The sequence below is a fragment of the Diabrotica undecimpunctata genome, chromosome 5 (assembly GCF_040954645.1).
Source record: "Diabrotica undecimpunctata isolate CICGRU chromosome 5, icDiaUnde3, whole genome shotgun sequence".
Lineage (NCBI taxonomy): Eukaryota > Metazoa > Arthropoda > Insecta > Coleoptera > Chrysomelidae > Diabrotica > Diabrotica undecimpunctata.
This window is the reverse complement of record NC_092807.1, coordinates 119,118,948-119,263,126: the sequence shown is the minus strand read 5'-3', so window position 1 is coordinate 119,263,126 and position 144,179 is coordinate 119,118,948.

The window sequence follows — 144,179 nt, the reverse complement described above, 5'->3', positions numbered from 1 at the left end:
GCATAAAAATTTTTAGTTAAATAAATAAATTGCTATTTTGGTAAATGACTAAAGAATTTACTGGCACCACTATGAACTTTTTAAATTATGGAGTGTCTTGTATTAGATCGCAAACACCTCTCTTATCTTATAAGCACTTCCTCGTCCCCTTGAAACTCTTTCTTTTCGTATTCAATATACGTGTGCTATCAACGAAAAACACAAAAGTTTTCAATTCTAGATCAGAAATAGCTTAGCTATAGAATATATGCGTGATCGAGCAATCTCGGTATCTTTTCTTACCTCCCTCTCTCTATCATTGAAAGGAGCAACTCACCGTTAAGGGGTTTGCTAGCATGGGAGAATTTTATATCTGAAATTCCAAAGGAGAATATAGCGAGATGTTGCTTGCGCGTTTGCTGTCCGTAAGCAAGCCGGCATCGAACAAAATAATTTGATAAAAACTGACTCTTGGAATATAACGAAAAGTATTATACAGAGTAAGTTTAAAGTATTGTATATATTAGTTAACCCGAAAAATTTTTGGTCTGTGAGGGTTTGGTAATACTACCCATCTGATGGTAGTATTAATATTGTTTCCAGAATTTCCTTTTTATGTAAATATAATTATGATTGTTATTACAAAAGAATCACTCTGGATATCTTCCTAAATCTGTAAAAAATACTTAGTATTTTTCATAATATAGTCTATCGTCTTAAGTTTAATAGCACTGCACCTCATAAATTCAAAAATGTGTCCGAAATACTAGAGTATCGTTCAAAAAGTTAAAGCTACTCGTAAGAACTCGACTCTGAAGAAATTATGAAAAGAGCTCTTGAGGGAGAAACAGCAGGAATTAAGGTCAATGGAACACCAATTAACAACATTAGATATGCGGACGATACTATCATAATAACAGACAACCTCCAAGACCTTCAAAAGCTAATGAACAAGATAGTTCAGCCTGATGATGAAAGCCTGACAATTAACGGTAGTGTTTTAGAACAAGTTGAAAACTACCACTATCTTGGCACAATAATTAATCTCACAAACGATTACTCCAAAGAAATCAAAGTTCGAATAGAGAAAGCACGTACAAACTTCAATAAAATGAGAAAGGTACTTTGTGCAAGAGAACTAAAATTGGACTTGAGAGTTAGGCTGGCAAGGTGTTATATTTTCTCGACTCTGCTTTATGGGATAGAAATCCTGAAAAGAATTCTGAAGATATCATGGACCGAGCATGTAAAAAACAACGAAGTCATAAGAAGAATCAACAAAAGAATGGAAGTATTGGAAACCATCAAGACACGAAAGCTGCAATACCTGGAGCATGTTATGCGTAATGAGAGATACAACCTACTTCAATTGATTATACAAGGGAAAATCCAGGGCAAGAGAAGTGTAGGAAGAAGAAGAATCTCATGGTTACGTAACTTGAGGGAATGGTACGGATGCACATCAATTGAACTATTCAGAGCAGCAGCATCTAAGATCAGAATAGCCATGATGATTGCCAACCTTCGTCGCGGAGATGGCACGTGAAGAAGAAGACTCGCTCGAATTTTTTTATTAGAAATGTGTCTTTACTGGCTCTCGTTCGTTATATCCTCCCTGTGTTATGAGATTCAGGTAGCTGATAAACATGTTCGAGGGTTAATATAAGACGAAGATGAAGGATTTGCCGATCCAATGCCAAAGAATTGGGTATATATTTTTGGAAAATAAAATTTTATTATATATAAATTTAATATATTATTATTATTTTAATCAAGTTAGCCAAAAATAAGGTCCTTTTCATCACAACTGTATAAACGGGTTTGACAGTTGGAATAAATAGTCTGAGATATTACAAAAAACTTTAAATCAACAAAATCGATGTTTTTGAATATCGTTAATACTTTTTATTATTTAATAAAATTTATAAAAATGTACCTCAACTTGACGGACTTATCGCATTTAAGTTGTGAGCAAAAGATGGGCCAGATTGGTTAAATAGTTTTTGCGAAATTAAATTTGTTTATAAGATTTTTTTGAAAAATAAGCAAATTTCTAAGGCTGGTTCAGATAATTGCAACTTTTATAAATTTAAACTTATGAATTTAGTTTTTGAAATAGTAAAGTCGAGGAATAAAAAAGAACTAACCCGAGTTTTAAGGTTCGTAGGACTGTGTACATTTTTATATTCGTGAAAAAATTCCAACATGTCAAATAAAAGAAGTAAGTTGTTTTAGATGTTTATAAGCTTATAATCGCTGTACTTTTGTAAATCTAGTTTACAATAATTTAACATGTATTTTTGTAATTGTTATCTGATAAATTTATTAGTCGATTTTTTTTTTATTTTACGACAAACTTTTTATTTCTTATATTGCTGCCTTATTAGGCAGCAGTATGCAGTACTCAAATAACTTAAAATTAAGCATTATGTTTTGGCGTTGATGAAGCCATCATCATCATCATCATCATCCAGCTTTCATTTATAACGCCTACTGCTGGATATAGGCCTCAATATTCCTTCTAACTCCTCTATTCTTTACAATTTTGTGCTCTTTTTTGCCAATTTTTGGTGATACGCCCAATGTCGTCAGCCTAACATGTAGATAGTTTTCCTCTACTACGTTTATTTGTTCTTGGCCTCCAATAATTTTGCTGGTCCATCGTGTCCAGTTCCATTTCGGTTCCGCTATGTGTTTTACATCAGCAATACTCGTCCTTCTTTGCAGATCTTCGTTTCTCATTCGGTCTCGCAAAGTCACTCCCAGCATAGACCGTTCCATTCGTCCCTGTGCCACTCTCAATTTCGAAGCCGTAGTCCCCATAGGTCCTGACCGGTAATACGCATTGGTCAAATACTTTTCTTTTGAGAATAATTGGTATGTTGGCCCTAAGTGTTTCTCGCAGTTTTCCAAAGGTTGCCGCCACTAAAAGGCAGCCTTTTTTCTTCTTTCAGTTTTTCATCCTTTGCTTTATTTGCGTGTGTGTTGGGCGCTTTATAAAAACCTACTTACATAGGAGCCTACTACATAGTTTTGGGTTTATCGCTATACCGAAATTTTGTTTAACAATTAAGACTTTAAAAGGTGATTATATGTTGGAATGCTTGGTCGTTAACGACGTGTTACTTCCGGAAAGTGTTTTTCTAACATCTTCTTGAGATTTTCTGCCGTTTTATGTTGGTCTACTCTAGTAATATGGAGATGGCTAAATTTTGATACACCACTGATTTTAGAGTTCTTATTATTAGGTAGAACAATACGTCCATTCCTTTTTTTATGCCCAACAGTTTTCCATTCTTGTCCACTATTATTTGTAACCGAATTTGTAATCTAAAATTTTCATCGTTTTTTGAAATAATAATATCTGAACATTTTGCCTCCGTTTTTATTTTTAAAATATGAGCTAATAATAATTGTTTATGGTTTTCGATTAAGGATTTGTTTATTTTTATTGGTAACATTTTTAAACACAGTTTTTGTAATGGAACTCCTTTCTTTATCAACAGCTGGTCTTTCATTAACAGCAATATTTTTTGCGGGTGTAGTTTTTTTTGGGTATTCTTTACTGCTAGACTGTATCGATTGTTCAAAATTCAGGTTTCTGTTAAAATGGTATATTAAATTTATATTTTGTTGGGTAGATGGCGTCTGGTGGGTTACTTACATACTTACATGCTTACATAAATCTAGTAGTTCTTTCAGTAAATGTATCGTAATTTGTAACTTTCTCTAAGCATCTGATTTCAGTTATCGTCGGATCCTCATCGTCAGCCTCTACATCCAAGATTTTGTTTTCTCGATCACTTAACCTCACCCTTTCTTCACAGCATATAAGTGTTTTATCTTTGACATATTTAATACATTTTAATTGCTTCAGGCAACCACTCTGCGCAATTTAACATTCTTATCAGTCTATGCCTTTCATCAATTTTCATCACTTCGAAATGTACTTTGGAAAATGCATTTTCCTTACAAAATTATGCAATACAATATCACTTTAGTTCACAGAATTTCCAAACGCTCTTACAAATTCAATCCAATAAGTTTTATTGAGATGCTTCATTACCTTGCCTATACAGAAATAAACTAAAAATAAATGGTTTAAGTGATCTCTTGTATAGAAGTCAATTCTATCTGGTCATTTAAAAAGTAAGAATTATTTAATGATATTTTTTTTATTATAGTAAACACACTAAAATGGTTAACATCAGAAAAGTATAATTTTAAGCAATTGGTATCTTTTTATTGTTTTTAATATATTGTCCAAATATCTTAGATCGGCTAGTTTTACTCATAATATTCTGCTCTTCGTATCATTAAAATATATTATAATAATTTTCAAAATGTTTTTACAGTACGTTAATTTTTATTAGTAGTTTGTCTGGGGTCTTGTAACGATTTTCTTAAACTAATGCTCCACTTTGAAGTTGTATAAAACGGAAAACTGTAATTTGCCAAACAGTAAATCTGAGCTGCACTAAAGAGAACCAGCGGCAAGGTAATTATCCTCACTAGGATTGTACATTACAAAACACCAAAAGACACATAAATCTAATGTTAGTCTTTCTCTTCTAACCTCTAACACCTGAAAGAAAATGGTTTATCACCGTTGGGAAATAATGACATGATGAATGAAACGGGGAGGTTGAAAAGGAAAGAAACGATTTAGTTTCCTCCAATCTTGTGAGCAAAAGTTACCAAGTTACAGGTTAATCGTCCGAGAAAACTTTTTTCAATAACCGATGCCGATGCGGGAAAGGTATTTCCGGAATTTATTAGGCCTGAATACAGTTTAGTCAAAATAACTTTTTGATTTACACGGCAGAAATAAATTGCAGGATAAAATCCTGATAATTCATTTTAAAGGATCGTATGACTTTCTGAAAGATAGATTCAGTAAGGTAGTTAAATTAAGGTTTGGTAATTTATAATAAAAATGGGTATCGATTTATGTTTATACCAATTGTACAAGCATTAAGTTTGTGTTTGATTTCGCGATTTCCTAATCAGACTACTTGAAAATTAATTATTGATAAAGTTTATCAATAAGTATGTCAACTGTCAAACCTTATAGGTTTCTTGAATGTTTAAGTTGCTTTTCATATAGCGTGGTCATCTGCGGAGAGACATTGTATGTCCAACACTTTTTGAGTCTTTTAAAATCAATTTTGCAGACAAATAAATGGTGCTCCAGTAGGCTACCCACTAACTCCAGTAATTGAGAATATCTCTATGGAATACTTTAAGACCCGAGCACAATATACATCAATGCCCAAACCCAGATATTGGCTACGATATGTTGATAATACATTCGTTATTTAGCCCCATGACAGAGATACTTTGGTGTCTTTTCAAACCCATCTGAATGATATAAATCCTAGTATCCAGTTCACAATGAAGGTGAAAACTGATTCATTTGACCGTTTTCATCACTCTGTTTATCGAAATCCCTCCCAGACACTACTACACTGATCACTATTCACTTCACTACACGACTGGAACAGGGGACGGTTTATTAATACCGTCGATGGTGACGTGGCATGGGTGGAGGTTGGCGCGGAAGTTTTCGCGAACATTTCCGACAGTGGGATTTTGATTTGAGGATGGAGGGGACGATATTTTCTTTATGAGAGGTCTCCATGTAGGAGGTAACCGTATGGCATCATCTCTTTTATTAAGAGAATTTGGCCTTTTCTATTTTTCTTTTGACAGTTCTATTTCTATGGCTTCTCGGACAATTCTTGGTTTATAGGAGCGGATGGGGGCAATAGCTCTGGAGTTTTCAAAATCAATTTTGTGACCTGTATGAAGATGGTGTTGACCTAGAGCTGAAACTGAATCGGAATTGCAACAGAAATGGAATGTTCATAAGTCCCATTTTGGATTCTACGATTTGTTTGGCCTATATAGGTTCGGCGACAGTCTGCACACGGAAATTTTAAAAAATCCGAGTTATTTATTTGGAATGTTGTCTTTGATTGATCGGACAAGAGATAAATGTTTTTGTTGGGGGATAAATATTGTTTTTATGCCTCTTGATTTTAGATTTTGTCAGTGACACCTTTGATATAAGGAAGAAAAGCTTTCGTATGATAAGGGTCTGAGTCTGGATGAGGGGTTGTTTTAAACAAGAAAGCTCAGCAGGTCTACTTGCATCATCGGAAAGGCGTATTGATCTGGAGATAAAGGCATTATTGACTGAATTAATTAATGAAGGTGGACGGTGAAAGTTGGCATACAAGTAACGATTGGTATGTGTGGGTTTTCGATAAACAGAGTAATGAAGACCTTGGGATTGGTGTTTCTTAATGATAACGTCGAGAAACGGCAGGGATGAATCAGTTTACATCTCTATCGTAAACTGGATACTAGGATGTATACCATTCAGATGGGTTTGAAAAGACACCAAAGCATCCCTGTCATGGGGCCAAATGACGAATGTATCGCCAACATATCGTAGTCAACATGTGGGTTTAATCATTGATGTGGATAGTGCTCGGGTCTCGAAGTCTTTCATAAAGATACCGGCAAAATCTGGAGATAAAGGGGAGCCCATTGGGGCACCATCTATTTGTCTGTAGAATTGATTTTGGAAGATGAAATAGGTGTTGGACATACAATGTTTAATGAGAGATAAGTGGTCTTGTTAGATACTCTATTTAGTTTTCAGAATGTTTAGAATTTCATCTTTAGGAATGTTTGTAAAGAGTGGGATAATATCGAAACTTACTAGAATGTCTGACGTTGATATAGGGTACGTTTAAGAAGTTCGATGAAATGAAAAGAGTTTTTGACGAAGGATGAAGGATTTTCGGCGAAAGGTTGCAGGGTTTTGGCCAAATACTTGGCCAATGGTTGAGCAGGGCAGTTGTATGCACTGACAATGAAACGTAGAGGAATATCGGGTTTGTGAATTTTGGAAAGACCATATATTCTAGGCGTTCTGGAAGACTTTTCACGAGGAATTAGAGATTGTTTTATGTCAACAGGAAGAGAGGTTTTGTTGGTTTCTCCAGATAGGTTGTTGGATTATTAGAAATTGGTTTATAGTCCGGAGTATTAACGAGATTTAAGAGTTTATTATTGTAAAAAGAAGTGTTTAGGATGACGGTGGCGTTACCTTTATCGGCGGAAAACATGAATAGATTAGGATTTGACCGAGGTTCTTTCAAATGAGAAATTGAGATTCGTCGAGGTGTCCGTCAGGGTTGTGTGCTTTCTCCACTATTATTCAATATAAATATGGCGAAACAATCTGTCAGGAAGCGCTCCTAGAGCAAAACATTGGTATGAACATTAACGGAGAGTTAATTAACAATATACGATACGCTGATGACACGCTAATAGTAACAGATAACCTAGCATATTTACAGTTTTTGATGGAAAACATAAACACCCATACCAATAAGTATGGGCTAAAACTGAACATCAAAAAGACTAAATTCATGATTGTAACAAAGAAGCTATACACCAATGTGAATTTAACCATAAATAATCGGCCAGTTGAAAGAGTTACATCCTACAAATATTTGGGTGTTTGCTTCACTGATACTAATGACCATACAAGAGAAATCAAGAGGCGAATAGAGATAGCAAGACAATCGTTTGTCAAAATGAAAAAGTTCCTATGCAGCCGGGACATAAATATAAACTTAAGAACGAAAATGTTAAGGGGCTATGTTTTCTCCGTTCTGCTGTACGGCATGGAAGCCTGGACACTGAAAAAGATAAACATTAAAAACATTGAGGCATTCGAGATGTGGTGTTACAGAAAAATGTGGAAAATACCATGGATAGAAACAGTAACAAGTCAAGATGTTCTGCTGAAGATGGGGAAGGAATGCGAAGTCATGAAAACCATACAAACGAAAAAACTGGAATATCTGGGACACATAATGAGAGGAGAAAAGTACTTTCTGCTTAGACTCATAATCAAAGGAAAAATCTCGGGAAAGAGAAATGTGGGACGTAGGAGGATTTCCTGGTTGCAATATTTAAGGGAGTAGTATGGGTGCAGTTCAATACAGTTGTTCAGAGCTGCAGCCAACAAAGTAAAGATTGCTGTGATTTTAGCCAACCTCCGATAGGAGACGGTACTGCAAGAAGAAGAAGAGGTTCTTTCAGGGTTTTTTCTCGGATTGGCCAATGTTCTGAGTAGGAGGCTTTGAGTTTCTAAGAACTCTATAGATGTCTTGTTTGGTTATTTCAGCATCTTCGGAAGGTAAACTGGAGATGGCTTCTTCAGTTTGACAGATGATTGTCTCAGATAGTGGAATGTGACTTGGGGTAACCCAGAGTAATTGAAACCTTTTGCTAAAGCTTGAGTGGCAATGGTCGAAATAGGGGTATCAGAAAAGTTATGAACCACTATAGTGGGTTCCAACGTTGAGGTTTTTGGAATTTGTTCGGAAATAAGATGCAATAATTTGCGCTTTTAAGTTTCACTCTTAGATTCAAAAGTGTTTATTGCTGTTTGTGTATTGATATGGTCAAAACTGTCCCACAATATAGGATGTACATCATGAGAATTGCAAAACTGGCCTTTCTAAGAATTTAGAGATAGAAGAAGAAGTAGTATGGTGTTTGAGTTTTAGAAATTTGGGAATGACTTTATGGTCTCGGCAGGTTTTAATATATATATATATATATATATATATATATATATATATATATATATATATATATATATATAATATATATATATATATATATATATATATATATATATATGTTGGAAATATCGGGTATGTGGTCTATTAAATAAAAAATCTTTGTTTTTTCTAAAGCTCAATATTTCGCCATTTATTTGATGGCTTCATCGGGAGTAACTGTAAAAAACAAACATTTCAAAACACTGACGTACACTTAGATTTACAATACTTACAGAAATTAAAAAATTATACACATAAATAAAATTAATACTAAAATAACATTATTGTTGATGACACTACATTTATATTTAATAAAATGCATGTTAAAAATGCTTTGAAATGTTTGTTTTTTACAGTTACTCCCGATGAAGCCATCAAATAAATGGCGAAATATTGAGCTTTAGAAAAAACAAAGATTTTTTATTTAATAGACCACATACCCGATATTTCCAACATATTTATAAATTGTTTTTTGGTCGAAATAATCACGTTAATATATATATATATATATATATATATATATATATATATATATATATATATATATATATATATATATATATATATATTGTCATACTTTTTCTTTCCCAACCAAAGAAAAATAAATAAAAATATCCATCGGAATAAAATTTTAAGAGATCATTATAAACAAAAATGTATATAGTAATTTAAGATAAGATTTAGTGTAGATAAGAATAGAAATTTGTTTGGCTTTGGCTATGGTTTTGAAAATCTTTTTCCGTTTCAAACAAAATTATCAAAAAACCTTTGTTTAGAATTAGAAGACATTTTACCTGTAAGTTAATCTTTTCATTGTTTGTATAGTCGAGTATTAAATGACCATATTCTAATCTTTTGAAATATGTAAATGATGTATTGACAAAACCAATTTTAAAGTAAGCTATTTAGTTTTTCTCTGAAACCGAAATTAAGCTTTTCCAAAATCATGGTAAACACAATTTGAGCTTTTGATTGGACGATCGTTTTTAAATGGGAATTTTGTGAGCCGATGATGAGACGGGAGAAGTTAGTCATATTTTGGTCATCGAAAGGAAACAGTCGTTTGTCTCAAGATAGGGTGTGGTTCGTGAGTTTGGATACCGGCGTAACGAAAAGAAGTGAATAGTTTGAAGAAGGAGATAACAAGTAGATTAAAAGAGGTCCTTGTATCTACCGTGGGCATTTTATAAAGTATATGTGAAAGTATTCTTACGGCATCAAGTTGACAAATGGAGGTCCTGGTGTCATAAATAAATAGCTGAGTTTGGAGAAGTGAATCAGGTGTTTTTTGTGTAGTCTGCAGGAGGTTTGCAGAGACGTTAAGAAAGAGCCGAGGTGCCAAAGAGGAGAGATCACATCGTTGAGGAGACTGGACTTTTCTGGGTATTTTCCAACATACAACTCAAGAAGAAAATAAGCTGTAAGTGTTTGTACAATTGAATTTTATATCTGTGAAGGATCGTTTCGACATCATGGTCATTAGCATTCAAATTTAAGAACTGAGGTTTTGTTAGGCTAATCAAAATTTTAAAGTTTTTTTGTTTTTTGTTTCAAGTAAAGAAAATTTTAAGTAAAATTGGTTTTTTCACGTAATATAAATGTATGTAGCTTTATAATCTTATTATCATAAAATAAAGAAACGTAAATCTTTGTAATATAATATATTTGTATTCTTATCCTTTCTTCTCTCCCGATAAAAGACAACTAGAAAATCTTTTGAATCCATCGAACACAGGTAATATAAGGAGTTTATTTTACTTTTGATAACAAATAAGTTATAATTTTTTATTGGCTCAATAAACTAAGATTAAAGTCAAAATAAACAATATATATATATATACAAGAAATACTGGATATTATTGATCGTCGATATAAACAAACAACACAGTTTATTAGGGCTGCAGCCAGCCCTAATAAACTGTGTTGTTTGTATATATATATATATATATATATATATATATATATATATATATATATATATATATATATATATATATATATATATAGAGATATATGCAGAATACATAATTTTTTTCATTTAAAAATTTAAACAACATTTGGCCAGTCCAACTTGTTTGCACTTTTATGAAAGCTTTTTGTTTTAACTTATTTATCCTTTGAAAATATCTCTAGTCATCCGTATAATACTCGCATTTCCTTTCGACTAGTGGTTTTAGATATTTATCCCCAAGTTTGAAAAACCCAAGAGGAATCGAAGTGGCCGTATAAATATTTAATTGAAAAATGGTTTTTCCGTGTTCATGTTGAAGGAAATGGGCATAACCTGGCCAGTTTTCTCGCTGTTTTTTAATATTTTATAAGGGAATTCCATCAATCTTCCCGCAGTATCCTGTACGTTAACAGGATAAAAAAATATTTGTATTCCCTCACCTGTGAGTTCCGGTCTGTGTAATTGTGTTTCGTTAGAAAATATTTGAAGCAACGCTCGATAAATAAAAGTTTAAATTTGATGTTACTTTTGTTTGGTTTTACTTTAATTCAAACGTGTTTTATTACAGACGCAAAGTTTAATTAGAAGACGATATTGAAACTGTGAAAAGTTTCATATATTTAGGAGTTTCTTTAAAGAGGAAAATTACGATATTTATTTTATTATATTTGCATTTTGCGTTTTAAATCTATAAACTGCTATCTTGGTTTACCAAAACGCAAGTCCTGAGTGTTATGTTGACAGCTGCTATAAATGACGAGGAACTAAAGAAATTATATCACTATTACGATACAGTTGTATAAGTCCAGCATTTCTCTACTAAAATGTTTATTATGGGCTGAAACTGCTACAGCAACACTAGTTATACAGACATAATTTATTTGATAATGAAAAGTGAAGCACATAGCGCAAATTTTACTATAAAACTAAAATAAAAAAAAACTAACCTAATTTGCCTAATCGTAATATATTGAAAGAAAATTTTTTGGATACTGAAACTATTATGTACCTGTGTAGTGGTGAAGTGATGAGCAGCATTTGGTAAATTCGGAAATACGATGAGAAATTCTTAATCGTATAGATATTAAACTTAAAACTAGCTCTTAACCAATATATTTTTGTCAGGTATCTGATTTTTAAATGCCATTAAAAGTGACACCTGCTGGTATTTTCTAGTATCTTTGTTTACAACATCCTTTTATCTACCCCTCCATATACATCCCACCGGCTACACCGACACAAGTATTTGTCGAAGAGGATGGTTTTGCTGTAATATAACATCTTCCTAGATGTCCTGCCTATCTCTGTCTTCCTAATTTTGTGAGAGAATCATTTCTTTACTAGCAAAAGCCATATAAAGAGACCGGTTTTTAATGCGACCGGCGATAATCACTGGCATTCAAACAATTTTTAGAATTTAAAATTTATTTCCAATCACTTGAAAAGTAAATTATTTAATTTCATATATTTTATGTTCAGTAAGAATTTTGGAATTTGTTCTATTAAAAGCCAATGAAATGAAAATTATATTAATATATGTATAATTTATTACACACAATACAATTTATTTTATTAATGACATTTTAAATATAGTCATCATTGAGTTTACTATACTATACCTATATAATATAATCACTCTCCTATGGAGCTACATCCCATCTCCTATGGAGGTTCTGGCCTCTGCCAAGATCCGCATCCAAGCATCCCTTTCCTTAGCTATTCTTCTCCAATTATCGACACCCATTATCTTTTTAGTATCGGTCCCACTTCGTATATTCACCGCTTCCTTGGTTTTTCTTCTGAACGATATCTCATAGTTCCACTAGATGTTATGTTATTCTCCGTTCTTATAAGATGGCCGGCCCAGTGCGGACTTTGTATTTTTACATAATTTGCTATGATTTTTGCTACGAAAGAATAGAAAATAATAGAAATACGCTTTATTGTCACTGAAAATAGTACAATTTTATAAACAAAGCTTACAAAAAGTCAAAACATAACAATAACAATTAAAATTTACTAAAATTACATAAATCGTCAATACCACAAAATAAACTATCATAAAATATACAATCCATTGCAAAATTGCAAATTGTATAATAAAACCTTACGAACTAGTTTAGTCTTCCACTCAATAATATGGTCTTTCAGATTGATAGGCTTGTGTCAATTTACGGAACTTAAGGAAAGAAGTCGTAGATTTAAGTTACAAAGGGAGATGGTTGTATAATTTTTTTGCAATATAATAGATTTCTTTACTAACTCAGTGGACGGGATCGGTAAATACACATCAAAAGTTGAATTTCTGGTGGAGTAATCATGACTAGGTCTTGCTGAAAAAACATGTAGTCCTGGCTGGTGGCTCTCTGACCGGAACACACGATTTTCTTTAGGGACACCAGTCCCGACGTTAACTCAGAATAACTTCAATAGAGTCAGTAAAGTAAATAGGGAGAAAAGCCGATATTTGTGCTACCCCTACAGTTAGGTGACCTAACCACAGTTATTAAAAACGGAAGGACCCATTACCCAGGGAACCTTAAGTAATTTTCAGATCATAAGCCTCCTCACGTAAGTCACACGATGAGGAGGGGTGGAGGAAAAGCCTGAAGGTCAGATAGGTACCACTTCAACTAGTAGGGTGTGACAGGTTTGATCTTCGGATATGTGGATCCCACTCTTACAATGGTATACACATGTTCCTAGGGGTAGGGTTGATCACCCCGTGTGTTAAAGTGTGTGTGTGTGTGTGTGAATTCCAAGCCAAAGACAGTATAATCTTCACCTCGGTTTCTCCTAGAGCCCCAAACTCTAGAGAACCGATCAACGGGCTCTGCCTCCAATTCCTATCCTAAGACTCTGAGGTTGTCTTTGTATTTTTCTTCAAATCTGAGTTTTATTTCTACAACCATACACATTAGTTGTTCATGTAAGAAATTTATAACAAGTCTTTATCAAGACTTGGTAAAAATTAAATCTACGTCCGACTCTACATTGGATAAGTGCCTAGAATATATCGTACACTATACACAAATATCCTAGTGCAGAGCGTACAACTGAGTAGACAATTGCAGTTAAGACGACAGTTTAATGCTTGAAACCTTATGTAGTACAAAAAAACATAGCATCACTAGTACATTTATTAGATAAAAAACCGAACTGACTTTGTGATAGAATGTTGTTTTTAACGAGAAAGGACGTAAGTCGGGTTTTTATAAGTCTCCCAATAATTTTGGATAGGACCAGTAGTAAAACAATACTCCTATTGGTCAAAAACAAGTTGCTTATATACAAAGTAATAATAAATCCCGTTTGGTCATATGATTTGCGACTCTGGAGATTAGGTAGCAAATGTAATGTTATAAAAATACAAAGATTTTATTTTAAAACTCTAAAAGTAGTCACTCATGTCCCTTAATATATCTATAATGCCGTCTTACATAGAGATCTGCAGTCTTTGAAGAGTGCAGATAAATTTCTAAACAATATTCAAACAGGTTGAGCGTGCATACTAACACCCTGGTATACAATCTTTTCATCAACCAACAAGCGAAGAGATTAAAGCGATATAATTCCTTGGACCTATTAAACCTTTCCTGAAAGTGCCTACAGCAGTGGAAGCTGAGTCTTTAACAGAGCTCAGCCATTATGATCTGTGTTTATGCTATTTTGGATTTTTTCTTATTAAGTTTCATATGTTTTTAAGCATTTAAGAAAGTGGTGTAGATTTCTTCTAACTTGTCTCTGGTACCAGCAATTAGGTCTAGATCTCGGTCTTTCTTCTATTATCTATTGTGGCGTATGTAAACGTCTTTTTCAGGACTTTGTTCAAAAGAAGAAACACCAACGTATCTCACTGTCGCATTCCGATATGTCTTTTAAATGCTTGTGATTATTTATCATGCATTTTTAGTTTTCAAAAAATTGTATACATTGCAGCACTTTTTCAGTCGTTCTAGTTTATCGGGAATGTAAAACTTCATGGCTGCATACAATTTGATCCGCATCACACTATCATAGGCTGATTTTAAATCTATGAAGAGGTGGTAGGTATCTATATTTAATTAATTTAATTAATTGGTTTTTTTTTGAGATGATTACATCACTAAATCCAATTAAAAAATCTATCAACAGGTTTGATTTATATAGAAAATTATTAATTGAAATTTTATGGTTCAAAAAGTTTTATGATACAAATATATGTTATTGACATCCATTACCGAAATTATAATGAACATAGAAAAATCGGAAATTTTATATACTTTAGTACGCTTAGTTACAGCAATTTATTATATCACCTTTTTATAAGCGGTAAAATACGAGCACCTTTACAAGAACTACAGCAATAAATTTCTTTTGAATTTTTGTCAAAAAGAAAATTTAAAATAGAGCCTTAACCTATTTCCGTGTATTGCCTCCATTGATTTTCCCTCTCCGCAATAAAATTAAATGCAAGAATTATTCAAATTCCTCGACAGTTAAAATGCAAAAGGAGCTAAATCACTTAGTTAATGGAAACGGAAGAATGTTATTTTATCGTACTCACCTAAAGTTTGATTGGCTTGATTGATTTTTCAATAAATCTGTTCCTTTTAGAAAATGAGAAACGATGAAATACTACTGATCAAATAACTGTGTTATTTGAAGTTAGAAAAAATTAGGTAAATATAAAGATGGGACTAACTAAAGCAAGTCCATCGCAATTTTTCTATTTTGAATGGTACCAGCGCCTAACATTGCCGCATGGGAACCTTAAAAATGGTAAAAATACCATAATTTATTTCTGTTATTTTATTTTTTATCTACGATGAGTGTTTTAATGAAATATTCGTGATTACACAAAAACACTTGCATTGTTCGATTAAAGATCCTCTTTTTCTCTTATTTATTGTTGATATTATCTCACTACCAGTTGTTATGTTTTTTGCTATTGTCAGCTCTTGAAATATTCTTTTGTTGTTTGAAAAAAAATATCCCATTTCATTTTTGGTTGTTCCGTTAGGTGAGATCCATGTGCACTTTCTGTTGCCTTTCTTTTTGTAAAAGGTATTTATAGCACACATGTTTTTTCTTCCAGGAATTCCATAAGATTTTCTACTATAGTGTTTCTTGTGCAGAATCTGAAATTTGCGATTTTGTTTTCGGAGTCTTCAAATTCTTTTTTCCAATTTTGATGTTAACATCTCCCAATATTATTATTTTAGATTCTTTTTTTAGGTTGTTGTCTATAGCTTTTTTTAAGGTCTTCGTAAAAAGTGTTTATTTCATCATCGGTGGCTTTTCTAGTTGGAGCATAAGCCTACACAATCTTTTGCCTGCTTTGTAAATTTAGTTTTAAGATCATGTATGTGAGTCCCTGTCTGAGATGCTATGAATAATTGGAATTTGTGATTTTCTCTTCTTGTGGATTAATAAACCTACTTCACCGTATGTATAATCTTCATTGCCTTTGTAGAAGAGCCTGATGCCTTAATGTAAGTCCATATATACTCTGTACCCCTTTTTTACCTGTTTTATGTTACTATACAAAGTTGTCCTTCTTTTTCTTCAATGTTTACTCGCCCCTAAACCAGAATCCTTGTTGCAAACCGTTGCTTGTGCGTGAGATTGTCAAATAAAATTTCTACCTACTTTCGTGTCTCTATTAAAACCGAAATGTTCTATTTGTTTTAGAAGTTTTAGCTATATCTTAAAAGTATGAGCTGACGGGTTCGTAGGTCGAAGAATGTGTACTGTCGACCGTAGCAACCCAGGTTAAGCGGCCTACCCAGTTCACCCAGTACCCCTTGGAAAGACAAGTCGGCAACACTCACTCTTAATGGAATTACATTTAATTAAAATAATGAAACGGTTGCTAATGTGAGCACATATTCATGAATGTTAGGGAAATAAGTCTTCTACTTACAATCCGTTATTAAGTTTTTTAAAAGTTGGTAAAAGAGAATATGCTACCGGTTTTACTGTTTACAAACTTTTACGGCATCTTCAGGCCCTCATGAAACTAAGGTTTAAATAAAACTTCTTTTCAACTTTAATAAAACTATAACGGATTGTAAGTAAAAGACTTATTTCTCTTGTATTCATACATTTCGGTAATTTCAGATGTTACATTGTTTCTTAATATCGTTCTGAAGCTATTTTCTTGTGGCATTTTAAAGTAATTACTATTTAAATGGGAATAAGCCACAATTAAAGGTTAAAGTACGTTTATTGACGTTTCAATTTCCACTTCGGAAATCGTTCTCAAAATACAAACATTAGTAAATTAAACAAATGTTTTTTTTTGTTACTTAGTGAAAAATTCTTCTAATAATTTAATTTTATCTGACTTATTTATATTGACAATTCAGACATATATTATACATTTCAAAGTAGACGACTTTAAAATGATATTGCCAATTTTGTTGAGTTGCGCTCCTGGGACGACTTTACTTATAAGATAGTTCATTCGATTACATGAAATCAACTTTAACTTGAGAATATCCGTCAGAAAAGATCATAGCATGTAATTCGTCTTTAAAAAGACAAATACATGCTATGATGACAGTAAAATTCTCCTGTTAGTGATTCCATAGTAAATTATGAGGGAAAAACCACTCATAATACTATCCCGTCATGGTAAGTATTTGGTCGAGCATTTAGTTTATCTTCAATAAACACCAAATTCTGATTTTATATGTTTCTAATTAAAAAACATAAATGATGTATGCTCTATAGGTTACTGACTTGCTAATAATGGTATTTTTTTTAATAACTTCTTTTTCAATATGGGTAACCAGATCCTACTACATTCTGCCCTAGGAATTTGCGACACAATTGGTCTCATTAAGCGTTAAGTAGAGCCGCTTCTTTGATTTTTCTCTTTTTACCATCCGTTTGTTTTAGGACTATATTTGAATCATTTCATTGAATCCTATGTTCATTATCCCATGCGTGTTTACATATTTGAGATCTATCAAATTCTCTATTTTTAATATAAGATTGATGTTCACTTATTCTAATATTTATTGGCCTTGATGTTTCACCTAAATAAAACTGATCGCATTCACAAGATATTTTATAAATGCAATTCTTTGTAATTTCTTGTTCATTCTTAGGTTTGATTTATACATATTTATAAAATATATATATTATATATTTTCTTTTCTGTTATTTTTGGATATTTGTAGCAATTCATCTTTAGAAAAATGTGGGTCAGATATTTAATATTATTTGTTCCAACATTGTTTTCATCAACCAACTAACTTGTTTCTTTAAAAGGACACTGTGGTAAGGAGCATTATCCACTGTACCCATTGATAGCTCTTCTAAATCAGGTATTAATTGTGTTCTTATCAGCTTATTAAAAAGTTCGTTGTTCATTTCTCCATGACAATCAGCTACGTTATATTTTGAACAAAACAATAAATTTGCTCCAGCGTGAACCAGCGTGAACAATAACAAAACGTTTACCATTATAACCTCCTAGTTTTTAGATAATTTTGGCACTATCATCTTGTCAATAATTTGGTTTTATTTGATTTGGAGTAAATCCAAGTTTTATCTAAAGAAAAACAACTTCTCTTGTAGATACACTTTCAATATTTTCCATATATTTACGAAGGAATCTGGATCCTAGAGCAGCAATACTAGTTTGCTTAATTAATGCTCGTCGGTTGTCATCCTTTTTGAATTTCAATCCAATGTCTTTTAACGATGTACTAAGTGATCATTTTCCAATATCCAATACTTCTTTATCCCTTAATTGACAGGTCAAACTCAGCAGAGTAACGTGCTTCTCTCTAAAAAAAAAAGAATTTATTATCGTCTTTTATAGCCAACAATAAGTAGATAGAAAATTTCAAGAAAATTGAAATACCTACTTAGGTTCTTGTTTATCATAACATTCACACTGAAGAAATCAATACTTACTCTGTTGGTACATATCATACAACGTATTCTGTACTGCCATTTTTGATACCTCGGGCATATATGAGTCGTCGTACTTTTAAGACGACATCTATTTTTGCCTGATTTTGAAAGGACGGGATTGTTCTCTTTCCTTTTTTATTTTATTTTAAAAAATAATTATATAATAGTAACTGATATTGATTACCAAACATGCATTTGATATTTTACCTCTTGAGCAGATATAAGAAGCTCCAAAAGTCCTCCATTACTTCTTTCTAACTCACAATATTCATATAAATTGAACACAAGTTGCTGCGCTTGGAAAGTAAGCGATTTTCAGGCATATCTTCAAAATAATAATAATAAGTAATCTCGAAAATATACAAATAAGTTTCCGTTCGACGAACTTATAGCCAGACTCATGTAGTATAATGACAATTTGTAGATTAGAAAATATTACTTTTTTCATAAGCTTAAAAATAAATAGTTACCGGTAATCAAATTAAGAGAGCAACAATTAGTCTTTCTAACAATAATTATGCTTGAAAATATATAATTTAAATGACACACCCAAAGACATACAGGTTAAATAATTTGAAAAACCAAAAAAAAAAAATAAATTCAAATAAATCAATAAACACGACAATAATTGAGCTAATGTCACTGACAATGAAAATTATAAATGTTAAAATTTACAGTAAACAAGGTATCAAAGACATGCCATATTGTTGATCCTTGTTGAAGTTATTGTGATTTCTATGGACAAGTGGCTTAATTTTGCAATACTCGTTTCTGTGACTAAAAAAGAGACGTAGTATAAAAAGTAATTCGTGAATAATTTCATGCATGGGAAAAGATAGAGTGGACGTGCTATATCTTCTGACTTAGTGTATGCTTTGTATTACATTGCTTGACCGGTGTTGTTACCGAACTCTTTACAAGTAGTTATGTTCTGGGATGCGCAGGAGTACACAATAATTTGAAAGAAGGTTTATTACCGTACCATATTCATCTTGGCATACATTTTACATAACCCCTTTGAACCTTCTGAAGAAAGATTTTCAATAATTGAAGAGGGTAACCGGAGTTCCTTTTAATAGTTTTTCCCTATGGCTATAGTTTCTTTTATCTATTTTTTTTTTTTTTTTTTTTTTTTTTTTTTTTTTTGTGGCATTGACTTTCGTCATTCAGCCAGTCTCGAAAGGTTATAATATATTCCTTAAAAAAGTATAGACAGATAAGTACAGATTATTTCTCTCAGACAAATGCACAGCGATATCCCTAAAACGAAATAGACGAATAATTAATAGAAGAACACGTCGAAGGAAAATACAAGGACACTCGCTTCTCGTCTAGGGGTCCGTCAAGACATTTATTTTAACAGACAAACAATACTGGACCACGGATAAGGTATTGTTACATATAGGATAAACAAAGGGTACAAGTCTAATCCTATACACGCTCATGAAAATTTTCATGAACGAGTACCAGATTTATAAAGCTATGCATGTGTCTGACAAAAATTCTATAATTAAATTATATATTGTTACAGAACCTATGGCTAACAAAGACTGTATATTATAAGGAGCGTATGTATTGCATTTAGTTAATTTTGTATACAGGGAGTTTGAATGCTGAATAAATTTAGGACATTCAAAGAAGATGTGATCGAGGTCACCTAGCTTGCCGCAATGTTTGCAACTATCATCATCGATGACTTTAATTTTAAATAAATGGCATGGGTAGCATGCATGTCCAAAGCGTATTCGATTTATAGTAGTAATATATTTACGAGGAGCTTTGAAATTCTGAAACCAGGTTGTTTGAGGTAGAGTTGGTTGTAAAGAGGTATACCTTTTAGAGTTTGTAGAACAGTAATGTTTCCATTGCTCTTTCCATCTAAGTTGCTGATTTTTTTTGAAAATCGTAGTAACATCTGATGTGTTAAGCATATATTTCAACGTAGAGCCAGTTGTTACACTCATTTTAGCCAAGTGATCTACATATTCATTGTGTTTGAGACCAATATGTGCTTTGACCCAAATAAATTTTATGTTGACTCCAGTCGATGATAAATGATACAATCGGTCTTTTATTTCAAATATGTAGGGGTTGCTAAATGTTGAGGGTAATTCAATGTTTTTTATGCTCTGCAAAACTGAAAGGCAATCTGACAGAATTAAGATATGTCTATTACAGGTGTTTTTAACATATTTTAGAGCTTCAAGTATAGCTATTGATTTCGCTGAAAAGATTGAAAATTCATGTGGTAGTTTATACTTGAAATCTACGTTTGTAGCAGGTAAAAAGTATGCGCATCCCGTCCCTTCTGTTGTTTTTGATGCGTCCGTGTATATTACTGTGGCTTCCCTATAATCCTGCAATAGAGATATTAGAAGATTGCTACTCATAATGGTGTTCTCACTATAAGTGGGTATTATAACCTGAGTTCTGTGGAATAAAGAATAGTAGTCTAAGCTTCTGTCAACCGTGTCAAATTTCTTGAAAAAAATAGGATTATTCTGTAATGCCATGCATAAAGGCGGGGAAGGTTTTTTCTCCCAATATTTGTTTGTAAGATCTGACTCGTTAAGTTGACGGACGCTTGAAAATAACTGGGAGTTAGTTAATAGAATTTTAAGAAGGCTTTTTTCACTTAAAAAATTTCTTCTATTTTCCAGGGGTAGCTAAGCGGCTTCAACATATAAGGGTTGTATAGGGGTTGATCTCATAGCACCCAAACATATCCTCATAATAGAATTTTGAAACGTGTCGATTTTTCTTAAAAGTTTCTTAGAGGCGGAACCATAAAGAGTAGCACCGTAATCTAGAATAGATCGTATATATGCGCGATAAAACAACAGGGGTGTTTCTACATCGCAACCCCACCACATTTTAGTTGTCATTCTGAGGAAATTGCTGCCTTTGTTACATCTACCTCTTTTATCTATTATACTCCGTAAGTAGCAAAACTTTTTACATTAAATAATTTTCTCTACACTAAGTTCCTTCTTAAAGCTGTATATTTTTATGCATTTCAGATTTAGCTTATACTACATTAATGACAGATGTCGAAACGCATCCTACGTGTTAGAAAATAAAGATTGCTTTATTTCAATTTATGGGTTTACTTAGAGTTAATATGTATATTATAATAAACATTTTGAAAGTAGATGACTCTAAGGTAATATTTAAAGTAATATATATATATATATATATATATATATATATATATATATATATATATATATATATATATATATATATAATATATATATAATATGTATATATATATATATATATATATATATATATATATATATATATAATGAACCAGAAGTATTTGCTGACAACGTAAGGAAGTAAACGTTAAATAGTGGGTTTGCAGCAATTTTTGCAATTGCTGCAAACCCACTATTTAACGTTTACTTCTTTATATATATATATATATATATATATATATATATATATGTTATATGAGAAAATATTAACCTTAAACTAGCTTAAGTTCGCCGACTTCAGACTTCATCATCCCATTCCCATAGAAACCGCTGAGTACGCAGTAGAAGAATTGTGTACCAACTGTTGGCCAATATTCATGGTAACAGCGATTCAGCACTTTATACCAAACCTATAAATTACCATTTTCAGATGCCGGAATCACTCTTAGCTGCAACTTCGACCAGTCCAGTTGTTGTAGTCATTTTAAATTAATTTATTTATGTACTATTTAATGTATAATAAATAAAGTTCTTTTTTAAAAAGTCAAATACGTGATTAGTGATCTAACATTATATATTATATATATATATATATATATATACATATATATATATATATATATATATATATATATATATATATATATATATATATATATAAAATATATGTATATATAATATATATATATATATATATATATATATATATATATATATATATATATATATATATATATATATTATACAATACCTAATATACCGAAACAGTTTAAATTCCTAACTCTAAGAGCACCTCAGTTCGAAACTAAAAAACAGTAACACTTAAAATGTTTAAAAATAAACCTCGAAACAGAACTGCTGTAATTTAAGCGAACGGCTTTCAAAGCAAAATCTTTAGAACTTACCAGAAACCTATCGAAAAAACGACCGCGTTAATGTGCTAAACTCTAAGGCCTTCCTTTAGAACTTATCCAATAATAGTTATGTCGGACTAAGGGCTTTATTTCATCTGAACGGAAAAGTAAACCGCCATAATTGCAGAATTTAGGTTAAAGGAAACCCTGGAGGTTTGAGTTGCGGGAAAAAGCTTTCATTATTTAGTAAACCGATTTGTGACAAAATTTATTAATATATTGGAGTCCCTTGGAACGATCGACGTGACGTGTGCTTGTTTCGGACATTTTATTATTTTTTTAAAAGTTTAGGGCGTACCTTTTTCTACTACCCATTATTACCAAGGCATTTTATGTATAAAGTATCTTGTCTTTTATACATATTTTCATACATGTAATTATCAGAATTAGCTTAAGTTGTAAAGATACAAACGTGAATTACTTAGTTATTTTTTGAGACCACCACAGCGCTATGAAAGGCAATGCCGGGAGTAACTTCCAAGTGTTTGCAACTGCAAAATGTTGGCTATAATTTTGTATATCACTTTTAAGTTGCGAAAAATAGTGATTTTTAATTAATTGTTTTTATTATATCTAATCAATTTTTAAGGGGAATGTACCTTATTATAAAAGTACATATGAAAAGCTTTAATTTGAGCTACATTTGATTAAATTTGACGAAATAGTTTATGCAAAACTAACAATTGTAAAATAAAAATAGTTTCTACAGTAAAAATAGTTTGTTTGTTCAGGTAAAACGTATTACGAAGGTATTATTGTTTTTGTCCCATCCAATACCTTACTGATCATTTTTCAAATGTTGGATATATGTTTAAAATTATTGAAAACTAAAAAATCGCCTTTATTCAGTATAATATGTTTAAGCTGTATCTACTAAATAGTGCGCGCCACTGTCGTTTAGTTAAAATTTCAGTAACCAATCACCAACTTCAAAAGTGGTCCTTATACAATTTCGACATGCCTCATAATATACAAATTAGATGCCTTCCGGAATGACGGGACCTATGAATCAGTCCACAAAGATAAATGTTCTGCTTTGTATTGTCAGCTAACTTATAAAATGAGTCAAAAATGAGTTGTCATTCTTCGAGTGTTATATTGGAAAAACAAAGTCGTTTACATTTACAATCAACATTTTGAAACGATTTGCCAAGCATATTCTTCTGGTTTCTGTTCACATAAGCTTTTCCATTATACCGTCGAACTGCGTTGACTGTCAGTGTCCATTCTGTTGCATTCCTTTTTCGCTTTCTCCCTTTTTTTAGAAAATCTACCATGTTCCCCCTTCATGTTCAATCACATTATTTTCTATCCTAAGATCATCTGCAGGTAAATTGGAAGCATCTGAAACAAATTTCAGTATTCAAAGTGTGTAAGTCAAAAAATTTTTTTGTTCTTTGAATATGATGTAATTTCAGTCACAATAATATGTTTTGTGTTTATCTTTAGTAATAATTACTATAACATTTAATCTATTGTTTAAAATAAATATATAATTTTTTTTGAGAACGATGTCCGAAGTGGAAATTGAAAGTTCAATAAACGTTCTTTAACCTTTAATTGTGGCTTATTCTCATTTAAATAGTAATTACTTTAAAATGCCACAAGAAATAGCTTCAGAACAATTATATTAATATCATCGGCATAGGCAAGGATTTGCACTGGATTATTATATATTGAACCAGTAATTGTGATTTGTGGCATACGTTTTACTTTTTCTAGAGCCAGATTGAACAGTACATAGGAAAAAGGGTCTCCCTGGGACAGCCTGTTATTTGTTTTAAAATGTTTAAACAGTTTTCTCTAAATTCATACTCTACATTAAACTTTTTCAAGAGTTAGTTTTGTTAAATTTACCAACTGATTTGGTATTCCTAGCTCTTTCATTCCTTTGAACATTTCTCTTGTATTCACAGAGTCGTAGGTTGCTTTGTAGTCTATAAATGTGTGATGACTATCAATGCCATATTTCAGTGTTTTTTATAAAATTTGTTTCAGTTTTACAATCCAATGAATTGTTGATTTCTTCTTTTCTTTTAGTACCCTGTCCAATTATTGAACATTGGCGATGATATTGGCAATAATAACTTTATTTTCGGCTGCTCTAAATAAATTAGCGGTGGTCTCTTGATATCATTATTGGAGATTTTGGAACCAGGATGTTCTTCTTCAGCCTGGAGCTCTTTTTTCGGTGATCTTACCCTGTATTATAACGTGTAGAAGGTTATACCTCTCTGGATGTTTAATTACATGACCAGAATATTGTAACTTTCGAATTTTTATCGTTTTTGTTATTCTGTGCACTTTTTCATTCTATGTAAAACTATTTCATTTCTTATTCGATCAACCCAACTTATCGGCAAAACTTATCGATAAATCCACATTTACCACCTCTGAAACCAGACTGATATTTTCCTACTATCCGTTCTGCATATCATGCCATACGGTGACATAAGTGACATAATACTGTGGAAAATATTATATATGCTGTATTTAGAGGCGTAATTTCTTTGTGGTTAGAGCATTCAAAGCTATCTCTTTTTTTGTGTATGGTGCAAAGTATTCCAATATTCCAATCGTTTGGGAGTGATTTGTGTGTCCATATTTGTTTTATAAGCTGCTGTAATGCCATTATAGTATCATGGTTACCTTCTTTATATAGTTCAGCTAAGAGATTATCTATTCCGGGTAATTTGTTTGTAGCTAGTTTTTTAAATGCATTTTTAACTTTAAGAATCGTTTGTGGTTCCTCTTCCCTCTCGTCTGTGCCTCTTACCTCATCTCCTTCGTCTTTCTTGTTTTTTTTTCTTTCTTTATATTAAGTGCCTAGTAAAAGTATTCCCCCCAACTATTAAATATTTTTTTTTGTTGTTAATAGGTCGCCATTCTGAACTTTGCATTGTCTTGTGGCTGTATGGATTTCTTTCTGCTGATGTTAACTTTTTTATGGGGTACTCCGAATATGGTTTCGCTTTTTTCATATGTATATCATCTTTACTTCTCTTCTCTTTGTCTGAAAATGCTCTACAGCTGTTCTAGTTTGCCGGGTTAGCATCTTTCTGTAGGCCTCATTTTTTTGTTTTCTGTATTTCCTATTTCATATTTCGCTTCTGCTTCAATGTCTTTCTTTATTCTGGTCCAGTGGGAATCTATATCTGTCTTGGCTTCTTCATTTATATTTTGATTCCTTAGCCTGTTGGTGATGATTTCCGAGTACCTTTCTGCAATTGTCGCATTTCTCAGACTTTGCATATTTCGTAGTGTATTAGTTTATTTATTCCTTTTGTGAATTTAGTGTGCCCTCCTTGATTTTATATTTTAGTTAACTGATCTTATGCAAATAAATAAATATTTTTAAACTCACATATAAATAAAGCATAATACAAGACGTAAAATAAAATATTTATTTTTCTTAAGCCAAAGACCGTGCTAAAAATAAATTTGAAGTTTATTTTGTCTGGTCCATTTTGTCTACTTCGTACATTAAAAAGCCAACAAAGCTTTTTTCCGGCTTGCAAATTCTCTTCTAATGAAGTGACATGAGTTTAACGTAACGAGACTTTTTAATGTAAAGTTAATGTAATATAGCACCAGAAGGGCAAAAAGCCAAGTATTAAAAATGGATTGCTTCATTTTCTTTATTCATAAAAAACAAATTCGAAACGAAGCTGTTTGTAGGCGTGTTGGATATTTTTTAAAAAGGTCAAAAAAAATTAAAATGGTTTGAAACTCTCTGCTCGTTTTAAAATTTGCTATTAAGAGTTTTTTTCTTTATTACTAAATAATGAGGGAGATTAAAATATTCGCCTGTATTATACCTTAGTAATTATGCCAAAAATATGACACACTTACATACATAACATTATGAAATAATAAAGTCAAACATACAAAAGAATAGAAACAGACCTTGGAAAAGAAATATACCGCATGATCAAAAAGAATTATACACGTAACTAAACAATAGTATGAAAGTAATAAGATTACATGCCCAAATATGAACACCCTGAATGACATTATATTAAAAGCCATAGAGGAAAGCCGGAAGATACAATGCCAAAGGAAATCATATAAGGAAAGAATAAGTTCCCAAGCACAAACATTAATGGAAGAAAAGAGAAATTGCAAAGTAATAACAGCAAAGAACATCATGAACTTAGAAAGATAAGTAAAATAATACAAAAATCCATTACGATGAACAACCGAAAGCATAAAATTGAACAAATCCAACATATATATTCAAGAATTCTATAGTATTCACTGCCTTCCCTCGCTCAACCGTTTCCACTTATCTCTGTTGTCCCATTCTTCATCGTTTCGGCCTCTCTTACTCATGGCGTCGTCTCCTCCGTTCCTCCAGGATTTTCGGGGTTGCCCTCTTTTCCTCCTTCCTATGGGGCTCCATTCGGTTATTTTCTTTATCCATCTACTGTCGCTAGTTCTTCTTACATGTCCATACCACTTTAGTCTTTTTTGTTCTATATATGTTAGTATGTCTGTTTCTATTGATGTTCTTTATTTCGTCATTACTTCTCCTATCCATTCTTGTTACTCTGCAGCATCTTCGCAGGCATTCCATCTCTGTTGCTACTATCTTACTGCTGGTTTTCTTGTTTATGATCCAATTTTCAGCCCCATATGTCATAATACTTCGCACTAATATTTTATAAATCTGCGTTTTTGTCTTCATATTTAGATCTATCCTAGTCTATCCTACCATACTGAGTTAAGTTGTCGGATTGCTGTTCTTGTTTGTCCTAATCTTTGTGTAACTTTTTCCTCTGTTGTTGCCTTTTTCGTGATTATAAACCAAAGGTATTTGAATTTATCCTTTCCTTTGATTGTTACGTTGTCATCAATCTGTAGATCTTCTATGTCTTCTTCACTTGTAGATAGGTACTTTGTTTTCGCGAGGTTAATATCTAGGCCAGCCTTGGTATATTCTTCTTGTAGTTTCTTCATTATGTAGCTGAGGTCGTCTTGGTCTTGTGCAATCACTACTTGATCGTCTGCAAAGCTTAACTTATATAGGTATTCGTTCCGTACCGGTACCCCCATGCCTTCGCATTTTCTCTTACATGTAGTCAAGGCTTTCTCTAAGTATATTTTAAATAGGGTGTGGAGATGTGGAACAACCCTGCAGGAGCCCTATTGTTGTGGTGAAGTCTCCTATGATTATTGTTCCTATTTTAATGGACACTTGATATTCTTTATACAGAGCTTATGTAGCTTCTATGAGTTCCGTCTGTATTTCTAATTTGTACATTGCCTCCCATAGTTCTGACCTTGGTTCAGAGTCATACGCCTTTCTCAGGTCCACAAATGCCAAATGTATATCTCTATTTTTTGCTTTTTTCTTTTCCAACAGTTGTTCCAGTGTGTATATGAGGTCTATGCCTGATCTTCCTGCCGTGAAGCCTGCCTGATCCTTTCCGACTTTGCCTTTTATCGCTTACTGTATTTTTTCTTGCAGTATCTTTCAATATAATCTTCCTATTGATAGTGTTACGCTTATTCCTCTGTAGTGTTGGCATCGTTTTCTATCTCCTTTCTTAAATATAGATGTCATATATGCCTCCGTCCATTTCTTTGGGAGCTGTTCACCAAATCCAACAAAAGGCTGAAAATAACAAGAGTCTCAAAGTTCTAAGTAGAAAATTAACAAATGGCTAAACAGAAATAATGAAATTAAAGGATTAGGATGAAAATATCATCACCAACAGAGATTAATTACTTAGGGTAGAAGAAGATTTTTATTTAAAATTATAGAGAAGTCAATAACAGAATGGTCAACAACTAACCGAAGAGTTAGAAAATTTAGAAAAAAGATTAGTCAATCAAAGATCTAAATTGATGCCTGATATATCAACAGACGAAATAAGAAACTCTCTGAAAAAAATCAAAAGAAATTTAGCGCCAGAAGAACATAATATCGTTATAGATGCCATAAAGATTGGAAACGACAAACTTTTTGACAATATAAAGAGATTGTTTAACTTCTGCACCAAAGTGAAAGATGGCACCATTTTATTAAAGAAAAAGAGACCAATAGACCGATCCAATAGACCTGAAGAGTTACCGACCCATAATCCTGTTAAAGCACCTTTACAAGTTAGAAGAATAATAACAAACAGACTGGAAAAAAAATTATATTTTTACCATCCTACAAAATGAGTTGTATACCAAATATCATTAAATAATGCCATTTTCCACCTTTAAGCCCTTTCAAGATAATGCTATTATGTATATTTTATGTATATAAAATTGTATGTATATTTTTGTATACATATATATATATATATATATATATATATATATATATATATATATATATATATATATATATATATATATATATATATATATATAATATATATTTATATATATATTTCAAATTATTTTCGACCGTACTATTTTAAATATAGATTTATAGTATCGGCAATCGGTCTGTAGGAAATGAAACTCTATTTGTTCTGTCTCAATATTTCGTCACGATTTTATGACTTCTTCAGGAGAAAACTGTAATAATAATTAAATGTAAATAATTAATTATATTATATAAACAAGGTGAATATTTCAAAACTATAAGAGTAAAAATTTAAACTTTTTAAACATATCCAAATACATGACATTTTAGTTTGATTTTTATTTAGGAGTTATGGTAATCGCAATATTTTATAGAGTGAATTCCCATTGTATAATTTTTAGCGTATAAGGTAAAATAAACAATAATTATTATGACAGTATTATACATATTATAAAGAATCAAGAACATGGTAAATTGATCTATAAAATGTAATTGATGGTATAAATATTGAGACAAAACAAATAAAGTTTCATTTCCTACAGACCGATTGCTGATACTATAAATCAATATATATATATATATATATATATATATATATATATATATATATATATATATATATCTACATAAAGCTTTGCATATGAATCACTGAGGAATATTATATTCGTTATTAAAACAATTTCAGGACAAAATGTATACTAACAAAAAGTTTAATAAATATAACAATTATCTTTTCGATAAATTTGAAATATTTAAGGGTTTCAATTGCAATTAAATATATAAAATGTGAAGAGAAATGAATTCACATTTTTCATTTTTATTTGAACTTACCGCTAAAAATTGAACTTTCAAAAAATTGAGATCTACTAGGGTGTAATACATACAGGACGTAAATCTTTCAGCTAGACATAGGTAATATATTGAGGTAAGAGTGGCAACTGCGCTTTCTTGAGTCTATGCCAATATACCAGGACACTAAGAGATAGCCTACAATTACTCCGACAAGAAATAAAAAAATTTGACTAATACATATTCATAGCACATACGATATTCAAATTGTACCAGGCGTAAATCAAATACGCCGGTTACTAATAAGAAAATCAAATAATATCGGTTTACAACATTTTGATAGCTCTCCGTTAATGTTAATGGGTAATATGCGGTATTTTCAGTGAGCCAGTTGTTAACAACAAACGAATTCACGATACGTTTTACCATATTAATATTTGGTCAGCACAATGTATGCGAATTTGTAATTACTCTTACTTACTTACTTACTTACTCTTTATCAGTAGCATTTCATAAAGGTAATTTAAAAGTCTTGTATTGAAATTTGAATTTATTTGAGACATTTAGTTTATAACTATTTTTAATTTATAACTATTTATATTCTGGTTTTTTAAACGAAAACGCTTGGAGGCGATGTAGAGTAAGCAACACTAAGGCCAAGTAGCTAGGCCATGGGTGCAAGTATTTCTAGTGTCATCGCCCAACTGGTTCTGGAAGATTTAAAAGAATCTGTCATGAGTCATTTAGATTTTAATGTACCATTCTTCTACCACTATTTTGATAACTGTATCTGTGCTATTCCAACAAGTAAAATGACGCAAATTTAAGATAATTTCAACAGTTAACATCCAAAATTAAGTTTACCTACTATAAAAATTGAACACAATAATAAAGTAAATTTTCTGTATATCACCTTACATCGCATTAATAATACAGCTAAAACCATGTCGTTTACAAAAGAAACATAGTCTTTACGATATCTTAACTACAATTCTCATCATCCATTCCCATAAGAAGTCCGTAATTATAAGTCTTGCTGATAAATCTATACAACTAACAGATCCAGAATACAGACCAACTGCATTAAAAAAAGCAAAAAATGCCCTTCTAAAGAATGCATATCGTGAACATCTTATCAAAACTATTTTAAAATCAAGACTTATTAAATTTTACAACAATATAAATAACAATAAACCCAACAGTATCAAAACTACTTATACAACTCTTCCATATATAAAAGGTTTATCCGAACAATTAACAAATATTTTTGTTTCAAAAATCAAAAAATTACATGTTGTTTACGAGATAACATGTATTAACTGTGAAGGTGTCTATATCGGGCAAACCAGTCAACTGCTTCAATCCAGAATTCGTTCTTACATATGACAAGAACAACGTCACTGTGCTCACAAAACATGAAAATGAGAAGAAGCATAAATTCGACCTCGAAAACATCAAAATTTTAAAAACCGAACAAAACAAAAAAAAAGAGAGAGATATACGAATCAATAAAAATAAAAAGAAATACCAACACAATAAATGATAAAAAATATACACAAATCCTAAATAAAATATATTTCAATCTGATTTAAATATTAATAAATATAGCACCATAAAAAGCTCTTAAAGTCATAACATATCTCCACTTTACCTTTTTCGAAAACATCAATGATACGCCCATATAAAAATAATTATACACTAATGACAGTAAATCATTAGATATCGGATATCAACTTTTATTTCTCACTTCATTAATGTCAGTGTCCCGTTTTACGTTTTGGTAAGTTATTTATAATATATAAATATTGTACAACAACTGTTTGTTCTTAATTTTGTATTTTTTAGAATCTCGACAAAGGCAAGGGTTTCCTGCCGAAACGTTGATTTCTATGGAAAATAAAATCTAGCTTCACTTGTAATATAATTTATTCAACCTAAACCCAAGAAAAACTAAGTCTATATTAAATATAGTACGGTTCAAGAACCTCAAAACTATATATATATATATATATATATATATATATATATATATATATATATATATATATATATATATATATATATATATATATATATATATATATATATATATATATATTGACATATTTATGCATATTAACATATAATATTTCTAAATCTATAATTTTCGTAACTAACATATCCACTTTGATTTCTCGAAATTAAAAATCTTTTTCGATAAAAACAAATAGATTTTTTAATCAAATATTACAAAGAGGATATTTCCTCTCTTTTTAGGATTATTAATTGTGCACAGAAGGAAAGAGCGAAGTTCCGTTTTAAAAATATCTTGGGAATTCGTTGAAATTAAGATTAAATAAGTTTTGAAACTTAAGTGAATGAAATAACACAGTAAATTCTACAGTTCTTTAACTTGAAATATGACAGATTATTATACATTGTTTTTTAATGGTTGCTACTTCAAACGTCGAATTAGTTTTTAGAAAGTATTTATGCGACAGAAGAGATAATAGTTACGTTATTGATAGCAACTGTTATCTTTGTGTCAGCATTGAATATCTATTATTGAAGATGGTGATTACTAAAAAGTTAGAGTATACTTCTAGAGTATCGCATGCTATACATATTAAAAAATACAAAGTTTTCTTCTCATAATATACATGTCATTAATTTTGATTATATTTTAAAAAGTAAGACACAAATAATTAAAGAAAAGAAAAGTTAAGAACACTGATTTAATGGACATTTTTAACATAAAAGTCAATATAAAACATAATAAAATAAATGTGTTTAAAAATCTGTGTTTTCTTAAGCAGTATTACTTACAGCTTAACATCTCCTTGGCATACTTAAATTAAGTTATCAATTTCTTTTGAGGCAACAGGACTCAGGAGGCAATCAAACAATCAAGTAGCAAACTTGTAGCAGTAAAAAATAGAAGGACAGCAAGTTTGAAGGTACGATTTATATATTAATATTAATTAAAATTGCCTTCTATAAAAACGGGAACAGTTCGATGATGAAAAATTATTCCAACCTACATTATAACTTGTAGACCACTATATAGACGAACACCATGTACATGCCTGAGTCTCTTCTGTCCACCAGGTTGTCTCCAAACACTCGCTATTCTTAAATGAGGGTAGAGACAAAACCTAGCTTTATCTGTGAACAATACAGAACACCATTTTTATAAGCCCTACTGCAAATATTCTTGTGCGCACCTTAATATGAGTCCCCGATTTTGATGGCCTAACATGAGAGCCATCAATGGAAGTCTGGCATTGCGGAAGTGCAGGTCAGATTCATGGTAATTATTGCTTAAATTTTGCTTATACATGGTAATGTTGTGGGTACCTTCATAGAGTCAAAATCATAAAGAAGGCCCCACAGAGTTCCCGTGCAGTTATTTGCATAATTCGACGAGGTAATTCTATAACATACCGATCACGTCGAGTAGTAGTTTCCCGTTGATGACCTTTCAAAGACATAACCAAATTGTTTATATTGACACCACAATCGTGAAATTAGGCTCCCAGACATGTGAAAATGACGTGCAACATCAGCTTGTGCAAGATCAGCCTGAATCATATTAAGAGCACTTAGCATTTGAACATGGTGTCAAATTCCGACGGTCCATGACTATCTCTGCATTTAATATTCCTGTTGAGTACATTTTTACAGTATCTAAAGATTATATTTAAGGTATTTAAGGTGCTGTCACTATGGCCTTAATAAAACCGTGCAATTAAAAGATTAATTTACATGACATACTTTGGTCTGTAGAGAACAAGATTTCAAATCGAATGCATAGGCTCATAATAAACTTATGCTTTAAAACTTTTTAAATACAAAAGGCGTGAGGGCAAATATAGGGTAATGGCAATGTTAAAGTCACATAAAGGTACAGTGTACTGTGTCATATGTATAATTTTTTTAAACTCGTGATTTATTGAGTTAAAATCCTTTCATATCTAGAATTATTTTTTTTGTGTTCCTAAGTGTGGTCAATATGTAAATAAAATTGATCCTAAATGGGTAAAAATTAAGATTTTACCGCAAATATCACCACCATTTTTAAAAAAAAGGTGTTGCCAACATGCAACACTGGACACTTATGTTATAAAATAAATGATTCAATTACATAACCAGATCATAAATTCCAATACCAAGACTTGTATCCAAAGCAAATTGATTTTTTTATATATATCAAGATGGCCTCGACTGAGAAGGACGTGTTAAGTTGCTTGTTCATTCACTGTGTTAAAAAAGTGAGCAATGGGCTAAAATGTGTGAATTTTTCCTTAATAGCTCACCGCAGCTGTGCTAAAAGAATGAAAAATGTAAAAATTGTCGATCAAGGGATGATTTGTTGTGATTCAAATTTATAGGTTGACAGTGAAACTAGTGCTGAACTCATAATAACTGAAGATGTGAATATTATTGAAGAAGATGTCCTTAAAAGGAAAGTTGAATATTTACAAATTATACTTAATCACAAAAATTTTATAATTCGTGAACTCCAAGAAAAAATTAAATTAATCAAAAATAATGGAGTAAAAAACGTGAACAACCAGTTTTCTTTTTCCTTTCTGCCGAGTAAAACTTCTGTTGGCAATTTAAGCGACCTTGAACCAAGCTAACGGTCAATGAATGTTAAAGTAGCTGAAAATAATAGGAAACTGACAGATGTGGATGCAAAACCCAGTCATTCAAAGTCCCCTTCACCTAGCATGACTATGATTAGTGATAATACCGGTGAGAATAAAAGTCAATTTAAAACAGCCAAATTTTAAACAATAATAAAAATCACAATGCTGTAAATCAACAAAAAAATTTAGGAATACAAAATTTAGAAGAAACTGATAGTGGAATCAAAAGAGATGAGTGGTTAACTCAGAGTCATCGTAAACGTAGACGTCAATATTTAATTGGTGGAAATGAGATGAAAAAATCTGTGGAGTCCATTCCAAAAGGTCATACGTCTTAAACGGCAAACAACCCCTGACGACTTACATAAAATGTTGTATTATTTCCTGAAGTCCAATGTATGGTACACAAATCAAAAATGCCAGAAGCATACAGTTCCATAAAGGTCACCATTAATCAAGAAAACCTAAAGTGAGCTTGAAACAAAGATGTTTGGCCAAAGTGTGCAGTGGTATTTAAGTTTTTCGTGAAGAGGAGGATGCTAATGTAACTTGATCCTCTGTACAAAAAAAACATTTCGTAGATACCATTTTATATTAAACAAAAATCTTTAGCAAACTCTAACCAGGTTAGTCTATTTAATATTTTTCATGTAAACACACAAAGTTTGTTAAACAAAATAGATCAGCTTAATATTTATTGAAAATAAAGCATACAATATATTATGTTTCTCTGAACACTAGCTCAGAGAAAACGAATTAACAACAATAAAGCTTTTTGTCAACTTTTTATAGTCGAAAGGTAAGGGAACATGGAGATGTTGCAATATTCAGCGATAATAAAATCTCTACACGACCAGTTTGCTTAAATCATGTGAATATGAGGGTGAATTTTGTGCATTAGAAATTATAGATATTAAAACTATTTTATTTAGAGTGTATAGAACCGGAAAAGAGAATTTTAAAGTCTTTCTAGATCTATTTGAAAAGTTATTGGCATTTTGCTCTGCTAATTTTTCAGAAATAATAATAATTGGAGATTTCAACATTGATTTTAAAAAAGCTTTTAATGAATTAAACAGTTTCCGTGATGTAATTTCTACTTTTGGCTTAACCATTAATATTAATGAATTTAGTAGAATCACAACTAGATTAGCAACTTGTTTAGATAACATCTTAACAAACATAAGCAGTGAGATAATTGGTTGTGAAATTGTGCACCCATGTATTTCTGATCATCTTGCTCAATTTCTCGACTTAAAAATAAAATTTGATAAAAGTCATAGTGCTAATAAATACAGAAGACATATAACGAGTAAAGGCATGTTAAAACAGTCGTTAAACAACGTTGACTGGCTTCAGTTATTTCTCTCAAAACAGCAACAGAATTAGCTCAATTTATTACCGAAATGTATGTAAAGTTAAATTGCAATGAAAAAATCACGAACTCATAATAAAGCTCCAATTTCTTAGTTTGATGATAAACTAAGTAATGCGAGAAAATCTTTCCAGAGTCAAGATAATTGCTGATATTACAAAGGAATATAGTGAGTATTAAAAGTTTAAGAAGCACTATAAATCAACAATATCATTACAGAACAAATTGGCTTATTAGAACTTCTTTTCCAATTCAGAAAATATATCTCGTGATAGTTGGAAAGTTATAAATTATCACAGAAATAAATTTCAATATAAAAAAGTCTATCCAAGCGCGATTACATCAAACGATTTCACTAATTACTTTACTTCAGTAACTAAACATATTAGAAGTTTCTTTAATACCACAAATGAAAGTGTAGCCATAGATTTTTTGAAAAATATACACTCTCCTTGGGACTCTTTATTTTTATTACCTGTTAGTGATACTGAAATCAGAAATGTTTAGCATAGATTGAAAAATTCAAAAAGCCCGAATTTTTATTTCTTAATCAAAAAAATAATTGTGGAAACAATCGATATAATTATTGACAAATTACTTATACTTTATAATTATTGTCTTACTGAAGAAATTTTCCCAGATATATTAAAAGTAACAAAATTGCTGCCAGTGTTCAAAAAGGGAGCTTTATATGAAATTGGAAATTATCGTCACATCTCAATCATTCCCGTTTTCTTGCTAAATTTTTGAGAATATTCTAAATGTTCGTTTGATAGAATATCTAGAAAAACACAAAATATTTCACTGTAATTAATATGGCTTTAGAAAAAAATGTACCACTACACTAGCTATACAGAAAATTGTGAGAGATGTAGTTAATGGCTTGGAGGAAGGTCATTTTGTGTCTTCGACATTGTGTGACTTATCCAAAGCTTTTGAGGTTTGCATGAATTACTGTTGGAAAAAATGCATAAATCCGGTATTAGGGGAAACATTCTTAATCTATTTAAATAATACCTAACAAATAGAAAACAGGCAGTTTTTCTTAATAACAGCTATTCTGAGTTGAACACTGTCGAATATGGGGTACCTCAAGGTTCAATTATAGGACCCACTTTATTTCTTCTTTATCTGAACGATTTATTTCACTATACTTTTTCTATAAAATGTGTTTGCTTCGCAGATGATACAACTCTGATATGATACAACTGATATTAATCAGCATAATTTAAAAATTAAAATAGATAGTGTACTTGAAAACAAAAAACTGGTTTGTACATAATGGACTGAAGCTAAATGGAGAGAACAATTAGAATTTGATTGGAAGTATGTTTCAAGAAATAGTGTTAGACTATTAGGACTCTTTCTAGATGATAATTTGGATTGGAGTGCTCATACAGAATACTTAAGTTCTAGACTTGCTACAAGTATATTTTAATACGCAACTTAGCTTATGTGATTCCTAAAAGTACCCTTAGAATGTGCTACTTTGCACTATTCCATAGACATCTACAGTAAGGAATAACTATTTGGGGTTATTCTTCTCGCGCAGATCGAATTTTTAAACTACAAAAAAGAGTAATGCAAGTAGTTGCAAGAGCATAGAGGACGCTGTAAACCTTTATTTCTGGATTTAGGTATTATGCCACTACCTTCACTCTATATATATGAGATGCTGATTAAAATTTATGCCAACAAAGGTGGCGGTGAAATTTATGTAAGTTTAACATCAACTCCAACTTCTATGATCACGATACAAGATCTAGAGATGATATTAGAGCACAAAGTTTTAGGTTAACAAAGAGCATAAAAAATTCGACCAATGTTAACTTTTTGCCAGATGAAGTCCAAAGTCTTCACTTTGTTATCGTATAAGATTAAAATCAAATCATACTTTTTAAAACATTATTTCTATTTAAAAACGGAGTACCTAAGTATAGCTTTTATACAATAGTACTAGTTTGGTCAGGGTATTTGCCTATTATAATGACATTTCATGTTTTTAGATTTTTATTTAGTGTGTTTTTTGTGTCTTCAATTGTAAATATTAAATATCTGTTGTATCATTCCTGATTCGTATAGGAACTAGATTGCAAAATAATGGACAATATAGTGAAAATATCAACCAATATAAACAACTATTACACATTATCATCATCAACGCTTAAATCACATTTTAAATCTACTCTAAAGTTTCTGTTTTGGGGCACACCAATATTAATCCTCTTCATAATCATGCATTGATTAGGACAAATTAAATACCCTATAGTTGTTACAGTCTTGTGACTTGATTTTGTGGTAAAGGATATGTTAATTTAACTCATAAAATTCTAGGGATCCTCTACTGACTTCATAAAAGAAGAGGTTTTAGAAAGAAGTCAGAGATATTGACTGCCCAGATTACGGAAACAGATAGTAAGGATTCTGAAAAGGATAAATATACCATACACTGTTAAATATTGATATAAAATGTCCAAATATTCTTTTCAGCCTAATTCGCAACAATTATTATTTCAAAAAAGTTCCTAATTTACCTGTTTTGTTTGCCAGTTAAGTTGAGAAAGTAATACCATTTATTGTTATTCGTTCTACCAGCTTCCAAGTAGGTGCCTAAAACGAATAAGTGTTTCGTTAGAACTTTTAGTTTTTACTTTGGCATGTCTTGCAATGTTTATATCTGTTTTTTTAAATGAAATTTCAAGTCGAGACACAATAGTACAAGCTTGGAACGTTACAATTTTTATTAAGAGCATGCGCATTAGCAATTGCTTTTCTTACGTTTAAGCATAGCCGATTCTTTTTCCGTTGGACTTAGTATAAATTACACCGTGTTACTGGCGTACTAACTAGGTTTATTTATTGACACGCACAAGTCGTTAGGACCTAGACTAGAATATAATCATAAGAATAATTAATTAGAAATTATTTTAATGAAAACTCAAACTTAAGTATCTACAAAGTTAATAGCTACTCTGAAAGACCCGATGAACAATATTTCTTTATTCCATCACAGTGTGGGTTATACACAAAACTATTTTTGTATATTGACTAAATAAATTCTATTCTATTCTATGCTGCTTTATTCCATGTCACCCATAATATGGAATCATTGCTTCATCTATGCTTGATTCTTTTTTTAAACGGTAAATTCTGTAAAAGATTTTTTTATCATTTGAAGATATGGGGATATCTTGTAGGGTCGATCTTTTGGATCCACAGCTACGAGTAAATTATCACTGAAGTGAAGAAATCTTATAATGGTTTAGAATCTATCACGGCGCTTGATTTTGGATATTAATATATTTTGAACATCATCTGGTTCTTCCTAATTAATTCGGCTGCTTAAATTTACTTGGATTTAAAGAGAATCAAAAAGGGAAAGTGTAATTTTTGTTTATTGCTGCTTTCACTTATCGAATATAATAAATTAATGAAAAGATCAGCCTTATTGCAATTTCGATCTACTGTTGCCAACAGCTTTACTGTTCTACGATTGGTAGGTTCATATTCTTCAGAATAATAAGGCAGGAAAATTACTTGGCACAATATTAGAAAGAAAATCGTTCATGACAAATTCTATAATAGAATCTACATTATCATCGATTCTTATTTCACTTTCCCCCTGATCTAAAACAGCTTCAGCTTCTAAACACAACTGAGTGTGGTTAAAATTATCAACAGTTCCTCCAATATCTTTATAGCCAGTAACTTCGTCGATAAAAATTTGTGGTTCGGGGGGAGTCAAAGGAGCATCCGCATTAATTGCTTTTTCCATGACATTAGTATTCTTTAAAAGAGCTATTATTCTATACGTTCTTGATCTATAAATAGTTTTGGCTGTAATGTGTTTTTCTAAGATAAGTATTGTACACATATACAGCATAAATCTGTTATAAAAAATTTATTTTTAGGCGAGTATTAGACAGATTCAGAGACAGATATTTCAAAAAAAAAATCATTCATACGTTAAATAGTACGCACAGAAATTTTTAATTAAAATCAGATTCATTTTTCAACTCAGTGACTTGTAACTTGATAAAATATATTGTTCACTTACCTGTGTGGAACTAAAGAAAAAAAATAATATTATAATGCGATCACTTAAATAACTGATAACTACACAATTTGAGTATTATAATAATTTATCTGATCAACTGCCTGTTTAATCCTGTTTCTGTGAGCTGAATTCTACTATTCAAAAAAGAAGATAAAAAACAGTCAGAAAACTACAGAGGTATAAACTTGTTAAATACTATGCTAAAACTTACATCTAAAATTTTGTGCTAGTAAACCAGAGGATAAGTTTAGCAGATAAACAACAGGATTTGCGTAGTGAAAGATCGTATATATATATATATATATATATATATATATATATATATATATATATATATATATATATATGCAATATTCGTTACAAAAATAGACCAACATTACTGTTTCTGATTGACCTAAAGAAAGCGTTTGACAGAGTAAAACACAAAGATGTAATCCATTTGCTGTATAATAGAAGAGAAGTTCCCCTAAATAGTATAATATTTATCAATAACATCTATCAAAACAACAATTTTCTAGGAGAAAAATCAAAGAAGCGGCTCTAATTATGCTAAATGAGACCAATTGTGTCGCGAATTCCTCGGCAGAATGTAGTAGGATCTGGTTACCCATATTGAGAGAGGAAGTTATTAAAAGAAAAATACCAGTATTGGTAAGTCAGTAACATATAGAGAATACATTATTTATGTTTTTTAAATAACAAACATATAAAATCGAAATTTGTTGTTTATTAAAGGTAAACTAAATGCACGATCAAATACTTACCATGTCGGGATAGTATTATGAGGTTTTTTCCTGGTTTTTCCCTCATAATTTACTATGGAATCACTAACAGGAGAATTTTACTGTCATCATGGCATGTATTTGTCTTTTTAAAGACTAATTACATGTTATGATCTTTTCTGACGGATATTCTCAAGTTAAAGTTAATTTAATGTAATCGAATGAACTATCTTATAAGTAAAGTCGTCCCAGGAACGCAACTCAACAATATTGGCAATATCATTTTAAAGTCGTCTAGTTTAAAATGTATAGGGTATGTCTGAATTGTCAATATAGATGAGTCAGATAAAATTAAATTATTAGAAGAATTTTTCACTAAGTAACAAAAAACAAAATTTGTTTAATTTACTAATGTTGGTATTTTGAGAACGATTTCCGAAGTGGAAATTGAAACGTCAATAAACGTATTTTAACCTTTAATTGTGGCTTATTCCCATTTAAATAGTAATTAATTTAAAATGCCACAATAAAATAGCTTCAGAACAATATGAACATATAATCATGGCAAAACAGAGAATGATGAAGAAATGGTCCTATTTATGGCAAGAGTACAGCTTTTCAAATCCAACACGCTACACCAGACTTGAAATCAAATTAAGGAGAAAACCTTGGTACAATGAGTACGATTACAGTCGAAAAAGTATAACTACTATCAGCAGAATGAAGTTTGGTGACGCATGTTATCCAGCACATTTATATAAAATAAAAATACTTGAGAGTGATCTTTTTGAAGCCTGTAATAAAATCGATAACCTGGACCACATCTTTTATGATTGTTTAAAATATAGAGCTCAATCTAGTGAGCTTTTCAGAAAACTTTTAAAATTAAACATTGAAAGCCCATATAATATAACTGCATCTTCTTGCTTTAGACAGAAAAGAAATTTACGATTGTTTGCTGTTTTTCGTCGGAACAACGAATATACAAATATAACCACCTTTGTTAATACCTGATGTCTTTCCTTAATGTACGTATACCGTATCTGTATGATATACCTGATGTCTTTCCTTAATGTACGTATCTGTCCGAGGCTTACCTTTTATCGTTCGGCTGTGTGGGTATTTACCCTTTTGTTTTCATAGAAACTTAATGACGATGGTTTCCATGTCTTCCTCTAGTGTCATTTGGAGCGTAACCTGTTAATTTTAATGACTTTTGTAGAACTTGTAACTTTTTTCCCAAATACATGGAATGCCAAAAAGGCCTTCTGACATAATGAAACTTCTTGTGTTTCGTTGTCATGAAGACGTGCAGATTCCTGTGATACTCGTAGTCTTCGTTGCTGTACAGTTTGTACAGTAATTAATCCGCATCAGTATATACTTTGGACTTCTGTCTACTCTACGAGGTTGAAATTTCTAATAATTTGAATTCTTGCTTGTTCCGGTATTTGTAGAAAGCACTTAAACCTAACGCACTTACAATCAGGTCCTATTACAGGGCTTTGATTATTTAATTTTTTATTTACTTCATGAATTCGTCCATATTTTCTACGTTTTTTTGCATTATTTTCCCGTGTATCCATAACATCACATTTTATAAATACGTCACTCTCCTTAGACATATTTATAACTTGATAATTTTCCTTTCAAGTTCAGTAAACAAACATACATAACCTCTAAACACCTCTGAATTACGTAAAAATTAAAATGTATTAACCGCTTCATCGGTATCGGCCACATTGACATCTCTTCTTTTTTCCCTGTAGCGCTCGGACATGCCTCTCTTTTACTCTGTATAACAAATATAAAAATATGTGTTACATTCTGACTAACCTCTTACATCAATGTAAATTTTTTACATAAAATAGTATCAAGTTTGTACCACTATAATATAATCTAATTATCTCATTTTTTCTCGTTATTTGACATACCTACTTTTTTTCTTGAACCCTTCAATTACAGAACTTAAAAAAATATATTTTCACTTATCTAGGTAAAACTAAAGAATATTTTTAATGTTTCAATGCAATCACTCAAATAAATGATACATACACCGAGGCAGTTCGAGTATTATAACAATTAATCTGATTTGCCTGTTTAAACAGGCATAAATTCAAAACTTTAACTATCAGCAGTAACTTTCTAAATGGAAGTTTTTCAAACTGTACGCAGTACCCTGCACTGAATACATCTCTTTGAAGGTAAAAATTGTAACTACTTACAGAATTACTTAATTAAGAAAAATATAAAGGTCATTGTATGAATATTTTAAGAGTGTTGCAAAAACGCAACACTGGGATGAATGGGTTGTGCATAAGTTTTAAATTAGTCGAATTATTCTCAGTACGTCGGCTTCGTACTGAGTAATAACTCAATATTTCGGCTAAATTACTTCAAGTGACACTGAAAATAAAAACATGAAGTGTACAGGTTAATTTATCAAGTTTCTTAGGCATTTCTTCGTAAATGTTAACAAAGTCATGTCCAAAGTTACCCTCCCGCTATTAAGAAATGTTAAACATTTCTTATTCATCCGGTATAAAATAAATTAAATTCGTAAGCGTGTAAACAGCTTCTAAATATTTTCTACGCCGTCTAAATGAAATTTTCCCTTTTATCGTTGTATCCCAACCAAGAAAATTACTGGATTTTCTGAGATTTGTCAGAAAGAAAAGTATCTTCCCGAAGATTGTCCTGAGAATTACAAATATTAAAAAAACGCTCCTTTTTCCGGCGGAGTTGCTTAGGCAACCCTCATCGCAGTCTTTGGCGTATATACATGCAGTTAACAGTTTTATTTTTGCGGTAGGATTTATTTTGAGATCTCGAAAATCACGCCTTTTGGAAGGAAACTGGCTGACAGGAAATCTGGTATTTGCAGTAACGTTTTAATGCTCGTATAATACGTTTTTATTAAATTTGCTTATATTATCTTTTTGTTGGAGTGATTCTAAAATAAACAAAAATATTTTACTAGATGAGATACATTAATAAACCTATAAATTCATTCTTTAATAGACCTTTATTATTCTAAGACAAATTTAAAACTTGACATGAACTGTTACACTATAACGTCTATAAAATTTAAAAACCATTGAGCATAAGTAATATTGACGTAAAGAGAATCGGACAATATTTATAGTATGAATATCACTCGATACCCCCTTTTATTTAAGATAATAGGAATGGCAACACCATAGGATCCTCCTAGGACGCTGCAGATATGGTAATTAACTGGTAATTAGTAAGTATTATTGTTCTTCAAAACAAAATGGAAAGATCTGAGCGTTTTTCAAGAAAACGAAATGCTTCTGTTTTATTTTGGATGTGTTACCCTGTACCTATTTGTGTATACACTAACCACTTCTTCTGGTGACGTACGCTAGACAGCGTGTAGTCGTTCATGCTGTTTGCATTCATTCTCGTCTTTCTCTCTCACAACTAGTGTTCATTTGTGAGCTAGTTATTTTCTTCCTTCAATTTGGCCCAATAAAATTATTACCTAAAGATATTTGTCTCCTCAAGACCTTTCGTAGTTTGTAGTAAAGAAACATTGAAAAGTTTGAGTAAAAAAAATTTACGAGGTCACGTTGCTCAGAATTAAAAGAAGTTTTTCTTATATTTCTTATATATATATATATATATATATATATATATATATATATATATATATATATATATATATATATATATATTCAAATTATTTTTCGACCGTACTGTTTTAAATATTGATTTATAGTATCAGCAATCGGTCAGGAAATAAAACTCTATTTGTTCAGTCTCAATATTTCGTCACGATTCTGTGACTTCTTCAGAAGAAAACTGTAAATTTATTAGAATAATTAATTATTATATGTAAAAAAAAGTGAATATTTTAATACTTACATCTATAAAAATAAATATTTATTTATTTGTTTGATTTTATTTAGGAGTTATGGTAACCGCAATATTTTATAGAGTGAATTCTCATTGTACAATTTTTAGTGAGTAGGTTAAAATAATATTATTTACTTATAATTCTTCTTTATAATATGGATAATAGTGTCATAGTAATTGTTAATTTTAACCTACTCACTAAAAATTGTACAATGGGAATTCACTCTATAAAATATTGCGCTTACCATAACTCCTAAATAAAATCAAACAAGTATGTTATTTATTTAAATATGCTAAAAAAATTTAAATTTTTATTCTTATAGTTGTAAGTATTAAAACATTCACTTTGTTTACATATAATAATTAATTATTCTAATAAATTTACAGTTTTCTACTGAAGAAGTCCCAAAATCGTAACGAAATATTGAGACTGAACAAATAGAGTTTTATTTCCTGACCCATTGCTGATACTATAAATCAATATATATATATATATATATATATATATATATATATATATATATATATTGATTTAGAGTATCAGCAATCGGTCAGGAAATAAAACTCTATTTGTTCAGTCTCAATATTTCGTCACGATTTTGTGACTTCTTCAGGAGAAAACTGTAAATTTATTAGAATAATTAATGATTATATGTAAACAAAATGAATATTTTAATACTTACAACTATAAGAATGAAAATTTAAATTTTTCTGGCATATCTAAATAAATGACATATTTTTGTTTGATTTTATTAAGGAGTTATGGTAACCGCAATATGTTATAGAGTGAATTCCCGTTGTACAATTTTCAGCGAGTAGGTTAAAATAAACAATTACTATGACAGTATTATTCATTTTATAAAGTGGAAAGATGGAATTAATAAAATTGAGAAAGAATCAGGAACACGATAAATTGATCTATAAAATGTAATTGATGGTATGTAGTCAGTTACTGCAATACTGATATTTAGGAATGTAATAAAATTATAGGTACAGTTACTAGAGAATTACTATAATAAGTATGTGTTTAAAGGTTAAGATCTATCATATTATATATTGTTTAGTATGTTGCAGTAGATATTACTTAAATGATTGGTGTCTGTCTTATAATTGATAGATTCAGGAGTTTTATTAATGTGTACCATTTAGTAACTGTACCTATTTGTTAATTTTATTACATTCCTAAATATCAGTATTGCAGTAACTGACTACATACCATCAATTACATTTTATAGATCAATTTATCGTGTTCCTGATTCTTTCTCAATTTTATTAATTCCATCTTTCCACTTTATAAAATGAATAATACTGTCATAGTAATTGTTTATTTTAACCTACTCGCTGAAAATTGTACAACGGGAATTCACTCTATAACATATTGCGGTTACCATAACTCCTTAATAAAATCAAACAAAAATATGTCATTTATTTAGATATGCCAGAAAAATTTAAATTTTCATTCTTATAGTTGTAAGTATTAAAATATTCATTTTGTTTACATATAATCATTAATTATTCTAATAAATTTACAGTTTTCTCCTGAAGAAGTCACAAAATCGTGACGAAATATTGAGACTGAACAAATAGAGTTTTATTTCCTGACCGATTGCTGATACTCTAAATCAATATTTAAAACAGTACGGTCGAAAAAAATCATTTAAATATATATATATATATATATATATATATATATATATATATATATATATATATATATATATATATATATATATATATATATATATATATATATATATGAGTAAGAAAAAAAAAGTACGTGTGACTCGTTTGGAAAAAGTATAATACAAATGTTTTGGATGGGTTGGAGTCAATAAAAGGGGCTGTTGGTTAACTATTTATTATCTCGAGCTTTCAATTGTGTTTACAATTATTATCAAGAGCTGCTAAAAAGACAAAATATCTTACAAAGTTCAACAAGAAAGAAAAAAATTTTTTGGTAACTCACCAAATAAAATTTGTTTGTTTAATAAAATTGCTGCAAATACATATCAAAAAGAATAAATACAAAAATGTCCTTATCTAATATATGCTTTTCTGAAATTTTAATATAATTTTGAAAACATTTTCTTAACACAAAAACAATTGAATTTATAAATAATTTAAAGTAGCGACCAATTACAAATAAGCCTCAATGTCATAAATGCCAACTTAAAATTTTTATTTTTGACAATTATATTGCCAAAAATCAAATTTTGTTTAAAAATTCTTTTTTGTTTAGTAACAAAAAAGAAGAAGATTTATTCACCATTGATAGATGTCTGAAAAAATGTAACAGATATTATGGAAAATTAAATCAAAATGTGATATTTTTCAAGTTTCATATATAAATTATAAAGAAATAATATAATTATAAATTTTGCTTAGATTTTGAATTTCTGATCTTTTGTTTAAATTATTATCACTTTTGCTAATACAAACCATTTCCAAAAAAGTCCTTTTTTGAATTTATTACTTTCACTACATAAAATTTTAATGTTATCAAAATCCATAATGTGGTCTTTATCGATTACATGCTTTGCCAAAGCACAAGATGGTTTTTTAATTCTGCGATCAGTTTTGTGAGAAATAATGCGATTTCAACTTTGTAAGATATTTTGTTTTTCTAGCAGCTCTTGATAATAATTGTAAACACAATTGAAAGCTCGAGATAATAAATAGTTAACCAATAGCCCCTTTTATTGACTCCAACATATCCAAGTGTCCATATATATATATATATATATATATATATATATATATATATATATATATATAAGTGCAAGTGGTGCAAGTGATCCAGCAAGTGGTCTTGCTGGATATTGTATTTAGTTTTCAGAATGTTTAGAGTTTCGCCTATAGTAATGTTTGTAAAGAAACGATATCGAAACTGACGAGAATGTCTGACAGTGAGATGAGGTATTGTTTAAGAAGTTGGATGAAATTCGGTAAAGTTATTCTTCCTTTAATATACGTAAATTAAACTTAGATAGATTTTTTAAACCGTTACAAGTTTAAGGATGCTTAGTAGGTATTTCTGGGTACTAGTTCTTTTTAAGACCTCCTCATTTGTAATACGGTCGACTCATAAAATTTTAAGCAACTTTCTGCGACACCACATTTTGAACGCTCTAATACGGACCAGTAATTTTACTTTCTCCTCCATGCATTTTTCCTCAGTATTCATGTAATTTTTAAAGTCAATGTTTATTATTGGTAGTTGGCGAATTTGAAGACCCACAAAAATTCCAGCTTATATTTTCGCACAAGTTATCTTAGGAAACGTCTTACCCAAATACTGAAAACATGGTTTATTCTGAGTCAACGGTTTCACGAATTGTTTCATTAAACCTATTTTAGTATGTAAATGTGAAAGAAAAATAGCGTTAATCAGGTCGTATCGAGAAAGCTTTTTAAGGTTTAAGTCTAATTGTATCTTCTGGTGAACTTCTGGTGAATTTTTCAAGGGTAGTTCAAGTTGACACGGTGATTCCAAAAACTTTTTGGTCTTGTTTGTTATGTTAAGGTTGTTGTCTGGAGGATTTGGCTGAAATACAATTACCAAATGATCAGTAGATGCTTTAGTTTTTTTTATTGCTCCTAGCTTATCATCTATTACCTTTTTGTATTTTGTGTTGCCTTCCAAAGTTAGTGCTCAGTGATTTTCGTCGCTGATAAATTTTTCAGGTAATACTGAATACTATTTTGTGTTTGTGGTTTTAGTTTTGATCGTATTGGTACTATTATATTTTGTGAATATTTTTGTTACTACTGACAGGGCAAAGCTGATGCCAGATTGTACAGGTTGTGCAGAGAATGAGTGAGTGGGTTGCAAGGTTTCAAAGTGTGAGAAATTTTTTCTTTTATAGTTACTTGTAGACGCTATATGAAATACAAACCTTTATAGTTTGTAGAGTAATTTCCCTTACAAAAGACACATTTGACTTTGGCAGATTTATCCTTATTAGTGCAATTTTTTTAAAATGTTTTTTTTTAACTAAATTGTTCAAATAATGCCATAAGCTATAATGCTATAAATATAGCTTCACCAAGATATAACAAAACAATAACAATATGATAATAGTTTCCTTTCCGCGAAAATTTTGAGTTTAAAAATTAGAAAAAAACTCTTGGGGTGAGTATTCATTCCACCCGGTATCAGGCGTTTTTAAAATCACTCGAAGGCAGGAAGGTTCAAATATCTATAGCTGTTTTAGTTATAAAGTAGTGCCTTAATTTACTTACTGAGAAATTTGATAACTTTTAGTTTAGATAAGAGTTGTGGCAGATAAATGCGAACTGTATCCAAATATAAAAAACAGGTTATTAAGGCCCTTATTTAATATATTGTTAAATGATATTGCCATAATGTTTCTGGTAGCTGCATCATTAATCTTGTTTGATACCAGTTTTATTCGGTACATTTAGCAGGTTATATATGACCAAAAAGTTTAAATTACAGAATAATTTTGTAAATAGGCAACATAAATGATTTATAGGTGCACTAAAATTTATAGCATTTAAGCTACGGATGATTATTAAACATGATTGGCGTCATTATATTAAATATGATTTAACTGTAAATCATCGGATTTGACTATTTTAAATAAGAATTTATATTCATGGAAAATATGTTTCTCTGTAAAATATACAATCCTGGAAATTTTTAATAATAAAGTAAGTATCAGAGAATAATAAACTACAGAGTCAGTTCTTTAGCTACTGTTAGTATACTATGGATTTTTTCCCACATTTAGTTTTTAAAACAATTTTACTCAGCAATAAACATATGCACATAATATGACGAATTCCATAGAAAATATCTACTTCTTTGATGCCAAAAACATTGATTTTGAAATTTGAGAGCACACTCTTGGAACCAATTTTTGTTATTCTTTAAGGCCGTGGCATATTATCGTGCACGTTGCGTTTCCAGCACATAGCGTTTAGTTTCCGAAAAATATAATTTAAATGGTTTTAAATATGAACAACGCACACTGTCCAGAACATAGCGTTTCAGACACTTACCGTTTCCGTTCAGTATATTCTAAAACAATATTTTACTGATGCCGACGACTACGTAACGAGTCGTAACCGGTTGGTAAGGATAATGTGAATTAGATGTCCTTCGTTTTCCCTTTGTTGTTTATTTAGGTATTTGTTTAATTTTGATACAGAGTATGTATTTAAAAAAATAAGTTTCGAGGCTATTTTGTCATTTATGCATGGGTTTTTATTGCTTTGTGACAATTAATCACGGAAGTGATAAACAATTAGGACTTTTGTACGGAAGTGATACCTCTTCTTTTTAAAAATACTTGTTGGTTTGATATGTATGGCTTCGTTAAATGTAGTATTTTGTTTTTTAACTAAAGGTGTAATTAAATTTAAAATATATTGAAACTGAATCCTATTCATTCTAAAAGATCCATAATATTTTTCATCGTCATCAATTAATTCTATATATAAATTCCAGTATTCACATTCCTTCTTCCTTTCTCTTAGCGTTGGATGTACTTCAAACCTTCTTTTTAACACAGTTGTTCATTCTTCATCGTTAAATAGAAGAGCAATTGCACATAATTTTTGTCGAGAAAAGCGAGATCATATTTTCACCGAACCAAACTAAAACGTTCTATGTATGAAAATGTGAACGCGCAGCCCAATTGCTGGAGTGGAAACGCTACGTGTCCGAAACGCTACGTGCACGATAATATGCCGCGACCTTTAGTGTTTAAAACTGAAGAAAAAAATAGTGTCGCCACCCATTATAAGGGTTATCGTGTTTTTTGCTAGATTTTAAAAATTTAATGAGAGACATAATAGAGATTTTGGAGCGTAAAAATATTGCGCATACAATAAATGAAAAATCTGTTTAAAACCACTTACAAACCTTTTTATAAAACAAAAATCAAGGACTTTTTAATATTTTTAAAATGTTGCTTTTGTTTTTCTTTTTAGTCGAAATCTACAGGATGACATTTAAGTACAGAACGCCTTAATTATCTTGGAAACGGCTTGACTAAAATTAATACTAAAAAAAAACAATAGTGCCACCACCTAAAATAGGGAGAATTAAGTATTTTTAGCCAAATTTCAAAAATTGAATGAGAAAAGTCACTGTTGAATCTGTTGAAAAGCACCTACAAACTTTTTAAAAAAATAAAAATCAAGAACTTTTGACCACCATTAAAAGGCGAAAGACAGCATATTTGGGGCACATACTTAGAAATGATAAGTACGAGTTGTTGCAGCTAATTATGAAGGGTAAAATCGAAGGAAAAAGGGGTCCTGGTAGACGACAAATATCCTGGCTGAATCAGGACATTCGCTACTGGACCAGGTTAAACACACAGACGCTCTTAAGAAAAGCAGAAGATAGACACGAAATTGAAACGGTTATAGCCAACCTTCATTAGTGGAGATGGCACTAGAGGAAGGACTTTTTAATACTTTTAAAATATTGCTTTTGTTTTTGTTTTTATTCGCAATCTACAGGATGAGTATAAAGTACAGAATGCCTCAATTATTTTGGAAACAGCTTGATTAAAACTATTACTAAAAGCAAACAATAGCGACACCACCTGAAGTAGGCGAAATTAAGTATTATTAGCCAAATTTCAAAAATCACTGTTGAATCTATTCAAAAAGCTTTTTTTTTAAAAAACAAAAATCAAGGACTTTTTAATACTTTTAAAATACTTGTATTTTTCTTTTCGTTCGTAGTATACAGGATGAGTTTTAAATATCCTCCTTAATTATCCCTCTAACTGGTAACAGATCCCTGAGGACCTCTTCGCTTATTATTTATTTAAGCCGCAGGTAAAACTCAGGTTTTTAGCCACAAACTGTTTTGAATCTCCCCCACTAGTTCGTCTGGAGACGTTTCAAATGCATTCTCAATTCGTTAAACCTTATCGTTACATTTTTGTCTTAGTTTTTGTGTAACAGGTCGAGATTAACGCAGAACAATTACCTCTCATTTATTTATTGGGTGAAGTATTAATCTGAATTGGGTGAAACCATTTTTTATGATTAGCTAGAGCTGCAAGTTTCACTATATATTAGAATTATCACAAAACAAGTACTCTGAATGTGCTTTAAAAGCGAAAACAAAAAGGGTCTCTTGCCGTTTTATGAAATTGTTGTGTTGTGTTTTTGTGCTATTGTTTCCCCATGTTTCATCACTTATTTGTATATTTGGCTTTTGATAATGGCAGGCAATAACAACTAGAGAAAGAAAAGTTTAATTTGTCGGTAATGAACGAAGATGTAATTCGACATTTGTAACTCATTGAATATACGGTGTTTTAGAATCCGCTTTAGAACATAATAATATACAACTTTTTTATATTTGTTATTGAAGTTATACTTCTATACGCGCGCTCCACGTTGGAAATTTTTATGGGAGTGAATCTGTGAAATCATTACTAAAGCTCGGATTTATAGGCAAGAAAAATTTAAGAAAAAGGCGCCTATACAGGCAAAGATTTTTATTAAAAAAGGCAGGAATATTAACATTTAGGCAAAATATAGGCAATAAAGGAATATAACTTATTATTTATTGTACAAAGTCAATTAACGAAACATTAACTTAAGGCAGGTATATTTACACATCATAATCATAACATTAGTATAAATAAACTAGTAACTAAATAACTGTAAATTATTAATTAAACATTGTAACCACTTAAAATTTTATCATTAATAGAAACAACTAAATGTTTTTTAATATTTTCGGTCTTAAAACTATGTCTTCGATAACTTAAAATTAATTTGTACATTGAAAACGAACGTTCGACATCGACAGATGTAATTGGAACATATTTCAGAACGGATAATAAATCTGGCGTAATATGAAATTCCTCGGAAAATGTCCCATTCAAAACTTTAGCAACATTAGATAGAAACGAAAAACCTTCATTCTTGTCGAAAACATATTTCATTTTTTTTTTAATTAATTGACCGTTACTTCCAGGTGCCGATTTAATTTTCGTCTTTAAATTAACTATTAATTTTACTGACTCACATAAATTTATCTCTTGTTTTTCTAATAAGGTAATTGTGGTAACTATTAATTTATAATTGTCATTGATATAATCGAGTTCCTGTTTCAATTTGGGATTTTTTAATATTTTTTTTTTGCTTCTCGAGTGGCTTCGGAAATATCATCATCAAATTCTGACATAATTAATTCTATTTCATTGCAGTGTTTAAAGTAAAAAAAAAAACTGCTTCGAGACAGGTTCCCCACCTTGTAATTACTGGTTTGGGTGGCAAAGGGACACCGGGAAGTCTTTCTTTATATATTTGCACCCTCAAAGGAGCCTTTACAAAATTTTTTTTTGGTAAAATTTATAAAATTATTTACAAACGGAAACAGATTTCTTATTTCTTAAGCAATTTTATTTACCCCGTGGGCAATGAATTAAGTTAGGACAAAAAAATCTTTAAATTACCAGCAGCTTTTAACATATATGCCGCAGCATCTGAAAGCATTAAAACTATTTTATTCACTGGTATAGCGTTGGGTAAAAAGATGTTTGTTAAACTATCTTGTATAAATCGACTTATTGTTAAATTGTTTGTTTTTTTCCAATTCTTTAACGGCAACTAAATAATGTTTTCTCGCAAAGTTTTCGTTCAAAATTCCAATCATTAAATTAGCTATATACCTGCCGCATACATCTTTCGTTTCATCCACGATAATATACAAAAAATTGCCCTCTTACTACCGCTTAATTTTTGAAATACATTCCACATAACATTTGTCTTCAGTATGTTTTCTTAATATACTCCGGTAAGGATTTATTAAGATATTTTTCGAAAAAGCATTTAAAACTAGGGGTATTAACTTTATATAGAGGAATGTTGGATGCAAGCATCATCTGGCATAAATCAAATTTAAATGCGCCTTCCTCCTTTTTTTTTGAATTGCTTAAACTATCCCGCAGATATATTTGGGCTAACTTAGGGGAATTTAATTTTTTCAAATTACGTTTATGAAGTGGGGTTCCACAATGCTGGTCAATAAAGTACTTTTTTATACTTAAAATCTGAGAATTAAAAAAAAATAATTAGAATTCTAAAACCGCTTTAGAATTTAGTTATGTTCTGGGACGAGAAAAAAAGAGAAAAAATAAAACTTAAAGATTTGCCGCATGGTTTACAAAATGCTCCATCTCCTTCTAGAGAAAGTTCCGAATAAGGTCCGATCCATAGCGTTAATTTAGATGTCATCTTTTCACACAAATGTCTAAAACGTTTTAAAACGTGTTCTTTGCGTTTCGGTATACACAACAAAACTAAACTAGGATATAGCAATTTGTGACTAAACTCTGATACAGTAACCGACTGTACAACTGATAATAAACTAATAAAGCTTAGGGATTTCCAAATAGTTAACCCTCAAGTCTCGATCAGGTACATTTTCCTAGAAATCTGTTATATAAACAAACCATTGATATTTTATTATCCAAATTAATTATCCAAAATTATTTACCCAAAATTTTATTATAGAATGGTTTAGTAATAGAATAATATCATGGGTAGTACCAAGAAATTTTAAAAAAGGCACAAATAGGCAGAATTTACGAAAAAAGGCAAAAAGTGCAAAAAACAATTATAATAGGCAAAATAGGCAACGAGCTTTAATCATTACATATGTAAGATAATGAGTAAGAGAGAGACAGAAGATATATTTTCTCTCTCTTCCTCTCTCGAATATAAAAATGTTCCTTTTGTATATATATTTATTATTATTATTATATATAGATATATATAGATATATATAGATATATATATATATATATATATATTTATATATATATATATATATTGTTATGATGTATTTTTTGTTTGAATGATGAGCAATGAGTATTTTTAATAATATAATATATAGGGTTTTTATCGCGGTTCTCAAAGAATTAGCTTGTAAGTACTTTTTTAAATTATCTTTATTATAACTATTATGAAACACACATATATATCTAACCTAGTCAATGTAAATTTAAAATAAACTATCTTTAAACTGATATTCTTATAAAACTAATTAAATTCTATAGACAATCTAAAATTTAAACAAACTATCTTCAAAATTGAAATTGTTATGACACTAACTAAATTATATTAACAAAATTTTGTACCTTTCTTTCACTGAATGCCTAAATGAACTGTTTTCCACTATATAGATTCTAATCACCACTGAATGTCTTCGTACTTCAGTTATCCTTGTTTTTTGTGAAATTACTTTTTCCAATTATCAGCTTCTACCAATTTAAGATATAGTTTTCTTCACCAGCATTTATACACCACCAACCAAACCAGCAAACAGCATTTATATTTATTCTTCTTTTCAATATACCAATATCCAATTATTATAAGTTGATTTATACTAATCTCCAACCATAATATAATTTAATTTCTTCCAATATACTTTTATAATCTTCAATAATTATTTGTGTATAATTATAAATGTGCATTAATTATATGCATAATTTTTAATCTTCATTTAACTCACTATATTAAACAATTCGACTATTTGTACCTGATTCACTGACTCCAACTAACTTTCATATTTCTTACTAAACTTTTCTGACTGACTTCTTGAAAATTCTGAACAATTTTCTTCACTATTCACTAACTAAATGTGTCTATTAACTTTCATAATGAACTGGCCTGACTTCTGACTAAAAACTTCCAAAAACTGCCATCTTGAATCCAAACCACGGGTATTTATATCTTTTGGATATTCTAGAACCATCTCGTAAGATATCATGTTCTAATTTGTTCTATTACCTCTATATAGATGTTCTCGAAAAAAATATCTGTTCGATCCACCGCCATAATCATTATTTCGAGAATGTTCGACCGTAAACAATAGTCAAATTCTGCACTCTGGAGAAATCGTTAATGTTCCATTGATAATTTTGTTGACATTTAGGCTTTTCAGATCAGAATAAACATTTAAATCATCAAATATATATAAATTAAACACCTCAAACCAACATTATTATTATAACCCCACTTATATTCGTATTATGATTAATTTATATCTGTCAATCCACTGTATAGTTGGTTGCCTAAGCACATGGCTCACTTAAAAATATCTACAAAATCATAACTACTAAAATACAACTTTTTACAATTATTATATGCTAATTTCTTAAAATGCCCTCACATAAATAATTTTTATAAAATTCTCTAGTATATAACTTATTTAAAACAACCAAATATCTAATATTATGTAGTATATAACTTATAAATTATTTTCTATAAACCCTAATCGTATCAATACCCCAAAATAATATTTAAAATAAATAATTTACTTATTATTTTTTTAAATATTAATTTTCTCATACCTTATTAAATTTAATAAATCAATTTTTTTTATTTAAAATGTGTTAAATACATCCCTGTTCGCTGTCTATGTCAAAACAGAGAACAACGGAGCACAGTTCGGCTATTCTATGGTCAAACTGTCATGTCAAATGGAGCAATGGATGCGATATCAGAGAATAAAATATAACCTTAATTAAAAATATAATAGATATGGTGTTCTGTTTATTTATAGACAAAATCTAGGAATTATTTCCATTCAAAATAACTTTCATCAATATAAATTGGTAAGTTTTACACTTTTTATAAAGACATTTACACAATCAATTCTGTATCTAACCCCAAATTATGATTTTTAGGGTACCAAACAATTTCCATATGTACAAAATTCAACAAGTATGATGTCAAATTTATTCACAACAAAGAAATCTACCATCTATCTATGAAATGGATCTATCAGTAAGTTTTTTTTTTTTTTAAATTCTTTTCTTTGTTTAGTTGACATATTGGGCATTGGTTAGTAATTTCTTTTGCTATACTTATGTCATTCTTTGCAAAATAATTGTCCCTAAATAGCATCCATAGCTTTCTTGAACCAATATGCATATAATTGTTATGTAAATTTTTCAATAATTGCTTTGCTAAAGTTCTAGTTATTACATATACTTCTATGCCATTTATTATTTTATAATATACTCCATCTTTCCTAAGGACTTTTTGTTTTTCACTCAAATTGATCTGATCTCTTATAATTTCTTCTTTAGAATATAATCCAGTACTTTCTACTAATTGATTTAATCCAATTTTTATTGTTCGCTGCCCTTTTTGTGATGTATTTTCTAACCTTGATAAAGCATCTGCCACTATATTGGATTTTCCAGAAATGTATTTGATTTCAAAGCAGTATTCACTAAGTATTAGACTCCACCGATGTATTCTACTGTTTCCATATTTGTTATTTAATATAGACGTTAAAGCTTGGTGATCTGTTTCTATTGTAAATTCATTACCCAACAAATAAAATCTTAATTTTGTGACACAGTGTATTATACTTGCTAGTTCTAATTCTGAAACTGAGTAACCCTTTTCATGTGGCTTTGTGATTCTTGAAATGAATTGTATTGGGTATTCGACCCCATCATGTATTTGTAACAATACCCCTGATAATCTCTCTATTGATGCATCTGTTCTTAATATGAATGGCTGTGTGTAGTCAGGATAGTATATTTTCAAATTTGACAGAAAAATGTTTTTAACCTCTTGGAATGCTAGTTCTCTTCTCTGATCCCATCTCCATTTTACACCTTTTCTCAGTAGTTCAAGTAATGGAATTTCTTTTATACTTAGATCTGGTATCATCCTTTTATAATAATTAATTATTCCAATAAATCCTCTTAAAGTTCTTAAATTGTGTGGTGTTTTATATTCCTGAATGACTTGTGTCCGTTCTGGATCCATTTCGATTCCCTTAGTTAAGTTTATAACCTAGATATATGACTTCTCTTTGAAAAAATGTACATTTTTCTTGATTTATTTTTAATCCAACTTTGTCTAATCTATTTATTATAATTTTTAGGTGTTTCTCATGATCTTCAGCCGTTTTAGAAAAAATTAATATATCATCAATGTAGTGAATTACAAAATGTTCATATTGATCCAAAATATCATGAAGACATCTACATAGAGCACTGCAAGATGATTGAAGTCCAAATGGTACTACTTTGAATTGATATACTACTCCATCTATCTGAAATCCTGTATACTGTCTACTTTTTCTTTCTAGAGGTATTAACCAGAAACTATGCTGTAAATCGATTTTAGTGAAAAATGACATTCCTGTAATTCTTCCTAATATTCCATCTATACTCATTGGTGCTTCAAATTGCTTTTCAGTAATCTTGTTAATATTCCTTGCATCCAAACATAACCTGATTTCACCTGATCTTTTTCGTACTACTACTATGGGGTTAATAAAATGTGTGTCTGCCTTCTCAATGATTCCATCTTCTAACATATTATTAATTGTTTTGTTTACTTCTTCTCTGTATTTATATGGTATTGGGTATGATTTTGTTTTAAAATCTTTTTCTTCTTTAACTTTTATACTATGGATATAATTTTGTGCAATTCTATTTTCTTTATTGACAAGTCCCTTGTGTTGCTGCAATATGGAAATGACTATTGATTTATATTCTTCAGGGCAATTTAAAACTTTTATCATATCTTCTTCTTTACAAATAAAATTATTCTTCATTATGTACTCATTATTCCTTGCTTCCAATTTTACGCACTCCGCCTCGTAGGCATCCATCTGCTTAAAATTTCCATTCCTTAAATATTCACTACCATTATTCTTTACATTCTTTTGGGACATTTCCCTATCATCAAAATACATTTCTTCTTCATAAACATCATTATTTTCTTTTAATAATATCCTATCAACTCTTATTCCTTCTTCCACCTCATCTTTCTTCATAAATTTAATTATTTGCCCTTCCAAAGTTACCATTTTTTTTTCAAAATCTATCTTTACTTTCTTCTTTTCCAATTCATCATTTCCCATTAATATATCAACACATAAATCCTTGACAATAAATCCTTGCATATTAATTTCTTTATTAATAATATTAATTTTAAAATTGGCTAGTTTATCAATTTCACCCAACTTCTTATTATTTGCACCAACAATTTTAATTTTTGGAATCTTTATTATATCTGATAATTTTAATGTATTAAAAATAAAATTCTCCGAGACTAAAGTACTTTCTGAACCAGTATCTATCATAATCTTAATCATTTTATTTTTGGCCAAAGCATTTATATAAATTAAATTAATAGATTCAATAATTTTATCTTCATCTAAAGAAATAAATTCAGAAGGTTTTTCATAATAGCAATGGCCTAACTTGTAATTCAGAAAGTTTACTGCACAAAATTTTGACTATTAGAATTGTCAGATTGTATCTGACCACTTGGATCTGATGTCCTATGTCTTTCCCTACTATGACTTCTACTCACATTTTCTTGCCTTGTACTATTTCGTTCCCTGTCTTCGCAGCTTCTATTCCTTCGAACACAATTTACCTGTCTGTTATAGTTAGGTCGCTCTGTATTTCTTCTATTGTTAAAATCTTGTCTATTATTATTAGTACTGTTATTAAAATGTTGTCTATTATAACTAGTATTGTTATTACAATTTTGTCTAATTTGATTACTGTTATTATTATTAAAATTTTGTAAATTATTACCATACCTAGTATTATTGTTATATGATTGTCTATATTGTTGATTATCATTTTTATTATATTGAAAGTTATTGTTGTTTTTTCTGTTGTTATTATTACTTGTCATATTGCCTCTTTGTATTCTTTGAATAAAATTAATAAAACTATCTATTGTTTGAATATTTTGTACAGTTACGGTTTGCACAACATCAGCATCAAAATGTCTAGATACATTTAAGACTGTTTCATCCTCTCTAAGTGGTGGTTCTAAATATTTTGCAACTGTTATCAATTTCAATGCATAATCTACCATATTTGATTTTAAATTTTGATTATACTTTCCAAAATATAGAATTTCTCTAAACTTTGCTTGCTCTAATTCACCCCAATAATAATTTAAAAATTTATTTTCAAATGTTTGAAAGTTATCTAAATCATTTTCAATACTAGCAAACCAAGTTGCTGCATTGTCATTTAATGTCATTCTAATATAATCTTTAATATCATTAATATTATTCACAAATCTTAATTTATGTTTTAAACTATTTATGTATACTCTAGGATGCAAATTTTTTATATTACCAGAGAATTTAATCCCAGTCTCATTTGTTAAATTTAAGTAAGGTCTCCCTATGTCTCTCATTTGTGAAATATCATCTATTCTCTGTTCCACATTTCTTATTTGATTACTATTTATTTGGATATTTTGTTGTATATCGTCTAATTTTTCTTCTGTGTTTCTCCTGTCTTGATTAATTTTTACTTCTAAGTTACATTTCTCCAACTCTATTTTCTGTTCTATATCTATTTTATTATCTTGAATAATCCTCATTACTTCTGTCCTCTCATTTTCTATCCTTTTCTTGTAGTCATTCCGTATACTTTTTATTTCATTTGCTACTTTTTTCTCTGCAGTTTGAAGTTTTTTATCCATTTGTTTTTCTATTTGCCTTACAATTTTATTATTATTATCTTCTATTTTCTTTTCTAATTTTCTATAATTCTCTTCCAATTTCTGTTCCATTTTTTTCATGTCCTCTTTGACTTCTTTTGAATTCTCTTCCATTTTTTTCGTATTCTCTTCCATTTTCTGTTCTATTTTTTTTATGTCTTCTTTGACTTCTTTTGAATTCTCTTCCATTTTTTTCGTATTCTCTTCCATTTTTTTCGTATTCTCTTCCATTGTCTTGTTCATCTGCATCATTAATGACATCAAAGCTGCCATATTGACATTTTCCTCTCTTTCTGGATTCATTTCTGCAGTATCTTGTGGAACTTGAACTAAACTCTCCTCTTGTATAGGTTGTGTTTCTACTTCCACATCTTCTTCATTCTTTTTGCTTTTTTGTACCTTTCTTTCCTTGAGACATTTTGAGACTTTACTTGTTCAAATATAATTAAAAATAAAATCTATACTTTTTTTTTTTTTACTGATAATTAATTTAATTATATGAGAGCACTTATCTTCCCAAACTAATTCTTTAAAATAGAGAGCCACCGCGTTGGGTGCCAAATTGTTATGATGTATTTTTTGTTTGAATGATGAGCAATGAGTATTTTTAATAATATAATATATAGGGTTTTTATCGCGGTTCTCAAAGAATTAGCTTGTAAGTACTTTTTTAAATTATCTTTATTATAACTATTATGAAACACACATATATATCTAACCTAGTCAATGTAAATTTAAAATAAACTATCTTTAAACTGATATTCTTATAAAACTAATTAAATTCTATAGACAATCTAAAATTTAAACAAACTATCTTCAAAATTGAAATTGTTATGACACTAACTAAATTATATTAACAAAATTTTGTACCTTTCTTTCACTGAATGCCTAAATGAACTGTTTTCCACTATATAGATTCTAATCACCACTGAATGTCTTCGTACTTCAGTTATCCTTGTTTTTTGTGAAATTACTTTTTCCAATTATCAGCTTCTACCAATTTAAGATATAGTTTTCTTCACCAGCATTTATACACCACCAACCAAACCAGCAAACAGCATTTATATTTATTCTTCTTTTCAATATACCAATATCCAATTATTATAAGTTGATTTATACTAATCTCCAACCATAATATAATTTAATTTCTTCCAATATACTTTTATAATCTTCAATAATTATTTGTGTATAATTATAAATGTGCATTAATTATATGCATAATTTTTAATCTTCATTTAACTCACTATATTAAACAATTCGACTATTTGTACCTGATTCACTGACTCCAACTAACTTTCATATTTCTTACTAAACTTTTCTGACTGACTTCTTGAAAATTCTGAACAATTTTCTTCACTATTCACTAACTAAATGTGTCTATTAACTTTCATAATGAACTGGCCTGACTTCTGACTAAAAACTTCCAAAAACTGCCATCTTGAATCCAAACCACGGGTATTTATATCTTTTGGATATTCTAGAACCATCTCGTAAGATATCATGTTCTAATTTGTTCTATTACCTCTATATATATGTTCTCGAAAAAAATATCTGTTCGATCCACCGCCATAATCATTATTTCGAGAATGTTCGACCGTAAACAATAGTCAAATTCTGCACTCTGGAGAAATCGTTAATGTTCCATTGATAATTTTGTTGACATTTAGGCTTTTCAGATCAGAATAAACATTTAAATCATCAAATATATATAAATTAAACACCTCAAACCAACATTATTATTATAACCCCACTTATATTCGTATTATGATTAATTTATATCTGTCAATCCACTGTATAGTTGGTTGCCTAAGCACATGGCTCACTTAAAAATATCTACAAAATCATAACTACTAAAATACAACTTTTTACAATTATTATATGCTAATTTCTTAAAATGCCCTCACATAAATAATTTTTATAAAATTCTCTAGTATATAACTTATTTAAAACAACCAAATATCTAATATTATGTAGTATATAACTTATAAATTATTTTCTATAAACCCTAATCGTATCAATATATATATATATATATGTATATATATATACATATAATATTATATATATAATAAAATATTTATTAATATTAGTATTTATGTAATATGTTTTGTATTATTTATTAAATGTTTATAATTATATTACTCTTTTGTATTTCAAAATAATAATCTCAATAAATCACTGTATGATCCAGAACTGTCAATTTTGAAATACGTTTGTGTCACGTCCTCGGTAGTATAGTAGTCAGTATCCCCGCCTGTTACGCGGGAGACCAGTGTTCGATTCCCAGTCGGAGAGGACTTTTTTGTTAATATTATTACATGGTAAATTAAACATATGCGTAAGTAGAAAAGTTATGTATATTATTGTCATTTTTAAATACTTATAAATATTGAATTTTAATTTGTATTGTATTATTATATTGAATTATGTTGCACTGTATTCTAGTGATTTTTTATGTATATTATTGTCATTTTTAAATACTTATAAATATTGTATTTTAATTTGTATTGTATTATTATATTAAATTATGTTGCAGTGTATTGTTTTGTATTTTTATATTTATAACAAAATAAACAATGAATTTTACTGCAGAGTATGTGTAAATTTTCTTTGCATTCAACTCCTTTTATACATATAAAAATAAAAATATATATTTTCATTAAAATATTGATACAATTCTTCATTTAATATACTCCTATTACAGGTCAAATGTTTATATGCAGCAAACGATGCACCATATACCTATATAACTAATAATTTTTCTCTTTCTGCTCTCTCTTACCTATAGCATTACATATGTAATGATTGTGCAGATTGACTCATATATAAATTTGTAACGGCGAATGCGTGTATAGAAGTATAACTTCTACCGGCAGTCCCACTGGACTGCCACACCCGTTTTCTTTTAGTGTTCAGCTTTTCATTCCATACAGTAGAAAATAAATAATACTTTAAGGTGTAAATAATCTGTTTCACAGAAAAAGGCCTCGAAATCTATGAATGGCTCCAAATTTGTCTGAATGGTTTTCAACTTAAAGGAGTCAAAGTGTATAGAACTAAAAATAGTTAAAAAACAAAATTATAAAAATGTGCAGACACACTTAAACTTCGAACTTCCTGTTTCATAAATATAAAGAAACATAATTATTAAAATCTTACAGCTTTGTCCCATTTTATCTATTTTATCTGTACTATATATGTATGAGAATATAAAAAGTAATTTACCATAATTATAGATGAAATCATTATACGAGTAAATAATGACATACACGAAAGTTATAAATTTTTACTTTGTATAGATTTACAGAAGAAACGAGGACGTCTATAATCAAGATTTTAATCATAAAACAAACTTAAAAGTCATGTTCTCGTTCTGTACTCATTATTTAGTAAAAGTATTAAACTCAATGGCAAATAAGAATAGCGGAAGCTATAAAATTACGTAAAATTGTTCCTAGTTACGAAATAGCTCATAATATCAAGATTTAACCACGTCGACGTATGAGGGCTAGAGCCGTAAATTGCTCTGAAACATGAAGCGGGTGCTTAAAACTGTCAGCAAAGCGCCGATACAATTTTTATACCAAGCTTACGATGATAAACGTCTCACGGTTGAATATTTTACGTGTTACGTAGTTGTATGACGTTTAAAATGAAATTGTAGTTAATTTAGGACAAAGTTATACCATAGCGGCCCTTAGCTTTTTTAAACATATTAATATTATTGTGTTATTATACAAAAGGGAACAGTAGATTCTACACTTTAAAATATTACAATTTTAGCAAACTTATAACTTTTATGTATGTACATTTATGTATAAAAATTTACAACTTAATGCTTTTGAGCATCTCCTTTTTTTTTTTCAACCATTTTTCATCCACTCCTGAATGTAGGTCTCTCTCAATTGCTTCCATCTTTCTCTATCTTGCGCCAATCTAATCCACTGTTTGCCTGCCACTGTTCTTATGTCATCTACCCATCTTTTTTGAGGTCTTCCTATGTTGTCGTCCTTGGTCTCCATTCTAGAATTCTCCGTGTCCACCTGTTGTCATTATATCGGGCTACGTGACCTGCCTAGCGCCATTTCATTTTTGTAATTTCTTCCATAATATCCCTAATCTTCGTTCTACGTCTTATCTCGGTGTTTCTAATCTTGTCTCTTAGTGATATTCCAAGCATGATCCGTTCCATTGCTCTTTGCGTTGTTTCTAATTTTTTGTTAAGGGCTACTGTCTCCAAGCCGTGGGTACAAACTGGTAGTATGCATGTGTTATACACCTTTTTCTTTAAGTTTACAGGAATGGAGTTGTTTTTCAAGATATATGCTAATTAGCCGAAAGCGCCCCATGCCAGTTGTGTTCTTCTTTTAATTTCAGCTTCTTGATTTGGTTTTCCTAGTTTGATAACATAACCTAGATATACATAATGTTCAACATTTTCTATGGTATGATTTTGTATTGTTATATTTGTCTGGTCTCGGCTCAGTACTAGGGTGGAACGAAAAAGGCCAAAAAAATAAAATAAAAGAAAAATGATTGTGGCTATCGTTTAAAAGTTGTGTCAGGTAATGAAAACAAATGGTGCGAAAGCATTTTGAAATAAAAAAAAATCTTGAAGTTCCATATTGGATTTGAAAAATGAAAAAAACAAAAAAAATATTTTTGTTGAAAAAATCGATTTGGCTGTGATCAACAGTCGTCTTTAGGATTGAAAAGCATCTTATGCCAAATTATTTTTAAATTAAACGATGTTTTCAGGTTCCAGAGGCGTCGTTTGATAGGGTCAAGGGGGCATTTGCCCCATCCCCCTGGCCCTTAAAATGACTGAAATTTACAAAAAATAGATCAATTTTGTATTATGTTTGCATATATAATGTATGGTATATATAATGCTTGCCCCACCCCCATATCAAAATTTTAAATGACGCTCCTGTCAGGTTCCATAATGCCATTGAAGCTTGATGGTATGAAGTACGTGTTCCAAACAACGCCAGTTATAGATCAAGTAGGTAGAGAAGGGAAAAACGCAGACGCAAATGTTACATCAATCTTGCAACTATTCACGCAGGCATAGTGACACAACAACAGATAACAGTAATGTTGAGTTTCTTATCTCACACAGACGTGTCCTATATAAACATATTCTTCGAAATGTCAACGCGAAGTAGTTGGAACTGTGAAATACTAGGAACAATTATTGGTGTTTTCAATGATCGTGTTTTACCCACTAAGTGTGACATTCTAAAGTGCTTTCTCTTTATTCGTAATGAACTTAAGTTCACAAATAATAATAAAGATCCATCTATCGCCGACGCCTCGAATGCCGTTGCAACGAAAGTAGAACAAATATGTATAAAAGCTTCTATTCCAACATTATCGCATAAGCGCATTCAAGATATAAAAAATATTTATACAGAGTATCAAAAGCTGAAGCGATACACAAAAACTCAGCAAGCATCTAATTCATACAAAGAAAAGATTTGCCAGTTTCGAAATGAGTGTGAAAAGTTATTTAATATCGCGGCTTGCAAGTGCAACATGAGTGGAACACTGTGTGAGTGTACTTGTGATAAAACCAAGAAAGTACCACAAAATGAGCGAATTTTTCTTTAAGATCAACGATCCTGTAGAAAAATGGCAATTGGACCAGTGGATATTGCAGCATCTGGTGCAATAAGGAAGAAAATGGAAAGAACCACGAAGGCAAAGGCAAGTTCTCAAAAATATAATACTGAAAAAATTGTTCTTAAAGCATGTACCGTTGATTCCTCAAATCGTTCCATAAGTAGCAACTTGTCTGACTCAAATTCTTCTGATGCAGATGATCATGAAGAAGAATTCATTGCCCCTTTGTCAACAGTTACAATCCAACCATCTACGTCACAAATGCGGATTTGCTTGCCAAGTTTAGCTTCGGCGTGCGACAGAACCGGGGTCTCCGATCGTTCTGCTGCAATTATAGCATCAGCGGTCTTAAAAGGTATGGGAGTTATAACTGTGACTGATACATCAAAAGTAATTGATAGAATGAAAATAAGGCGACAGCGTGCATCTCATAGACGTTCACTCCAGAAGCAGAAGGATGGACTGTCAATCAGAAGTATATTTTTTGATGGGCGTAAAGACAAGACTGTCTTGCAACATAAAAAAGGCAAAAAGTTTCATAGAAAAGTAGTTACAGAAGAACATGTAACAATTATTGAAGAACCAGGCTCTCGATATCTAGGGCACGTGTCTCCTTTATCAGGATCAGCTGCAAACATCGCGGATAGCATACAGACATTCATCCTGAAAAATAATATTGATATATCGAAGTTAAGCGCAGTTGGATGCGATGGTACGGTAGTGAACACTAGCCCTCAAGTAGGCGTTATAAGAAAACTGGAAGAATACTGCGGCACCTCACTTCAATGGCTAGTATGCTTATTTAATTGCAACGAACTACCTCTACGTCATTTAATACAACAGTTAGATGGACGCACCAGTGGACCACTTGGTTTTTTCAGGGCCAATAGGAAAACTACTGGAACGCTGTGAAGAGAAAGTTGTCGTCAATTTCGTTGCAATAGAAAACAACCTACCAGTATTATTAGAAACAACAGACCTTAGTACCGATCAGAAGTACTTGTACCAAACCAGTCAAGCAGTTTCTGCAGGAAAATGTCCTAACGATTTGAGCCTTCAAAAACCTGGGAAAATATCACACGCAATGTGGCTGACAGTTGCTAATTGGTTGCTTCGATTGTATGTTGGCACTGAATGTCCCAGCCCTCAATTAATTATGTTAGTAAGTTTCATCCAAAAAGTGTATGCACCAGTTTGGTTTTATATAAAACTGTATCCTAGCTGTTCTGATGGTTCGAAACATTTATGGCGAATGATCCATTATTCACGATTTCTACCAGTTGACCGAAGAAAAATTGTCGATGCAGTTATCCAAAGGAATGCTTATTTTGCCCATCCCGAAAATTTATTACTCGGAATGATAAAAGATGAACGAAAACATATACGGGAGCTAGGACTACGCAGAGTGCTAAAAGCTAGACAAAGTCAGAAAGAAAAAAAGATCCGGAGATTTAAAATACTAACATTAAATTTTAGTGCTGAAGATTATATTGACTTAATTTCTATTTCTGAATGCAGTGTTGCTAAAACATATTTCCAATGAAAATGTAAGGGATATGATTGATTCCGGGAATCACAACAAAATAGAGGTCTTAAACTGCCCCTGTCATACCCAATCTGTCGAAAGAACTGTTAAGTTAGTAACTGAAGCATCAGCTGCTGTTTATGGACCAGAATAAAGGGATGGCTTTATTCGTTCAAGGTTGCAGTCTAGAAATGTTATGCCGTTTTTTAACACAAAATCAGACTACCAATCATAAAATGTATATTGTATCATAAAACAATTATTTTGATTAAAAAATCTAATAAAAAAATAAATTTTTTAAATTTTGTTTTTTTTTGTTATTTCCAAAAATTTTAATTCAATATGGAACCTGAAGATAGGGTCAAATCCAAAAAATATTTTTTACAGTTTTATTATACATCAAAACGCAACTTTTCCGCACTAGCCCCAAAAAAAATAATGACTTCGACTTTTTCGTTCCACCCTACTCAGTACTTTTGTTTTGCTGTAGTTTATTTTTAAGCCTACCGTTCCTGAAACTGCATTTAATTGTTGTAACATATCATTTAGTTCTTGGATATTATCGGCTATTAAAACTATGTCATCTGCTAATCGTAAGTGGTTAAAGTATGATCGTTGATACCCATATTGTTCCATTTTAGTTTCTTAGAATGTTCCATTTTATGAGCATAGGAAATTATAATTTATTGCACACTTTTATGTAGCTGACACAGGGCGCCACATATGCTACATAATTTGCGCCTAACTTTTTTGCTCTTTAAGTTAAAGCCATTTGTGTCACAGAATATTAAAGATACATTATTTTAACAAAAAAAGTTATATTTGTTGATAACTTTAGAACTACAAATCAGCTTCAACTAGTGAAAAATTGACAAAAGCGTCAATACTTCTTAATTTTGATATAAAATACCTTTAACTGGGTTAATAATTTGCGAAATATTAATGAAAATAAATCGTAGGATAACTAGTAATAGAATTTGATAAGATAATAGGTTAATATTATTTGCAAATAATACTTTATTTGCAAACCAAAGTAAGAAATAGTTAAATTAAAAAACATAATTTTTTGTTAAATTAAGTGTTCGATATATCCACCATTATTGTCTTTAATGCATTTAGCAATCCGTTCCAAAAAAGATCGTCTCATATTAAAGAGCATGATTGGTTCAAAACAAACTGCTGCTTTTTATTTTTTCCCAAAGTTGGCTGCAAGTGTCTATGGGATTTTTGTAGACACGTGTCTTGTAGACACGCGGATTAAATTCTGCGTTACGTGGTGGCCAAGGAAAATGACTACCTCTACCAATTCAATGTTCAGGAAAGTTCGTATTTAAGTATGTTCTCACTGCTCTCGTATAATATGGTGATGCACCATCTTTTATAAACGACGTATTTTGCCTTAAGTTTAATGACAATTCTTTCCACAAATCAATAAAATCTTTTTTTTTAAATGCAAATAATTCTCACTATTCGAATAACGAGATAACTCGTGACCCTAAAAAAGATTACCAATGATTTCACCCTGTACGTTTATTTTGAATTCATGTTGGAAATGCCTTTCTCTTTTAAGACGAGTACCCCAGAAAAAGTGATCAAGATTTTGCTTATTTCGGCTATCATTTGCAAATCTGCATCTTGGAGGTTGTTGCTCTGAAACTTTCAGAGTCTTTTAACATTATTGCCACAAATTGGTCGCATTTGTCCTGTAGTGATCCTTTTGTATTTTAACATTCTCCTTTTCTAACTTTCCTGCACCTTACTGAAGATAATCAATAGTCAGAAATACGTATATATGGTTGCCTTCCATTTTGTACACATATTTTACTATATTTTTTTTTTTTGTTGCGAGCTATGCCAATAACTTTTATCTTTATTTTACTATCAATTCACATTAACCTTTTTTTTTTTCGTTGTTTAAAATGTTCTAAATATTTAGCAGTCCTTTACTCAGGTAGCTTAGCTTCCTCCATGAATGTGTTAGTTGTTTTTCTGGAAACCTTAGAGTCTTCTAACATCATTGCCACAAACTGGTCGCATTGCTCCTGTAGTGATCCTTTACCATGTTAATACGTTCCTTTTCTGGCTTAGCTGCGCCGTACTAAAAACGACCGATAGTCAGAAATACGTATATACGGTTGCCTGTCATCTTATACACATATAGTATATTTTTTTTGTTGCGAGCTATGCGGATAACTTCTACCTTCCTTTATTGTAGGTAGCAGGTAGAAACTCCTTTTTGGACAGTCCTATCAGGGAAAGTGAATCAATCCCTGCCTTCCGCAGATTCCAGGTGTTTCCTGGCCCGGGAAATTAGTACCTGTTAAGGGTCCCTTGTCCAAGGTCATAAATGAAGACCACAACGGCATCCAGGGTGGAGAAGAAGGTCTTCACAACGGTCTGGAGGGCGGAGGTGGCAGCCCCATGGTTTTAGGGTTTATATAAAATCGAACCCAGAAAGCGTCAGATGGTCTTCCAGTATTCGTATTAAGCGCAAGTCATGTAGGCCAGAACGGTCAATACATAACAGTACCCGGTGCGGTGGTAACCACTTAAACAGCGTATACACAACGGTGTAGAAAGCCAAGTGAATGACTACTACACTATTTTTCCCTGATTCCTAGGTAGAATAGGCACATAGGCATATCAATTCTGGGTATTAGTGAAATGCGATGGCCCGGATCTGGCCAATGCCATGTGGATGATCATGAAGTGTATTATGCAGGAGAAGACAGTAATTATCATCGTAATGGTGTAGATTTCATAGTCTCAACGGAGGTTAGCAAATGTGTCAGGGCGGTATGCCAGGTATCTGAACGGGTCATAATGATTCAGTTGAACGCAAAACCCAGAAATATAAATTTAATATAAGTGTATGCACCGACAGCGGAAAGTGAACTAGAAGAACTTGAAAAGTTCTACGCAGATGTAAAGACTGTTACTGACCAACGCAAGACTAGAGATCTTGCCATTCTGATGGGTGACCTTAATGCTAAGATAGGAAAAGGCAGACGAAGTAACATTATTGGATGTTATGAACTGGGCGATAGAAATTAAAGAGGAGATTATTTCGCAGATTTTTGCAAAGTTCATAACTTATGTATAATGAACACCTTTTTCAAACTACCTAAACGGAGATTATATACATGAAAATCTCCAGCAGACTCTCCCCATAATATCGTCAGAAACCAAAGTGACTACATAACTATCAGTGAGCGTTACAGAAATGCAGTAAAGTCTATAAAAACTTTTCCTGGTGCCGATGTTCCATCTGATCACAATCTGTTTTTAGCCGAAATAAAATTAAAACTTAAACGGATAAAGCAACAACGACCCTATAACAAACTGGATATGGATTTTAAGAGAATTTTTTATTAGAAACAATAGCCAGATGATTGCAAACAATTTAGAGAGGAATTTTGAGAATTATGAACAACAAGAATTCATCGAGGATCACTGGAACCAAATCAAAAAGATTATAAGCAACTCAACTCCAAACTTAAAAGAGAGCAGTCAAAAAAAGCAACAGTGGATGAACGATGAGATTTTAAATTTGATGGAAAAAAGACGCAATTTTAAGAACCAAAACGTCGAAATGTATAAAGTAATTAATAAAGAGATAAGGACTAAAATAAAAGCTGCAAAACAAACATACCTCGAAAACATATGTTTAGAAATTGAAGAATTACAGGGAAAACATGATTCATTTAATATGTATAAAAAAATAAAAGAACTGACAGGTCAAAACAAAAAACAGGCAAATAACATCGTTGATAGAGACGGAAAACTGATTATCACTAATTTGCATAAAATAGATAGATGGAAAGAGTATATTGAGGAACTGTTTTGTGATGAAAGGCCCGAGCTTGAAATTAACGAATTAGTTACAGGACCTGACATAACTATGGATAAAATTGAACAAGCAGTACGATTAGCAAAGACCCGAAAAGCGACGGGACCAGATGAAATACCGAGTTAAATAATAAAGCTTTTCTAAAGTTCAGGTAAAATATCTCTCCTTCATCTGTTTAATAAAATTTATGAAACTGGCTATATACCAACGGATTGGCGGCTGTCGACTTTTCTGACGATACCTAAAAAAGCAAATGCAAAAAGATGTAGTGACTACCAAACCATTAGCTTAATGAGTCATGTTTTAAAGATATTTCTACGAATGTTGCACTCTAGGATGTACCAAAAAATAGAACAACAACTTGGTGACACACAATTTGAATTCCGCACTAACCTTGAAACAAAAGAAGCACTATTTAGTATTCAGGTTAGGGTACAGAGATGCAGAGATGTCGGACATCCAGTTTATATGTGTTTTATTGACTTTGAGAAGGCCTTTGATTGAGTAAAACATACTAAAATGATAGCCATTCTTCAGCAGGTAGGTATTGATGATAAAGACCTACGCATTATTAAAAATCTTTACTGGCATCAATGTGCAAACATCAGGATTGGCCGGGACACTTCTGAAGAGCTTCAAATACGAAGAGGAGTAAGGCAGGGCTGCATTTTGCCCCCGCTACTATTTAACATCTATTCTGAATTCGTTTTCAATAAAGCAGTGGATAATGTTTAATATGGTATAAAAATGAATGGCATCAATATTAACAATTTGAGCTATGCGAATGACACAGTGTTAATTGCAAGCAATTACGAATAACTTCAACATCTAATTAATAGGATTACCACAACGTGTGATGAATATGGCCTTAAGCTAAACACCGCAAAGACAAAGGTAATGGTCGTCAGTAAAACGCCAATACAACTGGAAGTGGTAACAGCTTATGGTGAACAATTGGAGAGAACTAACAGTATCACTTACCTTGGTTGTCATCTAAATGAGAACTGGGACATAAAAAAAGAAGTTAGAGTACGGATAGAGAAGGCTAGAGCTGCATTCTTTAAGATGAAAAAACTGTCTTTCTTAGCCGCTTTTTCGCTAAAGACATACAAATGTAGCAGTTTCCAACAATTTTGAGGCGTCCAGTGAAATCTCGAAGTGGTAATGACTCTGCAGTATTACTTGAATCTGTAGGTAAAGGTTTTCCTAACATACACTCAATTCCTGACCTTGATGAAAAATTTCGGTATACACTTGGTACTTCAGATCTAGCAGAAATTGCAGGCATCACTAGTTGTTTTCCTAAGTCTTGTAGAAAAATTCTACGCTTACTGGTTTCAGTAGAACTCTGTGGATTATTCTCTGTATAAATTATATAGGTTGCTAGGCAAGCTACGTCTAGGATATTGTAAAACAAGTCTACTGGTCAACGCAAAGTTCTGCGTTTAGTGGAATAATGAGAAACCATTTTGTCCATGTTGTCTACGCCTCCTTTAGTTGTATTATAGAACTGAATTATTTCAGGTTTATTTTTTGGGCGACTTACATTATCGTTGTCATGCATTGTTGACAGCAAGATAACGCTTTTTTTCTTTTTTGGTACATATGAACAAATAGTAACACGATCTGCACTGAATCCGTGTAATGACGATTCAGGCTCACGCTCTGGCGAAGGCAGCATTTCTTGTGGAATATATGGTTTATTTCTTTTCAAAGTACCAACTAATGATATATTCCAAGACATCAGGAGACGGGCTAGTGAAAGAGTTGTGAAAAAATTATCCATTGTTATGTTTCGTCCAGAATTTTTGTATCGGTAACACAAATCTTTTACTACGCGTTCACCTTGATTAGTTTCACGTCCAGTCGAATTTTTTCCAGCATAAATTTGTCCAGTAAGCGGATACGAATTATTGGCTTCACAAACCCACCAAACCTTGATGCCATACTTGGCAGGTTTTGCTGGCATGTATTGCGTGAAACGTGTCCTACCTCTAAAAGGAAATAACTGTTCATCCACAGTAAGAGAATCCGACGGTACATAGTTACGACGTAAATTATCATTGAGAAGATGGAATATATCTGTAATAGCTGCAGCTTTATCATTTTGCAAACGTTCTGCACGTGTTTTGTCATTGTCAAACCGTAAGAATCTGCTGATGCTCCAAAAACGATTTATGCCCATACTTGCTCGGTACAAAGGATGAGAGTCTGTTTTCCATAAATCTTTCAAAATCTTCATCACTACTATCGTCGCCGTCGGTATCGATTTCAATCTTATTATTGATATCAGTAAAAACGTCCTCTACGTCAGAAGCTTCATCTCCATCCGGTTTGCTTTGCGAAACATAGTCCTCATCTGATTCCTGGTTTTCAATATTTTGTCTACTTCCTCATCTATATCGTCTATAAATTGTTGCAAGTACTTCTGTTGCTTTTCATACGTCATTCTTAAATTGAATGATCCATGTATAAAACATTGTAAAAATAAACAGTAATAACTTACCTTCTAAATTCGCTAGCACTCACTTCTCTTCTTCCCATTATTACAAGTAATTACAACATAAAACACGCATATAGTCACAAAAATATTAACAACTTGTAAGCACAGTTAAATAAACACTGATAGCAAACAAAGAAATCCCAATGGTCTGTTATTTTCGGAATGTACAAGCGAAGTTTACCGAAACAATGCCGGGTACCTGGGTAGCACGGGTATAGACTCCCGTATCAGGTACTTGGGTATTGACATAACGGTTAAAATGAATCAAAATTGTCAATATTAGTGTGACATAAAAAATAAACTAAGTAAAGATCGTTATTACCAAATACTAGTTATTAAAAATTTATTTTTTAAAAATGATTTTAAACGATGCGAAGTTAAAGTCGAAATGTTTTATATTTTTCATTATATTTTCGGGCAATTTTTAAAAACCTAAACAACTAAAAAGTAAATCCTCACAAAAAAGTTCAGATCCATAATATATGTTAAAATGTTCAACAAGGTCTTTCTTAAAGTGCTCAACAAAATCACTTCACAGTAGAAACTAAATGAGCAATCAACGTCACCCTATTTTATCGCCCTCAATAACACAATATTGCACGCTAAAGCACGTGCAGAACTTGTTTAGTGATCCGAAGCAATAATATTTGCTTCTCAATTACTCTACCTCTAGAAGAAACTTTTACATAGCTAATTTTCTTGGCTGTGTAACAATTACCTAATGGCGTGATAGTTTCTGTTTAGCATTGCTAGTTTCGTTATTACCACGCAATGTTTCCAATGCTTGTGGTCGTGTATATGTAGATAGTTATCTTCAGGTTTGAAACAGTAAAAGTAGATTAGACGTAAAAGTTTTAGTTCATATTATTCGCTAAAAAAGAAAAAGAAAATAAAACAATAACTAGGTGGTACAAAGTATAAAAATATCATTTAATTGATATAAAATTTAATAAAAGTTCCAAAAAACAAAAAAGAGCTTGAAATATTGAACAAAAGAAGTATTTGTGCAAAAATCGTAGAGCTTGGAAATAAAATACATTTGCAAAAAAAAGGCACATTTATAAAAAATACACAATATTTTTTAAATAAATTATCTATTATTGAATTTATTTTAATCATATTTTAGTAAGTTTTAACATAACTAGTTTATTTATAAGTGTGCCATTAGATAAGACTTTAAATATAATCAAAACAAAATTGGAGAATGATCATACATTGGCAACTAGAAGCAGACTTAATATGTCAGCTAAAATAAAGTTATTGCCATTATGTACTGATAATACCTATTTTCAACTAAATAATAAATTCTATAAACAAAATGTTGGTCTAGCAATGGGCTGTAGTTTAACCCTAGAATACTAACCATCGTAATTTTTACGACGCCAATGTCATTGTTGTAGGATATTGTGGAAGGGGTACACCATTATCTCACGCCCGCTCATCTATTCTTACATTAGTGTATATCGAAACGTTTTACAAGTACAGTGACGCCTACACTATTAGTGAAGTACCTGCAAATGAGCACAGCTTCGTAAATATTACGAAGGTAAGTGGTAACGTTATAATTGCCAAAAACAACGATATTGTCAGTTTTTATTTTTTTTATTGTCAGTTTTTATTTTTTTATTATCAGTTATTTTTTTATTATCAGTTTTTATTTTTTTTTAGTGTGAAATATGAAACAGAGAGACATGCACAGGCCCCTCACGCAGCGGGAGTTGGAAGCTGAGTTGCAATTGTGCCTGGAAGAAATTTGGCCAGATGAATCAGATAACAATTCTGATAAATTGGAAAGTGGATCTGAAACAGAAGATGCCGTTTTAGAAGCATTCAGTCCATCTGAATCAGAGTTCGAACCATCAAGCGAAAACGACTCAGATTCCGACCATGACTTGCCATCCACTACTAAGAAAAGAAAAAGAAGTTCTAAAAAGAGTAATGAGTTGGAAAAACAGTTTACTTCAGTGTTTCCAAGAAAAGAAAGTAATGGCTCTAAAATCGACAAGGAAAATAAATGTCCTGCTCAGCAAACTCTACCAAAAGAAGAAAAATCTCCAGAAATTGCAGCTAAAGAGAAGCAAATTCGGTTGCCGTCGAGTCTAAAAGGTAAAAATGGACACAGATGGTCCTCTCAACCAAAGGCCGCAACTAAAACTCCAAAACGTAATTTCGTACATTTTGTTCAAGGCCCCACTAATAAAACCAAGGAAGCACAAACTCCCTTAGATGCTTTTCATTGTTTTATGAGTCCAAATTCACTGGAAAAAATTCTAGAATATACAAATGCCGAAATTTCTGTTAGGGCACAAAAATATAAAGTCGAAAAACTTACAAACTCGAAAGTGAATATTGACGAATTGCATGCACTCCTAGAACTACTTATTTTTTCTGCTGCCCAAAAAGACAAATGTTTGATGACAAAATTTCTGGTGCGATATATAAAGCAACTATGGGCCGGGAAAGATTTGAATTTCTTGTAGAATGTTTACGTTTTGATGATAAAATATCTAGACCACACAGAAAGGAAACAGACCTATTAGCAGCCATTCGTGAAATATGGGATGATCTTATACAGAACTGCAAAACGTCCTATAAGCCCGGATCATACCTAACAATCGATGAGCAGCTACTGGCTTTTAGGGGAAGATGTCCTTTCCGGATGTATATCCCAAACAAGCCAGCCAAATATGGACTGAAAATAGTAATGCTGTGTGACGTAGGTACCAAATATATGTTCGATGCAGAATTGTATTTAGGAAAGGGAACTAAAACCAATGGACAGCCTCTAGGAGAATATTATGTAAAACAATTAACTCAGGGTGTATACGGAAGTAAGCGTAACATAACCATGGATAATTGGTTTACGTCAGTACCACTAGCAACGGAGCTCTTAAAACCTCCTTAAGATTTAACTATTGTTGGTACCCTACGGCAAAATAAAAGAGAAATACCTCCCGAGATGATAAATCTCAAAAATCGTGAAATTGGTCATTCCATATTTTGCTTTGATGGTGAAAAAACAATGGTATCCTATAAGACAAAAGTAAATAAGTCTGTGCTTCTTCTGTCGACAATCCACAATGGTCCAGTAGAATGTGATCGAACAGGAAAGCCAGATATCATTAAATTTTATAATGCAACCAAGTACGGAGTAGACACATTTGACCAAATGTGCGGAAACATAAATATTTTCAGAAAAACACGAAGATGGCCTCTTTGCCTGTTCTATGGCATGTTAAATATAGCTTGCATAAACTCTTGGATAATTTATAATCATAACCAACAACGACAGCAGAAAAAAACCATCACCAGAAAAAAATTTATGGCCATTTTGTCTGAACAACTGACTAAACCTTGGCTACAGCATCGTGTAAATTGGCCAACTTTGAACCGCTCGGTAAAGTTACTTATTGAAAATATTTTAAATCTGGAACCGCAGCAAGAACGAATATGCCCTACTGTGTCAAAACGTGCCATGTGTCAATTTTGTCCGTCTAAAAAACGTCGAATGACAACTCATCATTGCGAACACTGCCGACGTCCATTTTGTGGCGAACATCGCGCCCTTTGTTGTCAGCAGTGTAGTTCTAAAATTTAGAATTTATATTTTTTTGTGATTTTCAGGTTTTAGAAACATCTCTTTGTTCAAAATAATTTGTAAAATTACGTTAAATAAAATACTTTTTCAGTGACCACATTTTTTTTCTCAGCGTAGTAAATTTTACGATGGTTAGTATAAATGAAGGTAAAAATATGGTTAGTATTCTAGGGTTAACTCCATTATTAGCCGATATATTTATGGAATATTTTGAAACAAATCTTATCTATAAACAAAATTTAACACCCACAGTATGGTGGAGATATGTAGATTATGTATTCTCAATATAGCCTTGTGAAACAAAGTTGTTGGACACATTTTTGAACTATATAAACGATAAAGAAGGGACAATAACATTTACGATGAAAAAGGATTATAATATCACACATCCTTTTCTGGAAGATTTTCCAAATAAAAATTTGCAATGCGTTCTTTTTGGATAATAAAAAAATTTGATAATTCAAATATAGAACATAACATAAGCGAAGATTACATGCCAGTGCTGGTAGCTTCTTAATTAAATTTAACTAAAATCAATTATAAAAAAAATTCCAATATTCTAAAAAATCTACTTCTAAAATCTATTTGGTAAGTCCAAGCGTTTGTGTCTCTTAGACCTTCTCACTCCCCTGCTGTTGTCCAGTAGGTTTACCGCACTTGAATTTGGGTAAATTTCTAACCACTTTAAATGCCTAACACCACACTTTTTTACTTCATTGTGCACAACACATCCGGAGAGATCACGATGTATCACTTAATTAGGGACGTAGTATATGGCATTAACAATCTGCAAGGACCTTCGATTGAAACCACTGCAGGATTCTGATATTGAATTTGCTTGCACTTCCCCACAGTTAAATGTCATAGGTTCAGATGGGTTTTAGAATTACTTATATATATATATATATATATATATATATATATATATATTTAGGGATTTAGGGATTCTACAGTATTCACTGCCTTCCCTCGCTCAACCGTTTCCATCTCTCTCTGTTGTTCCATTCTCCATCGTTTAGGCCTCCCTTACTCATGGCGTCGTCTACTTCGTTCCTCCAGGATTTTCGTCTTCTCTTTTCTTCCTCTTTTCCTCCTTCCTATGGGGCTCCATTCGGTTATTCTCTTTATCCATCTGCTGTCGCTAGTTCTTCTTACATGTCCATACCACTTTAATCTTTTTTGTTCTATATATGTTAGTATGTCTGTTTCTATTGATGTTCTTTGCTTTATTTCGTCATTACTTCTCCTATCCATTCTTGTTACACTGCAGCATCTTCGCAGGCATTCCATCTCTGTTGCTACTATCTTACTGCTGTTTTTCTTGTTTATGATCCAATTTTCAGCCCCATATGTCATAATACTTCGCACTAATGTTTTATAAATCTGCGTTTTTGTCTTCATATTTAGGTGTCTATCCCACCATACTGAGTTAACTTGTCGGATTGCTGTTCTTGTTCTAATCTTTGTGTAATTTCTTTCTCTGTTGTTGCCTTTTTCGTGATTATAAACCCCAGGTATTTGAATTTATCCTTTCCTTTGATTGTTACGTTGTCATCAATCTGTAGATCTTCTATGTCTTCTTCACTTGTAGATAGGTACTCTGTTTTCGCGAGGTTAATATCTAGGCCAGCCTTGGTATATTCTTCTTGTAGTTTCTTCATCATGTAGCTGAGGTCTTCTTGGTCTTGTGCAATCACTACCTGATCGTCTGCAAAGCTTAACGTATATAGATATTCGTTCCGTACCGGTACTCCCATGCCTTCGCATTTTCTTTTCCATGTAGTCAAGGCTTTTTCTAAGTATATCTTGAATAGGCTTGGAGATGTGGAACAACCCTGCAGGAGCCCTTTTGTTGTGGTGAAGTCTCCTATAATTCTTGTTCCCATTTTAATGGACACTTTATTATCTTTATACAGAGCTTTTGTAGCTTCTATGAGCTCCGTCTGTATTTCTAATTTGTACATTGCCTCCCATAGTTCTGACCTTGGTACAGAGTCATACGCCTTTCTCAGGTCCACAAATGCCAAGTGTATATCTCTATTTTTTGCTTTTTTCTTTTCCAACAGTTGTTCCAGTGTGTATATGTGGTCTATGCATGATCTTCCTGCCGTGAAGCCTGCCTGATCCTCCCCGATTTTGCCTTTTATCGCTTGTTCTATCTTTTCTCGCAGTATCTTCCCATATAATCTTCCTATTGATGATATTACGCTTATTCCTCTGTAGTTTTCGCATCGTTTTCTATCTCCTTTTTTAAATATAGATGTCATATATGCCTCCGTCCATTCCTTTGGGAGCTGTTCTCCATTTATGGCTTTCTGAAATATCCATTGTATCATCCGGTGTAATTTTTTTGATCTGTATTTTATAAGCTCAGGTGAGATGCCTCGAGGTCCCGGTGCTTTCTTATTTTTGATTGCTTTTATGGCCGTTCTCATTTCCCTATCTGTTATTTCTATTTCGTGTTGTGGGAATCTGTTTCGTCTTCGCCTGTTTTCTTTTCCAATGAATTGTGGTCTTTGTTCTGTTAATAGTTCCTTGTAGTAGTCCTTCCATTCTTTGTCCTGTATATTTTCCAATTTAATGTTTTCTTTTGAGTTTTGTTTCAATTCTCTCAGTACTTTCCATGACTCCGAAGTTCTTGTACCTCCTATATATGTTTCAATATTTAAGCAGATTTTTTCCTATTCGTCATTCTTTTGCTGTGTTATTTGTTTTTTTACTTCTCTATCTTTTTCACTATATTCTTTATAAACTTCGTCGTTGTTTGTAGTCAGCCATTTTCTGTATAGTTGCTTTTTTTCTTCAATTATTCTTTTTGTTGGTTCATTTATTTCATAATAGTGCTGTTTATTTGTTATATGTTCTGTTTCCCCAAGGGCTTCGAATGCTGCTTGCTTTATACTCGCCTCTATATGCTCGTATATTTCTTCGATGTTGCCGTATCTAAATTCTATTAATTTTTGGTCTAGACGTTGTTGGTATAGTTCTCTTGTGGATTATTCTTGGAGTAGTTCTATATTGTATTGTTTTTCTCTTATAGTGTTCAACGGTTCTTCTGTGGAGGGGGTCTTGTTATGTTTCCAATTAATGCCCATTTTTGCTGTCAGTAGTCTATGGTCCGTTCCACATTCTGATCCTCTTTTGACTCGCACATTTTTGATCTTTATTGTGGTATCTTGTTTGATTATTATGTAGTCTATTATCGATTTCAGCTTTCGTGTTTCTTGCGTCCATGTATATTTATGAATATTTTTATGTCTGAAGAATCCGTCTGAAGAATCCGAATTACTTTATACACTAATAAATTATTTTCTAGCGATAGTTCAGATCTTTTTCCAAGTAGCCAGTAAAGTTGTCTTAATCTTAATTCAAGTTGTTTTCGTTTATTAAAGATGTGATTTCTGCAAATAAGTCGTCTATCAAGAGGTATTTTGCACTATCGGATTGCGATATATCTTGATTGTTTAGTTGTACAGGTAATATGTCACACGTTTAGTTGTAAAAGTTACATGGTTTTTACATGGTTACATTTACTTTCATAAACCTTGATTGGACATTTTCTTAACCATATCTGAATTATGTTTAAGTAGACTTGGAACCGTCTAGATGTTTGATCGAATTTGTTAGCGACGAGGGGACGAAGTTGTCTTCAGCAAATGTTGCCCAGGAACACTAATCAGAAGTGGGGTTGTCCGTGTATAATAGATATAAGAGTGGACCAAGCACACTATCTTGAGGTACGCTGGAGTTTATTGGTCTTAATGCTGTTACAATTTGTATTTTATCTGGAAATGTCTGTCTGTTATGTAGGATTTGAATATCCTATAGTATTCAGATGGTAATTGTTGTTTAATTTTATATAACAGTCCTGTAAACAAACAACGCTTTTCCTTCAAATCCTGGTTTATGATATTAACAACTCTGTGCACTTGGTCAACTGCAGCGTGTTTTTGTCAAAAAGCAAATTGATAGTCAGGATCTAAGCAGTTTTGTTCTAGAAAACAACTTAGTTTCTTTATTATTAGTTTCTCAAGAATTTTATCAAGAATTATTAATAATCGCTTTTTGTGGTAATTGGTGTGGTTTCGTTTTATTAATATTAAATATCGCATCTATAATTTTGGTTTTTCTAAAAGATTTAATAAGCTGGGACATCTAGTATGGACAGCCCAAATATCTATGAATATTTTTCTCCTCCTCTAGTTGTAACTCACAGGTAAATGGGGTAAAGGTAGTTTCGAAGTGTTCGAGAAATATATTTGACTTTTTGTCATCAGTGCGTACCCAATGTCCGTTACTCGTTTTGATGGGTAGTACCTATATGTTATTGTGGTCGTAAAAATTTTCTGGTAGGCTTCCATAGGGTGTAATCTGTGGTTTCTAATGGCACTAAGTCGATGGTGTAGCACAAAAATGTTGTAAGTGCTAAAGTTACTGTTTTGAGAAAAAGCGGTTTGAAGTTTAAACCTTTCTATTAAATCATGAATTCCTAAGAAAATTACAAATTATCTTCAATAACGTCAAAAGGCAATCAAATATAAGTTTAATTAATAATATTTAAAAAACAATGACTTGTAATATTTTTGTTCAATACTTTGTTACTTACCACCTTTGTGCATAACCATTACTTGGCAAACTGGTTCAAATTATGTTACGGCGAACAGATGATAAAACACAGGTTTTGATTCAACTATCAACAAACAATTAACTTAACATTTTTCTTTAAATGAAATAATAAAATGTGTTCAAAAAAGAATTAAAACAAAATTTCAAACATTGCGAAAGTTCAAAGACTAAGATGGCTCGAACACATAGCTAGAATTCAAGAGGGAAAAATCCCCAAGCATTAACAAAAACTGAAACTGGCACAAAAAGAAAAATAGGACTATCATAAAGAAAATGGATGGAATCGGTTAAAAAAGACTTGGTATTGTTAGGAGTACAAAACTGAAAAAATCTAACACAAGATAAAAAGAAATGAAAGAAAACTATTAAAGCCCTAGGCCTATAAAGCCTGTTTGAGACAATTTATATACATATAATGCATATACCTAAATGTACAAGAAAAAAAGTTAAAATGAGAAATTTAAAAAATAGCCCAAAAATCGTTAAAAGTAGAAAACTTTGAAGAACTGTATCGTGCTTAAAATAAGTCTAAGAAACATCTACTATAAACCAATTCTAAAATTAATTATTTTCTAAAATTCTAAATATAATTAATTTTTCTTTCAATTAAGTGTATTACTGCATATACCTTAAAACTGCGTAGAAAAATGGTATTTAACCCTCTAGTACACGCGCTCTATTTTCTTCCGTGACTACTACACGCGTGGAAATATTTGTATACTAACCTGTAGAACGTTATTCCTGAAGATTTTTTATTAACATTGCTTCTGCCACTGCAGCTACGTTGAGAACAAGGAACCATTATTATGCACTATCACAATATATTACTACAGTTTCTATAAAAGTATTATAAAACTAAAAATATTCAAAAAACAGCAAACGTAAATAAACATATACGATCTGTCAAAAGTGGCAAAACAATATGGCCGAAGTGAGGTCGTTTTTAGTAACGTGATGCCCTCTCCATAGATTCTAACTCAATGGGGACACCAGTAACCCATTTGAAATAGATAACCAGCTCTAACTAAATTGCAATAGAATTAAAGGTTCTCTCCCTACTTAATTTTGTAGGAAATGAAAGTTACCAAAAATGTACTGGTAACAACCTGTTATTTTCAATGGAACAAAGTACATTTAGTTAAGTTTTAACAGAAATAACTGCAGGGATAGTGGAACACTTTGTGCCAAAATGGTGAAAAAGATGAAGTACAGCCTGTAGTTCTCATAGAAATGATTCCAAAAAAGGCAAATCAAAACAATGGTTGGGTATTGGAAGCACAGAGAATAAGAAGTGTTATTGCTGCAAACTTTGTGTAGTGAAACAAAAACTTATTAATATTTTCATAGTTTATTTATTTCACAATGATAAATAGTGGTATAGTTTTATAATCAAATATAGTTTAGTAATATAATTTTACAATTTAGTGATATTTCATCATTTTATAATATATATGATAGAGTTTTATAATCTAGTATAGTTTAGTGATATAAATGTTAATATTTCAATTAATTACAAAAAGCTCAAAACAAACAATCTAAAACATATTACTAAGTGGCTCAAAATTTTTTTATACTGTTTAGATAATACGAAGATATATATTGCTGCACACTGTATTATAACATATTAAATTAAAAATGTTTATATATTGTTAAAAACAAAAACATAAATCATGTATGTTACAATTAATTACAAAAATGACACAACACTAACAAAATAAAAATATATTACAACCTGGCTCAAAAGTTTTGAAAACCCTTAGAGAATATAAAGAAGTGTTATCGCTGCAAATGTTATGTTATAAAATATTTAAATAAAAATGTTTATCCTCAGTTTATTTATTATATGATTTATATTTATACAAACTTTGTGTTATATAATTGTTAAATAAAAATATTTAAAAACATAAAACCTGTATGTTACAATTAATTGCAAAAAGTTCAAAATAAACAAATTTAAAATATATTAAAAAGTAGTCCAAAATTTGTTAAAACCCTTGGAAAATTAAAACATACAAGTAAAGAATACAATTTCAAAAATTAACGCAAACCTAAAATATACCACAAAGTAAACCTACAAATACACCTAAAATATACTACTACAAAGAACAAGGTTTGTAGCACAAGCATTACAACTTTGGGTTGTATAGAACCTGACATAAAATTCATTAAAGTAGCATACCTTACATGGATAGAGCAGACCATTTCATCAGGCAAGAGGTAGGTGCAACAGTCGGAAAGGTTTTTAACAGAAGAGGGCTGATGGGACAATAAACCAGAAGAAAACCAAGACTTAGGTATCAAGACAATTTAGACGATGATTTAAAATCTATTGGAGTTAGAATATACAGAAGAGTTGGTAGACACAGGGGTGAATAGAGGATTGTCCTAAAGAATTATTTGCACAAGCACAGAGTTTTACATTATAGCCTTGTTAAAGCTGGAAACATATATTCCTGTGTTGCATTGATGTTGACTAATGATAATGGTAAAACAAACTAAAATATATTACAAAATGGTAGAAATGTGCTCATAACCCTTAGAGAATATGAAGAAGTATTATTGCTGCAAACTTCGGTGTTTTAAAATAAAAAAAAACAAGTTGTTAAATAAAAGTGTTTATAATTAGTATATTTCATAATGATATGTAGGTATTTATGTTACAATTAGTTACAAAATCAAAAAGAATAACACAAAGATCAAGACAAAACAAAAAATCTGAAACATATTACAAAGTGGCTAAAAAATTTTGAGTTATAAAATTGTTAAATAAAAATGTTTATATTCAGTTTATTCCATAATTGAGATATAATTTTATAAAGGATATGTTTATAGAATTTTAAATAAAACTAACGGCACCTAATTTTAGACAGCTTAAAAATTACATTTACATATAGATAAATTACATATCAAGGTAGGCAACCCGTTATACGTAGTTCTTACATCATACCGATTTGAAAATTTTTACATAAATGTGTTAAAATCGGAGTTTACAGCATGTAATTATTTCACATAAACGATACATTATAGCCCTCAATGTTTGCGAAAAAATAGGGAAAATGGCAAAAATAATGTGAGTAGCGAACTTTAAAAAATGGTATCTTCGATAATGTAAATCCTCAAATACTTTTACTAAACGTCATTTTAAAGAGAAAGAATAAAAGTTTTGTTAATGTAAAGTAATGCTTGTGTTCATACACACGTGAAAAATATGTGGTAAAAAATAAAAATAGCATATGTTCCTGTTATTTATTTCTTTGTTTTTTAAATATGTTTTTGTCAAAAAATTTATTTTTGACTTTAGGAGCTGACATTTAGATATAAAAGTAATTTGAAACAACTTTTCTGTAGATGTATACGTACTGAAACTGTATAGTATTTACCTAAATGCACCTTAGTGCATAGGGACAAATTCTCTCCTTTCTCAAAAACGCACCCCTTTAAATAGTAGGACTCCGCCGTTTTTTTTCTATTTGGGGGTCCATTGATCATAGGAAACAACAAAATCCATTTACCTAGTTAGTAGTTTTTTTAGCAATATTTTTTGAACCTAATCAATAGCCTATAAGGGCCTTCATTTTGACATATGACATACTGCATTTACTAAAAATATATTAGATAAAGCAATCCCGATAAAAAATATTGCATTTAGAAAGGGTTATTACATATTATAAAAGTTAATAAGCAATCACCCTCATATTAAATTTTAAACTTAAAAAGCCCAATAATAATGAAAAATGCATTATGCGCTTTGTGCTATGCAGAATAATATGCAGTAAACGTTTATTACGAATGTTTCTGTCATAAATAAAAGGTTTTACATGATAAGACTTTATCCGCAAATTACTTTATAAAAAGATAAACTTCTACTTCGTCGAGCTCCTTTAATAATTCAAGCAAAAATACAGTGCAAAATAACTGCGAGGAGCAGGAAGTACATGAACGTTTTTTGCACGGCCAACTGCAAATTACGTCTAGTCATTTCATGCTTTTCGTGTTTCCTTTTGTCTCATAATTAATTGTCGTGAATAAATTTCCGCGAAATGGAATGAAATTGCTCGAGCTCAAATGTTGAATGTTTGGATTAAACGAAAAGTGTTAACTTTTTCGTAATTCGTATTGAAATGGTCGTAAGAACCAAAATAAATATTTGGGTACTTGCATTTTGGTCGGCATTTTGCTTAAATTATAATTAGAGTTAAAAAGTAATCGTACATTTTTGATAAACTGGGTATAGAGTTTCTACTTTAAAAATATTTAGACCATACTGTTAAATATCAGACTCAATAAAGGTAAGGAATGTATATTCTTACCTATGCTATTTAATCCCTAATTATCTGTTATCTGATCTTTGACAGAACGATCTGTAAAATGAAAATCAAGAAAAGATTTTATAACTAACATTCAATATACAGACAATACGGTGCTGTTGGCAAGAAGGGTCTATAAGGTTACAGTTATTACAAAAATATAAATCTAGATATATTCAAGGGACGATAAACCTGTGAAGCGTGGTACTTAAAAAGAAATTCAGTTTTCCAAAAATACTGTTAATATTAAACTAGCGGACCAACTCGACATCGAGTTTTGATGTAAGTTTTGCTGATATTTAAGAGGGGCGGAGTCTAACCATCCATCGTTTCCGTCGCCTGGTGTAAATGTTCCAAAAATCCTAAATAAACTGTATCGACGCCAATTTTTTTTAAATTGAAAATCGATACAGTAGTTTTTTTAGGATTTTCAGGAAGATTTACATTAGGAAACGGAAACAATATGATTGTTAGACTCCGCCCCTCTTAAATAAAAAACGGAAGTAAAACCGGAAGTAATTTTTTTTGCATATTTTAAATTGTAAAATGCCACGTTTAAGAAAAAGAAGTCGGTTTGAGAACTCTAACTAACTAACTAACTAAATTTATATTTAAATATTATTTAAATTTAAAAAATACAGAAAACAGTATGAGGCTCCGCGCTAGTCTACACTACCGCCTACTGTTCCACTTTTTTAAGAATACGCTACAATTTTACTTTATAATAAGTTTATTTTTTATTTATTTATTTAAAATAAACCTAATTTAAAATAAAATTGTGGCTTATTCCCAACAAAATTAATAATATATTTCTAACTAATAAATTAAAAACAAAGTAATGCTTACCTCATTATTTAATTCTTCAAGTATTAAACTCAAAACGTAGTCTAAATCTCTAAATATCAATCACAACACCTCACACACGCTGCACTTGTTGAAAACAGAATACTTTCTAACTAAACATAAAAAAATACCAACTCATCAGATAGTGTAAAACAGACCCCATAAATTAAAATCGAAGACAGGAGGATCCCGAATTTTGAGTGGTCATTATCGTTATTTCTTAAGTGGAAACACTTGTTGGTGCATTCTAGCATTTGAGAATTGACGCGTTGTTGCATTGTGTATAATATTGAATTCCTATACTTTACTATAGGAAAAATTCATTTTATGGCCGCTATTTTTAAACCGGTTCGAATTTTTTAAATTTTAAACCTTAGGGGGAATCTACTCAACAATCTGTTTTATGATTCAAAAAAATTATTCTCCTATCTATCACCGTTTAGGAGGAGTATTGCGCACAAGAAAAGGGCCTAGCCTTTTAGTATATCAATAATAAGGAACAATATATCAATCCTGCAAGATCTATTAAAGTCATTATCAGACAATTTAATATCTTAAGGAATATTTAAGTTTGAAACATTGAAATTTGCTTGTGGTATATGACTGGTAATTTTGTCAACCACAGAACATTTTATATTTGGGCTATAATCAAACACACATAATTCAATTTTTAAACTCACAGCCTTTTTTACGTTAGTAATACTCTCAGAAATACCTAAGATATTGAAATTATTATTAAATGTTTGTAAGTTTAATTCACTTACCAATCTACTTGTTACTAACGATATTTGAGATCCTGTATCCAGGAGGCCTCTGGCGGTGATATATTCACCCCTTTTTGTTTTAATTTTTACTTTCACTGTTGGCAACAGAACATTATCAGTTTTTTCATTTATTGAACCAAATATAATCACCTTATCCTCTGTGTTACTACTGCTACCCTGTTCAGTACTATCTGATGGAGAATGTCTGTCCAAATGCAGCAGAGAATTAGGTTCTTTTTGACAAATTGAACATCTGAAACTCATTTTACATCTACCACGATGATTATTTAAACAAATTCTACAAGCTTTATGTCTGTCTAAAAGACACTCTTTCCCTTACTGAGACAGATTTGAAATTTGAACAATTATAAATTTTATGACCTGAGGATGAACAAAAGCTACACCTGGCTTCTAATTTCACTTTATTTGTAACCAAGTGAGTTTTTTGACACCTTTCTTTGGTAGTGACATGTTTCTGATCTGGAACGGTTACAGTTTCTAAGGCTGTGGCCCTATGTTCAAGATAACATAAGAAATCTTTTAAATTTGGCAATTTTGAGTTGTCCCTATCAATTTAAAATGATCTATTAGTATATTGATCTAGTTTTTTGGACAAAATGCATATAAGGATCATATCCCAAATTTCTACAGGTTGTTTTAAGTTTTTAGTGCACCTAACTGCTGTCTTACTTTACTAATGAATTCACGTAAGGAAGTGGAAGTTCCTTTTTGAATAGAGGGAATGTCAAGTAATGAATAAATGTGAGAATTTATTAATATTGTTTTATTGTTATAACGGTTATCTAAAATTTTCAATGCATCATCATAAGAGTCATTTGTTAGAGGTAGATCATTAATTAGGCTTCTTGCCTCCCCTTCCAAATGATCCGAACAAAGTAACGAGAATCAACGGCTCTTCTCAGAGCCTACACTGACAATGATGACCATAAACATTGAGGGTATTACTTGTAACAAACAGGAAATTTTGTCTGAACTGTGTAAAATCCACAAGTGTGATATATTATGTATACAAGAGACTCACCGTGACATATCAGCACATAGACCTAGCGTTGAGGGAATGCAGCTTATCATTGAACATTCAAGTGCAAAACATGGAAGCGCCATCTTCGTGAGAAGAGATATTGATGTAACATCAGCTGAAAAAACATGCTACAACGACATTGAAATACTAACCGTCGAAATAGGAGCCTGCACAGTGACATCTGTGTATAAACCACCCCAGAGAGACTTTTTCTCCCCTCCAAAAAATTTCGCTTCTCAAAAAACCAGATTCATTCTGGGTGATTTTAATAGTCATAATGTCCATTGGGGCTACGCTTCAACTGATAAGAATGGAGATCTTGTGGAATCGTGGGCTGAACAAAACAACCTGGCACTTCTACATGACCCAAAACTGCCCTATTCGTTCCAGAGCAAAATATGGAAGAAAGGTTACAACCCTGATCTCACCTTCATCAGCATGTCTTTAGAGGACCGTTGCGTTAGGAAGGTATATAAGCCTATACCGAAGACGCAACATAGGCCCGTGGGAATAACTGTTTACAGCGCTATAAAAGCTCCCAAAATTCCTTTCAAACGAAGGTTTAATTTTAAAAAAGCGAACTGGGCAAAATTTGCTGATGAATTGGAAACACAAGTGAAAAATATAGTCCCGATCCCCAAAAACTATGACGCGTTTATCAAACTTGTAAAACGAATCTCATGTAAACACATACCCAGAGGATGTCAACAACATTACATATCTGGTCTGAACGATGAAGCAAAAGACATTATGACAAAGTACACCGAAGAATATAGTAAAGACCCATTTAGCGAAGTTACGGCAGAGATAGGGGAGAGACTACAGCAAACACTAAGTGCCTCCAGACAACAACGGTGGAGCGAGACTTTAAGTAAAATGGATATGACGCACAGTAGTAAGCAGGCTTGGAATATGATCAAAAAACTTAATGGTGATCCCACAGAGATGAAAGAGCTATGTACAATAACACCAAATCAGATAGCCCACCAACTGCTTCTGAATGGCAAAACAAACAATCGTTGCAAAACGCCAAAGATTATAAGAACTCAAGACCAGGAAACAACTCTCTTGCGAAACTCATTTACCATCGAAGAGCTCAAAAATGGTATTGACTGTATGAAAAATGGAAAATCACCTGGAGTGGACGAAATCCTAACAGAGCAGATAAAACACCTCGGGCAAAAAGCGAGACAATGGGTGCTCGATCTATTTAACATCTGTCGCTCTACCTACCAGATTCCAAAACTGTGGCGTAAATCAAAAGTAGTAGCCCTTCTGAAACCTGGGAAAGACCCTGAACTACCGAGTAGCTACCGTCCGATATCCCTGCTATGCCATTTGTATAAATTCTATGAACGTCTCATTTTAAACCGCATCCAGGAAAAATTAGATGCAAAATTAATCCCACAACAAGCAGGCTTCAGACCAGGTAAATCATGCACAGGCCAAGTGCTGAACCTAACAGAATACATAGGGGAGGGATTTGAGCAGAAAGACATAGTGGGAGTAGCCTTGATAGACCTCACAGCGGCCTATGATACGATAAACCACAGAACCCTGCTAACTAAGATCTATAACACTGTGCTTGACTACGACCTGGTAAATATCATTAGATCACTGTTGTGTAATAGACGTTTCTACGTTTTGCTAAATGGAAAGAAGAGCAGATGGAGAACCCAAAAAAATGGCCTACCTCAAGGAAGCGTTCTGGCGCCGTCCTTATTTAACATCTACACCAACGACCAACCAATGCACCCTCAGACTGAGAGTTTTGTCTACGCTGATGACCTTGGTATAGCCGTAAAGGGGAAAACACTCACACAAGTAGAGTCGACAATGGAAGAGGCTTTAAACATGATGTCAACTTACTACAAACAAAACTCATTAAAGCCAAACCCTACTAAAACCCAAGTATGTGCATTCCATCTCAACAACCAACTAGCGCATGTAAAGCTGAATGTTTCTTGGGAGGGACAACGCTTGAAACATATTGATAAGCCCAAATATCTTGGAGTAGTACTAGACCGGTCACTAACGTATAAATTCCACTGCCAGAACACAAGACAAAAGGTTTCTACGAGAAACAACCTTCTCCGGAAACTTGTAGGGAGCAAGTGGGGTGCAAACCCCCAGGTCTTGAAGACAACAGCTGAGGCCTTATGTTTCTCAACAGGGGAATATGCTTGTCCCGTCTGGGGTAGATCTAGACACGCCCAACAAGTCACCACGGCGTTGAATGAAACATGCAGAATAATTACCGGTTGTATGAAGCCTACCCCCCTACCCCTACTGTACCGGGTAGCTGGATTCTCATCACCAGATGACCGTAGATGCGCCTCACAATATGTGGAGAACTTCAGGCAAACTTTCGATGAAAGGCACCAATTATACGGGTTTGACGAACCACCAGGAATCAGCCGACTTAAATCAAGGAAAAGGTTTATGAGAAATGTCAGCGTCGAACCACCCGAACTGTTCCCCCTGCATCCAGAACGACCTAATGGAATGAACCTGGACTGGAGAACCTGGCGGACACTGAATCGCATACGCACAGGTGTTGCCCCTGTAAAACAGAACCTCATTAAATGGGGCATCAAGACAGACAGCGACGCACTTTGTGAATGTGGGGAAATACAGAACATGGAGCACCTGAGAGTATGCAGACTTTGCCCATCACAGTGCACCCTCGATGATTTATGGCTCGCAAATACAAAGGGTGTAGACGTAGCCCGATATTGGGCAGAAAAACTGTAGTCGGATCCAGACACGAAAAAGTAAAGTAAGTTCCAAATGATTCTTTAAATGAAAAAGTTTTTCAACATTTTGAAGTGACATTTTTATCAAAAACAACTATAAATAAATCTATAAAAGGTCTATAACCTGTTAAATTCTTACCATCAAAATGTAGGAATGTCAATTTGTGGAATTTTTGAAGCTGAAAAGGAATTGTGTACAATATTTTGGGGATTACTTATGCTCTGTACTACTGTTTCTGTTTTTGAAAGTTGATGGTTAATTTTAGTAAGTGTATTGAAATACTCTTCTTCAATTTCTTCCATGGAATCATCATATTCCTTGTCAAAACATAAAATATCGCAATGAAGGTCTTGAACCTTATTAAGATTTTCTATTATTAGTTCTTTTCTCGTTTGCAATTGACTAATTTTTAATTCTGACATTTCATCATCAAAATTTGCACTATAGATTGTTATTGTTTACACCACCAAAAATAAATTTGTCAATCAAATTTGTCACTATGTCACTGTCAGTTTTCTGTCACTTCTATCTGATCGATTTCACCACAAAACGACTTGATACTTGATTTCTTCGGTATGGATTTGGTTCTAAGATGGCCGCCGTCATTTACATAAATGACAAGGACAAGATGCTGGACATAATTCTTTCCTTCAATGTGCTTTTTATTGAATAATTTCTTTTTTCTTCAGGTTTTCTCACTTTTTGAATTAATTTCTAGCTTTTTTATATCCGACTCGATTGGTCCAAATTTAATGTTGGAATTTTACAACATTAAAGAAGTTTCGCTGATGATAAAGCTAGGAATAATTTACGCAACTTTTCAGGATAAAACCTTTATTTCCACAAACACAACTTACACTAAACTGATTGGATTCCCAAAAGGAAGAGCCACTTATATTTTTATGTAACTTAATTTATATTTTTCTACTATAAAGTACAATTTTTTATTGGACTGACCAGAAGTCAACCTTTTCGCCAGACATTTTATAACAAACTTTTTGTTTTTTCTAACAACGCGGAGGCGTTTGAATTTCAATTTCATAGAACACATTGTGTCACACAAAACATAAAATATGTTAAAATATATTGTCATGAGAATTTATTTCGCCAGCATAAGTATCACCAATTTTTCGGGCAGTCCTGATTAACAGATTTCTATATCTCAGTCGCGCTGGTGCTGCTTTGTAATGGTTGGTGTATGTTGATGGGTTGGTAATTGTACGTTGACTACAATTTTCTGGTACTTTCTAACTTATGCTACTGTATGGCGAAGATCTGGTGAAGCAATATTACTCCAAGTAGGGAACCATCCTACTGGGTCAATTTGATAACCTCGACTGTGCCATCGAACGAGGCTAACTGTAAAAATGCTACCAAATAATGTCATTCAGGCAACAATCAATGAGAAAATAATACAAAAGAGAGTTTTGGTTCCGGGGATACCAATATTTCCAACGAAATTACCATTAGATTGTAAACTTATACATATTCCTGTGCGTTTGACTTTTGCAATTAGAATAAACACTTCACAAAGCCAGGACGTTACTCAGTATCTTAAATATCTGCTATTAACCCTTAAGTAGTGGGGTACATGCAAATTACATGAACAGTCGGGTGGGGTCTGTGAGGCCCAGTTTTTATTTTACATAATACATTAGAGAAGATTAAAATAAAACTATCTGATATATGTACAATCTTTTTTAAATTCTTAATTTGTACAATTTTTTAAATAAATCTTAACCATCTTAAACCCAACGATAAAATAAACATCTTTAAGAAAATGCAAAAAAAAGTTAACAAAAATGTACTTCTCTTACATTTAATAAAAAAAAATCTAATCCTTATTTCAATATTCATTGCATTTTTCGCAAATCAAATTAAGATGCTCTAAGCATAGCCATTTTTGACATTTGATACAAAAAGATTGTGTTATACGATTTGGACAATAGGCGCAATGACCTCGTGTATTTGGGAACGAGGCGCTGAATCCGCTTAGTTTTTGGGCGATATTTCTGATATTTTTTCATAAATGAGGGTCTCTTGCTCTGGTTAGCATGTTCTAGGCTATAATTATAAAAAATGACCATTGGCCAAATTTGTGTGTTTCTGCCTACGTTATAAGCCGTACATTTCCAATCGACTGAGTCAACACCCGATTTTGTAATGTTATAAAAAGTAATAATATCGGGCTTACATGCATCTCCAGAATCTTCATCAATCAAGTCATCATAGTAAAAAGAAGATAACGTTGTCACGACTTTTTTGAAGTTATACTTCTATACGCGTGCTCCACGTTGGAAATTTGTATGGGAGTGAATCTGTGAAAGCATTACATATGTAAGATAATGAGTAAGAGAGAGACAGAAGATATATTTTCTCTCTCTGTCTCTCTCGAATATAAAAATGTTCCTTTTGTATATATAATTTAATATTATATATATTATATAAAGATATATATACATATAATATTATACATATAATAAAATATTTATTAATATTATTATTTATGTGATATGTTTTGTATTATTTATTAAATGTTCATAATAATTATATTAGTCTTTTGTATTTCAAAATAATAATCTCAATAAATCACTGTATGATCCAGAACTGTCAATTTTGAAATATCTTTGTGTCATGTCCTCGGTAGTATAGTAGTCAGTATCCCCGCCTGTCACGCGGGAATATGGGGTTCGATTCCCAGTCGGGGAGGACTTTTTTATTAATATTATTACATTATTGTCATTTTTAAATACTTATGGATATTGCATTTTAATTTGTATTGTATTATTATATGGAATTATGTTGCACTGTATTGTAGTGTATTTTTTTATGTATATTATTGTCATTTTTAAATACTTATGAATATTGCAGTTTAATTTGTATTGTATTATTATATTAATAACAAAGTAAACAATAAATTTTACTGCAGAGTATGTGTAAAAAAAATTTTGCATTCAACTCCTTTCATACATATATGAAAATAAAAATATACATTTTCATCAAAATATTGATTCAATCCTTCATTGTTAGTAAGTTGTTATTAATTCTGTTTCTCTTTCTGCTATGTCTTACCTATAGAATTACATATGTAATGATTGTGCAGATTGACTCGCAAATAAATTTGTAACGGCGAATGCGTGTATAGAAGTGTAACTTCCACCGGCAGTCCCACTGGACTACCACACCCGTTTTTTTTTCTTTATGATATACGACACCAAAGTAAATGATTTGGAAAATGCAAACATATACGAGTACTGTGGTTTGCTGGGATCAAGAAGTTGGTTTGGAATCTCCATTTTATTTTTTCAAACTGTTCCAACAATTATAATTTTGTGCTGCTCTAGCATGTGATTTATAAATTTGTAATTAGTAATCCATGGTTATATTTCTAGACGATTCAACACAGGCTCACATATTTTTCCACTAAATTGGTGGTTTTAGTAATAACGCCACATGGCCCTGGAAGCTGAGCTCTAACGTTTACTTTCATATTAACCGAGTAAAAACATTTTGCGTCCACTAAGGATAATACTTTTATGCTATATTTTTCTGGCTTATGTCGGGATGTACATGTGGAATGTACATCCCGACGGATGTACATGGAACGCAACGTCCATGGAAATTAAAAAGAATCTCGTCTAATGTTAAGTAAGATCCAGGAACGTAATTAAGTTTGCATTTCTGATTAAATTAGTCAAAAACGTGTCTTAGTGATGCAAGTTTGTCTATGGTTCTTCTTTCTTCTCTAGTATTTACGTCATCAAAACGCAAGCAACGTAGCAACGCACAAATCGCCTATGAGCCATGGTAGCTCCAAACACTTCTTCGCCTGTTCCATCAGTAGCCCAAAATTCTTTGCAATTTCGGCGGCTTACTTTGAAAACCCTAGATAGGTATCATAGACCAATTAACACCTTTATTTTCACAGTATCTGTAAGTCTGGCTTCATTCTGATCTGCGTAATTGTTTCTTAATTTAGAAATAAATATGTTTTTATTATCCACAATGATTTCGAGAATATTGCCATCAATAAAACATTTTCAACACTCTAAAGGATCAACTGCTTGACGAGCATTTCCTTTTGAATTTGATAAGTATGAAAATAAATTATAACTCCCTGTCCGAACATTTTTTGAAGGCGCATGTTTTCTCTAGGATATCCCGTCTTCTGCATAATAAAAGAGCCGCCGGTTGTCCTTATTTGTTTCAAAATATTTTGAAGTTGCAGGTTCCTCCCCCAATTCTGTTTCTAATTCTTAATCCTATTCTTCTTCTGCATCTATATTGTGGTAATTTTCTTTACACCTGTTTGATTTTGGCTCGCTTTCCAAACTAATATTTTCTTCTTCTACTTTATCATAGAGCTGTTGTAATCTTTAAATTTCTTTCAGATAAGGATCCATCACTAAAATCTGAAATACAAGAGAAAAAAATCAAAGGCTGGAATATTACTATATTTATAGATAACCATAGGAATTATAATACTTACTCTATGTAGTTTATAGTTCACAAAAAAATACAAAAATAAATTTACTTGACGAACTCACAAAAGTTACTCGAATAGTCGGGTTGAATCTGACAGACCAAAAGTGCAAATAACTAGCGAACTATTATACAGTAAAGCAAACCCCGTTGTTCACTGTTGTTCGACATGTGAGGCATTAGAAATAAATTGTCACTGGTCTCATAGGACCCACCTGACTAGTCAAGGGTTAAATGGTATTTTAATGTATATATATATTCGGTTTTTTATAACGTCTTACGACGTTGTCCGACTCCCAAACGCCACTGTATTCTGTCTTGAGTTAGGTTTTCGTCCAGATTTCGAGCGCTAATCGCTTTCCTAACTCCCAGGTTCTAGCTCTGTGGTGGTCTTCCTCGTTTCCTCTTCTCTGGGGGTTGCCACATCATCGTTTTTTTAGGCAATCTTTCGTCCCCCATTCGGCTCACATGCCCATACCATATGAGCTGTTTTCTCTCAATATCCTCAACTATAGTGCCCTCTATACCCATTTGTTGTTTTATCACTTCATTCCGTATTCTGTCGGCTCTTGATATTCTCATCGATCTTCTGATGGCATCCATTTCCGTGGCTTCGACCTTTTTCTTATATTTTTCGGTTAGTCTCCATGTCTCAGCTCCATAAAGTAGGCTAGTTTTAACCATTGTCTCGTAGATGTTCCATTTTCTTTTCTTTGATATTTCTTTACTCCATAGAATTCCGTTCAAACATGCTATAGCTCTTCGTGCTTGTACAATTCGATGTTCTATTTCTCGTTCGTCTTTTCCACTACGGTCGAAGATGACGCCCAGGTATTTATATTCGTTGCATGGATTTATTTTTTGATTGTCATCGATATCGAGTTGTTCTGCTTCAGCTCCAATTGAGAGGTATTTTGTCTTTTCTAAATTGATATTTAATCCCCATTTCTGGTATTCTTCAATTAGTTTTCTAAGCATGTATTCCATGTCATCTTTGTCATTTGAGATCACCACCTGATCATCTGCAAACTGTAAAGTATATATGTAATCCTGATCTTTCAATTGTTTACCCATTCCTTTGACTTTCCTTTTCCATTGTTTCAGAGCTGCAGAGATATAAATCTTAAATAGAGTCGGAGAGATACAACATCCTTGTCTGAGACCCTTAGTAATTGCAAATTTTTCAGCTAAGAGGTTTCCGAATTTCATTTGGGAGTTTGAACCATAATATAGATCTTTGAGAGCACTAACCAATGTTTGATGTATGTTTGATGTGCCCAGGACTTCCCATAGTACATTTTAATGTATTAAATACAATTTTTACTTCAATGCTTGTGTGTTCGTACTCAATAATTTTGTCAGCACTGTAGTGTACAATTGACTTGGTATTGTTATTAATTTTATTTTTTTTTTTTCAGGTAAGTTGTCAGATCTATTAATCTTACACAAGTTCACGTAAGTTCGTTTTTTCAACTAATATAAGAAATCTATAAAATTTTGCATGTATACTCAAGTTTTCAAAAAATAAAATGCCACTGAACCTTCAAAAATTATACGAACAAGTCAAATTGTGCTAAAAAATTCAGTTTTGTTCTCTTAAAAACAACGCTTAAAGTAACCGACGATTTTGAATGTCAGTTTCGGGCATCGATCCATTTTTTAAATAAAATTTGTACCAACTTTGTTACCATGATTGTAATAATTCGATATCTTTTGGTCAGTGTGTCCTATCGACAAAAATAAAAATAGTTTTTAAAGGTGAAGATTGCATCTCTTGTACCTAATATTTGCATTTTACCGGAAATAAACTATTTTTCTATAAACAGTGCGCGATTTTTGCCATTTTATACTATTCTCATGAGATTAATAAAATTTATAACTTTCATGGACCGGTCACTATGCTATTTTCATTATTAAAGCCTAATCTTTAAAATATTATAGAATAAAATTTAATGGTCGTTCTCAAAAGCCTATCATAATAATTTTTTGACAAAATCGTAAACTAATTTTCGAAAATTTTATTATCAGATGTGGCTACATTGCGTCTATACGAAGCCATGTTAGAGTTGCTTTCTAAGACAGAAAAGATTTATTTCACGTTCAGAGCGATTGCGAAAGCCGTTCTGATGAGGCCTATTGGGCCGAAATACGTATAAGCGGATGCGCAAGCGCCCTGTACGTGAAATCAAATCTTAACTGTCTTTTCCTTTTTTTCTTTTTAATTAGTTGACAGTTTAAAGTAAATGTTATGTAATTGATTTAACTATTCTATAATAAAATAGTTTCAGGAAAGTAATTTCAAAAAAAATTTGACAATGGTTTATTAACCCATTATAGGCCAGCGTCCTATTTATAGATCACTGTAAATTTTATTTTTTTTGTTCTACTGTTAAAATTTCACTTTTGTAATTTATAAACGTCAAACACAGTTGACTAAAAAGCAGCTTTTAAAAAATTGTTATTTTATTAGTAAAATAATAAATTCTGGGATTGTAAAACTCATTTTGTCTAAATATTAATACCTATTTGTTTGTTCCAAGTGACCAAGAAAAATAAAAAAGTTGAGTGTATTTAAATTTATTTTACCTCCATTGGGGGTTACCGTTTAGATACGATAGTTCGAAGTGATACAGTGTTATATTATTAAAAACTTAATACGGACCATGCGGGGAGACCTCCAGATAAACCTCCAGATATTAGCTGGATGGACGAAGATGTTAACCCTACAGGAAACACGTGAAAAAAAATTCCATTATAGTACACGTTAGACCTGAGAGGCCTATGTGTAACAGGTTCTAATTAACAATATTATGCAGCAATACAACTAGTTGTTTAATATTAAAAAAATATCAGAAATACATCACTACATTAAATATTCCTTACCCCAGTGAGTTTATATTGAAAACTTAAAATGCTAAAATTAAGTTTTCGATAGAATTAGGAAGTCAGAGGGTTTCACTACAATTAGGACATACAATATTATTTACTTTTTGACGTGACAACGTCTTAAATTAGGTTGTGGCTCGGAGTCATTCATGAAAAAGTGTAACGCCCGCTCACGTCTGTTACAGTGAGTCACCGAACGAGAGAGAGGCCCGCCGGACCGGCGAATGCCTTGCGTCTCTCTCCCACTCAAACATGATCGGTCCGCTGCGCGCGCAGCACTATAGAATTAGGCGCGTTGAATCGGTGCGTGCTTGTGTGTCTGTCTTTCTCGAGCGTTCTTGGCGTTCAAGACACATTACAGCAGAAACACTTCCTTTCATTTCATATTTCTCCTATCATCGTCCTATCCTCAACAAAATCACTCAAATAGAAATTAGTTAAGTTTAAGTTTACATGTACAATGTTTTAGTAAACAAAATATATTTCTATAGTTAAAATTTGTGCAATTCTTATTTTCATTCAATTATTCTACCAATAAATATTCTACCGAGAAAAAGACGTTGTCACGTAAAATCTTCGCACGTAAAACCGACTTTACAGGCAACCAATTTTTTTTGTTCTTGCAGTACCTACTTTCTCTTAGTGGTTGACAGCTCATGGTTATTCTCTTCTATTGGTTCTATTCCAGCAAATTTTCTTGCATCATTTCGAATTTGGCGTAGAAAATTTATGTTCTCATCTCTTTTCATCAAATGATTTTTCATCAACTGCAATAATAACTGTTTTAAAAAATGTCGTCTAGCGAGAGTCCTATTTTTCTTAGAATTATAGAGTATATAAACATATACACCAGCCACATTCAGTATTTCATAAAATATGACCATAGGCCAGCGTCGGGTATTTTTTGCACAATTATATTCACCACATAACTGATCGGCAGAATCTACACCTCCTTTGGTCACATTATAGAATGTTTCTATAATGTGAATGTATCTAATCATCTCAGGTTTCTTTAGTTTAGTTGTTTTTTCAACGATATTATCGTTGTGATGTAAACTATAAGCTACCAATACACATTTGTTTTTTTTTTAAATATATAAAGCAATAGTAACGTTTTAAACACTTGTCACACTCTATCATTTTCTCTTACATTCGCGTGCATCTCAGTAGCTGTTGCTAATGGGCGTCTTATCCTAATTTATAGTTTTATTTGTGTTCAGCACTTCAGTTGATTATTTTGTCAAGCATATAATAGTACTGGTCTACGCTTGTAGACCACGTGTTCACCGTTACAACATCTGGCTACATTGCAGATATTTGATTCGAGTGTTCTAAAAATTCAAGGAAACTTTTATTTATTACCATTTGGTACGCTTGTAGTTACTGTGATATATTTTGGATAATATATTATGTCTGATAATACAAGAAGACAGGTGGAACGAAGCAATGACCCAGAAGTTTGGTCTAGATGGTTTGAGGAGATATCAAGTGGGGAAGAAGAAAAATGTGATGATGAGTCCAAAGTTGATCTCGATGTGAATCTGAATTTTGCTGAAAGAAGTGATCACGAAACAGACTCTGAATTGGAAACATCGGAGCAAGAGGAATTGGTCCAAGATGAAGGAACGCAGACGACTCTGATAAAGCACGTCCTTAAAATCTTTACATAGGAAAAGACAGGGTGACTAAATGAAAAAAGAATAGAGTCAATTTACAAGTTCATATTCGTTCTCAGAATCTCATTAAATGCCTGGTACAAAAGAAAACGCACGCACTATTGAAACTGTTTTGGATGAAACAGTTATTCGAGTAATAACTGTCTTGACAAATATTTTTATTGAGAAGATACGAAGCAATTACCAAAGAAATCAAGATTGTAGACAAACTAATAAAACCGAAATTCGTGCATGGTACCAATATCTTCTCAATATCTTCCCAATATCAAAATCTCGCTTCTTGTATTGGTACCAATACAAGAAGCGAGATATCATAGCTGTTTATCTGAAGGTATGTCACTCAGAATTAAATTATAGATTAAATAATATAGAATTTGACATCCTAGATTCTAACGTGAGAATTAATATAGATAATATAATAGATAAATTTAACAGATACTAAATTTAGTAATAGCGAGATACAACTTTTAGAGAAAGGATTTAAACACAACTTGCCCCAACATAATAATCAGAAAACTTTAGAATATTTAGGTGTAGAATGTGAAGTAGCATTAAACAAAACTGCTAACAATATCGAAAAAAGTATAATTGCAAAATTTATTACAGATGTGTGTAGTGAAACCAAAAATTCCTGTTACAAAGAGAATAAAACAGCCATTTCAATTAAAAATAAATCAATAGAAAACAACATAGTGTTTACAAAAGCAGACAAAGGTAACACTACTATTGCTATAGATAAAATAGAATATAATAACAAAACAATAGAATTTTAAATAATCAAAACATTGAAACGTTACACAAAGATCCAACAAAAAAGTATCAAAAACAAATTAAGCTAGAGTTAGAAAATTCAAAATTAATAGTAAATCCAATAGAACAGAAATACTAATATATGTATAAATTATACTCTTTCATAAACTACACAAACCGGATCACCCAATAAGATCGGTAGTGTCTTTTTATACAGCTCCGTCATATAAACTTTCAAAAAAACTGTTAGAGATTATTTTAGAACACACTAAATTTTCACCTAAATTTACCATAAAAAATACAATAGAACTAGTTAATAAAATACAACATTTTCAGTTACCTAACAACTCCAGATTAATTTCATTTGACGTAAAAAATCTTTTTCCTAGTATCCCTCCTACAGAAACTTTTATTCTAGTAAAAAACCTTTTAGACCAAAATAGTACAAATCCAATCATTACATCTGAAATTTTACATCTTCTTGAAGTTGCATAAACCAGGACTACTTTAAATTTAATAATGAATTATATACAAATAACAGTACAGGACTTATAATGGGCAATCCTCTAAGCCCATTGCTATCAGATATTTTTATGGATCACCTAGAGGCAAAGATTTCAAAACATCCCATATTAAAACAGTTTTTATATTGGTGGAGATACGTAGACAACGTACTGGTATGTTTCATAGGAACAGGCAACTCGACCAATTTCTATCGTATATTAATTCTCTTCTTAGTCATATTGAATTTCCAATAGAAACAGAACTAAATCAATCCATAAATTTTTTAGATTTAAAAATTACCAGACTTAAAAACAAACATGACTTCTCCATATTTCATAAACCTACCCATACTGACACGACTATTCACAATTCATCATCCCATCCCATACAACATAAACTGGCAGCCTATCATAGTATGTTACATAGATTAACAGCAATTCCAATGTCAAAATACAATTTTGAGACAGAATTAATCATTAAGCAAATAGCAGTAAACAATGGATACAACGAACAAACAATTAATAAAATGTTAAATCAAAAACTACACAAGAAAGCCCTGAACTTAGTATTTCCACCACCAGAGAAAAAACCCAGTACCTTCTGCTCGATTACATATACAGGCAAAATATCAACAAAAATAGCCAAACACATAAAAAAGAAAGGAATAACACCAGCTTTCAGAACAAATAACAACCTAGGCAAATATATTAAAAACAACAAGAGCCAACATAAAAAACACTTACACAGTGGTGTGTACAAACTTAAATGTGGCGACTGCCCAAAAACTTACATTGGTCAAACAGGTAGAAATTTTAATAAACGAATAGCAGAACATAAAAGGGCTTTCAATAATAGAAAAACAGATTCTACATACGCACTTCACCTTCTAGATCATAATCATTCTTTTAATGACGAATTTAAAATTCTACACATTCAAAATAAAGGCCTTAAGCTATCTTTGTTAGAATCTATGGAAATCAACAAATTAAAAAACACAGATATAGTTCTGAATGACCAGCTTGAGACAAACAGTTCTCCCCTCCTCAACATGTCCTTCATTAGAGACTATAAAGTGTAAACCCATGCCAAAAACAGATCACTTGAGAAAGGCAATTAGCCGAAACAGCTGTAGTGATAAGAATTTAGAATAAATGTTGTGGAAGTTTTGAAAACAAAGTTTTCAGTGTTTTATTGTTACATAAAATGAATTTCCATCAAGTAATGGTCGAATCCATCAATTATTTTACAGATAAGTTTGTAGCTAGAGTTATCTCAAAAAACTTTAGCTATTTACAAAACATTCGTAACTTAAAGATATTAGATTTAAGTCAAAAATATTGGTGTAACAAAAAATCTACGACATACGTTAAAAGTTACAGAAAATTGACAAGACATAAAGAAAAACTGTACAAAAATAAAATACTACTCATTTTCACTCAACCTTCTGAGACTTTTTTTTATATACTTCATGTAATCAAAACATATTACATGGATTCAAGCCTCCCAGAAAATAATATCAATACAATAAAGAAACACATGTGGTGTATATTTTAATATACTATATTTAGTGATAGCTCCAAAATTCATAATAATACGGGTTGTGCAATATATGGATGCAATATATGGAATTCTAATTACAAAAAATTATGTCGATTGTGTAATTAAGTTTCAATATAAACTTCCGAACTATCAGCTTCATTACCTGCGTTAAAATAGATAGCCTTGATAGTGTGGATAATTGGGTCAAATATTGCATGATATATTGCATATTAAAATTATGTGCAATATTATGAAATGAAGAAGTTGACAGATTAGCCACATCTGCAGCTTTAATCAAAACATAATATAAACAACATACTTCCACTAGTAACAGACATAGATAATATTAGTTAAAACAATTGCAAGGAATAAAAGTCAATGGAAAAATCGTGAACAATATCAGCTATGCCGATGATACAGTACTGATTGCTGTCAGTGAAGAAAAACTACAAGTTCTGTTCCAAAGTAGTGCGAGAAGGAGAACTATACGGCCTTAAGGTGAATGTAAAAAAAACCAAAACAATGGTAATTTCAAAAAAACACACACCAGTTATAAACATACTAGTCAACAACAATCTAGTTGAATAAGTGAAAAAGTTTAAGTATCTAGGCTGTTGGATACATGAAACCTTAGACCAAGAACAAGAGGTTAAATGTAGAATAGAACAGGCAAGAAACACCTTCTTAACGATTCGACAGATACTCACCACCCGTAATCTTGATTTGTCCCTACGATACCGCATGATAAAGTGTTATGTATATAGTGTACTATTACACGGCGTGGAAGCTTGGACGTTAACAGTTAGCTCGTTAAGACGTTTAGAGAGCTTTGAGATGTGGGTATTTCGTCGTATGCTGAAAATTCCATGGACCGACCGCGTTAGAAATGAAGAAGTTTTAAGGCGTATGAATAGAGAACGTGAACTCACAGAAATTGTCAAGAAGCGTAAAACGACTTATCTTGGACACATATTTAGACACGACAGGTATAACTTCCTTCAGCTTATTATAGAAGGGAAAATAGAAGGCAGACGCGGCCCGGGTAGACGACAATTGATCTGGCTGCGCAACATCAAAGATTGGACAGGATTATACTTTCAAAGTTTAATAAGGAAAGCTCAAAATAGGGAAGACTTTGCAGAGGTCATCGCCAACCTTCGCTAAGAAGACGGCACCTAAAGAAGAAGATAACAATTGCAAACAAAGTTGCCAACATTTATACAACCAAAGGATAACAGGAATAAGTTTAAGAAATTGAAAACCACTAATTCCCAATGGAAGATGTACAATGTACATCACCTTATATAGGAGTGTTGACAGTACAAAGTTTAAAAATAATATCATGAAAAGCTAGTTTAACCGAATTATCCTTTACCTGTCAATTTAAATACAATTATTTTTTCAAAAAATTAGCAGACATTAAAATCTATCTACGAATATATAACATCCCGTAAATTTATATTTATATACTTATTTATATTATTATATTATATTAGATACTTAGATACCACCAACTATTAGAAAATCTTGACTGGGAATACCAAATCAGTCTTTAAAAGGAAGATCTACAACTGATCAGCTATTCGCAGTGAAATATATTTCAAACAAATCGTGGGAATACGACATTGACGCCCACAATATATTAATAGATTTCAAGGAGGCCTACGACTCAATTAATAGACAAAAGTTATATCAAATATTGCATAGCTATAATATTCCCAAAAAAAAAATACATCCGACAAGTAAAAGCAACAATGGACTCGTTAACAGCAACTCTTAGAGTACAAAGGTTACTGAGAAATTTTCAATAGTCAAACGTTTAACACTAGAAAGTCGGAGGGGCCAATTTGGCCCCTGTTGCGATTTGAAGTTATTGTAGTTCTTTTATTTGACACAATAATAATTTCATATTTTATGACTTTTAATATTTTGACACAAAGTCTTATTTAACGCAAAAAAATATTGTTTACCAAATTTATTAAATGGATTTTCTAACAAACCTACCATAGAAGTCTGAAGGGGCCAAACTGGCCCTGTATTAATTATTATCGTTTTCTCGGAAATTTGACGATTTCTTTTAACTTTCTGTCGGATAGATAAAATTATGTTTATGTACGTTTATTCCTAGAAGGTATTTTGTTACATACTGTTTGTTCCTTGAAAGTATTTTGTTTATTGAGCGGTTTATTAGGTTCTGCTGACTCTCGTTTCTAGAATATTGAAACATTCGTTCAATTGTGAAAATTCAAGACGACTGTAAAGATGTCTCGTCGTGGACTATCAGAGCTTGAACTTCTTGAAGAAATACGAAAAATACAAGAAGATGTTTCGGGAGGGGAATCTGAATTTGCAGAAAATAATGAGTCAGACGATGAACAATACGTACCACCACAAAATAATGATTCAAGTGCTTCAGAGGAGCAGTTAGAAAGTTTTATTGTACAAGACTCACCAATTTATGTAAAGACTGCTTCTACAACTCAACAGCACGAGTCAGCTAATTTTATCGTGAATCCAAGTGCATCTAAGCCAAGTCACAAGAGAAAAAGAGGTCAACAAGGAAAAACTATTTCAATCGGAGACACCGAACAATCGAAAGACGGAACAATGTGGAAAGTTATTGATTCTGGATCAGTAGCTGGTAAGATTATGATTTTTAGTATCTTCATATTCATTGAATGTTTGCTCATTACAGGACGCCGCGCTCAGTACAACATTTATCGAGAGGAATCAGGTCCTACGTCGTATGCACAAAGGAACGTGAGGAACAATTGTGTGGTAAGTGCTTGGCATCTAATAATCAACGACAGCATGTTACGTCATATAAAAGAATGCACTATTGCAGAAGCACATCGATGTTTGAAAAATGACAAATGGACTATAACTTTGGAAGAACTGGAGGCTGCCCTTGCTATTATGTACGAAAAAGGAGTCTACGGCGCCAAAAATTTCCCAACCAACAGCTTGTAGTCAACAGTATGGGGTCCTCAATTTTTTACTCAAACTATGCCACGAGACAGATTCAAGGATATTATAAAATATCTCAGATTTGACATAAAGCAAACGAGATCTGAACGATTGAAAACCGATAAATTTGCTCTAGCCTCTGCGGTTTGGAATGGATTTATAGAAAATACTGGTGCATGTTACAAACCGGGAATAAACTTTACTGTGGACGAACAACTACTACCTTCTAAAGCCAGGTGCCCGTTCACACAGTGAACAAAGTTATCAGTTATCAAATAAGCCGGATAAGTTTGGCATAAAATTTTGGCTTTTGACATGCGTAGAATCAAAATATATTGTAAATGGTTACCCTTATACTGACACTGATCATCGACAAAAAATATACAAGTGTTGGTGAATATGTTGTTTTGCGGTTAATGGAAAATCAACTGGGAAAGGGCAAAAATGTTATGACAGATAACTACTTTACATCGTTAAAATTGGCCAAGGCATTGCAAAAAAAATCAACAAGTCTTGTGGGTACTTTGAATCGCAACAGAAAGAAAGTTCCTCTAAGCGTAAAGAGTAAAAATGGAGAATTATATGTTACTCATATATTCCAGAGCGACGACAAGATAACACTTACTGCATACCAAGGAAAGAGTCACAAAAATGTGCTTTTGTTGAGCTCGTTACATCAATCAGTGGATGTTGCTGTCGATGGAAAAAAACTTCAAACAGTAAGTTTTTATAATAAAACAAAATACGGGGTTGATGTAGTGGACCAAATGGCGCGTCTTTATACTACAAAAGTTGCTTCAAGACGATGGCCAATGCACGTGTTTTATAACATTCTTGACTTAGGAGCAATAAATTCATGGATTATTTATAAAGAAGTTACTAGAAGTAAAATCAGTCGTCGTAAATTTATTCTTCAGCTGTGTGAAGAATTACGGGCTCCATACCTTGCCTCCCAAAATCTGGTACTATACCCAGAACCACAGGATTTACCAACCACCAGCACTGTTACTAGCTAAAAAAGAAAAAAATGTCAGTTAAAAATGTTTTGTAAAGGAAATCATACTTCCAATGAGTGCCACGGCTGTAACAAGGCAATGTGTGGCAAATGCCAAAAACTGCAAACTGTATGGTGTTCCAAATGTTTAAAATAAAACTAAAAAATTAAATCAAATTATATCGTCAAGAGTTTATATAATTTCTTAAAACTGTTTATTTTTATTTTTTCTTTATTCCCAAATAAATAGTTAATTCTAAACTTGGTTTTTATTGATTTAGGAACTTGGGGCCAAAATGATCCCTTCGGGCTTTCTAGGTAGGTATGCTAAGCCCGACTTTCTAGTGTTAAAACAAGGAGACGGGCTGACACTGACATTATTCAACCTGACTCTTAAATATACGATAGTACAGCTGAATATAGGAAGAGGTAATTCCCTAACAGATAAATCAATACAGATTGCCGCCCATACCGATGACATTAGCATTATGTCTCGCAGAACAGAAGAGACAGCAAAAACATATTCACAATTAAAAATAGGGGCAGAAGAGACTTGACTAGAAATAAATATTCAAAAGACAAAAAAACTAACACCGTAAAAGCTAGGGGAAACAGACGCACATTTAAATTTAAGGACCATATTGAAACTATACAAAGTGTCACATATCTGGGAGTTACATAAAGACGAGTGGAATAAAAGAACCGGAAATTCAAAGAAGAATAGTAAAGTGAAGCAAAGTTGACCTTTCACTCGACCATGTGTTCCGTTGCTAAAACGCACATTGGAGATCGAAATCAGGGTCTACAAGATTATTATTAGAACAATAGTATATTATGGATGCGAGACGTGGTTAATGACAGAAGACACAAAAGGAAAGCTGGTCTTCGAAAGTCTTTGAACGAAAAGTCCTAAGGCCGACGACATTTAGAACTATTAACGAAATATGAACTATGGAGATCCAAGTACAACCATGAACTCTGCCATATGTTCAAAGAGGCACCGATCTCAGAATTCGGTAAACTTCAGAGACTTCGATGAGCTGATTATGTAGTGAGAATTACATATTGCCAAAAAAGCCCTAGGTAGTACAATGCAGAACGCAGGACCAAAAGGACCTTCCTTTTGCCACCACGAAAAAGGTAGGATGATGAAGTGGCAGCGGATGCGCAAACTTTACTAGACGTAAGAACCTGGAGAAGATCGGGGCGGGACCGACAAGGTTGGAGGTATAATAGCTTGCTGGCGACTAAGGCTCGATTTGTTAGGCCATTGATGATGATGACGCCATTAGATTTAACAGAAAAATCCTTGTAAAGATAATTATTATGTTTTATTATTTTAATGGAAATAAGCCACAATTAAATTTTAAAATAAGTTCACCAAAGTTTCAATGTCTACTTCGTTCTCATAATACAAACTAAATCGTTTCCATAATACAAACATTAATAATAAATTAAACAAATTTTGATTTTTGTTACTTGCTGAAAAATTGTTCTAATAATATAATTTTTTCTGACTCATTTATATTAACAATTCAGACCTATATTCAGACCTATATTAAGACAACCAAATGCCAAGATGACAATGAAATTCTCCTGTTAGTGATTCCATAGAAAATCATGAAAAAAAAAAACAGGAAACAAACCTCATAATACTATTCCGACGTGGCAAATAATTGGTCTTACATTTAGTTTACTCTCAAAAAACACCAAAATTCGATTTTGTATGTATGATATTTAAAAAACATAAATGATGTATGCTCAATATGTTACTGACTTATTATTCCTTTTATCAACTTCCTCTTTTAATATTTTTCTGATGGCTATTCTCAAGTTAAAGTTGATTTTATGTAATCGAATAAACTATTTTACAATAAAGTCGTCCCAGGAACGCAACTCAGCTATATTGGCAATATCATTTTAAAGTCCTCTACTTTAAAATGTATAATATTGACCTAAATAAAAATGAGTCAGATAAAATTAAATTATTAGTAGAATTTTTCACCAAGTAACAAAAAACAAAATTTGTTTTATTGATGTGTGTATTTTGAGAACACTTTCCGAAGTGGAGGTTGAAACGTCAATAAACTTATTTTAAACTTATGGCTTATTTCCAATAAAATAATAATTGCTTTAAGATGCTACAAGAAAATAGATTCAGAACAATATTAATATTTATAACGTAATAGTCAGTAAAATTGTATACACAAAAAAGTTAAACTAACTTATCACAAAATAGTCTGGCAAATTTAAGCCAAAGGGGTTAAAAAAAAATAATTAAAAAAAGGCCTATGACATTTTGTTTTTTGCGATAAAATGCACCAGTTTATATCTACAAATTTTTTTATCTAGTAGTTATACTTCTATACGCACGGTCGGCGTTGGAAATTTGCATGAGAGTGAATCTGTGAAACCATTACATATGTAAGATAATGAGTAAGAGAGAGATAGAAGATATATTTTCTCTCTCTTCCTCTCTCGAGAATAAAAATGTTCCTTTTGTATATTTAATATTATAGTATATATTATATATATTATATATATATATATATATATATATATATATATATATATATATATATATATATATATATATATATATATATATATATATATATATATAATATTATATATAATATAATATGTATTAATATTATAATTTATGTGATATGTTTTGTATTATTAAAAATTAAATGTTTATAATTATTTTAGGCTTTTGTATTTCAAAATAATCACTGTTTTACCGAGAACTGTCAATTTTCAAATCCGTTAGTGTCATGTCTAATTGGCAAATCCTTTACGTGTTTGGTTCATACGCTGGTGGTTTGTGAATTCGAATCCCAATTATGAATTTTCTTTTTTATTTTTGAAATATTTAAAAACCTCACGTTAATCTTATTAAATGTATGTAATATACGCAAAAAAACATAAATTTTAAAATAAAATGAAAATTTACAACATAATCCGGTTTTTTCTTTTTATCTTCGTAAAGTAAGTTATGTATATTGGCAGTTTTAAATACTTATGAATATTACATTTTAATTTATATTGTATTGTTATATTGAATTATGTTGCAGTGTATTTATTGTATTGTAATTTTTATATTAATAACCAAATAAACACTGAATTTTACTGCAGAGTATGTGTAAATTTTTTTTTGCATTCAACTCCTTTTATACATTATATAAAAATAAAAATATATATTTTCATTAAAATATTGATACAATCCTTCATTTACTATACTCCTATTACAGGTCAAATGTTTATATACAGCAAACGATGCACCATATACCTATATAACTAATTATTTTTCTCTTTCTGCTCTCTCTTACCTACAGCATTACATATGTAATTATTGTGCAGATTGACTCCTATATAAATTTTTAACGGCAAACGCGTGTATAGAAGTATAACTTCTATCGGCAGTCCCACTGGACTGCCACACCCGTTTTTTATGTTCACTGTACCTTTCTAACTATGTAAGCAGTATAGATTTCTGTATCAGTTAAAATTGTTAGTTACTTAGAATTCGATTAGGGGGTGCTGTGGGCCTGACAGGTCTAACATATTCATGCGCGTTACTTGTTTGACGAATAAATTACCACATATTTTCCGTAATAGAACATTTTTCTCCCGTAAGAAAATAATTGCCGTTTTGTTAATTTTAATAATTTAAAATTACTAAAGAGGGGGTTTATAGTTTTTGTATCATATTGAGGTTATAATTGTATATTATTATTTAGGTTAAAATGGATAATTACGAGAAAGAAGTACAAAAACTACAAAAGCTATATGAGGAGGTACCCACAGATGTAGAAGATATAGACGATGATAATGACTCGGTGGCAGATCTTGATTATTTTGAAGTCAGCGACCATAACACAGACTCAGAAGAGGAACGTTCGCACTTAGCAAGAAAATGTAATAACCCATATCCCTGGGGTTAGATCCCTCTATGCCAGAAATTCAAAAACACCCTTAGAATGCTGGTTAAAAGTAATAACTAAAGATATATTATCTCGCATGGTACATAATACAAATATTTATATACGCAAAGTAACAAATAGCGATATTTATGATTACAGAAAAAACCAACGACTTTGAATGAAATTAAAGCTGTTATCGGAATCCTATACCTAGCACGTACATTACATTGCAACAGATTAAGTCTTGTCGAATAGAAAAGATCACTGCTATTAGAAACATTTTTAAAGTATTCAGTAATAATTGTCAAATATCATATAGCGCTGGTAAGTATGTGATACTGAATGAAATCTTGTGGACCGTCCGCGGCAGGTGCAGTTTCCGTATGTATATTCCCAACAAGTCAGCAAAATATGTTATTAAATTTTTTGTTTTAGTAGACGCCAGAATTTATTACACCGTAAATCTGGAATTGTTATCTGGAAATGTTACTATGGATAATTGGTTTACCGGAATTGAAATAATGGAAAAGATGCTTAAAGATTATAAGTTCACAGTTGTTGGAACTGCACGGAAAAAAAGTAAAGTTCGTGTAACCTTCTGGCTAAGGTCTAGTGTTAGGGTTTTCAGGTCGCGCAAGCGCCCCTAACATGACCTAACGATCACTTTCGTAGCCGGAACCGACGGCTTTACGTGCACTCCGAAGCACGGTGGCAGCTCAGTTAAATTAGAAATTTAAAATTTTTGTCGGTGCCGGGATTCGAACCCAGGCCCTCCAGCTTGTTAAGCCAGTAACATAGCCACTGAGCTACGGCTGCCACAAAAAAAACAAGAAACAGATACCACCGGCATTCGTGCAACCTAAAAATAAAGACATACATTCAACTTTATTTGGCTTTATTGAAAACGTTACTATTGTCACCTCGGAGGAACAAATAAGGGTCTAACCACCTTCTGATATCCCCGGGTGCTCTGTAGAGGGCTTTGAATATACTGTCGAGAGCTCCCCTACTCAAGTCCATTTTCGTGTTATGGACTTGGAAAATATTTATCTTCGGTGTCTTGCCTTGAAAAAGGCAAGATATTTCTTACATGACAATTTCTTCGTCGAAATAAAAACACCAAGTTAAGTTGAAACAATTCTCAGCCACAGACTATGGAAAATAAATGCAGGAAGCAGAGCCCCGAGAGCAATAAGCTCTCGGAGAGCCCGTGAGGGACTGACTTGGCTGACCTGAAAATCGCCAATATTTATATGCGCAGTTCGAGCGATAAATAGGGATTTCCAGGTCAAGAGCCAATGGGAAAATTCGAGGCGGGGCGATGCGCATCGAAATGCGCACTAGTCCACAGACTATGGCATTCGATGACACTATTGCTTTATATATTCCAAAAATAAAAAAAATGTGTATTGGTAGCTATCAGTTTACATCACGACGATAACATCGATGAACAAAAACAGCTAAACTAAAGAAACATGACGACAACAGAGATGATGTTATATAATACGACCAAAAGAGGTGTATATTCTGCCGATCAGTTATGTGGGAAATATAATTGTGCAAGAAATACCCGACGCTGGCCTATGGTCATATTTTATCAAATACTGAATGTAGCTTGTGTAAATGCTACTTGTACTCTCGCCAGACGACATTTTGTAAAACAGTTATCATTTCAGTTGATGAAAAACTATTTAATGGAAAAAGTTGATAACATGCATTTGCCACGTCAAACCCGAAATAATGCAAGAAAATTTGCTGGATTGGAACCAATAAAAGAGAATAACCCTGAGCCTTCAACCACTAAGAAACAGTACTGTACATTTTGCAAGAACAGAAAAAGTAGATATTATTTTATGTCCTAATTGTAGTGTAAACCTCTGACTACCTAATTCCATCGAAAATTTGTGATTTTAGCATTTCAAGCTTTCAGTATAAACTCACCGTAGCAAAAAATATTTAACGTAGTGATGTATTTCTGATATTTTATAATATTAAACTACTAGTTGTATTGCTGCATATTTGTTAATTAAAACTTGTTGCCCATAGACCCCTTAGGCCTAACGGGTGCTATAAAGGAATTTTTCCTATTTCTTGTAAGGTATTTAGACCGCAGCAAATTAAATTTTAATTTTTGTTGCAATATAATTTCAAAATCTTTTTATTTAAAAAAATATAAACATTTGACAAATTTGCTAACTTCGTTTAGATTTACACATATAATAATAAATGATTATATTGGCCCTTTTTTAATGTTTACTGAATTATTTGTGTTGATTAATATTTAGTATAAACTGTGTGTGTGAAACAATCTCGAAAATATAAATTGTTGAATCGTCATTATAAGTTTTATTCTTCTTCTTCTTTAAGTTCCATTTTCTATCGAAGGTTGGAAATCATCATGGCTATGCGGACTCTGTTGACTGCCGCTCTAAAATTTCTGCACTGCTGCATTCAAACCATTATCTTAAGTTCTTAAGCCAGGATTAAGTTCTTAAGTTTTATTATATATTATGTAACGATAAGACTACCTAAGAGAATTGAAATACTATTATAAAAATAATACCTTAATCAACCATGGGAGCTTATCGTCTATGCTTCGCCTAGCTCAGCATCTCAAGTGTGAGTTCGTCTTGTCTTAAACTAGTAATCAAACTTGAACCCCCAGCTGATAACAAATAAAACAAATTTTAACATTAATCATATTTATTAAAAACAGGAAACAATCAACCCTGCCAATGCTTAACGATAAATGAAGTGAAGGTGATACTTAAGGTAACGATGACATCAATGGGCTGCTTGTGTGTCCTCCCAATTGGACGGTTAGGTCCTCCTGTGAGCTGCAGTTATACCGTGTGAGTGACTCCCAATTAAGTGGTTAGGTCCTCCAATGAATGGTCAATAAATTTTCATCCTATGTGGCCATAAAGTCTGAAATACAGCCAATAAAGTCTGGAATACGGCCAATAAACCGTGAATATGGTTCATTAATTCAGCCAATAAACTAAAATACAAGAAAGAGCTCGTATTAGAGACACATCATAAAGGGTTTAATTTCCTTGCCATTTTAAAAATAACAATTAAACAAATCTTCCCATATAATCTTCCTATTGATGATATTACGCTTATTCCTCTGTAGTTTTCGCATCGTTTTCTATCTCCTTTCTTAAATATAGATGTCATATATGCCGCCGTCCATTCCTTTGGGAGCTGTTCTCCATTTATGGCTTTCTGAAATATCCATTGTATCATCCGGTGTAATTTTTCTGATCCGTATTTTATAAGCTCAGGTGAGATGCCTCCAGGTCCAGGTGCTTTCTTATTTTTGATTGCTTTTATGGCCGTTCTCATTTCCCTATCTGTTATTTCTATTTCTTGTTGTGGGAATCTGCTTCGTCTTCGCCTGTTTTCCTTTCCAATGAATTGTGGTCTTTGTTCTGTTAATAGTTCCTTGTAGTAGTCCTTCCATTCTTTGTCCTATATATTTCCCAATTTAATTTTTTCTTTTGAGTTTTGTTTCAATCCTCTCAGTACTTTCCATGACTCCGAAGTTCTTGTACCTCCTATATATGTTTCAATATTTAAGCAGATTCTTTCCCATTGGGAAGATACTACGAGAAAAGATAGAGCAAGCGATAAAAGGCAAAATCGGAGAGGATCAGGCAGGCTTCATGGCAGGAAGATCATGCATAGACCACATATACACACTGGAACAACTGTTGGAAAAGAAAAAAGCAAAAAATAGAGATATACACTTGGCACTTGTGGACCTGAGAAAGGCGTATGACTCTGTACCAAGGTCAGAACTATGGGAGGCAATGTACAAATTAGAAATACAGACGGAACTCATAGAAGCTACAAAAGCTCTGTATAAAGAAAATAAAGTGTCCATTAAAATGGGAACAAGAATCATAGGAGACTTCACCACAACAAAAGGGCTCCTGCAGGGTTGTTCCACATCTCCAACTCTATTCAAAATATACTTAGAGAAAGCCTTGACTACATGGAAAAGAAAATGCGAAGGCATGGGAGTACCGGTACGGAACGAATACCTATATACATTAAGTTTTGCAGACGATCAAGTACTGATTGCACAAGACCAAGACGACCTCAGCTACATGATGAAAAAACTACAAGAAGAATATACCAAGGCTGGCCTAGATATTAACCTCGCGAAAACAGAGTACCTATCTACAAGTGAAGAAGACATAGAAGATCTACAGATTGATGACAACGTAACAATCAAAGGAAAGGATAAATTCAAATACCTGGGGTTTATAATCACGAAAAAGGCAACAACAGAGGAAGAAATTACACAAAGATTAGGACAAACAAGAACAGCAATCCGACAACTTAACTCAGTATGGTTGGATAGACACCTAAATATGAAGACAAAAACGCAGATTTATAAAACATTAGTGCGAAGTATTATGACATATGGGGCTGAAAATTGGATCATAAACAAGAAAACCAGCAGTAAGATAGTAGCAACAGAGATGGAATGCCTGCGAAGATGCTGCAGAGTAACAAGAATGGATAGGAGAAGTAATGACGAAATAAAGCAAAGAACATCAATAGAAACAGACATACTAACATATATAGAACAAAAAAGAATAAAGTGGTATGGACATGTAAGAAGAACTAGCGACAGCAGATGGATAAAGAAAATAACCGAATGGAGCCCCATAGGAAGGAGGAAAAGAGGACGACCCCGAAAATCCTGGAGGAACGAAGTAGACGACGCCATGAGTAAGAGAGGACTGAACGATGGAGAATGGAACAACAGAGAGAGATGGAAACGGTTGAGCGAGGGAAGGCAGTGAATACTGTAGAATCCCTAAATATATATAATATACAATTAAACAAATAGCGGATGGCAAGGATAAAATGAAATATAGTTATCATAACTTAGTTAAATTCTATTAACGAGTCCTACATGCATATAATTGATAAACGTGGTTTCGAAAGAAGTGAGGTTACGAATATTGAGAATGCTGTCAGAATTATAGAATAAAGATTACAATGAAAGTACTAATCCCAAGAGAACGTTTCAGACCATAAAATGAAGCTTATTATAATTTTTGCCTTCCTCTATAAATTTAAAAAATAGGCAAAAAATTATATTCCCACTACGTTAGAAAAGTTGATTGACGGAAAGTAGGGAGACTAAACTGAAGTTAGCACATATGTCATAGGATGTTCCTATATGATGGGATTAGCTTTTCTGTCAACAAAAAATAGAATACTTAGTCTACCAGACAGAGAGAGACAAGGCAAATATTTATTCTACTGGAGAGAAAGAGAAAGAAAAGAAAGACAGAGGGCGCCAACTACTTTTTGAAGAAAAGATAGTAAAAACGAATATAAAGGCAAATGAAATAATAAATTAATAAAGAAATTGAAATAAAATAATTATTTAAATACAAATTAATAAAGATTAAAACGTTACAATTAATATTATATTATGTATGTTATATATATATATATATATATATATATATATATATATACATATATATATATATATATATATATATATATATATATATATATATATATATATATATTTATATATATATATATATATATATATATATATATATATATATATGTTAATATCATCATAATATTCTAAATGCATGATGCCTTAAGTTATATAAAACTGAAAATCAATAACACGTACCGAAACCGACATTATTATACTGTATTTCCGGCCTAAAAATCATCCTTATGTAAATACGGCATTCCGTCTTCAAATATGATTTATCACCCTTTGTAAGGGATCCTCCCTAAATATTCTCCAAACCAGAACAAGGAGAAAGCGAACCCTGGTCAGATTCAAATATCAAAGGGGACGGAAATAAAATGAACTGGTAACATACCCTTTGTTATATATACGGTTGAAAATCGGTACAAAAATGGAGGCTGAGTTGTCGGCTAACTAGTTCTAATAAAAAATAAATCTGCTTTGAAAGTAATCGCACAAACTAAAATAAAGCCGAAAGAATGTTTAATTCGCTTCTCAAATTTATTTTCCACTGTTTTGGAAAATAATGCTGTATATTTATCGACTCTGTAACGTTAAAAATATTTAATTTAAACAAAAAAAAAGTGAAAAACGCATTGTCCTAATGACATGTTTAATATAGATCTGTTCTTTGATAGTTGTGTCATATAATTTGCTTTGTAAGTCTTCTCCTCCTTCTTATATTAGACCTTGGGTTGATTTTGTCCGATGTCCTTAAACCATTAAAACCAAAATAATATTTTGTTTTCATTCTTTAATCTGTTTGGTATTAAAACTTTAAACTATTTGGCTTTAAACTCTATTCCAAAACTGGTCTTATCCAATTTAAAAAAAAATAATAAGATACGGGTTATTATGATATCTATTACTAATTACCTTTACGTTAAGTTTACATAAGAAACTCCAAGCATCATTCTATAACTAGCCTTATCCATAGCGTGTATCATTCCAATACATACCTTGTGCGGGCGACCAATAGAAACACAGAATTTGCATTGTAGTTTGAAGAATGTATTTAGTATTGCAAATTCTTTTTTCTCTGCAAATAGTTTTAATCTTTTTCCCTTTACCAATTCTTACATTAAAATTACCCATAATGATAGTTATATTTTCTTTTTTAATTTGTTTAAGTGAATTTATCAGCAACTCATAGAATTGTTTTACCTCTTTTTCTGGTTTATCGCTGGTTAGGGCATACACTTGCAAAAAATTTAATTTGACCGGAGTATTCTTCAATTGGATTAATATTAGTCTTTCAGAAACAAGTACCTTTAACATTTTGTAACATATTGACGTAATTAAGGAGATACGATTACTCCATCCCCATACATATATTAATCGTTATAATTTCTCGAATGATATAAAATATGGTTGTTATTATCACAATCACCACTATTTGGCCACTTCATTTCGCTTATGCCCATTATACCTACTGCAAGTATGGTTATTTCTTGGATGGTATTGTGACTGATATATTGCCTACGCCTACAACATAGGGTATTCCTATAGTTGGTTGAAAATTGGGGACAGAAATTACTGGGATGGAAATAGGGTAAGCAAAACAAATCGGAATGTTTGCGAACGGCTACTCTGGGTTTGTTTGGAGAGCTGGGTCGTAGACAAGAGAATAACAAGGGAGGAAAAGATAGATAGGCTTTTCTTGCCTAAAAATATAAAAAGGGGTTAGAATCTTTTTAAAGGAAATAATACTCTTGGTTTAGGAAAAAAAATAACATATTTATTGTGATCTCACCACAAACAGTTAAAAATATAAATATTATTAATAAAATACAAAACAACTGACAATGTTACCATCGGTTTACAAATCTAGACGTTCGGGACACTATAATAAACTTAAATTATTAATAGGCGACATTTTGTAGCGGAAATAAAATATTACATATAAAAAATATCTTTTTTAATTGAACTATGAATCGAGGTTACCCTTTTAAAAAAAAAGCAAAACAAATGCTAAATTTATGGTTAGGTATGTACCAAATGTCTAGAAAATAGTGCTAACTGTCATATGTCAATACTAAATTTTAAAACTTTATAAGAATAATTAATATGACAGTTGCCACTCCCTAATATTTATAATTTCATTTAGTATAATTTATTAACTTGTCATAAAAGCATTTATTGATAAAAAATATCTATTTTTACTTTAAAAAATTTAACACAACATACCTGATTTTCACTAAATGTTATATCTCCTTTAAAAGTTCTGAGGTTGGAACTGGACTCAAAACTCACTGCAAAACTACACAAATGTTTCTAACAAGCTGAAAAAATAGTCTGGAATGACAACAGTGACAAACAAAATGAGGATGGAACCTGGGCACTGGATTGTCTTGACGCAATCTTCAAAACTTGGCTTTTAGAACACTTAAGCCTTTGCTTGGAACCATGTGGACATCTATAAAGTTGTTTGGAACGCCGTCTTACAAATACCTCAGATGAGATACAGCACGAAACAAAACAGTGATTACTCTGACAAAAAATGACACATTACATTCGAGTATAATTCACTTTTTTACCATAAATTTGCAGGTTTCTTCAGGCCACCCACGCCGCGTCTTATATCTTCAAAAACTTAATCCAACCTCAACTTGAACTCCACATTTAACTGCTACAATACACTATATTTCGATGACAAAAACGAAAAACAAAAAATTATTATAAAAGACTCAAAACAATGAAGTGACCACTTCGGTGATCTATCGCAGAGTGATAATCTTTAAAAATCGTTCCCCCAACTCGGTATAAACAAAACATATAAACGGGAATATTTATATTTATTTGACGCGCAAGATATCCTAAAGCGGCTCTCGATTAAAGCAATACTCATCTGTGTTATATAAACACACTTTAAACTGTGTTTATTATCAACTCCAGCGATGCAAAAGGATTGAAAATACTTTTACGTTGTTTTAACATATACGATAAGAAATAGAAATACATTGAAAGTATTCTTCGTTGTTTTAATACATGCAAGGTGATTTCAAAACATACGAAAGAAAATAAAAATGCTACAGTATTATAAAGTTTTCCAGCCCAAAACATTTTCTTCACATTCTAGGTACATATTTTAATAATTAACTCTGAAGTTTTTAGAGACACTTTTCCAGTTCTGTCACTGGAGTTTGTCTGGGTTACGATCTAGGAGGCCCTGTGATCTAGAGGCAGATCACCTCCCCTGCCGTATCTTGGCTTCTGTTTTCCACGATTATTAGCTGTTTCTTCTTTAGTTGTGTTTGCCATGATAGCTGTACTAGAGATATCATCAGCAACCTTTAATGCAGTGGTTTCTCGTTGCCTTCTGCAGTCTGATGTCGTTGACCACTTTCTTTAATTTTCCGCCTTTAAGAAAAATTCCTTACTCTCATGACAGCAGAGTACCCTTCCACTTACCAGCTCATCCGCCCAAAGCCGTTTGCTAGTAAATTTTAAATTGCTTATCCCAGAAAACACTAAGACGTCGGAGCCTCGTTGGTTATCTAGCAGGATGAACCAGATGACCATGATCTAGAACTTTATACGAGCAGGTGAGGTTGAAATTTAAATAGGAGAGGCTATATGTTCCGCACCACTAGCCCATTACACTCAATGATAGGTCGCAAGCTCTTAAATTTTTGTAACATTTACCACATACTTTAGCAGCTCTTATTTACGAAGTTGCAGTAGTCTGTAATAAGATATCTGATCAAAATATCAACCACCTTATGAGAATGGTGTTCAGGGGTGTCAATGAGTTTATTAAATATCATGGATCCTCAACACATTAAACCAGCTTCTGAATTACCGTAAAATGGCGCAAAATTGATCACTCTAAATATATTCATTTAAAAATATGATAGTAAATTGTAAAATTCACTACATACTTTTTACTAATATGATTAAACAGGATATATATTAAATATTTTTTCATAAAAAATATTTTTTGATTAAAATTTTTACTAAACAATGCAAACAACTGGATGAACAACTTCATACCCTCAAAGGCGCGAAATTGATCACCATCTTTTTAAGTAAATGAAAATAGCATAATATGTAATGCCGGCCGATCATATTTACCCACGTTATAAATCTATTAAAAAAAATGTACGCATTCTGAAAAATGTACCTATACTGAAGCGAAATCGATCATTGCAATTTAAATCACAATTTGCTTTCTACAGATTTATTTTATTTACACAAAAAAAAAAGATTTTAGGTTTTAGAAACAAAAGTTATCAATAATATTAAAAAAACCTGAACTAAAGAGCCGTCATGGATCAACATCATCTCAACCTTTTATCTTGTCTACTGCAGATGCCTCATCTGTATAAAATTAAACATGTCTGGAAGATGATAGGTCGCAGGCTCTTAAATTTGTAACATTTACCACATACTTTAGCAGCTCTTATTCACGAAGTTGCAGTAGTCTAGAATATGATGCCTGATCAAGATATTAACCACTTCATTAGAATAGTGTACGGGCGTGTCAATGAATCAAGTAGAAATCATGGATCTTCAACACATTAAACCAGCTTCTGAAGTAGGTAGTTTATAAATCACCCTGAAAATTTAATTATTTTACTTGTAAGGAACACTGAACATGTATACTTAAAATTCTTAAAATCAAATAAAGTTATGTATGTTTTTAGCTTTTTTGTCTTTCGGTATTGTACAGCAATCTTAAAAACCCCAACAAGAACAAGGTTTGAACTTGAATTTAGATCCTTGGTAAATTCAAAATTAATGTTTTTACTTTGAGCCTTGCCACAACAAAAAGGATGAGACAAAGGAGCAGTGAGGACGAAAAGTCCGAACTGGCAAAGATGAAGTCGCTATTGAAATAAAAGGATTCCGAAATAAGAGCAATAAAACAAAAAATAGAAGAACTCTAGGATACGATAGTAGCCTCGCAAACAACAATAATTGGCCACATTGACTCAAAGTTCCAAGAACTTAGCAATGGAAAAGAAAACACAAAACCTAAGAAAGCAACAGAAACGGCTCCAAAAGAGAGCAGCAAAGAAGATACCTGGAAAACCCAGGCCAAAAAGGCGTCAAAATCTGAAAAGTCTACGGGAACAATCTCAAAGACAAAAACAACCACAGAAAAGTCCACGGGAACAATCCCAAAGACAAAAACGACCACAGAGAAGACAAAAAAGAGAACACAAGAAGAAGAACCCAAAAACAGCAAGAAGAAGGCCGTGAAGGAAGACTTCCCTCCGCTAGGGAGCCCTAGTGCAACAGCACCGGAGATTCATCAGGAAAGAGATGCCGACCAAATGTCAAGCACAAGCAATGGAAACCGACGGAGAGAGCCAACCACAAAACACGATAAAACAAGGTGGAAGCCAAAGCCGCCTGTAATTAAATTACAGAGCGTCAGTCAGACAGGAGCAATACTAGACATTGCTCAGAAAAAGAAGGTGATAACGTCGAATAGACTATCGAGAAGCGGACGAGAAACTTTATTCCAAACGAAAAGTCTAGAAGATTACAGGACTATGGTGAAAATCATAGAGGATTATAATCAAAAAACACCTATACAATGTATTGCCTTCCCACTAGAGGAAGACATAAAACCAAGAATGGTTTTAAGAGGACTACCTCCAAACACAGATGTTACAGAAATGTTCAATACTTTCAAAGAAGAGTATGATGTCGAATGTGAATCGATAAAGAACATGATTTCCAGAAAGAGCGACAAAAGAAATCTACCAATGTTTGTGCTGACACTGAAGAAAGAGGACGTGGAAAAAGCCATGCGCATCACTGATCTGATGCATATGAAGGTCCACATCGATGACCACAGAAAATCAACTGGGCTCACGTAGTGTTTCAACTACCAGGGGTACTACCACGCGCAGAGATCATGCTTTAAGACACCTTGATGGGTACGATGCGGAGAAAATCACTCCACAAGAAATTGCACAATGCCCCTAGAACAGAAGGCAAAATGTGAAAACTGCCAGGGTCAACACCCGGCAAAATTTAGAGGATGCCCCAGATGTCCAACCTGGAGAAGAAAACAACCACAAAGACAACAATCCCCGCAAAAAAAGCCGCAACAAACATCAAGCGGACCTTCCTACGCACAGGCAGCGAAAGCGCAAAATACCGAGAACACCATCTTGATCTCGAAACAACAGCAAGATGGACTAGTGAACTCAGTTAAGGAACTGGTCACTAGAATTGTCCACGAGGTGATCGCAGACATAAAGCTAGCACTGAACTAGTGCAAGCAAAACCCTTAATTATAATAGGAGACCTAAATGCAAGATCCCCAAACTGGAACGACAGAGCTACGAACAGAAATTGAAGACTACTAAACACATACTTAGAGAACAATGACGACGTTATGACAATGGGCCCTAGAGACCCAACACACTACCCAGAAAATGGACTTCCTACACACATAGACATTGTAGTAGCAAGAAACCTAGGACTACAAACAGAATTACAAATATTAAACGAAGACATAACGGACCACAACCCCATCCTATTAGAATTGCGAACGTGGGAAGAGGAAAGTACAATCAAAAAAGTTAAAAGAAAAACAAAGTGGACGAGCTTCAAAAGACTCGTGAGTACTAGAATTAATATAGTTCCAGTGATAGACAACCCACGAGAAATAGAAGACAGAGCCGTAGAGTTAGAAAACATCATCCAACAAGCACTCAGTAACAGCACTACAGAAGAGGAAGTAGAAATGCACACGGGAAGATTTAAGAATATACCGCAAGAAATAAAAGATTTGATAAGGGAAAGAACAGAGCAAAGCAGACAGCAAGAAGGACAAGGAACCAGGCGGACAAAAATAGAGCAAATAGGTTAAACAGAGAGGTCAAAACAGCACTACAACAACACCGTAGTAAAAGCTGGGAAAACCACATAAGAGATATTGAGGACCAAGGACCAAATATGCAAAATATCTGGAGGCTTCAGAGAATACTGAGAAATGACAGAAAGCCAATCCCTCCGTTACATGGAGAAAACGGAATAGTCTACAATACAGTGGAAAAAGCAAAGGTAATGCAAAGTACTCTCGAGAGAGAGTGTACATTAAATTACCACCCAGACGAGGACATCGACTTTATAGAAGAAGTCGAAAGTCAAAGAGAAAGACCCGAAAATCCAAACGAAATCATCCCTCATACATCACCGGAGGAGATAAACAAGCTTAACAAGATTAAAAACAGCTCGCCGAAAAAGGCACCTGGTCCAGATCAAATAACGAACAGGGCTCTAAAATACTTACCAGCGAGAGCCATAGTATATTTAACAAATATAATCAATGCGATGCTAAGATTCAAGTAGGGATGGCGGTTTTTGACAACACACCGGTTTTCGGTTATACCGGTTTTTTTTGCTAACGGTTTAATCTGTTAACCAATAGGTTACAAGTTTGCACTTTCAGTTTGCTTCTGTGTTTATAAAATAAAATAAAGTTTGAATTATGGTTTTGTTTGGAATAATTACTTGAAAATAATAATTATGATTGGGATCCAAAATAATACCTAACCTAATCCTAATTACCGTAAAAACCTAATAACCGGTTTTTACTTTAAAAATAACAAACCGGTTATAACGTATAAAAAACAACCGATAAAACCGGTTATTGCGAAGTAAAAAAAAACGGTTTTCAGTTAAAACCGGTAGGTTTTTCCCATCCCTAGATTCAAGAAATTCCCAAACAGATGGAAAGAGGCCCATGTCATAATGTTACCAAAGCCCGGAAAAAACAACACATTCCCGCAAAACTATAGGCCAATAAGCTTGCTACCTGCAATCAGTAAGATTGTAGAGAGAGTAATACTCAGCAGACTCCAAGCTGAAATAGACAGACTAGATATACCTGAAGCCCAATTCGGTTTTAGATCAGAACACTCCCTCCAGTAAGCTACAAGTACTCAGATTAACAGAGTACATAGCAGTTGGATTTAATGATAAACAATACACAGGAGCTGCCTTCCTAGATGTAAGCAAAGCTTTCGACAAAGTCTGACATAAGGGACTAATCTACAAAATGAGAAGATACGGCTACAGCGGAGCATTGACAAGACTAATCTCTTCGTACTTGAGCAATCGTAGTTTCAGAGTTCGAATAGAACAAGTCCTATCTGAACTCGGGAACCCGGAGGCTGGAGTGCCACAGGGAGCGGTACTGCCACCTCTACTGTACACGATATATACAGCATATATACCTAGAACACCAGGTACATTACTAAGCCTCTATGCCGACGACACAGCGATAGCGACCAAATACAGAAATGTAGACATAGCGGTAAACAACTTACAAACACGCTAGATGACATAGAAGAATGGAGTTTAAAATGGAAAATCGCTATAAACTCCGGAAAGACATAGGCTGTACTTTTTAAAAAGAGGCACCAACAATCAGAAGAACAGGTGACTGTCCAAGACAATCCCATCGAGTGGAAAAGCGAGGCAAAATACCTCGGAGTAATCATGGACAAAGGTTTAACGTTTAGTAAACATGTAGACGCTATAATACAAAAAGCTAACATGGCAATAGCATCAATAAGAGGCCTAGCAGGAAGCAAAAGCAAACTCAGAATAAAAAACAAAATAAGATTAATAAATACATAGTATTTTAATAGTAATTTTTCCTATACTAACATATACATCTCTCGCATGGGGACACATATGTAACATAACAAAAAAGAAAATACAAGCGGCACATAACAGCAGCCTTAAAGAAGCAGTCAACGTACCGAGATATTTTGCAGAAAGATTCCTCTTCCGAGAATTACAACAAATTAGAGTGACTGATATAATGAAGTAAAAAAAAACAACAAAAACAACGCACCAAGAAGATAGTTTGTAGCTTAAAAAACTTGTGGACAATCATAACGTACAGCGTGGACCCAGTTAATTTTAAGTAAATAATTATTATACTAATATGCACTAATTCTGATTTTATGTTTCAGGCATCCTACAAAATAAATTCAAAAAACACACAAAAAACGGCTTACGTCACCAAAAAAATCAAAAAACTACTAACAAAAACCGGCGCAAGCCACAGAAAATAATAACAAAAACTATTAAAAACCCGGGCACGTAGGGCACCAAGTCGCCGAACTGAGCCTAGCTCAGAGCGGAGACTTGAGGCCCAAGTAAGCAATTTTAGTTCGCGGATAAGCCACAGTAAGATAACAGGATTATAGCGACAATGCGCTGTCCTGAGTTTTGAATTCGGTTAGGAAACCATGTTGGAGTTCTATTACCCAGGCCTCCTACATGAAGAGCATTTGGCTGATAGTTGTGCCCCTATCGCGCATCAGAGTGCTATAGGGGGGAAAGGGATGGTCTGGAGCATTGGAGCGCGGTGGTGTGACTCCTGTTTTTACTCAAATTAATACACCTCATTCCAATGAATTGTTATACCTGAACGTAATTCTTAGGAATGAACATGTCTCACAGGCTGGGTTTAATTAAATTGCTTGCTTGCTTGCTTTGAGCATTGAAAATCGTAATTTAGTACGTATAGAATCGTAATTCTGAACAAAACACCTGTTTTGTTCAGAATGATCCACAAAATTAGAAAAAAAAACTGCCCGGGCCAAAAAAATTGATGGTTACAATTTGATTAAAAAAATATTGTTTCAAAAAATTTGAAACACTTTTCGCCTGGGAGACCTCTTGAACTTTATTCTGAGGTATCTCATTATATTCATCTCTCGGGAACCTGAGCTTTTCTCCTTGCCTAAAAGAAATTTTTAGTACATACCTTACCTTAATTAGTAATTTTTTTTTCGATCGCGCTTATTCTTATTAAAGCAGTTACTAAAATGACTTGTACCTACATATTATTTACACAAAAAAATTTTTGTGTGCAAAGTTGAGCCGGGATATAGCAATCAACACATTATCTTTATTTTATTTATAATCTTACCATCTAAAAGAAACGAATAATAGTTATATTTAATACCGCTACAAAATATTTTTCTGTCACCTTTTTTTCTCTTGTAATAGTAAATTTATGAGCTTCCGACCGTTATTATTGTTCTGTAAAAGGATATCCACATAAATCTTTAGCAGGAATGTTTCATTTAAGGAATCCAAGATAAAAGTTGAGCCTCGGGTAGTCCAACTGTAATAAATCAAAAGTTAGTTTACTAAACTTTTCACTTATGTATGTATATACTTGTGTTTCAAGTTCTTATAACCATAAATACAGAAATGTACTGTCAGTGAAATAGTGGTAAGGAATTCATTATAGATTTTTTAAAATGAGTTCATTTAAAATAGATTTCTTAAGAATATATATAATTAAGCTGGATATGGGTATCCACCATTTCCACAGAGCATCCATAGTTTGAATTCGAATCTAATTGGTTTATTTTTTATAAACATTTTAGATGAGTGATAGCCATGATATGGAATCATTGATTCAGCAATGCTTATAGGTTTATGAAATACTTGAAACTGCTGAATATTAGTTTTTAATTTTTTAAAAAGTGGTAAAACTGTAGCTACTTTTGTGTTAGCTAAATTAGAGTTTTCACAAAGGTGAAAATATCTTTCTATTTTTCTGAATTTTTCAGTTATTTTCGCTGGGTAGATTATGATATCCGCTAATCAGCAGCAAGCCAATAACCTGACGAATATCTTCATCAGAAACTGTAAAATTATGAAAATTTTGATCCCATTGAGCGTAAGTTTCGCTTTAATTACGTACAAAACTAATAATTTTTGGAGTAAAAAACAAAGAAAATATTTTAAACTCTGTGATACCCATATGCGAGGCTCCTACTTTAGGTGGATCTTGGGCTTCTTGCTGGATTGTCACTCTTTCAGATTTCCTTCATTTTTGTGGTGCTTGACTTCCAACTGATTGTCCTTTGTCATCTGATTCGGCATCCTTTTCGGTCTTTAAGAGTGCCCTCGTCACTATCAATATCTCGGTCTCCTGGAGTGGGAGGAAGTATTACAGCATTAATGTTAGAGGATATTGAGGTTTCCACATCTTCTAAAGTATCCCGTTATAGTCTGTGTCGGCGCATGGATTCCCTTAAACAATGGAATATCTAAGAAACATATTTCAAGAGAACGGTAGATTTAAAATAAGACTGTCTTATCTTACATAATATTTTCGGGGTTCTTAGTAGAAAATATGAAAATATATGTATTAAAAGAAACTGAACCAATAGATTTTTATTTTTAGTTATGTACTTACTTCAAGAAAAATAAAAACTGATGAATTAGACCCCAATTGAAATATTATTTTTCTAAACTTACCCATAAAGTTTTTCTGTATCCTTACCCAAAGATACTGCAAATGGCTACCAATTTTAAAAATAAATACGTAACGTGCCGGAGCATTTATGAAAAACTTCCGCAAATCGTCTTCTTTAAATACATACGCCTTCTTGACCACGCCATTCCTGCTAAGTGCCTTCATGAATGCATTCCCCTTTACAAATGGTTTAAAATTTATTTACTTATCCTCCACATACTTTGCAATTTCGAATGGTCGTCCGACATAGTCGACGGCTTGTACTGTTTCGATATTTTCTGAAGATAATGTCTTATGTTTGTTATTATGAAATAATACACTTTTATTCTTTTAAAGTTTTACTTGAAATCTTACATATTACAATGTGCTTAACCTAAATTCGTTAAGTGACCTAAAGTTGGTCATGGTCTTCTTGAAGCTGTCATAATCATATGCTTAGAACATAAAAGTAGTTCCAAGGCCATATGAGACATCTTCCCCTTATACACTTTTTTAATAAAACTACAACTGAGAAACAAAAATAACTATTCTGACTATGCTCTAGGAATACATCTATGAAAGCTATGTCTAACTTATAACTAATCTTTATACCTAGCTTGTTTTACAACAGCTCTACCAGACCTTGTTGTAACTGTCTTACTATTAATACCTAAATTCAGGTTACTGTTACAATTCAAGTTACTAGACACAATTCTGGTTGAAACAGTTGGTTCATTTGAACAAATCTTAAGCTTAAAGTTATTATTGTTATTATTATTAATATTTAACCTTGTTTGTGAGGAGCTAGGTTCAGACCTAATGAGTGGAGATATATATTCTTTCTGAATGGGAGGACATTCATTTGGTGATGGTCTTAAAAATGAAGTATTTCGTCTCGTTACCCTGCCAAAGTTATCCCGAACCATATACGATCTAGGAGCATCACATTTCTCTACAATTTCCCCTGGTATCCAGTGTTTCTCCTTTTTTAACCTGATTATTACACTATCACCTACCTTAAATTCTGACCTACCTTTCGAACTTTGATCGTAATGAATCTTATTTTTGTTCCTTTTTTCAGCTAGTTTTTGTGACTCACTATTCAAGGATGGTTCCAAATGTTTACCTGAAAGGGGAAGGATACTACGCAACTGTTTCTTAAAAATCAATTCTGCAGGCGAAATATTGCACTCTGCTAAAGGAGTGTTCCTATATTCTAATAACGCCTTAAAAACGTCTGTATTTGATTCTAGACTTTTTTCTCAAAATATTTTTACATATACCTACTGCCCTTTCTGCAAGACCATTAGATTTTGGATATAACGGACTTGATGTTTGAATTTTAAATTCCCAATCTTTAGCAAAACTGTGACATTCGGCACTATTAACCGTTATGTCAATACCCAAGTACCTGATACGGGAGTCTATACCCGTGCTACCCAGGTACCCGGCATTGTTTCGGTAAACTTTGCTTGTATATTCCGAAAATAACAGACAATTGGGATTTTTCTTTGTTTGCTATCAGTGTTTATTTAACTGTGCTTACAAGTTGTTAATATTTTTGTGACTATATGCGTGTTTTATGTTGTAATTACTTGTAATAATAGCAAGAAGAGAAGTGAGTGCTAGCGAATTTAGAAGGTAAGTTATTACTGTTTATTTTTACAATGTTTTATACATAGATCATTTAATTTTAGAATGACGTATGAAAAGCAACAGAAGTACTTGCAACAATTTATAGACGATATAGATGAGGAAGTAGACAAAAATATCGAAAACCAGGAATCAGATGAGGACTATGTTTCGCAAAGCAAACCGGATGGAGATGAAGCTTCTGACGTAGAGGACGTTTTTACTGATATCAATAATAAGATTGAAATCGATACCGACGGCGACGATAGTAGTGATGAAGATTTTGACAATTTTCAAGAAAGTTCTTCCCAAAGTGATGTTCTGGTTGCAAAAGATAAAACGATTTGGCAACGAAAACCGTTTACTGCAAGTCGAACACTGAAACGTAACCTTTTGCGTGAAAAAACAGGCCCAGTACGTTCTACTAAAACTCTTTCGATTAGAGATACATTCAAATGTGTTTTCAGTGACGTAATGTGTGACATAATTGTACGCGAAACCAATCGAAAAGCTAATAGCGTTTGTGAAAAGTATAATGTTGAAAACCCCGACAAACCTCGAAATGTTTGAAAGTCACTCACAACAGAAGAATTTGATGCATACTTAGGTATTCTTATTACAGCAGGAGTACGGCATTCAAATTCAGAGCACTCGAAAGATTTATGGAAAACAGACTCTCATCCTTTGTACCGAGCAAGTATGGGCATAAATCGCTTTTAGAGCATCAGCAGATTCTTACGGTTTGACAATGACAGAACACGTGCAGAACGTTTGCAAAATGATAAAGCTGCAGCTATTACAGATATATTCCATCTTCTCAATGATAATTTACGTCGTAACTATGTACCGTCAGATTCTCTTACTGTGGATGAACAGTTATTTCCTTTTAGAGGTAGGACACGTTTCACGCAATATATGCCAGCAAAACCTGCCAAGTATGGCATCAAGGTTTAATGGGTTTGTGATGCCAATAATTCGTATCCACTTACTGGACAAATTTGTACTGGAAAAAATTCGACTGGACGTAAAACTAATTAAGGTGAACGCGTGCTAAAAGATTTGTGTTACCGATACAAAAATTCTGGACGAAACATAACAATGGATAATTTTTTCACAACTCTTCCACTAGCTTGTCTCCTGTTGTCTTGGAATTTATCATTAGTTGGTACTTTGAAAAGAAACAAACCATATATTCCACAAGAAATGCTGCCTTCGCCAGAGCGTGAGCCTGAATCGTCATTACACGGATTCAGTGCAGATCGTGTTACTATTTGTTCATATGTACCAAAAAAGAAAAAAAGCGTTAGCTTGCTGTCAACAATGCATGACAACGATAATGTAAGTGGCCCAAAAAATAAACCTGAAATAATTCAGTTCTATAATACAACTAAAGGAGGCATAGACAACATGGACAAAATGGTTTCTCATTATTCCACTAAACGCAGAACTTTGCCTTGGCCAGTAGCCTTCTTTTACAATATTCCAGACGTAGATTGCCTAGCAACCTATATAATTTATACAGAGAATAATCCACAGAGTTCTACTGAAACCAGTAAGCGTAGAATTTTTCTACAAGACTTAGGGAAACAACTAGTGATGCCTGCAATTTCTGCCAGATCTAAAGTACCAAATGTATACCGAAATTTTTCATCAAGGTCAGGAATTGAGTGTATGTTAGGAAAACCTCTACCTACAGATTCAAGTAATACTGCAGAGTCATTACCACTTCGAGATTCCACTGGACGCCTCAAAATTGTTGGAAACTGCTACATTTGTATGTCTTTAGCGAAAAAGCGGCTAAGAAAGACACGAAAATCATGTAATGTTTGTAATCGTCCACTATGTAACGAACACTCAGTAAATATAAGTAAGTGTGGACAATGTGTTTAAAATGTAACTTTTATTTACGTTTCCATATCACTTTTATTATAAAAAAAACTAGACAGAGCTTCATAATTTACTAAACATTAGTGTTACCCGGGTGCCACGGGTGTGGACGTAATGGTGTAAAAACTTTGACAGGTAATTTTAATATATTATATGCATTTTTTTCTTTGGTTTTTATTATAAATCTTTTCTTCGTTCTAAATAATTTTAGGAATAACTAGAAGCTCGAATAAAAATATTTATACTATCGTCAATGATTCAGATAAAACAATTACCAAGGAACAAAGGTTCTTTGGTTGGTTTCCGTTAAAATTTAAGACAAGTATTAAATTTTGAAATATAATTTTCAATATCTGTGGTCATACCTAACCAGTAAAAAATTTTCCTGGCTCTTGACTTAGTTTTTTCCATTCCCAAGTGTGCAATATGTAATTTATGAAGCATAAGGCTTTGTAAACTTTTGGGAACCACTAGTCTGTCATCATAAAATATTAAGTTATTTTTTCATTTAAATCATTTTGAATTTTAAAAAATGTTTTTAATTCAGAATTAAAATTTTGAGAATTTTGTGGCCAACCATTACTTAGAAAGTTTTTAACTGTAGACAAAGTTGGGTCATTTTTAGTTGCAATCTGTAGTTCTTTTAATCTCTCTTGAGATATGGGCAAATCTATCTCGAGAGTATGTACTGTTACCAACATTTCTTTATCATCTATTTAATTACCTGACACCATGTCTTATGTTTGTTATTATGAAATAATATACTTTTTTTCTTTTTAAGTTTTACTTGAAATCTTACATATTACAATGTGCTTAACATATGTTCGTTAAGTGACCTGAAGTTGGTCATGGTCTTCTTGAAGCTGTCATAGTCATATATTTAGAACATAAAAGTAGTTCCAAGGCCATATGAGACAGGTAAGCCAGTACAACTCGTTCATTTATATCTGTTACCTTTTGCTCTCCCATCCATTTAATAAACTTGTATTCTTTTTTATAAGCGTCTTTCGATTTTTGCGGTATAAACCGGAATTCAGCTTTAATATTTAAATAACCAATGTTAGAACTGCTTTTTAAGCAATAAACAACCAATAATAATAAATATTTTTTGTGACAGATTGCAAATTAATTTTTATTTTTCTCATTTCCATAACAAGAAAAGATATACTAATGTACATTACAAATTATACTATTTTACATTATTAGCTCTTATTTCAATTTTTTGTAGTAATAATACATGATTTTAAAGTGTACCAATAAAAAAATAGTGTAAAGTATTCGTGGATAACTTGTTCTATTTCGATCGCGCGTGTTTTAAAGACCTCAATATTCACTTTAACTTTAATATACAATTTTGTACATATTTGTGCATAATACCATCTTCATAAATATTGATATAGATAAATTCACATTCAGATGGCAGCGTTCCAGAGATAGGCCTGTACTTTCTATATGCCAGAAATAACTACATTGTTGTCAGTTTTTAATCGTACCTACAATCGTACGTTATGGGCCGGCTCCTATAAAAGAATTATAATTTCGGAAATATTTATGAATGTGAAACGGAAAAATACTACATTTTTTTAATTATATAATTTTTCTGTTGGTATTTTAAAAATAGAAAGTTATATTTCGGAAATCTGGTCTTTTCGGAATTATATCTTCTGTTCAAAATTGTTTACAATTCGTGGAAATGAAATAATTATTTGTATAATCCGTTTTTGATCTTAATGTCCTTTTAATGACACACTTTCTCTACCTGCATTTACAGTTACAGACATTAAAAAATAATTTAGAATTAAAAAAATATACCTATTTATAAATTCAAAATTATTGTCTAATGCCAGCAAGTATAAATTCAGGTAAATACTTGAGAGTCATTAAAAGAATTTTCAGTTGATATCAGACGTTTGTGTCGTGTCAGTGTCAAAATGGCCGCGAGTGTAATAAAATTCAAAAACGGTAATTTGTTAAATAGTGAATGCAAATAAATAGTGTTAAATGTTTTTAACTATTTATCAAACAGTAATAATGATAAAAGTGTATCAACAATAGTGCGGGAAGTTTTTGCTATGACTGGAGTCTCTGAGCGAACGATATTCCGATATAGAAGTGAAAGTAAAAATGGTCCACTCGTAACTTTTATAAGAAAAAAAAGAACCGGTTACTTGAATAGTCGTGAGAATAGATATGATGAAGCAACTCGGTCTAGAATAAGACAAGTAGTGCACGGTTTTTTTATGGACAATATTCCTCCAACCCTTGACGTAGTACTAGAAAAAATTAAGCAAATGGAGCATCTTCCGAATTTTTCCAAGAGTACGTTGAGAAGACTATTGCACGACATGGGTTTTATATATGGCAAACAAGGTAGAAATTCAATATTAATAGAAAAACAAGAAATAGTCGCTTGGAGGCGTCACTATCTCCGGGAGTGAAAGAAAACTGAGGAACGAAGGAGCCAATATCATTTATATGGACGAATCATGGGTTAATACTGGAATAACCAATGGGCAAGTATGGCAAGATACAACAATAAAAAATAGCCGACAGGCTTTCGTAAATGGACTTACCATAGGTTTAAAAACTCCGACCGGAAAAGGACCAAGATTTGTTTTAGTCCATGCAGGAAACAAAGACGGATTTGTTGAAGGTGCTGACATCACTTTTCTTGCCAAAAAAGGTGCTGAAGATTACCATGAAGAGATGGACGGAGATCTATTTGAAAAATGGTTTGAAGAGATGTTAATACCGAATCTCCCAAAAAATAAAAAGAATGTCATTATCTTGGACAATGCATCTTATCACTCTAGGAAATTAAATTTTCCCAAACAATATTGGGTGAAACGTCAAATTAAGGAGTGGCTCTATGAAAAGGACATTTATTTTGAAGAAGATTACTTAAAAAATAAACTTCTGGAAACTGCTAATGTATTTAAAAATATTTATGACAAATACAAAATTGATTGTATTGGTGAAAAATACAGGAATCACAGTGACGAACAATGCCGCGTAGATGTACATATCTTAAGACTTCCGCCTTATCACTGTGAACTGAACCCAATAGAAATGGTGTGGAGTGAAGTGAAACGGTACGTGTCCTCTAAGAATTCAAGTTTCAAACAAAACGACGTTAAAACATTGATTTATGAAGGTTATGATAAAGTACAGAACAATGGACATTGGAAAAATTACGTCAACCATGTTATAAAATTGGAGAATAATTTTTGGACAGTAGACAACATTCAAGATGACATTGAACCTATTAGAATTTCATTGAAGATGATTGAAAATTGTTTTTCGGGGGTATTCTTTTCTCAGTAAAGGTAATAAAATATTTAGTTGATCTGGTTGAAATGTAGCACACTTAAATAACTCATTAATCGACATAATTTCAAGTAGTTATGTTAGACGTCATTATGCAAAAAATAAAGTTATGAACATTTAATAAATTAGTGCACAATTGAGGCCCCTAGAACATAAGGGGTGTAAGTGCCAAAAACAAAGTTTTGAAAAATCTTTGTTCAAAGTTCGATATAAATTTAAAAACCTAGGTAGCACTTTTTCAGTTTTCAGCATGTTTTCAATGACATGTAATTTTTGATGGTGTTATTGTTGTTAATGTAGAAAGTTTGAAGCCAAAAGTACGTGCCTGTTGTTAGATATCAGTTGCTAAGTGATAAGCAACTGCACTTACACCCTTGTGTTCTAGGGGCCTTAATTAGGGGTTTTTTGCAATTATCTCAGTCATTTGTTTATGTATTTTAATTTACAAACTAAAAAATTAAAAAACTGTTTAAGATCTGCAACATTTATTTGAAACATTTTTCCCTAAAATGCACGAGGAACAAAATAGGCAAAAAAATGATTTTTTCCAAACTTCATCTTTCTTTAAAAAATAAACAAAGCAAAATTGGCTGTAATTCTTCAAGGAATTATCATCAGTTATCCCTTATCTACCGTTTAGAACATTAAAAAACCTGTAGAATATTTTTCATATTTTTTTCCCTATTAACTGCGATATTATGTATAAAAGCATTTTAGGAATTATTACCATTTATTTCATTCACGAATTTTCTATTAACAACTTTAGCTTACCTAAACATATCTTAGTTTACCGTGAGTTTGGCCCTGCTTATTTTACAAAAGTAGCAAAACTTACAATGGCAGTAGAATTGGCAACGCTGTTATCCTATATCCGTACACTGCCATCTCAATGTGACTTTATCTATGTGTGTGTGTATATATTTTACCTAACAATTATAAATTCTATATTGCTTATATACGTTTTGGTATAGATTAGTTTATATATATATATTTTTTTTATATGGCTTCGGCAGTTTGCCATACAGCCAGTTACATGATCTTTTAATCTCATTAGGTACAGACTACCACTGAACTGTTCCGCGCTGCAATAAACAAGGTAAAGATAGCCGTGATGATCGCCAACATCCGGAATGGATAGGCACTTTAAGAAGAAGAAGAGGTACAGTAAAAAGTTTTTGAGTTATTTGCAATCGAATAGACTAAAATAGATAAAAATATATAACATACACAGGAGAACTAGGCCACAGTAAATAGGATTAAACATATAAAGGAGAGAAAACAAAGGTAAAAAGTAAAAACCAATTTTTTTTTAACTAAAGAAAAATATTACATTTGGTCAAAAAATCGATTATGCAATCGTAAATTAATCTATTTTGAGTCGCTAGGGCAGATAAAACGTTAAACGGAGATTTACCGGTAATACGAACTACATTATTATATAATAAGGTGGATTCCAAATTATATTTGGCACAACCAAAAATTACATGATCTAGGTCACCTTCTACTCCACATTCCACACAGTTTTTACTCTCGATCACATGAATCCTTGCAAGATGAGCAGGAAAACAAGCATGTCCAAATTTAAGCCTAGATATGGTTTAGTTTAGTTTTGTAGTAACGTCACTATGGCTTTAAGCCATCGATTTATTTGCGTGTATATATTTTACCTAACAATTATAAATTCTATATTGCTTATATACGTTTTGGTATAGATTAGTTTATATATTTTTTTTATATGGCTTTGGCAGTTTGCCATACAGCCAGTTACATGATCTTTTAATCTCATTAGGTACAGACTACCACTGAACTGTTCCGCGCTGCAATAAACAAGGTAAAGATAGCCGTGATGATCGCCAACATCCGGAACGAATAGGCACTTTAAGAAGAAGAAGAGGTACAGTAAAAAGTTTTTGAGTTATTTGCAATCGAATAGACTAAAATAGATAAAAATATATAACATACACAGGAGAACTAGGCCACAGTAAATAGGATTAAACATATAAAGGAGAGAAAACAAAGGTAAAAAGTAAAAACCATTTTTTTTTAACTAAAGAAAAATAATACATTTGGTCAAAAAATCGATTATGCAATCGTAAATTAATCTATTTTGAGTCGCTAGGGCAGATAAAACGTTAAACGGAGATTTACCGGTAATACGAACTATATTATTATATAATAAGGTGGATTCCAAATTATATTTGGCACAACCAAAAATTACATGATCTAGGTCACCTTCTACTCCACATTCCACACAGTTTTTACTCTAGATCACATGAATCCTTGCAAGATGAGCAGGAAAACAAGCATGTCCAAATTTAAGCCTAGATATGGTTGTTATATAACGCCTAGGTACATTATAAGTTCTGTGCCAATGTGCAACAGGGACAGTTGTGTGTAAAGAAGTGTATCTATTTAGGTTGGTAAAATAAAACTCAAACCATAGGTCACTCCATTTATATTTTAAAACTGCCTTGCGTGAAGCAACCAAATCAGAAATACTGGGTAGAAATTCTATGGTATCCACTGAATAAATACTTAATTTGGCTAGTTGGTCCACATGTTCATTATGTTTAATTTCACTGTGTGCTTTGGCCCATATAAATATCACATTTTTTTTATTTTCCTTAAAGTGTTTAACTAATTTTTTAATTAATAATATGTAGGGATTGGAGTATGTGGTTGGAACAAAAGGTTGGTTAATGACTGTGAGAACTGACATGGAATCTGAAACAATAATAACGGAGGAATCTCTGTTAGAAACAAAAAGTAGGGCTTGATATATGGCAATTGCTTCCGCACTAAATATGGAAATATTTGCTTTTAATTTGAACATTTTTTCTACCTTCTCCATGGGGAATTAGTTTATATTAAAGCGTAGTATACATTATTTATTCCACTTTAAAGGACCCCGGAATATGCCATTTAACCACGAACATGCTATTCTTCAAACCGACCCAAATACTTAAAATTAATCTCATCTTCAAAATAATTACAACGATCTTCCAAATGAACGACATAATATTCGGTAGTCTTCTCCATTTCCATTAAACTCGGAGATGCATTTTCCATGAGGAACTCTTCGACATTTAAGTGTAAAGTGTAGCTTAATGGAATGTAACATATTCGAAATTATTCACCACGATAAATTCTCTGCTCGCTTTGATCGTTTGCCGTTACGAAATTGTGACTTGAAGACGGAGAGGAGACGTTTCTATATCTCTGTAGCGTTTCTGTCAGTTTTGGTGGAGTAGAAGGATTTGTGTTGTTTGTAATAAAATCCGAAGGTATATCCAGTGCGGCCTACTTTCCGAATTTCAGTTTAGATTCCATCCAGCGTAAAGGAAAATATATGACGGCAATATGAGTATTGAAAAATATTATGTCTTTTTTATTAAATTTGTATACGCGTATCTAGTGAGAAATGTTCAAGGAGTTTAAATAATTCTTTTCCAATAATATTTTTTAAAAAGTTGCTAATATTTTGCAGTATATAAATAGTTTTATGCACTTGGTTTATATAAACGTGATAGGTAAACTATATAGTGATTGGCCACCATCAGCTAATGGCACATTGTAAGTTTTTTACATAATTTTAGAAATATAGCAAAATAAACTGACCACTGTTATGATACCTTGAAAACTTTGCGAGAGATGTATTAGATGGTGCACTTTGTATCAACATTTTTACGAAAATTTCTTAAGAATTGTTAAGAAGCAGTAGTGGAGAAAATAATATTACAGGCAGATATGATTTTTGGTGTTTTGAGTTTGACATAGATAGCTTGGGACTAAATATAAACACAAATAAAACAAAAGTAATGGCTGTTACACGTACACCAAATGTCGACATCAATATTTGTATCTATAACAAACATATAGAACCAGTAAAAAGATTTAAGTATCTAGATTGATGGATAACAAACAATCTTGACGACGAGGTCGAAATACGTGCTCGTATAGAATATGCTAGGTCCGCATTTCAACGAATGAAAAAATTCCTAATAAACTCTACGTTATCGTTGGATATCCGATACCAATTTGTAAAAACGTTTATTTATTCCATATTTCTATACGGAGTGGAAACGTGGACTCTCGGAATTACAAGTATGAGGCATATAGAAGCCTTTGAGATGTGGGTTTTTCGAAGGATGCTAAAGATTTCTTGGATAGAGCACGTGACCAACAACGAGATGCTAAGAAGAATGAGTACTGAGAGAGAACTCCTTAATATTGTAAAAAACAGAAAAACGAGTTATCTAGGACATATTTACAGAGGAGAACTTCCTACGACTTATATTGGAAGGAAAGTGAAAGGAAGAAGAAGTCCAGGAAGAAGAAAATGCTCCTGGTTGAAGAATGTAAGAGACTGGATAGGCACGGACACACATTCTATACTAAGAATAGTTCAAGATAGAGAGCAATTTGCTGTAGTTGTAGCCAACCTTCAGTAATGGAAAAGGCACCTTAAGAAGAAGAAGAAGAGTTTGACATGTGTTCCTAGCTAATACGGGTACAGTGATTCTAAATATGAATTCAGTTTAAGCCCATCACGTCAAAATTTTTCACAAAATTGAAAAAAAACCTTGTGAGATATTATGTACTAGCGCAAACAAATACCTTATTGACATTTCGTAAATTGCATTAAAGTTTTTTCTTTAAAATACTTTATAGATAGATAGAGAATATTTTAATACATTAATATGTTAATTTCATTTGAATGACAACACTGTCCATCACGTTAAAATGTTTCACAAAATTTAAAAAACATTGTGAGATATTATATACTAGCGCAAACAAGTACCTTATCAATACACAACTGCCGATGCCGTCAAGTTGACAGCATCGGCAGTTGTGTACTGCGTAAATAGAGTTAGTTAGCATCAATTGTTTCTAGCATCGAACTGTATTTTGTTTTATGAGTGTTTATCGCGCTATAATGTCATCAAGAAAGTGTAAGAACAGTCCTGATGTATTATGTTACGTGTGTGGTGATTTAACAATAGGAAAGCATCAACGAAACATAACAGACTTTATAAAGAAAATTTATCATGCTATCAACTTCGGTGTAAAGCTTGGTGATTAGAGCAAACGTTGGGCTCCACACGAAGTGTGCTTTCAATGTATCGAACTGCTGAGTAACTCTTTACCCTCCGGCATTTCTATGATATAGAGGGAACCAAAAAACAATTGGGATGGTTGCTACTTTTGCTTCTGCAATATCAAGGGTTTTAATTTAAAAACCAAGGGATTTCTGGTGTCATGGACCCTATTCCTCCAACTTTTTTTTACACCATCCAACAGCATTCATCAGATGGAAGTTCAGACGAAAAAACCGATGAAGACAAATTTAATCCTGGGATAGACCAATTTCAAAAGTTTATCCAAGCTGAACTAAATGACCAAGTGAGAGACTTGGGCCTATCGAAGGATGCTGCACAAATTTTAGGATTACGACTGAAAGATAAAAATCTATTGGGTCCAGATACCACATTTTCATGGTATAGGCATCGTGAAATGAAGTTCGCGGAATATTTTTCTCAAGAGGGCTCACTGGTGTATTGTCATAATATTCCTAAAATAGTCCTGAAACTCGGAGCTGACAATTACGAATCCACATCATAGCGGTTATTTATTGATTCTTCTACGAGAAGTCTGAAGGGTGTCCTGTTCCAGAATGGTAATACTTATGCCTCAGTACCTGTTGCTCACTCCGTGAAATCAAAGAAACATTATGAGAACCTTAAGCTGTTGCTAAATAAAATAAAGTATAGCGAATGTTGTTGGCAAATTTGTGGAGATCTTAAAATAATATTTATGCTTTTTCGTCAGCAGTCTGGACTCACAAAGTATCCATGTTTTTTGTGCGAGGGACAGTCGAGCACGAAATTTACATTATGTTAAGAAATAGTGGCCACTCAGAGAAAGGCTTGTATCGGGACAAACAAATATGCTACGTGAAACACTAGTTGATTCGAAATTAGTTCTTTTGCCTACTCTTTACATAAAGTTAGGATTGATAAGCAGTTTGTCAAAGCTTTAGATAAACAAGGTGACTGCTTAAAATATCTGTGCAAACAAAATTTCCTGCACTTTCTAAAGCTAGACTTAAAGAAGGAATTTTTGTAGGCCCTCAAATTTGAACCTTAAAATGGGACAGATTGTTCCAGAATACAATGACCCAGGAGGTATTGGACAATAATAAACATGTCTGTATTGGATTTATTTTTCATTTTTATAAAAGTTAATGAATATTATCAAATATCAGAGTGACCTGTTATCAATGACCCACTCTCTATGTTTAAATTTCGTTAGTATGATAGAGTCAGTTCCCTAATAATAGCCTAAGATCCCACTGCAGGATTATTACGTTCATAACGTAATTAATGAAGGTAACATTTTTCCATACATTTAAAATTAGGAGAATACATTGATAATAGATGGCCAGTTAAAAAGTGGCCGCAAATATTTTTAATTCAATCAATAGTGATTAGTTTTTGACAAATATTTAATTTCCTTTATTTATTTTTTAAATAAAATATACTGCCATATCGTTATGTTTGTTTTTTTATATTAAATTAAAGATATTTTTTTTTCTTAATATGATGATATGTGTCAGTAGTGTGAGTTTTAAAGTATGCGTCGACAGAGATAAGTACGTCCACTCTATATTTTCCCATGCATGAAGTTATTAACGAATTACTTTTTATACTAGGTCTCTCTTTTACTCACAGAAACTAGTATTGCAAAATTAAGCCGTTTGTCCATAGAAATCGCTATAAATGGAACCAGGATCAACAATATATACTTTGATACCTTGTTTACTGTAAATTTTGATGTATATAATTATCATTGACAGTGACATCAGCTCATTTGAATTATATATTTTGACCAACTGTTGCTCTCTAAATTTGACTACTTCCGATAAGTATTTATTTTTAAGATAATTAAAAAAGTAAGATTTTTTAAACTACAAATTGTCATTAAACTACATTCTAATGCACATATTTGGGAGAAAAGTGTCAGAAATACTAATGACATTATCAAAAAATGGTATATCCGAGACAAGAATACGGTGAATGATGACATTCAACCAATTATAATAAACCCTGATAATAGCTCAGATTCAGACAGTGACGAGAATTAACACTAGAAAGTCGGAGAGGCCAATTTGGCCCCTGTTGCGATTTGAAGTTATTGTAGTTCTTTTATTTGACACAATAATAATTTCATATTTTATAACTTTTAATATTTTGATACAAAGTCTTATTTAACGCAAAAAAGTATTGTTTACTAAATTTATTAAATGGATTTTCTAACAAACCTACCATAGAAGTCTGAAGGGGCCAAACTGGCCCTGTATTAATTATTATCGTTTTCTCGGAAATGTGACGATTTTTTTTAACTTTCTGTCGGATAGATAAAATTATGTTTATGTACGTTTATTCCTAGAAGGTATTTTGTTACATACTGTTTGTTCCTTGAAAGTATTTTGTTTATTGAGCGGTTTATTAGGTTCTGCTGACTCTCGTTTCTAGAATATTGAAACATTCGTTCAATTGTGAAAATTCATGACGACTGTAAAGATGTCTCGTCGTGGACTATCAGAGCTTGAACTTCTTGAAGAAATACGAAAAATACAAGATGTTTCGGGAGGTGAATCTGAATTTGCAGAAAATAATGAGTCGGACGATGAACAATACGTACCATCACAAAATAATGATTCAAGTGACTCTGATGCTTCAGAGCAGTTAGAAAGTTTTATTGTACAAGACTCACCAAATTATGTAAACACTTCTTCTAAAATTCAACAGCACGAGTCAGCTAATTTTATCGTGAATCCAAGTGCATCTAAGCCAAGTCAGAAGAGAAAAAGAGGTCAACAAGGAATAACTATTTCAATCGGAGACACCGAACAATCGAAAGACGGAACAACGTGGAAAGTTATTGATTCTGGATCAGTACCTGGTAAGATTATGATTTTTATATATATATAATTTCGGTTTACAACGTTCTTCGACGTCTTCCGATTTCCAATCTCCATCTCATTCTATCATTCCATAGATCGTCTTCCAGTTCTCTTTCTCTGATTTCTTTATCAACTCCTTCTCTCCAACTTCTTCTAGGCCTTCCTGGTCTTCGCCTACCTCTTGGTTGCCATTCAGGAATTTGTCTTGGTATTCTATTCTCCGGCATTCTCCTTACGTGTCCGTACCATCTGAGTTGTGTCGTTTTGATGTCATCAACAATATTATGTGTAACCCCCATGATTTCTCGGACTCTCTCGTTTGTTATTCTGTCGCGTCTGGAGATTCCCGCCGAGCGGCGCCAGAAGTCCATTTCTGTTGCTCTAAGCATTTTCTCTGATCTGTCTTTTAGGGGTCACACTTCGCATCCATATGTTGTGATACTTTTTATTATGGTGTTGTATATTCTTCTTTTATTGTCTTTAGAGATGTTTTTATCCCACAGTACGCTGTTTAGTAAGGCTATGCCTTTCCTTCCCTGTGTATTTCGTTCCTTAATGGCTGCATCTAATTTTCCGTCTTGAGTGATTTTTACTTCTAGGTATTTGTAGTTATCACATAGTTTGATCTCTTGATTTTCCTCTACGAGAAGGTTATGTTGATCTCCTCCGATACTCATGTACTCAGTTTTTTCCATATTCACTTCCAAACCCCACTCTGTAAACTCTTCTAATAGTTTTCGCATCATGTAACTAAGGTCTTCAGGGTCCTGTGCGATGATGACCTGGTCATCTGCAAAGCACAGAGTGTACAAAGTTAAGTCTGTTAGTGGTATGCCCATATTCGTACATTTTTTCTTCCATTTGTTGAGTGCTGCTTCGAGGTATATTTTGAATAATGTTGGGGATATACAGCATCCTTGTCTTAGTCCTTTAGTCACTTTGAATCCCGGTGTTATCAGATTTCCTGTTTTATTTCTTGTTGTTTGTTGGTAGTACAACGTTTTTACTGCTTCAATCAATTCTATATTTATATTTGTTTTCCCCAGTGCCTCCCATAATTTATCAAGCGGGATACTATCATATGCTTTCCTAAGGTCTACGAACGTCAGATGGACTTCTTGGCCACGAGCAACTTTCTTTTCAATTATCTGAGTAATAGAGAAGACATGGTCTATTGTAGATCGACCTGCACGAAAACCAGCCTGTTCTTCGGCTTCCATATCTTGGTATTCTTCTTCTATTCGATTTTTTATTATTTTCCCATATATTCTGCTAATACTACTAGTAACTGCAATTCCTCTATAGTTTTCAGGTTTCGATTTATCTCCCTTTTTATGGATGGTGCTCATATGCGATTCTTTCCATTCCTCAGGTATTTCATGTTTATTTATGCATTCCTGGAAAAGTTGTCGTAGTCGTTGAATTAGTATTTTGGGTCCATGTTTAATGAGTTCCGGAGCTACATTTCCGGGGTCAGGTGATTTGCCATTCTTTAGATGTCTGCATACGGTTTCGACTTCTCTCTCATTTATTCTGATTGGTGACCCTATCAGCCTGACGCCTTGTAAAC